This window comes from Apteryx mantelli, chromosome 10, assembly GCF_036417845.1.
Source record: "Apteryx mantelli isolate bAptMan1 chromosome 10, bAptMan1.hap1, whole genome shotgun sequence".
NCBI classification, from domain to species: Eukaryota; Metazoa; Chordata; class Aves; order Apterygiformes; family Apterygidae; genus Apteryx; species Apteryx mantelli.
In genome coordinates this window covers 21,725,263-21,867,157 of record NC_089987.1, presented here as the reverse complement: position 1 = coordinate 21,867,157, position 141,895 = coordinate 21,725,263, and the positions used below count along the sequence as shown (strand labels likewise).

The following is a 141,895-nucleotide window of genomic DNA, read 5'->3' as shown; positions in this document are numbered from 1 at the left end:
GCTTTCCCCAGGCCCTGCAGAAGAGCTGAGAAGTGCACAGATTGCAAGTTTGGATGCTGGGCTAAGCCCTCCCCGAACGACTCCGGCCTGCCGAACTCGGCCGGGCTCGCAGCAGCCGGCTTTCCACAAGAGAGCGTTTCGGCTCCTTTCCGCTTCCAACCGCAGGTGACTAAGCCGTGGCCAGAAGCTGGGAATTCAGGTACAGGAAAACGCAAGGTTAGGGAAGAGAAGGGTCAGGGGGAGATAGAGCAGGACTTTGTTCATTTGCCAGAAATCTCTGCTTGAGGCTTGGGGGCAGCACGGTGCATGAAAAGCATCGTGTGTGGATCTTTCCTCAGCTCAACTTTATTCCCCTGGTTTCTTTCCGTAGCCCAGCGTCAGCCCACGTGGTGCCGGGGGCTGTCAGTGCACCACGGCGTGCAGCAGCCTTGGCAGCTCAGGACCTGGGTCCTGGCCCATAAGTTACCCCGGCAGCCACAGGGGCCCTCCAGGACAGGTGCAGGGAGACGTGCCCCTCCTGTCCTGGACGTCGGGCATCCCAGGCTAGCTGAACTGGGAAGCGTTTTCACGCAAAAATGGATCCCGAGGCCTGAGCCGGCAATTTCACTGTGTGCAGAAATGCGGCTTTAAAACCCTGAACGGCAGCGTTAGAGGACCAGGTTTGATCACGGTCGTTTGGGGGGAAGGCTATATATGTTATGCTGCTTGTGCCTGTCCCTTCTTTTGGCAGCTATTAATGCAAGTCTTGCCTTGTCCCTGCGTCCACCCTGCATCCGTCTGTCCGGGGGCCTGGAGCAGGTGCCGCTTTGCAGGCGAAGGTGACAAATACCATCGCGGGAGCTTCGTGCCGCCCGGGAGCCAGGTGCCTGCGAGCACCTCGGAATTACCGAGCGGGCGGGAGCGTTTCCTGCCCGTCGTCCCTGGCGAGAAAATACGGCCAGCCCCAGGGGTTTAGCGGGCAGGCGCGATGCCGGGACCGCTGGGGAGGCGTCGCCCGCGGCGGCTGCGGGAATCTTCCCGGCGGACGCGCTGCTGGGATGCGCGTTGCCCGCGGAAGAGCTGGTGTAGCCGCTTCTCCCGGAGGGCGGAAATAGCGCCGAGCAGAGCCAGCACCCGTGCGCCCGCCGGTTTCCATGGCAACCCAGCAAAAGGAGCCCTTAAAAAGCAGAGGAGGGAAGGAGGGTGGACCTCAGCGTGGCCTCTGGGTGCTGCCCCGGCGCCCGGCGGGCCTGTGAGGTCTTCCTCAGCTCGGGATGGCGGCGGTTCCCCTCCGTCCGCTGGCAGCTCGCGTTGCCTTTCTCTGCCGCCTCGCCCCGGGCTTTCCGAAGAAGTCCCGCGGGCCAGGACCGCGCCGGCGTAGCACGCAGAGGCAGGCGTCCGCGCGCCTGCTGCTCTGCAGAGCAAACGGTGCAAAACGAGCCAGAACAGAACCTGTGCTTTTAAATCTCTCTGAGCCCAAATCATTTTCGATAGATAAATAGTATTCATGACATTATATACCCGTAAAAATATAATACAACAGAATGACCCAGCTGGCTCCCAAACCCGGATCTGGCCAAAAATCTGGAGCATCCCCTGCAGCACAGAGCAACGCCAGAGGTGCAGCGTGCCAGGCGCGACCCGCAGCAGGGACGCGAGCAAACCTGCCCGGCCACTTGGTGTTCAGGGTTTTGGTGAGCCTTTGCCGCTGCTGTAGGGGCTGCTTCACTGGGTTATTACCTTTTGCTGGGATACAGATTTTTTTCCCCCTCAAGCCCCAGTGCAATTAATGATTAATATGTTGTTCAGAAATAAAAATCTTGAGAAATACATAGATTTCCTTCTTCTGCAGGGAAAGCCTCGTTTTCTAGGTTATCTGTAGCTTTATATAAAAGCAAGTAGTTGAATAGCAGACTAAATATATAGCAGATAAAATAAATGCCATATTATTATTTAGACCATGAAATATTAGGATTTTCTCCCCTATGAAAGAAGAGCCAATCTTTTCCCTGATATTCTGATTAAATCTTTTCTTAGCTACCCTAAAAGTGAGGCGTCTACTCCAGGGGTATAGCCAATGTAGAGAGCCCAGCATCTTGAGAAGACAAGTCATCCCACCCTACGGTGGGTAGCGAGAGCTGCGTTTTGGCAGTCGACACTGCCCGCAGGGGCAGCCTAGGCCCCAGGTCAGATGAGCCATCGGATGCTTAGGCAGTCCGGTGAAGACGTGCAATGCCACCCGTCCTGCCCCCGATGACTTTGCGCTCGTGTGACAGCGCCGGACGGGAGCTGCAGCAACTGATACGCTGCTCTGCAGCCCCGGGAAGCGATCCACTGCTGCTCTCGGCTGCGTTACCTTCAGAAAGGGTGAAAAAAGAGATAACGGGAAAAACTCAGTGGATGGTATTGTCGCATGTGCCCCCTCGCCCCCGTCTTTCCTCTCAAATCCAATGGGCATGACCTGGGAAATAAAGAACAGAGCCAAATCTGGGCAGTGTCCCACCTTCCCCACTGCCCTGGTGCAAGGTCTGGAGACATGACACGAGGGATCGGTCCCAGCACTGAAGGTGGTCCTGGAGGCGGGCAGGTGTAGAGGAGGTGGCATGGAGCATTTCCAGCAACAAATATTGATTGGAATCAAATGGGAAGAAGTTGCCAAAGAGTCTGAAAAGTCTGTTTGCTAAATGCCTAAACATCTGGAGAGCCGCCTTTCCGTGGGTACGGCAGCACAGGAGCGGATACGGGCTTACGACATGCACCTGCGACTAGTGTTGCAATGCGCACCTGCGACTCGTGTCAAGCCATAAAAGCCCAGAAGGCTGCTCACAGCATTTGGCATGTGTTTGTGTGCGGGGGGGAGCAGAAGCAGGTGAATTTTGCCTGTTTTGGGAGATGCCAGGAAATCTGCAAAGAGCAGCGCAGCCATGCCTCCGCACTCAGATGAGGAACAAGCCCGAGGGGTGCAATTAGCTTTGCAAGCACGACTGGCTCTGGGCGAATGCTGCTGCCTGCTGGTTTCCCCCAGCCCCGCTGAGGAACGGGCTGGTGTCTCTGACAGCCTCCCTTTGCTAACGAGTGCTGTTTCCCCTTGCTGATGGTGTGTACTTCCACTCCGGGATGTCTGCGAGGTAACCTCTACGCCTGCTTGTCCTTTCCTGGGGACTGGTGGCCAACCGAACCCTTCCCTCTGCGGGCGCTGTGGCCATCCTCAGCAGGGACCTCGGCAAAGACAGCAGTCGTGCCACGCTCCCCCTTGTGCCCTGCTTGTTTTTTCCCTGTGTGCCTCTGGCGTGCTCCACGCAAGCCCTTCCCAGGGCCCTCCCCGCTTAGATGCGATGCTCAGGTTGAGACATCTGGCTGTTTAATTGCAGCCAAGACTAAAACAGCCCTGGCCGGGGGGAGCCTCGTGTCTGTCTGTGAAGAAGCTGTGCCTGGCCCGTGCTGCTGGCCTCGAATGCTGTGCTCTGGTCACAGTGCAGCTGTGAGCAAGCCTGATAGACTAGATGTGGGTGTGCCACAACCTAAAATTAGAAAATGAATGGCCAGGAAGGGACCCCAGGTGTCCTGACACCCAACCTGGGGACCTTGCTGCTTCCCTACCCTGCATTATAACCCCGTGCTCCTCCTGGCCCCCCTCTCTGCTCCCTCTGTTTTGTGGGACTCAATCCTCCCTTTCTCCAGGACTGCTGGTTCCCAGCAGGAAAAAAGCCTGCGGAGCTCATTACCCTGCTCCAACACCCACCAGCGCTGCCCTCCTCCACAAGGGAGGAAGAGCACGTTGCTCAGAATGCTTTCTCAAGGTCGTAATAAAGAGGAGATGCACTGGGCTAATATTAAATTACATGTTGCTGCAGAGGCAGCGCTTTCAGCTGGGGAGAAGTGGATGCGCCTCGTGTTGCAAAACGATGGCCTTGCTGGGCAGCCCGGGCTGTGCGAGGGCTGGAAGAACAGCCACCGGTCCTGCTGCGAGTCGAGGCGTGAGCAAGAGCCATGCAGGGAGGAGTAACGGCGCAGGCCAGGGATGAGCAGCACAGCGGGGACGGTATGGCCCATCTTCCCCACCTGCCTGGGTTAGCCACGGCCGCTGGCCGGGACGGAAAGCCAGCATGAGTGGGGCACCCCAGGGATGGCGTGGTGGCTCGGAAGGTGGCCCATTGCCTGACCCCATGCAGGGTGGACAGGCAGGACCGAACCATACCAGTGCCCTTGGCACAGTGGTCCAGCTGCTCCCCAAGGAAATAAAACTCATCCATTTGACATGTACACACAGGGCCAAAACATCACCTGTGGCAAGAGTGCATTGGTTTCAGCCAGACTTTCTTTTGGAAAGCATCACATCCAGGAGAGAGTGATATCTGAGCTCATGGCCAGCAGCTTGCGGGGCTCCCAAGCAGGCAGGATGCAGACTATGCCAGCCTGCATCCAATGCCAAGGAAAATTTTCATCAGCCTAAATGCTGTTATGAGAGCCCCCCTCCAAAAGGAAATCGTTAACACTGACAAGGTGAAGCAGTATTGCGTCAAGGCTTTGATACCCCTGTTTGCATCAAAAACCAGAGTGCTCCCACCACTAACTTATCCTGCAAGAGCCTTGGGAAGTGGCTGGGAAGCACTCATGAGCGGTGAGGATGAAATCTGCCCGCCAAGGGTGAAAGCAATCAGGAAGACAAGAAAACTGGTAGGAAAGGGATGTCCTGTGAGTCAGGCGCTAATTCTTTTCTGCCTGGCTTTCCTGTGTGGTCTGCAGCACGTTGTGTCTCCGTGCCTTTCCTCCCCTGATAGCAAGAGGAATCTCATCAATAGAGATGGCTGGGGACTTGTCCTACTCATCCGCCTTTCAACAGAAATTTCTGATTCATTGCAAGAACAGGCCAGTCCTAACAAAGATGTTTCTTAGGAAGCTGCTAAACTTCCAGAAGAGAAGGAAGTCTGAAGAAATCCTTGCGCGATACCAGAGCTTTCCCCAGAGCCGTGGGAACACATGCCCTGTGTTGCCTGATTCAGTAGATCCTCAACATAGTTTTCCTGTATCCCAGATGAATGTCCTAATTGCAAAAGCATTAAATAGACTGGAAAGGGCTTTGCTAGTTTGGTGAAAAATGGCCAAGTTGGAAACATTTGTTAGGTGTGTTTGCTGGATGGGATGACATTTCTCCTCCAGCTCCTGTAGGAGAACTTCTTTCTTTTTCCTGCCCTCCATCTGGTCTTGTTTAACCAAACTGTGATGGTTTTTACCATGTCTGGTAGACTTCCTAGCACACTGGTGTTTCTGTACGTTGGTTTTACTGTCCAGGTTTACATCAGCTGAGAACTTGGGCCTAGGATTCAAGCTGGTGAGAATTGTATAGGAGATGGTTTTGAGGAAAATGGCTTTGAGGTAGGCTGATGCGGTGAAGGCTGGGTCTGCCCATCCTAGCGCCTGGCAGATTTGTTGAAGTTCAAGAAGGAAAATCACTTGAGGCAAAGCACAGCCTGGTGCGCAGTGCTGGGTAACTCCAAATAAACTCCGCCTGCTCAGCATCCTTCTCAAATTAGTCAGCCACGCTCCAGGCCTAAACAGATGAGTGATTAAATAGTTTGGGGGAGATGCACTTAGTTAAAATGAGCGTGACTGACACACACTGACTAGGATTCTTGTTTGTGTGTTTTGTCTTTGGAGTTAAACCAGAGTCCCCATGGCTGGTAAATGGAAACATGATCTCCAGACCTTTCTATGGGTTTCTCAGCTAATCCAGATTCATCCATTGTAAGGCCTTTCAGATATAAAACAAGGACACCAGCCCCAGAGGAGAATGGTGACATGGGGAGGACGAACTCGGGAGAAGAAGGGATGGTTGGATGGAAGAGGTAGACAGCAGCAGAGGGACATTTGTGACATGGAGGGCACCATGAGCAGGGACTGTGCAGCAGCTCTCACTTTCACTAGGATCTTCTCCGCAGGCTTCAGCAGATCTTGGAGTCCGTCTGTGATGAGAATGCACCCATGAAAGGTCGCAGGCAGGCATGGGTGAGGGTCTGGACTGAGACACGCAGCAGGGTGTGGGTGAGCGTTTCGCCCTCCTGCCCTGCCCGCAGGTGCACTCCAGGCACCAGTGACCCAGCTGCCTCCAAAGGGCACTCGCAAAGGAAGTAAATAAGTGACCGGAGAGACTCGGATTACAAATGTACAAGTGTAGGAAGCAGGTGTATATATTCCCTGGATATTAATTGCCTCTAAAATGTCTTTTTTTCCGGTGAGTGGGTACTTTAGGCAACTGGATATACTATGTAAAGGAGAATGTGTCAAACAGCAGGAGTGTGATCCCACCTTCGCAGGGCTGCACCGACGCTCCCTGCGCGCTCTCCCTCCGCCCCCACGCCCTCCCTGCGCTGGGAGGGTTTCGGAGGGTCCCGGGCGAACGCCTTTGCCCCGGCCCGGCTCATCGGGCTGCCAGCAGATATTTGCCTCCCCGCAGAGCTGTGTGTTGGGCTATTTCTCGGCAGATGGGCTGGCGGACGGCCAGGCACTCGCAGGAGCACCCCGTGGGCCTCCGGCGCCTCTTAGAAATGCCTGGCGCTACCTTCGTTCCCCACGCAGGCACTGGGGAGCAGAGCGAAACCGAGGTGAGAGCAGCAAGGCTCAGTGGGACGGGGAATTCGTTGCGTTCCCTCCAACGGCTCCGCCAGTTCCACCAGTCAGTGTTTCCTCAGTTGGTTGTTTGCCATGATTAAAATGAATTAAAAGCAGATTTGTGGTGTTTGCTGTAACTATGGGTTTAAATTTAGGAATATTCTTCAGAGAAAGGGGGAGTTGGCTTGCGTAGAGCCCTGGATACCCTGGAGTGGACCCTGAGGATCAAAGTGTGCGTGGTGTGTTTGTGGGGTTTTGGGGTTTTTTTCTTTCTTGATTTAGCAAAATATCACTTCTGTATTATGGCTAATATCCCAGCTGGCTCTAGACAAGGTTGGTGTCTTAGCCAAGAGCTGGCCAGGCCACATCTGCCATTAGAAATAGCAGGAGGAGATGAGCTTCAGCGTGGCGGAGTTTTTAGAGCACTGTTTAACCCAAAGTCCCTCAACCAAATGCCCGGTGCTGAGTTGGCCAGGAAAAAAACAACGCGCATTTCCAAAAGGTCAAAACCTTTTGTCTCACCCTTTTCTAAATGAAATGTTTCAAATGTTGGCCTTGGATTGACCTTTGGTTAGCAAATTACCTCTTCTGAATTATATGTTAAAAGCGCACACAAACCCTGAATACAAAATGAATTGTTTTGCTTCACCTACAGAGCTCTCCTTTTTAAATACTGGAAAAATTAAAAACACAATGTCACATTGGCTCACCCTGACATGAGTTTTTCTTTCAGCTTGTCATCATTAAATGTCAGTGAATGAAAGAAGCAATTACACGAAGAGCATTTTTATGACATTAAACCAATGAAAACATACACCAGATCCTCCTGACTTGCAGTCCTCTCTGTCTCCAGGGGATCCTGCTCGTCCCTCTGGTTTCCGAGCCTTTGCAGAGCCGGTCCGGGGGTCCCCGCGCGGGCGCCCGTGGTGCCCCAGCTCCGCCTTTGCGACCAGCCTGACCCGAACCGGGCGCGAGCCTTCGCAGAGCGGAAGGGCCTGGGCAGGGAACAAGAGGTGTCCGAGCCCGCCCGGGGGGCTGCAGAGGTCCAGCCCGCTCCTGCCTGCCTGCCTGCCTTCCTTTAAGAGAGCGTTTCTTTGGAGAGCCCGGATTTCCAGATCTTTCAATACTTACTGTGATTTATTGTGATTCTCGCAATATTCGTTTGTTTTTTTCTTAAAGCCTTTGCTCCTGGAGTCGAGTGATTTATAAGATGATCTTACTTGTCTTCCTTTCTTGAAGTTTTCAGCTTTTATGGTTTCCTGGTCAAGCTTAAAAATATGACTCTACTCTGCTTCTAAAGTGAAATGGAAAGTAAGCCAGAAAAAAGCAATTGAAAAGTACAATTTTTTTCTAATCACTAGGGTTTTTGGGGTGCGTAGGCCTGGCAGCCGGGCAGCAGCTTCCGTGACCTTGTGAAGGCAGTACGCGTCCCGGGACTGCGGTCTGCACCAGGCGTCTGTCGCGAGAGCGGCCGCAGCCGAGCAGCACCAGCAAAAGCACCCGCGTGTCTCCGCGCGGCGGGAGAAGCGAGATACGGGGACGCGGACCCAGCCGCCTCTCGGGGAGGACGTGTCCCCCGTACCTTGCTAACCGCAGCCGGGCCTTTGCTGGGGGCTTTTTCTCTCTCTTTTCCTCCTTTCGCCCCGGAGGAGCCGGCGGCTCAGGCCGCGCCAAGCGAAGGTGCGAGCGAGGCAGCCGGCGCCAGGCGGGCGCTCCGTCCCCTCGGCGCTCCGGCTGTGTTTCTGCTCCTCAGCCCTTTCCCGGGTCTCCGGGGGCTTCCAGCGCCTCTCCGCGTCTCTCCCAACTGGCTCGTCCTGCAGGCAGGCTGCTTTTCCCCGGGGCAAAGGGCAAACGCGGCAGCAGAGGCGACGGGAGGGCCGTGCCCGTCGTTCCCGCAGCGCGCGGCTCCGGCGCTGCTCCTCGCGGCGCTCGGCTGCCTCCGTGTCCGGGGGTCTCTCTGCCTGGCTGCTTCCCTGGGACCCCTGCTCCCTAGGCACTGCCAGCACCCCCAGCTCTGAGCTGCCCTTTTCCCTGTTATTTCGCATCGTGATATTGCGATATACACAATGTGCGGCAATATAACAGTTACAGCAATATTTCATACGCGTCCCTGAGGGCCGGGGTCGCCGCGGGGCCCTCAACGCAGCCCTGCTTGCACGCGCGGGCGCCGCGCCGGCGCGAGGCCGTTGCCGACTGCCCTTGCGTTAGCAGCAACGGTGCCCCGAGGTGCCCTGAGGTGCCCCGCGACCCCGCGCGGCGTCCCGGCCCGACGGCCCTCTCCAGGCTTTTTGCGGCGTGAGCGTGCCTCGATTTGCACCTGAAATGTGGAGATGATGTTCCCGGCCAGGTCAGATGGGGTTAAATCTGATCGAGCAAGCTGGCCCGCAAGGAGATTTAAAGCACCAAATCCCATTCTGGCCCTGAAGATGGATGTTCATGTTTCACTCAACGGGGATATTTACCTACTTAGAAAAAATAACGCAACACTAAGTGCTTTCTTCCACGGGCATGTTTTTGCCTGGCAAAGCGTGTAATCCTAATCCTTTGGCACCACTGAGCCACCATCTGAGCCGTCAGGTGCCTGGCAAGGAGGGAGAGGCAGGATCTTGCGGGACGAGCGACGGAAAGGAAGGAGGACCGGAGAGTGGCGGGAGGGCTGGCTGGGAGAGGCGGGGAGGTCCGGTGGCGAGGGGGGGTCCGGGCCCCTCGGCCCGCTGGACGGCGGCGGGTGCCTGGGGGCCGCGAACTGGGCCGGCAACCGTGATTGACTGGAACAGTTCAGCTCCAGCTCGGAGGAAGATGGTGCCGGACTCACGGCAGATAGAAAGACTATCAAGGTGAAAAGTACCTGGCGTACGCTGCCTGGAGTATGCCGGCACGGCGGGTCTCCAGCTGCCACCTGGGTGTTTACATCCCAGGCAGAAGCAGGCTCGGCCCCCACGCTGCCGTCCCCCCAGGCAAGGCGGAGAAGGGGCAGGAGACGGGATGCTTTCCGCTTTCCCTGTCTCACAGTGAGGACACGGCCGGGACTGCAGCTCAGCAGCAGCGCGAGGAGCTGAGCTCGGGTTTCCTCCCACCCAGCCCCAACTCTAAACCCACGTTAGCCCTCCCAAAGATTGAATTTATCTAAACTTAACTTCTAATTTAGAAAAGGGATGCTGAAGAAAGAAAGAGAACCATTCTATGTTTTCCCAAGAAAAAAACCTTTCCCTTGCACTCTCCTCCTAGCCAAGCGGGATTAAATTGCAATTCTGGGTATGTACAAACATCCCCTTGTTTTCCCACAGCTGAGCCGGCTCTGTGGGGTTTACAGGTCATTACCGAAGTTTGGGTTGGTTTTGTAGCAAAAGGGTGACTCAGAGAACAAGTTCAGGTTATGTTATCATAGGATTATGTGGAGTTTTAGATGAAAATCTTCTTTAATGGCCTTGGGTCTTAGCCAGATGTCGAATTCCACTCTGAGCATCTACCCAAAGGGTGTCAGCTGTGATAAGGCACAATTTGAACAAAATGCCTTTTGCTACGGGCAAATAAAGTAGATCTCCGAATGCCGTAAAAGTGCAAAAAGGTTGTTGCAGGGGCTTAGTGTAGCTGGTAACACAGCTCGAGCGCTCCCAGGGCTGAGGGATTCAGCGCTCAATTATTAGCAGCCCATGCATTAAAATCACCGAGTCTGAAGGGTGTCAGTTTGGCCCCTAAACTGTTAGTAGATGTCAAAAGGTGAGCAGCGGCTGCTGGACTGCTCGCGGTGATTTCTTTGCTCACGTTTCATGCAGCAACCAGGAACCCTGGTGCTGGGCTGAGCTCGCTTAACGACCCCGTCAGCTCACACATCGGAACGAGCTTAGCAAAAAGCATCCCGTATATCCCCGAACTTGCACAGGTGGAGTCATAAAGCAAAGGCCGGGTCTGCTGGCTTTTATCAGGGCTCTTCCGAATCCGAGTTGCCTGTGCAGCCGCCATGGCTCTCACCTGTCGCCTCCTGCACAGCCTCTACCTTGCACATCCGCCTTCTTTCTCTGGCCACTACCAAATCCTGCCTTACGTAGCCAAAACCCACCCTGCCTGCTCCTCGGTCAGGCGCCGTGGAAAATGCAGCTCCGGCTGCCTGTTCTCCCAGCGAGGGCGCGTGCTGGGTGCGGAGCCGGGGAGCGCTCCATGGCAGGTACCCGCCGTGAGGCCGCGATTGTAATTTAAAGAGTTTCCTTTTGAGAAATTGGGTGGCGATCTTTGGAATGTGATTCCTCCCCAGAGGCCCATGAAAAGTGTTATCTTCCCAGTGCCAGAAATAGGGAAAGGGGAGATGCGGCACATGTGTTAATTTGAAAGGGAATTACATGCATTCTCTTTTCTAAGCACTGATAACCCAGTCACTGGCAAACGGTATCAACCTCCTACTTTGTAGACATATTCTGTCACTGAGAATACTTGCACAAACATACATCAGCAGAACGAGAAATGTAGGTAAAGAGTAACAGAGAAATGGTGCTGCTCCTGGTGGAGGGGGGCTGTCCGAGATGCAACAAATGTCAATTCAGGAGGTCGCAAAATGCCACCGCCTTCGCGTGCAGCGCGGGAAAAGGGGCAAGGCGTGGGACGGAGACATGGCCAGGGCCCTGGCAGCAGCTCCCTGAGGGACCACAGACTACCTGTCACTAATATACCCCATGCCGTCAAATTATTTGGGATAGCCTAATCTGGGAAATAGTGCAAACTCTTGGCTGACCTTGCATGAAAAAAATATAGATGGTGTTTTGTGGTGCATGTAGTAATAATGTTATGCTGGCAGCATATTTTTTGCTCAGTTCAGTTCATTTTCCCATCATTAAAGTACCCCTGTGAATTGGGAAGCTTTGAATTACTTGGGGTATTTAGATCCAGCAGCACTAAGGCATTTTTGAGGACAAAGTCTGAATCCGGAAGATGTAGACAGCATCATGAACCAAAGAGTAACTTTCAGACATAAATTCAGTAAAAATACTGCAGTTCTGTCCCAGAGGGAAAAGATGAAGCCATCAACTATGGAACTGTTGAGTCTAAAGAAATAGAAAGTTTCAGAGTATTAAAAAAAAAAATCAAAATCTTTGCTGAAAACAGGAAAACTCTAGCTGTTCCACAAAATATTACTGCTGCACATCAACAATTGCATTGTTGGGCTTTTTGTCAGATGGCAAATACACAGGTACATTCCCCCACTCTGCAGGGCCTTTTCTAAGGCGGCCTTTGCTGTAATAGTCAGGCTTTGCTATTAGAAGCATTATAGCTTGACAGCTATTGATAACATAAAGAATATGTGCACCAAATATATAGTAAAGTGGTGTTCAACTCCCCAGTCCACTGAGCACTTAGGTACATATATATGTATAAAAAATACGCATACATGTCTCAGCAGTTGTTTATACAGTTGCAGGAGCCGGGCCTGGCCGGAGGGACAGGATTTGCCTCTGTGCCAGGGATCACAACCTGCCGGGGTGCACAACGTGCTTTGCTCCACAGGGTGGAATCAGGGGCATTTCCAGCACTAAAGGGACAGAAAAGCAATGCGCATTGCCAGATCTCCCTCTGATTGAAAGGAGACGCAGCAGCAACTCTAGAAAGTCTGAGACGCATTAATCCAGGTACCAGAAAACACAGAGGGAGTCTCCTTTTGCTGGACGCTCAGGGATCCTGACGTGAAGCAACGTGAAAATAGATGATGAGTCCGTGCAAAGTCTTGACTATTTTGGTTGATGGAAAATGAGATGGCTCCTCAGCACGCTGGGAAGATGAAAATAGCATCCTGCGGTGCTTCGCTTTGGAAAATATTTGCAATATTTTTAGAAAAAAAAAAAAAGAAGGGAAAAGTCAGAGTTATGTTTAGTAACAGAAGTCCATCAGATCTCCCAAGCTGGAATACAAAGTGGACAAGAATATTGTCAGTGCTCCAGAATTATACAGGGCCCCTCAATATGATTCAGATTCAAGTTCAGTGTACACTTAATGCCAACAACTTCTAGTATCAGTAAAAGAACTCTTTTTAATGATAAACATCCTGGGTTGGGGTTGAAAGGTACCAGGGAGAACACTCTAACTTCCTAACTGAGCAGTCTTGTGCGGGGGAAAAGCGGCTGTGGGGTAGGTGTTAAAGGCAGACAGGCCGAAACACCTTCTGCGCTTTGACCGTCCGAGACACGTGCACACATTAAATGAACGTGTTGGAGCTGCAGAGACGAAAGCACTTTGTGCCTTTTTTTTTTTTTTTTTTTTTTAAGTTTCCTTGAATGTTCTTTTACTTTTTGCTCCGGGCAGCTGAGTTCTCTGTTCCTCAGCTCCCACGGCGGCTTTTCTCCAGGCGTGACAGCAAGCAGCCTTCTGGGTTTGACAGCTCTCCCTCGGAAAGCAGTTGTGCCGCGTGGCTCAGAGCCGTGCGTCTCTGCAGCTTAGGGGAAAAGGCAGAAAACGTCTGACAGAAGGAAATGCTGTTTGCCAAAACCTCCTAACAACGGGGTACGGGTTGGGCAGAAAGGCGTCTTCTTGGTGGAAACAGCTCGAAGAGCAGAAGCGGGGACGGGGCAGCTGCACCTTTGGCCCCAGGGTGCCAGCCCTGCACCCATGCCTATCTCGTCCCGACCCCGGGGACCCCGTCTGGCCAGGCCCACCCAAACAGGGCAGGGGAGCGTGATCTCAAATTCCCACTGAAGTGTTGGAATAGGCATCCAGGCGGAGGGGAAAGGGAATTTTTTTAAAGCCCTGTCGAGGGACAGGCTGCACTGTGGTCTCAGCCCTTACTAGACACCAGCAGGACCACAGCCATGCCCCATCTGTAGGAAAATTGATTGAAATTTGCACTTTATTAATAACAGAGAACCACAACCACATAGTCCAAGCCGTAAGAAAGCAAGCTCCATTAGTTCTCTGCTTCACAGGGCATCTTCTTAAATTAGCTTTTCATAACCAAAAGCTTTGGTAGCACAGATAAAAGATACTTTTAATGGCATGACTTTTATCTCAAGCCTCTCCCTTTAATTTCTACCATCTGGGAGCCTCGCGGAAGGTTTCCTGTACCCTGGGTTCCCCTGACACATAATGAGTTATTTGCACAGGGCTCTGGTAGCAGGGAAATCCCAGGAAAGGGGGTGGGAGAGAGGTTAAAACAAATAATGGCACATGCACGGGAGCACGGCTCTATTTTCCTCTCTGAAAGGGCTGCTCCTAAGGGAGAAGGCATGGTAACCGCTGTCAGGCCGAACTGAGAAATCAGCTCTTTTGTGTGATAGGCATATTGTACGTAAGGATATGTCGCCATGCAATCTTTTATATTATTATATATTTATTTTATCGCATATATATAATATCAATAGGAAAATAAAACTGACACACCTGTTATTTCTGCAACAGCCTCATGCGCACGGCATGGAGAATCTGGGCACAGCAAAAACTGTTGCCCCTAAGGAGCCAGCTGAGCAGGGGTTGCGGTGTCCGTAGGGAACATGAGCTGCTCCCAGCCTGGGAGCCATCCTGGAAATGTGTGACGGGGATGATGGGATGGGATGGGAAAGTGTTTATCACCATGCACTTGTACACTAGGTTGTGTTAGTGCACTTTTCTCCTACAGCTTGGAAGGCCTTCAGCCATGTATATCTGATTGAGATCATTTATATTTTATACCTTTTTCAAATCTGATGATACAGGAATGCTGTAGGCTCATAAATAATGTCTGCTGGTGCAAGACTACATTAATGCTTAATCAACTTTCTTCTGGGTCATGCAACAGAGCAATTGGCCACAACCTGCAGCCCTTGACTGTTCCCAGCTGAACTCCACTCCCACTGATTAGGTACTAAAAGCCCATAAATATCCACTTACTGCAAGATTACTTGTAAAGAGTAGGAGGCAGAGTGGTGCTGGGCTGTCTGTGAAGATGGGAGCTGGCAGAGGTGAGCTGGATGTGAATGGGTGGTTGTGCAGTGTGTCTGGTCTGCCTGGGGGCCCGAGGTGCTGTGGCACCAATGACCTGTCGTGTTGATGCTTTGCATCCTGGTGGTGTGGTCTTCTCTGCTCACTTGTGTTGCCCTCCTGGCTGGAGAAAGCTGGGGTGTTGCAGTGCTGGTGCCAGCTCTCCTGAGGCCCTGTGCAAGTGCGGACCCTGAGCTCCAGTGGTGTGCTGAGGAATGTGGTTGACAGGAGAGTGATAGATCCTGCTGTGCCACCCAGGCAAGGTGAAAGTGTAGGACATGGGAGGCTGTTTGTCCTCCTTGCTTCCAAGACTTTGATCAGGAGCTGGGGAGAAATGTTAGGTTCCCAGCCATGCTGCAGGGCACCTCAGGTGGAGGACAAGTGGGCTTTGTCTATTGGAAGTGGTAAACACATTTGACATTCTCCGAGTGACCTCGTTGCTTCTCTTCATCAAGCAGTGCAGTGTTTGCCACTGGAAGAAAAATCTCCTGTTGCAGGAGAACAGCTTGTGGCAGCTGTGGGGTGAGTGAAGAGGCCTCTCATATTGCTAAGGGTACCTGTGAATTAACATTTAAGTGAAAGAAATGCCATGCAAGTGCTGGAAGAGGGAAACTTGGGCTGTGGGTTCTGTGCAGCATCCCCTTCCAGCATGCCTGCTCGTGGGGCTGGCGTTTCATGATGGGGAGCAGGCTGTGGTCTGGGCAGATGACCCTGCAAATGCAGGTCTGCTCCAGGCAAAAAAAGGGATGGAGACTGAAGCCTCCTGAAGCTGCTGTGAAGTCAAGCCTGCAAGAGCAATGTGAGACTGAGGCCATGGGTGGAAAGGGCAAAGAGGCATGGTGGGAGTGAGCAGCTTGGGCTGATATGCTTGGGGGTCTCATTGAGAATAGATGCTTTAGTGATCCATTTTCCAAGACTTTTTTTATTCTTAATAAGAGCAAGCTTTCAATCAAAGAGCCCCCTTAGAGAGAGAATGTGTGACTAATAATGATCTGGAGTCAGAAGGGGCACAGGCTTATTTTTGCTGCTGGACATTGTACCATAAGCCTGGAGCCAGCTCCTGGTGTGGGATCACTGCTTGGCAGCTGTTGCCAAGCTGATCTCCTCTGCTTGACCCTAGGAGAAGGGGAGAGAGAAACACAGAAGATGTGGGATGGAGGATACCTCATGTCCCAAGGATAAGATGAGCTGACAGGTGGTTGATATAGAAATGCAGTAAGCCTGGATTTTTATTTTTAAATGATGTATTAACTTCAAAAACAACTTATTCAACTGACTGAAGGCAGGCTGGAATCAGCAAGTGCATCATCTGAGGTGGGACAACTGTCATGCAGAGATGTGACAGCCTGATGAGGCAGGATGGAGAGTGATGGCAGCTGAACTCCCAGGCGGTCAGTCTGGCTCTGTGAGGGCTGTGGGAAAGCCATCAGAGCTGGAGGAGCAGGTGAATTTGGAGACCTGTGCGTGGAGCCACTAATTTCCCTTTCGGAGCCTGTAGTATGCTATTTCACACAGCAGCTTCCTTGGCCACCAGCTTATGAAAACCTCTTTGGTGCCTGTCCTGCTCCAGACACCCTCTAACCCGCAGCCCTGACCACAGCATTGAGCTTTGTCTCCGGCTTGCTCCCTTCCTTCCTTCCTTGGCTGTTCTGTGCAGCACTCGCTGCGTGCATTGCACCCCAACTGCAGCTGCAAAACTAATTAGGTGCTGAAGTTTTATTTTGGCTCCTGAGCCCTGATGCATGAACAGGGCTGACCGCCTCTGGAGGTGGGGCCTGGCAAGCCCAGATGATCAGGAGCAGTCCTTCGGTGTGCGCCAAATCCTAACGCTCGCTGATCCTCCTGGGAGAAGAAAGAAGAGAGGCTCGAGAGACACTGCCAAATGGCTCTTTGCACATGACCTGAAATCTCAGGGATTTCTCTTCAACTCATTTAGGGGAAAAATGAGCTAGGCACAGATTTGTGGTTCCCTAGCAACACTGTCCACTCTAACTTCTAATTTTTTTTCTTTGGGGGGAGTGTTTGTATGTTATTCTCTGAGCCACAGAAAGGCATCATCTTCCAAAATGACATGTGCACAAAACACAGGCCGCCAGGTGAGGAGCAGCCCCCTGGGAAGGTGATCAGCATCTGTGCATCATGTGCATGGGTGCTGGCTGCCCGGCATGCTCACTGTCACCACTTACACAGGGATAGCATGGGCTCGATGGCCAAGGGCCAGGTGATGTGGAGCAGGGACAAGCCAAAACTCCAGGAGCAAAGTAGATGGCAAGAGAAAGAAAAAAGATCTTTCCTGTCCCTTCAGGAGACCAACAGGAGCTGGGAAGCATGGACAGTGTCACGCTACTCTGAAGTGAAAGCAAAACCAGAAAATCAATGGAAAACTGAGTTTCAATAAGAAGGAAACGAGTGTCAAACAATGGGGAGGAAGAAAAAGGGGGGAAATTCCAATGCCTCGCTCAGTATCCAAACTAAAACTTGGCTAAATCCTTTGGCATGTTGGCTTTGAGAGCCCGGGGGGATTTGGAGGTGAAGGGCAGTGCAGTAGGCACCAAGAAACATGGCCCTCCTTTTGCAACCCTTTTGTCTTGCCTGGTTTAGGAAACAGTTGGCATTTGTGAGGATGTCTCAACCCAAGAGACTCTTCTTGAATCTGATCTTTACTTGTGCAAAGGCCTTTCTAAAACAGTCTCTTCTAAAGGATTAATCTTGCAAGCGATGTAAAGCACCTTTGTTCCATGGTGGCTCCTTTCAGAGCAACCTTTTTGGCACCTTTGGGTGCAATTCACTCAAGCCCGCTTTTACTTTGAAATGGCAAAGTTTCAAGGCGGATTAAGTTCAGGGGTTTTACAGCAATGCTAGCTAATGTCCTTCTCCAGCAGCAATCTGCCAAACTGCTGGGGCCTCAGGGGAAATTCCCTGCTGGGGGGGTTGAAAAGAGGTTTCCTGGGAAGGTTCGTTCCTCTTTCCTGCTGCTCCTCGTCTGCGGGTTCCTCCTGCCCAGGGTGACGCCCATCTAGTTAAAATATAGGGGAAATTATTATGGTTAATGGAGTACCCAGCTCTCCAGGACTAATGGGTGATTTTAAATGCGCAGGAGGTTTTATTTAGTAAGTCAACCATGACCATGTAAGAGAAGATTACTGCAAGTAAAAACAATTATGTACTTAAACAAGGAGGGGAAGAATTTTAAGGGCATATTTAAAAGTGTTTAAATACGTGATTCTGAAAGGTTAGTAGAAAGATTAGTTTCAGCAAATTGCTCATCAAGTGAAGTTTGAAAAATATTTGGCAGCCTGTAGAGAGGCTGCTGACAAAGTTTTTCAGGTTAAGGATGATGGCAGAGCCTGACGGGTGCTCAACTGGTGTTTCGAAGGTTGCTTTGTTTTATTCTGCTTGCTTTTCTCGTATGTCCTGCAGGTGTTTGGCCAGATGTGCTGCTGCTTCCCACTGGCCCTAGTTGGTCCCTGTTGCTGTGTTTTTTGTTTTTTTTTTTTAATTAATTTATTTTTTTTTCCCCCTGGGATGGAGAGGACTCCTGAGACCTCTCCTGGGCAGCACTTGGGGCTGGGGTCAGGATAGCTCTGTCCTCCCTGTGATCTGGTGGCTTTTAAAATATTAAGCAGATGGCTCTCCGTTGCTGTACTTCCCCTCTGGCCTGCAGTGCCTTGTCCCTGAAGGTGTGCGCAGTGGGATGCCACCTCTCCAGGTACCCGGGAACGTACCTGCTGAACTGTCCTCCTGCCGCCCCACCAGGCCTGCGGCTATTGCATCCACTTCTCCCAGCCCTTACCTGCAGCTCAGCAATCTTGGGTTCCTCCCCCCCCAACTTCCTACAAAATTGAAATGTTTTCGTTTGATTTTTACCTTCTTTATGCTGTGCAAAGCTACAGGACAAGAGCTGGGTGGGGAATTCAAACTCTTATTAGCTGGCACAGTTCAATCTGTTTCTTCTCTCTGACCTGAAAACGTCAGGGTGGGGTGGCTGAGGGTTGCGGGATCTTCCTCTGTTCCTCTCTACCTTATGCTAGATTTTTCTCTGTTCCTCTTGCCTCGCTCAGGAGCAGGCTAACCCTGCATGTGCTCTATAATTACAATTTCCCAGTCAGCCTGAATGCTGCATGGTCTTTGACTAGCCTTCAAAATAACAGACAAGCAGGAAAACCTCTAGACATGCGTTTTGGGAATAAAACCCCTGAAGCCTAGATGTTTATTCAAATTAGGCAAATCTTGTAGGCCTGCGGCAGGGCTGGGACCCTTGGGAGACACTGTGCCCTGATGATGAGCTAGCAAAATAAGAGTATCAGCCTGGCTGCAGAGGGACATGAGGGACCAAGGCCACATGCCTGGGGGAAACGGACCCCCTGTTGCTCCAGCAGCCCTGGGATTTGTGTGCCGGAAGGATATTCAAGCCTTGCCAGGCTGAGCTGAGGTCTCCGGCTACTGATCCTGCCTTTCACAAGCCTGCTGTGTTTTACTGCTGTAGCTCTCCAGAGTCCCAAGGGACTGTGTAACCCGCGGTGTGACAGGTATCCTCTCCCTTCTCCTTTCTGGCGGTGGCGTAATTCGTTTTGCAGCTGAGAGCTGGGGGACCTTATTGCGTGAGGTGCTCTGGAAGTGAACTGAAAATGTCAGTGCTGACAGATTAAAGCGCCCTTAGTGGGTGATTTTCCAGGTATAGGACAAAGTCAAGTCACTGTGCAGATTGTCACTTGGTTGCAGATCCTTGTCTGGCATCACCCTCTCGCTGCATCCTCCGACATCCTTGCGGCATCCCTCCCGAGGGCTTGGAAAGTGCAGCCTGCTCAGCCCTGACTTCTGCCTCTTCTCCCTTCTCATCTCTCTGTTAAATGAATTAATAAATCAGAAGTTGTAGTGTAATAAACTATGACAGGCAAAGCCCAGGACTGCCCTGAAAGCCCAGAGCCCTCGGGGACTTCTGCAGCTGGAAAAGGACGTGGGTTTCTGCGAGAGCGGCTTCCAAGATGAGTGTTTCAGTGCAATACGGTCGAGTAGCTTTTCTCTTGAGTGCTTTCACTTTGAGGGGTTTATTCGCCATAGTCAGCATGATCATTAGAATAACTCTTATTCCCATAGCCAGGAAAAGGAGAAAAGTACAGCTTGAATGAGTCCCCAAACCTTCTCAAGCCAATCCTCTTGTCCACAGGATGCTTGAACCCTGGATGTCAGCCAGCACTAACCCTAGTAGTGATATGCTCACTTCTCTATTTTCGCTTCCAGATAAAACCGGGGTATAAAATTCTGTTGCCTATTATTTTAAAAGGAAGGGTTAAAAATAAGCTAAATGAAGATCTACATTGCAATGGCTCCCCTTCGTCTTTGTCTTAAAGATGCAAGAGATGTTCTTATATGTCATGTTATCCCATTTGTTCAACTCTTGCAGTGATTTTAGAAATAGTCTTATGATTTTACCAGCCTATTTGTGACCTGCATCCAGCTCGGGGTTCATGGAGATTTCATCCCTTTCCCCTGTACTTTAGGGATACACAGTAGCCTCAGCCTCATGTCGCTCCCCATGTAAGCGTATATGTTATTCCCAGTCGCCCAACAAATAGGGGACCCTGGAGACAGCAGAAATAACAGCCTGTAATTGCAGCAGGCAAGATTAATAAAAGCAACCTAATGGCAGGGAAGAAAAGCACTGGAAGGGCTTAGATAAATACCCATCAGGCACGGATGGAGCGGGGGACCCTGCCTGGGCACGAGCGGGGATAGGCACCATCTTGATGTCTCTCTTGGTGCCCAGGGATGCAGGGAAGAGGCATTGGTGGAGGGATAACATGTAGAATCCTTTTAAAGAACAAATCTTGGCTTTTGTCTTCTGCACCCACCAGCCTTGCTCGTGGCCCAGTGGAGACCAGGGCGCTGGAGGGGCGAAGGAGCTGCGAGCGCTAATTCCCATGGTATTTCTTTTGTTGTACTGCATCTTCTCACATCAATATTGCAGCTAAGGAGCAATCCGTACCAAGGGGCAAGGGTATGGCAGAGCCCTAACACATCAGAAAAGGCCTGGAGAAGGGGATGGGGCATCATTATTTGGCTATTTCTCCTAATTTCAATTGAATTCCCTCCAGTTCTTGTGTTAGTGGACAGAAGTTTTAAAACAGAGAAGCAGGAATTTGTGCTTCTTATGGTCCTTTGTGGACTCCTTGCTGCAGGGTATGGTGAAAGCTAAAAGGATGGTTGGCTCGGAAAGTATTGAGGCAAATCCATGGAGGACTTGCCCACCATGGGCTGTTAAACCCAGTGGTGTAAACGCTACTTCTGCTATACGAGAAAACAGTCTGTTCATCCTGCTCTCGCCTCTTTTCCCTAAGTGCGTGTTATCGAGCACTGCTGGAAACTGGGGCGGCCGAAACGGGGCTGTGGGACCTGGAGAACGTGCCCGTGGGTGAACGTGGAAGGGAAAAGACGGAGAGGCACAGCTGCCCCAGCAAGGTGCTGCGTTGCGCTGGGTGATCCCGCACTTGTGCTGGAGAAAGGGGAGCTCCCAGCGTGTGATCAGCAGCGGGTGCGGACGGAAAATAGACTTCAGGCGCATCGTGCAGGACAGCAATGACTCCTCGGCACAGAGGGAGGACAGAGGAGGAGAAGTGGGATTTCTGTTCTGCCATCCTGGGCACGACACCGGGGCCGGGTGCAGCCTCCCTCTCCTCCGCTCTCTGCCGTCTTTCCTGTTTTTGACGGAGGATGGAATAAAATATTCTGCGCCGCTTCTGAAACGATCATTAAAGGGAAGAGCAAAGCAGGGCGAGATGAAAGGCTGCCCTGTGTGTTGCAGCTCTGCATTAGGCGCTAAGTTGCAGTCGAGCTGGCTAACGGCCGTGCAGAGGAGCACGCCGAGGCGGGAGTCCTTGGCAGAGGAGTTCGAAAGATGTTTCGGTAAGAACTAAGCAGCTCTAAGAGACCAAGCATTCGGGATGACTGACACTTGGACACAGGGGATGCGCTGGAGTTCGTACTCTGACAAAACAGCTCAGATTTCTCTGTATCAGGTGGCAAAGCAAAATGCACAGCTCAGCTGCAAAGCCCCGAAATGTTTGTTTTCCTTTGATTTTTCACTTTGAAATGATATTCAGAAGATTTTTTTTTTCAATGTTTGACCTAAAGGGTTGCAAAAACATTTGTTCTCTTCAGAGCTTTATTTATTTTCCCCACGGAGCATATTTGCCCCTTGCGACCCCAGAATGCTGATCACTGCTGCCCGAAATGGCAGCTTTCAGCGACTAGACTCGCTCTCCAGAAAATACCATAGCCCTGCACCGCCGCTGCAAATGGAAAAGGGTTTAAACAGACGGCAGCCAAAAAGGGGTTCAGAGGTTAAATTTTCTTTTTTAGCCCCCAGGCAGCCGGGCCTACCCAGCTCCTCTCTTTCTGAGCAGGAACGCTGTTGTTTCAGTGTTGTTTCATCATTTCGGATTGGGGTCTGGCAGGGAATTCTGCCTGGTCTATGGAAGGGAAACCACAAATGTCAGTTTTGGACAGTTTTTATGACTGTGATGGACTGCTCCAAGATACCAGGTTTGCAGCTATACAAATGGGTTGTCCCTTAGGGAAAAGTCCTGTTGGATTTCAGCAGTTGTCAGCTCCTCTATAGCTTTTATTTCTTTTTTAGCAACACAATTGAATTTAATGCAAAACCATACCCATGCTGTAAATTTCTTTTGCATGTTGTCTTTAAAAGCCTGCCAAAAGTGTATGATTTAGTTCTTTTATATTTATGAGTATATATTTGCATGCAAATTCATAACTTAAAATTATAAATTTAAATGTGCGTTTCACCTTTACTGCTGTTAGGAGTGTTTTCCTTAAGCCGGAAACATTATCCCGACCATTAGACTGAAACGTGTAAGAACGTCCTTGCCTATAGAATAAGCGTCCTGGCTATTTAAAGCACACTGAAACAAAGATTTCTATATCATTCTTTTGGCTTAGTTTTACAACAAGTGCATCATTTCTGATGACTAGCAGGGAGCAGGAGCTGAATTTTGAGTGTGTCTAAAAACAGATTGTTTACCATCCGTGGCGGTATTCCTCGTGAGCCCGAGCGCTGCTGTGCGTCTGCCCGTGCCGCCCGGAAAGCAGAGCTGGGCGCAGCGCGGTTTGCAGGCTGGCGCGGGGCGGTTTGCTTGGAAAAGCCGATTGCAGAAAATCCTTTACTTTACTTTGCGTTCGGCGCGAGGCCGAGCACCGCTGCTCGTGCCGCTCTCGCAGGGTTCAGTCTCTCCAGCTGCTCGGCTGCTCTTAGCAGCAGCAGCACCAGGAGGAGGATTGGCACTTTCACCCGCCTGCCGGCTGACAGTCTTTGCTCCTTTTTTCGTGTATTTGAAACCACAAAAAAGGAGCGTTTCCTCCGTCTAAGCCCAGAGGTGCTGCCTTACTTTTCTGAGTGTTGGGGGAAGACTGAAAACACTGGGGAGTGAAAAGTCCTGATTTAGAATATGAGAGAGGAGAAAGACTTCCCAGTGCTGCTTCATGAGGGCACCTCAAACGTGGCCTTGCAGGGACCACCACCAGCAGAGAACTGTATGTCCCCATCCTGCATGTGAACGGGTGCCCCAGCTCGGAATTTTCCAAAACTGCAAAAATAGGGGAAAAATTAGCAGGAGCCCTGTGTGCCGCTGGGGCGAGACACGGCGGACACGTGTGAGGAACAGCAGGACTAGGCTGAGCACCAGAGCAGGAAAAAGAAAACCCCACCTCTATTTACCAGAGCGAAACTCCACGCTGAGAAACAGATTCCGCTCCAGGCTGCACGCTCAGCCTTCGACTATTTGATCGACACAGTTTTGTGAGATACAGGACTACGCACGCTTGCGCCTTTCGGGGGGGGGGGCTGCAGCAGAGACGGGGGCTGGAGGGTCCTTGCTGACCGGCAAAGGCTGTGCATGTGTTGCATCCGTCCTCATTTTGGAGGCATTTGTGCCTCTGGCCTCACCACGTGTTAATGGGCTGAAGGAGCTTGATTTGGCATCAAATTTAACTCAGGTTTTTTGAGCTGGTCGGGTTTTTGTGGCCTCGTATTGCTGCACTCCCTGCCACGCTGGCAGCCTGTGCCACTCTGGCTGTCCATGGTGCACATCAGCTCCAGCTGCTCGTGGTGGGCTGTCAGCTCCTGGAAAACTGAGCAAAACCTTATAGCCTACAAGCTGTTTTCACTCATTTTACATGAAATATTATAGCTGGGTCCTGGCCTCGGCTGACCCTCCAGCGAGCGCTCCTGCTTGGGCGTTTCAGCACCCTCACGTCTCACCGGACGGCTCCCAGGAGCCCGGCGCCGCGACCTCCTCTTCGCCAGCGCTCTTCCTCATCCCCGCGGTCTGTGTGCAGCCTCTCCCCAAGCGCGCGTGACTGTACGCTCCTCCTCCGTGGGCGCCTGGGCGTCGCGTGCCCTCCCGTCTCCGTGCTGCCTTGCAAGCAGCAGCACGCTCACGCGCGGGTGGCTCTGACGCACGCGGCACCGGCGTGGGAGCGCGGCCGGGCGGCTTCAGGAGGTTCCTCCCGGCTTTCTGGCCACTAAAGAAAATTGCATTTGGCTGCATGATGCATCTCCTCGGTCCCTCTGCAAAATCACAGTGTCGGCTGCCGGAAGGAAAACCCCAGCTAGTTTTGGTCAGCGCTGTTAGCTGGCAGTGGGCAGGGTCAGCTCTGTCCCCAAAATGCATCCTGGCGTGTCGCGGGATGGTGTATAGTGAGCAAACGTGCAACCTGGGTGTTTTACGGCAGCATAGCATGGACCCGCCAGAGCCCAGTGCTGATTTGTGCCAGTCAGCAAATAACACAGGCTGTTCCCAATGTTAATTACGGGACTATTTTGATCACTTCATTGAGGGAAAATTGCTCAGACAATTTTTTGTTTAAGCAAACCTGCAGTAATTACAAGAAAAAAAAAATCAAATGTTAACATTTATATAAGAAAGGTCTCATGATGATTAAATATTTCAAGGGGTTGCTCTTTAGTAATGCAAAACTAATCAAATTCCAGATAATATTTAAAAAGCAAAGAATTGTGTGTGGCTTAATATCATAATTTCAATAGACCAGGGTTTAAAAGATGGCTAATTATAAAATAATCCTTTTATGTTGTGTAAAACATAATTTTAACGCAGGTACTCAGTAGAAACATGGGTTTTTCCTTATTAATTGCATCATTAGCCAGGTGCTGATTTCGAGTGTGAGTGCAGATCGGCGCGGGGCTCCCAGGAAGTGCTCCGGCAATGAAGCTGCTCCAGCGCCCCGTTAAACCCCGGACTTGCACCCGCTGCAGCGGCCAGACACCACCCGCCGCCTTGCTGAGCCGTGAGCTTGCTTTGCAGCTTCCCCGTCTTTCTAAGAGATATTTTTTAAAATAGAAAAGCAGTACGTTGTTGCTTTCCTCTGCTGCTATTGAGAAGGCCCTTGCGCTCCCGCGGGAATGGGCTGGCTCGGGGCCATCGCAGTGAGCCGCTCCGCTGGAGCGGCTCTGCTCCGCCAGGGCTCGCAGCACCTGGGTGCTCCTGGCAGTGGTGCCTGGTGTCGCGGGCTCCCTCCGGCACGCGGGTCCGAAAACCAGCCGGAACCGCTGGTCCGAGCTTTGCCTCTCGCTTCGGGGTGCCGGCTGCGGTCGCAGCCGGGCCCCGCTCCTGCTGTCGCCCTCCTAAATCACAGGGCACAGTTCAACGAAAAAGGCTCTTTTCATACCAAAACGTCGGCTTCCGGAGAGCAGCCTGGGCAAACCCAGCAAGGCAGGTGATTTTTTTTTTTCCTGTTTTTACTTTCCTCATCCTTGTAGCAGGGGAAACGGAGGCCTGGAGCCACTTGCCTGGGCGCTGCCCCCGAGCCCACCCAGCCTATCTCTGCAGCTTAGCTTTAATCCCACGATTAGTCCCTCCGTCTGGCTCCGCTACAGACTTCTTAGGTTGGACGCAGAAAGCACGTAAGTAGGGACTTAACTCCAGCGTGGTGAGAGGTGCTGCTGCGCGAGGCCAGCTGGCTCAGAGCCCCGCGGTGCGGCCGCCCCCTCGGGGGGTTTCGGGTCCCTCGGAGGGGTTTGGACCCCGCTGGAGGGCGTCCCCTTCCCGCGGAGGAAGGGCGCCGCGTCCCGCTCCGCCTTGCCTCCCGCAGACCCGTCGCGAGAGCCGGCGTGGCCACTTTTCCCACCGCGCAGCCGCCTCTCGGCGTGCCAAGCGAGTGCGCGGTTTTCATGAGGCTTTCAGGCTTCGCACCTCTGCTTTTTCCACTCTTCTTGAGGCCAATGGAAAGCAAAAAAGCAACGGGAACCGGCTGCGGAAGCATCGCTGCGTAAAAATTCATTAGTCTGCCCAGGTCTGCCTTACTCCTGCCCTGCATTACGCTGAGATGATAACTTCAGCAGCAGGGCCTCGCTCTGTTAGGAACTTGGAAATATTTGCAACTGATATGAAAATATCCCTAAACAACCCAAATTGCCGACGAGTCAACAAAGCCATTTAAAGGACCAAATGGGAGCGGTAAAAGGGAACAAATGCAGATGACATTGCCTATGAAAAGTGCAGAGACAGCTCAGCTCTGACTTGTTCCTTGAATAATAAATAATAAGGAGTATATTTAGTTACACTGTGCTGCTGCTTTCCTGATAAACTGTGCGAGCGTTGCTTGTCTTTATTGGCCTGCCTCCTTGGGAGCACAAGGACGGATTTGTTCTGATTCCTGTCACATAAAACTGGGATCCGCCGAGCATGTCACTGTTGTGGCCTGCAGAAATGCCACTGCATTCATAAATACGGGAGCACGTAAGAATTTTGTGTTTTCTATTCAGCAAAAATGTCAAAAGGAAGAAATACCTTTTTGTGCTCAAGACTGCTCGTTTTTTCATGTGTGCTTAACGAACGGTCTGCTTTGAATGTTCTGCGTTGTCCTCTGCTGTCTCACAGATGCTTACCCTGCCCTCGTGAGAGCGGAAGAAGGGGAAATAACAAAAACAACATATTTTCTGTCACTTCTAAAGCCTGAAACAGAAAAAGAACCACAGTTTTCAAAGGGGAGAAAAGGAAATGGGGATAAGAGAAAGTGGGGAAAAAAGGAGAAAGAACTGTGAATGGAATCCTCTTTGGATTTTGAACTTCACCAGAAAAATGTAGCATTTAGAGAACTTAGCACACAGAGTACAGCCCTTTCCGTTCTCCAAAAGGCAATTTTCAAGGGGAAAAAAATTATCCTCTGTTCAACAAATTTTACACTGATTTCAAAATCCAAATCCTTTCACTTAAAGCATCTTGAATAAAAACAATGCTCATGCCATAACATAACGGCGGCCTTGGTCAGGGCCACCGCCAGGCTGAGACCTCGGAGTCCAGCTCGGGTCAATGCACAAGCTGGCTCCTGTACGAAGGAAGCAGATGGGATTTTGCCAATAAATGAGTGCTCAGCTTGTTCCACTGCATGTGATTCAACTTGCTTCCCACCAGGCAGGACAATTGAAGGCAGGAGAAAAGAAAATAACGGGAAGTCGGTGAAGGAAGAACTCCAGGAAAGAGTGGCATGACCCAACGCTGTGACGTGACGCCACATCCAGCGGTACGAGCTGTCTCAGCCCACAGAAAGAGCCGAGAAATTATTTGTATTTCTAGTCTCAGACCCAGCATCCAAAAGCCAATTTGTCCTTGCTGCTGTTGCAACTTGTCCGCTGGGCGTTTTGGCTAGGAAGGCTCGCGGGAGATGGGCGGTTGCCATCTCTGCAGCTGGCAACTTTACTGGAAGTGCAAGCTGAGTAGCTGAAGCAGGAGATGGGGGCGAGTTTAGCGATAAGCAGACAGATGCCAAACAGCAGAAGTCGCAGATTCATCCATGCGTGGCACTGGTGCTGCAAGACTTGCCCACAGGCTGGGAGAGCGGCACCACTGCGTGCGCCCAGACTGATTTTCATGCTTTCAACCTTGTCTTGAAAGTCCTGAGACATAAAATGCAACAACAGCATGGATCTTCAAGCTCCTTTTCTACCAAGGAGTCTCCTCATAAGGTCCCGTCTGGCAGTTTTTCAAGGTCCATCTCCCTTGTAAAACTACTAAAAAATAAAAAATACTTGGAAGGCATCAGCGCATTTCTTCTCGAAAAACTTCACCCTACTGCTTAGAAAACACTTTCGTTTTTCTAGTTATTTTAAAGCCGTTTCTTCTTGCTTTTGTCACTAGGCAAGACACCCAGAAAGAGAGAGGAGCCAGAAGTCAATAACTTCCCCCCATTGGCCCTGGCGCCAGGGAGGAACGCGGCTGGAGAAGGAGGGATGTTTCAGCCCTCCTTCGGACCGTGCTTGAGCCAAGACTCACCCACCACTACTGAGTCAGCCAGGCACTTCTCCATAGTTATCTTCCAGACAAAAAAACAAGGATTACAAGAGACGACAGAGAGCACAGGCATGTTCCTGCGGCAGCAGCGTCTCCTAAATGCTCATATCCATACCCTCCTCCGGGTGCCTCTACATCTCATTTAGGTCCTGTGTTGCCCTGGGGAATAGCGCTTCCGTTTCTTCCTCGCTCGCCCAAGACACGTCTGCAATTTGTGGAGAGAAGGAGGCTCTTCCCACAGGCAGCTCGCGTCGGGAACGCAGGCAGAGGAGACCCGGCTGCTGAGCTAGAGGCCGCTGCCCAGTGGGAAGGAATGGGGGTCTTTTTGTCCGAGGACGCCCGTCCTCCGAGAGAAGTTGATAAGACGCCCATGCAGCGGCCGGCAGAGCAAGGATTTCCTGGAATGAAGGCTGCCGGCACAGGACTACTTCTGCTTCCCACCGAATACCTGCAAGCCGCGCACAGCCCAAGCATTTCCAGCACATGCATCTTTAATGGCCAGTAATGGGCTTTCTCTGTCAATACCGCTCACAGATTTCTTTCCACCCTGACACATTTTCAGGTTAAATAAACGTAAGCCTTTGGGATGCGTCCAGCTCTGGCAGTGTCTGGGGAGAAAAGGAGCTGGACCAGTTAATCGCTAGGAGTCGGTGGCCCCCCCGGTCCTGAAGGGCCTCCGAGGACGGGGCTTTCCCCTCTCCGGGCGACCGTCCCCCCGGCGCGCTTGCCGCCGCTCGCCTTGCGCCCGCAGCCGAGCCGAGCTGCCGCCTGAAGAGGCAGGAAGGTGTGAGGAGCGCGGCGTCTGCCGAGCCTGCCGGGGCTCGCACCCCGCGCTGCCCTCGCCCCTGCCGGGCGCCTCCGGGCCTTCCCCGCCTGCCGGCGCCGCGGCGGGGCTTCGGCAGCGGCTGGAAAACGTCCCTGAGCGAGGAGAGGGAGGAAGGGTGCCCGGCGCCCTCGCTGCGCCTCCGGCTACGCGCCCGGCTCCGAGGCTGCGCGCCCAAGCGCAGGTCGTTCCCGAAGGCCGGGGAGCAAATTTCTCCGAACGCCCCCTCCAAGGCCCCCATCCATGAGCGGCGAGTGGAATAAGCCTCTCACAGGGGTCGCTCCGGGTGTTTGGGCAAGGCCGGGAAGACGGGACGCGTTTGCGCCGCGCTAGCGCAACGCGCGCGGCCACCGGCTTTCCTTGTGCCCGGCCTCTTCAGGGGCTCGTACGCCGCGCGCTCGGCGTCAGGGCCGCCGCCGCGGCCGCTGTCCCGTTGGGAGCCTTCGCTGCCTTTCAGCTCTCGCTCGGCGCCGGCCGGGCCCAGAGTCGCCTCAGGGGAGGGAGAGCGCGAGTGCCGGGGCCCCAGCCGGGGCGGCTTCGTCCCGCTCCCAGCCCGCTTTACCCCCCCGGTCCGGGGTTTCTCCGTATGACACGGGCCCTCTCTAAGGGCTCGGGCCGGGACTGACCCCACGGCCCGTTCCAAAGCTTCCCGGCCCTCTGCGCCCGTCGTCGCGAAAGCTCCCGCTTAATCTCTGTTATCTGTGACAAGACGATAGCGGTGATTTACAGAGAGAGAATGAGCCTTTTTGGAGGCCAAAATAACCATTACGGACAAACAGCAAAATTGAAATCCTTGGGCTCTCCTGCTGAAATCCCAGTCTCGGCAGAAGCCGCTGTTTCGGCATGTGATTACATGCACGCTTTTACACCCAGTTTGAGCGATGCTTCTAAATTAATTCACTATTTTGCAGCAGTGCTCAGACACTTGGTTCACAGACAAAAAGAATCATTTTGCAAACATATGAGAAAGGCATTTCCCCCGGTCGTAAGCCCTGGTTCTTCATTTCCCTGGCGTGCGTCGCCGGGCCGAGCGAAGCGACCTGGCCTTTCTCTCTCCCCTGCCCCAGTTTTCTTGTGTGGCCGTGGAAAAGTCACTTTGGTCCCTTTTCCCTTGGATCCCCACGTGCTCTGTGGGGATATGAACATTTTCTCGCTAACTTCTCCCTCCAGGACAACTCAATGGCAATGAGTCATCTCACTGCTACTACTTCCCGGTTGCCTTCGGTGCTCCCCGACGAAGATCCAGCCCTGCCGGAGCCCTGAGTCCGCACGGGGCCGCGGACGGGGGCTGCGAGACGGCGCTCGGCGTGACAAACCCGGCTTTGCAAGCACTCCGCAGCACTGAGGTCGGTAATTTTAGCGTAGGAGCACTGTGCATTGATATGTTTGTAAGGTCCTCTTAAAACAACGTGATAGCCGCCTTTCTGTGCGGGGGGAGGAAAAGGAAGCGCAAACTCTAAAGGGAGCCAGCTTTTACGGCCGCTTCTGGGGGCGCTTTATTGATTAGCGCTGGAAAATGGATTAGGTCCTTTTTGTACGGTATTTCGAACGCTGGGCAGTCGGAGACGTTGCCGAGAAAAGACGAAGGGTAAAATTTATCGTCAGCGTTATGCATTGAAGCTAAGGCAAGCTGCAGAGCGGGAAAGATGCTGTCCGGGCAACGGCCCCCACCGCCGCCTCCAGCCAGCCCCAGCCTTGCCCATTCACCGAGATGACGGAATTTGCCCCTTTTTTATCTACGAGACCTTGCAAACAGCAGCTCGGGATTTTATTTACATTTTTTGAAGGCGCACATGATGATTTCCAGCAGCTCCTCCTGGGCCAGGACAGTTTTATCTGCGGCTCCCGCGGCCGGCGCTGGGGCCGGGCAGGAGGGAGGGAGGCGAAGGCGACCCCCCCGCAAGGCGACCCGGAGCCCCCGACGCGTTCCAGGACCCGCCACCCCGGGGCTGCAAAGCGGACGGGGCTTCTCACCAGCTTCCGTGTTCGCAGCCTGGGAGGGCGAACGGGATGCTTCATGCCAACCTCTTTTTTTCTTTTCTTTTTTTTTCCACGAGGCAACTTCATTTCTGTGGGTTTCTGGAATAGCGAGCGGCATCTGATTATTAAAAGCGCTGCTGGCAGCCGGCCCACAACCTACTTGCACATTAATCTCCGCCGGCAGCTGCCGCCGAGGGAGCGCTGCGGCGGCGGGCACCGGCCCTGCCCGGCTGCGCGTCGCCCTCCCCGCTCGCCTGCCGGCCCGGCCCCGGGGACGGGGGACGGCTGGTGCCGCCTCGTCACCCACGGGCGTCCAGCTCCTCCCTGCCTCTGGGACCCTAAATTATCTGGGGAGGGAAATAGTCCGATGCAACTCTTTTTTTTTTTTTTTTGGAGAAAGTGCTTTAAGCAACATGGCTTAAAGCTGCCCTCCAACGTGCATTTAGGCCGCCTGCACATTTATTTTGGGGAACGGTGAGAACCAGCTTCAGACGTTTAGGAGCCGGCTGGCTGCACTTGCACGGCGGGGTCCAGCGCAGTGTGGATTCGGGTGTTTTCGGAGGGCAATCCGGAGCCTCGCACTTCCCGTGGAGCGATATAAGGAGATAACAAATTCAGAGGGCGGCAAACTCCCGTCTTGAGGGTTCAAGCCAAGAGCCGAGCACAGCAAAGACATCTTGCGCTGGAGACGCCACGCGGAAATGTCAGCCTGATTGACTGGGGCTTGGCTAAGTGCTCAGCGACTCGGAGACGGGAGCGCTGGCAAATCGAAACGCCGGAGCTGCGATCAGGCCCCAGCGGCATCTTTGAGTCACAACTTCTTTTTTTCTCGCACAAAAATAGGCAGAGTCATGTCAAGTTGAACATTTCATGAATTCTTGGTTTGTTCATCAAATAGTTCTAGGAAAGGGGGGGAAAAATACATTTTTTTAAGGCAGGATCTCTCACAGTGATCGTTCCGAAATGATTTGATGTTCTTTCGGTATCGACATTTTCTCACTGAATGTCCTTCAGTAGGGTTTAAAGAAGTAATTCAGAAGCTGAAATTAAATATTTCACCTGATTCAGTTGCCTCTTTTATAGTACCAAGACAAAAATTGAACTTTTTATATTTTCATTTCATCCAAAAGAAACTTCGTTCTTGCTGTTTTTTCCTTAGGTCGTTTGCAGGGAAAAAAATCTGTTCTGATTGCTGCTCTTCCACCTGTCAGCGACACACACATTGCGTATATTATGGGTACAAATATAATATATGAGTAACTGGGTAATCATCCAGATACGATAAAAATATATACTTCTGGTGGCATCGCATGACTACTAATCCCCCACTCGGGAACTCTCAAATACATTTTTCCGAAGTTACCCCAGCCTGAGGACAGTGGAGGTATTTTTAGTGCATTAGATTTTTTTAGATGCATTAAAAAATGATGCATTTTTTTCAATGCATCATTTACTATGAGGGTGCCAGATACAGAACTTCCAACGTTTTGAATTTTTAGCTAATTTTTGAAAGGTTTTACAAATGTATGCACATAAAAACCCATGAGCATCGCACTGCTCTGTGTAGGAAAGGACTTTAGCGAGTGCGGGGGATAACTGACGGCGGCGATCCGGCGATCCGCTGTAAGCGGTGTGGCGCGAGTCCGTCCCGCCGCGTGCCCCTCGGGTGGCCTCGCCGAGCGGATGCGGGCGCGAGCGAAGCAAGCCCCGGCGCGGGAGCCGCTCTGGCGTTTCTCCCTGTTCGGGCGAGAGCTGACACCTCGCCGAGGACGCGCCGGGAGGGAGCTCGCGCGAGCGTGGGCGGGCGCGAGAACAGGACCCAGATTGCGGCTGTGGCGAGCGGCCGCGGGAACGTGGGAACACGGGAGCATGGGAACGCGGGAGCGCGGCGCTGCCTTTCTTCCCCACCCGCTTTCCTCGCAAGCACCGACAAGAAGCCAAGGAAAAAAACCCCGCGAAGGCAGAAAGCAAGAGGAAAGCGCGCTTTCCTCTCCCTGCACGGCGCGCGAGGTGCGCCTCTGCAAAAGGGCTGGCGCTGCGAGCCCGCTCCGGCAGCTCCTTGCAAGCCCCCGGGGCCCCCGGAGGGGCTGCGTCGCCCTGGCGCAGCCGCGGCACGGAGCCGAGCTGTGGCCCCCGGAGCGCGGAGCCGGGGAGGTGGCCGAAGAGCCGCTTCGTGCCGAACGGTGCGCTCGGGCGCTCTCGGAGGACGAGCCAGGCCGGCGTCGGGCTCCGAGGGCGGCTGCAGACCCTCAGTTACGGCCCCTTTATCGCCACCCAGGAGTTCGGTTTCACGTGTTTGGCTTTCCCAATCCACGTAGAGCTGCTAATTCTCACCGTCGGCTTTCCAAAGGTTTAATCAGGCCTGGAGTGCGATTCGTGTGTGGGCTGTGCAGACTATTAAAAAAAAAAAAAAGTGAAAATGTGCTTTTCGTTTGTGTTAAACGAGCGTGAATGAAGGTTCACTTAAAGGCTGATTTGCCGATATTTGCAGAAGCCGGGATGAAGTTGCGGAAACACCTCGGCGTTCAAGGCCAGGCCGGCATTTCGGAGAGCAGGCAGAATTTGCAGAAGCAGAACCGGACATAAAATAAGCACAAAATCCCCACGGCAAATGGGGCGAGTGTCCCTCGGGGAATAACTAGCTGGGCGGACGTCACGGGGCTGCGGGTCGGTCCCCGAGCCCTGGCGCCTGCCGGGGAGTCTGTTTCGGGGCGGACGGGGGGCACCGAGAGCCCCCTCGCTCCCCCGACCCTGGAAACCCCGTTTCCCACTTTTTATTCGTGCTGGGCCAAGGGGTGTGTCGAGCGACACCGCTGGGCGGTCGAGCAGGGAGGGAACGCGCCGACCCCGCAAGCCTCCCTTGCAGGGGCGCAGGGCGTCTAATTTATGGGTTTCACTCCCAAACTCAGCCCCACTGAGCAGGGGGGCTTTGCGGAGGGGTGCGAATAACTAACAGCCCCAAACGCCGCGGCGCCAGCTATGTGAGCCAGGCCAGGCCAGGATGAGCCCCGCTCCCGGGGCCCGGGCCGGGCTCAGCGCCCGGCAATCAGCGCCTGTCCATTGGGGCGGAGAGGGGCATGTTGCCCCTTTGCTGGGGCGGGTTCGGAAGCAGCCCGGGCTCGAGGAGGGCGATGCCGCGGTCTAGCAGGCTCTGTTGGGCTCTCTTTGGTTTGTTGCTTCTGCAAAGCGCTCCCTTTTCGGTGGGGTGAATTCTCGTATTAGAGATGATTCCTCTTTCTTTCCTTAAACGGGGGTGAGATGCTGGTTGGCTTTCCCTGGATGCCGGTTACACGGGGGAGATGAGCTGCTGCCTGGGCTCAGCCCGCCCTTCCCCGGCCCGCGAGCGGGTGCGTGACGCCTCCGTGGCCGAGCGCCCAAGCAGCTCCTGGGCCGGCAAGTCTTATCCAGCTTTATTTATTGAGAACAACCCTGCGAAGAAACCCGTGCGGCGTTTCTTGCTCGCAGCAGCGGCAGCCCGGAGGCCTGACGTGGATCCCGGCGCCGGGGCTCCCGCTCACCCTTTCGACGGGCAGCGGCTGCCCTCCCCTTCCCTCTGCCCGCTCCTCTCCGAGCTCCTTTGTCTGAAAACAACGGCAATTAATTAGCTCTGCAGAGCTGCCTATTCCTCTGCCCTGCAGACGAGGTCGGGAAATTAGCGGCTGCCTTTTGTGCCTTCTCCGCTTCTCCCCTCTCTGTGCGGAGCCCATCCCTGTGCCGGGCCCACACTCCGGCAGCCTATTTCTGGCTCCGGAGGCAGCCCCGGCCCGGCATATCTCCGTGCACGTGCACAAAAGCGAGCAGCCTCTGCCATAACGACCTTTCTTTGAACTAATTAGATCATAAAATGAGCAAAACGCTCTTCGGGAAAGAGCGGCTCTTCTTCTTCCTCTTCGGGAAGAATCGGCGCTGAAGGCAAAATGGTTGTTTCTGCCTTTCCGCAGCCGGCTGGCGACTGGGAGGCGCCGGGGTGGAAAGCTCTGGTTTGGGGTGTCGAGCGAGCAATGCCACGAGGGTTTTGCCTGGTGGGATTGGCCAGTTTTAAAAAACCCACTCTACGCCCGATACCTTCTGTTTGAGGGGAATGGAAGGGCCATTCCTTGATAAAAGGACCAGGCTGGGAGCTTGGTGCCTCGGTTCTTTTTCCAGACAAACCGTGTGCTTTTGGGGTGAAGGTGGAGCTGCCCTTAGATCTGCGCTCGGTCCCACCTGTGAAGTAACGATGACTTTTCTCAGGGAGCCCCCGGCACCCAGCACAGCTGCCATGGGTGCTGCACCCCACGCCGGGAAGCAATGTCTTCCGCACGAAAAATCGCTTCAACCGCTACAAAATTACAAGCAGGTGGATAAACACAAATAGTAAAACCAACTTTATTTTCCATGAAAGCAGAGGCACGGACGGGACCCAGATTTCCCAGGCCCGGCGTGGCCATCAACCACCTTTTATCTGAGCGTAACTGCGTTAAAAGCCGCGGGGGGAGACCAGCCCTGGCACGGCACGGAGCGGCCTCCTGCTCCCTGCGTTTCGGGCTAGTAGGAACCTTTTAACCCTGTTTCCCGCTGTTTCTCCTGCGTTTTCCCGGCACATCACACCTCCTGCACTGCTGTCGAAGTGATGCAGCTGCTGCTCCACGGATAAAACCCATGAATGGAGTCGCTATTCCTTTGCCCATGACTTCCCCACTTAGCAAATCCCGATGCCGAGTTGAAGGAGCAGCCCGGCCGGCTCAGCTGCGTGCCTGCGCGGGTGCCGGGGCTGCGAGGGCACCGCAGGCAGGGAGCCTTGCCCCAAAGATTCGGCAATAAGCCCCGTAACCTCTGCTTCTTGCAGAAATGCGGTGGGGTGACAGCCTCGCGCCGGCTCCGGGCAGAGCGGGGACGGTGAGGCCGGGCAGGCGCGCTCGCTGTGCTTGCTCCCGCGTTATCTTTGCAGGGTCCCAGCGGCGTTTCGGATTTCCTTTGGCACTTGAAGCTGCAGAGCTGCTCGTGCCGCAAATGAGAATCGATTGCCCAATTGCCATCCAGATTGCACCTCCCTCCTTCCTCCTCTCCACATCCGCGGCTCCTCTCCGGGAGAGCCGGCATGGGCAGGCGGCTCTGCGCCTGCCTGGAGCAGGTCTCATCCCGGAGCCACGTGGATGTGTGCTGGGGAGGCTGCCCCGCGTTTCTTTCGGGAGGGAGGGAAGAGGGTGGACAGTGACGTTTTGCAGCCCCCGTGTCATGCCGGGAGGGCGTTTCTAGCCCACTACGACCCTAATCCTAGCCGGGACCCCTGGTGCTGCACTAGGCAATTAGTGATGCTCCTAATCAGCATTGGTAGGGTCACATAAAAACCTGTTCCCTTTTGCGGCTCACGCTGGAATCCGTCATTGCCTGCCTTGTTCTCCCCTCTCTCTCTTTTTCTTTTTTTTTTTGGCAAAGTGAAGTGGAAAAATTTGTAATTAGGAGCTCTTTTGTACACCAGATCTAATTAGGCGATGACTGTCAGAGCCCTGGATTTCCCAAACTCTGCCGTATGCGAAACAGCGCTGTGTTCCCAGGCCCCAGAAAGCACCCGTGCCTGAGCCAGCCACAATAAATTAACGCTATGAATCATCAAAGCCCTTCCTCAGGGAAACGGGCACCTCGGAGCCGCTGGAGCAGCCCTGCGTGCTGTCACCAGCAGCTCAAGTGCGTTATTCATTTGCAAGGAAGCCCCCTGTAGTGACCATGTTTTGTTTGCTTAGCTTTTATTCTCCAAAATGACTATTTCTAAATTTTTTTTTTCCAGGCTTCTCAAAGTGTGTGTAAATGAACTATGTAAAAAAACCTGCTTCTGCACAAATATATATACATACATATATATATAAGTGCCTGTATGGCTGGGGTTCTTGAGCTTCTGGTTCATTTATTTTTGCCACTGGCCTATAGCAATAAAAACATATAAGCTCTAGATTTTTTTTGTGGGATGGGAAAGGAGGTTTCCTGGCCAGCTCCGTGAAGGCCGAATGCTTCGTTTTTGCCAGTAAATACTGCCATCTGCAGCATCTTTATAGAAGGAGCTCGAGTCCACATTTAAGTGCCAGCCTCATCGTTTTTCTCCTCCGGCTGCCAGAATAGGCTCTCTGCTTTCTCTAGACTAAGTAACATTTGCCCTTGGCATATTAGTTTACCTGTTAAAGAATAAATCCCAACAGTATGTATATTTTATCACGCACAAGCTGGAGAGGGAGCAGATGACGGCTGTATAAATAACAGGAGATATATAATGGCATTTGCTCATTCCCCATCTAAGTGAAGAACTGGTCAATCAAACAGAGGACAGCAGTATAACTAGTCCAAAAAAAAAAACCCAAACAGAAGATTACTTTCATATTACTGGACTATTATGTGTTATGTGGAGCATCCCTTATACTAACGAAGCATCATAATGTCTATTTATGGAGCAAAATCAAGTGGTGTTTACAGTAACAGAGCACAGGTTGTGCTGGAGCAGAGTCTCGCAGTGTCCGTATCTGTATCCACAGCCAGCCAGACCCAAAGCCCACCATATCCGGCATTGCCCCATTAGCTTTGCTTTGGGGTCAAGCCTTCAATCTCTGTGACTCCTTTTCCCAATGTGGGATAAGCCTCCTGCTTTCCACAGCAGGTGCTGCCTCCCTGTCCACATCTGCCTGGGGTCTGCCACAGAGGTAACGGTAGGACCGGGGATGTCGTAGCCAGATATTTTAGCTGCAGCTCCATTGCGGATGACGTAAATGGGTGGAGGAAGATATTGAACTTCACTCCATCTCCTTCCTCCTCTCCATGCTGCAGATTCATGCACGTTAAGCCCACTTTCAGCTACTTTTGCCTTGTGGGTCACATGAACAAGTCTTGGGATATAGCACTGTCTGCAATGCCAAATGAGAGCATGTCCCCAATTTCCATCTCAGTATTTGCTTGAATATTGAATGGAAGAGGCACGGAAGGAGGCCCAGCCGATGGGATTTAGGGGTTGCAAATATCCACTTAGCCTTTTGGGGGGGGGGGCTGAATTTCGAGGTAGGCTAGAGAGCTTTTCGGAGCAGCAATGGCCAATGCTGCCCGTGCCACGGGGCACCTCTCCGTGCTGGGCTGGCATTTTGCCCCATCCGTCCTGGCGGTTGTGAAGGCACTGACATTTCCTCTGGATCGAGTGGAGCCACTCCAGGCTCGGTGACAGCATGGTGGCTAGAGAGCACAGGGAGCAGGTAGCTGCCTCAGTGGTCACCTGTGACTTCTATTTCTGGCTAGAAACTTATTTCAATTCTCTTTTCCTCTTCCTGGCTTCATCCATGGAGAGTAGCAGCTCCTTCAGGCAGGAAATCACTTCTGCTTTACTGGCAGGCTGGGGTCTTGGATGGATCCTCCCTAGATGGGACTCCACTCTACTACTATTAGTCACAGTAACAGCAATGAAGTAATGGTTCAGGTTCTCTTCTAATTAATGCTTTCCCAAACAGATGTCTGTCTTTGCCTTCATCTAGGTGATTCGGTGTAGGTGATTCAAACTGGACGTGCTAAAAATGGCTCATCTTTCCAAATTGGCTTTGTTTTCAAAGATGGTCTTCGCCGAAAACTAGTTTTTCCTTGAAGCAGGCTGAACATGAAGTTGGAGGAGTAGACTGAACATGCAAGTGGAGATCTCTAGTCACGGAGTTTCTTGATTCAATGATTCAAAACTTGCACAGCTTATTAAAACTGAGAGCTGTCCGTATCTCTGGTGCAGCACTCGGATCCTTGCAGGGTTGGGTCCGAAGAGTGCAAAACCAGAGACAAAACTTCCACCTAGACACAAGGAGTATTTTGGGTCACATTTCTCAGGAAACATACCTTAGTTGAACAGCCTAGAGCCTGGCTGTCGAGTGCATTTGTTATGAGAACAGCTGGCATTCAGTTTTCTAAAAGAAGGCCAGCTATACTTCCTTTTTTCTTTAGACACCAAGCCTGGGACTGCTTACAATGGGTGTTTGTTTTTTGTGGCCATAGGAAATGAAACACGGAGGAGTGGGGAGGTCTATAGCATCCCTACAGCTGGAGGTGCCCTGCGATCTCCACCTCATGTGACATCTGAAAATGCACAGTTTTAGAAAACAGTGGGGAGGCTTCAAAAGTGTGCGTGAGAAATGTTTGTTGCTGCCTGCCCAGACTTCTGTAGGCTGATCAGGTGCCTCAGATGATAAAAATGCATTAAAACTGTCATGGGGAAAAGCTGAGTGGTGTCATCTTGAACAATGTTTTAATTTTCTTCATCTCATGCCAGGATTTTAAAAAGCAGCGTCTAGTTCCTCAAATGTTTAACGCTCCACAAGAGGTGGCTCTTAATATAGTTGGGAGACTTTGTTTCTGTTTTGCTGAAACAAGATTAATTGCAGACAAGAACACACATTAGGAGGAAAGCTGCTCACTTCTGTGGATAAAAGCAGCATGTTTGCACAAAGATCTTTTATAAACTCATGGGGGCTTGAGGTTTGTTTGGCTTCATTTTCCTCCCTTTTCCCTATTCTTCATATTCAAGCACTAAATCAACACCATATGATGTCTGGTTCATTTTCTCATTAGAACAGCTCCGTTAACTGTATAATTTCCCAGCTTCAGCTTGACTTCTGGAGCGCGTCCCTGGCAGTCAGGAGCTGCAGCCAGGCATTGCACGTTGGAGCACTGGCTCCCCGCTCTGCACAGAGAAGCCCCACGAATTTGCTTCCCAGGGGTTTCTCTAAGCAACGCGCTCAAACGCCCACTGTTTGCTGACACGCGTGCAGGTCGTTCTCTCTTTGATAGCAACATTTGACATTTTCCCCTCTCTCCATCCTCCTCTACACAAAATCAAGGGTGTCTTGGATAGAGTTTCGTAAATCCTTTGGCGGACTATGGACATCAGTTTATTCTGCTGGCTAATCTGTTATCTAGCTGCTTATCTGTCCCACCTTGAGACATTATCACTTCTACTGCCCAGGCACCGTAGCTGGATTTTCAGGTCTGCCAGCGTTGCTTTGGTCAACACTGAGGAGTTAGGTTGGACCATATTAATTTCTGCTTATTTCTGCCCTTTTCCCTGCTTGAGGCTCTAAATACTCTTCCCATGAGAAAGTCATTTTGCAGCAGTTGCTACCCAGCAGTGCCTTTCTACATAAATTTGGGGGAGCCTTCCTCCAAGGAGCAAGAGGAGTATAGAGTTTAAGATAACTTCAGGCAGCTTTGAGATCCAGGAACTAAAATTTGGGGGGAGTAAACAGCCACTCAGCAATGCTTTCAGAGTAAGGACGTTATCTCCAAGGCAAGGGCTCTGGTGTGATGTGTCATTCTGGAAAGCACCAGTGGGCTTGGCTGGTGTTGTGTGGGGAGAGGTTATGCCTGGAAAGTGGACACCCTTAGATGTTGTGAGGTGGCAGCAAAGACAGTGAAGACATTTCATGGAGGAATAAATGTACATAACAGGCTCTGCACAGGAAGGTTTTTCGGCTTTTATGTGCGGAAGACAACTGAAAAGTGGCATCAACCATTTTTGTCACCAGATTGCTCAACAAATTGCTTGGAACTTTGAGAAAATGTTGACTTGGCACAAAAGGCATTATTAAAAATGGCAAAAAGCTCACCGAAATCAAAATTTTCTAATGTCTTCCAACACATTTCACCACCCAGGAAGGAATTTATGGGGTAGTGTAATGGCTTCTAGCCCTGACCCTTCGCACCAAGGTCCACGGACGATGCCTGTTTCCTCTCCAGGGAGGGAAGAGGCTATCGCATGGAGCTGCCATGACATTATTGCTAGATCTGCACCTGCTCTCTGTCTGCATTTACTTTCCATGCAAATAAGTATCAGTTCCCAGAGATGCCAACTGTGTTGCTTGGTGCTATACATATATCGAACGAGAGGCTGTTGCAGCCCTACAGATCTGCTAGTCAAATAGAAAAGGCAGACCAAAGCTGAAATAGGAAACAGAGAGAGGAACTCAGCCTGATTCCGGTTATGTATTTAGTCAGTTATACTTGCAGCCGTGTAGAGACTGAAGTTCCCTGGCCTCAGGTCGCTGATGGATGTTTGTCTTCCACTTGTAGAGTCTAGATTTCCTTGTTTTGATTTCAAATGACTGGTTTGATATAGGAGTATGTGATGCCTGAAGAGTCTCAGAAGAGTTTCTAGCCCAGAAACGTTGGAGAAGGCTGTAGTTTTGTATTGCAGCACTTTCCCCAGCTCTGACAGTACCTACAGGTCCAGGACAGACCCTTCCAAGAAAGCCAGGCAGCACTAAATACATCGCAAGGGCTGGCACTCCCGGCGTTGGGTGCTGCCAGACCTACATCAGCTCTCTGCAGTGTTTGGAGGTCAGCACACAGCAGAGTTCGGGTGGATTTACTGCCCTTGACAGCTTTCTGCATTGTATCAGGGAAAATAAACTTTCTAGGAAGCAAGAAGCAACTTCAAGAAAGGCTGCTCTGAACTCGCTGGTGATATCTTAGGAAAAACCCTTGTGATTTATATGCCTGTCTCTCCACCTGGTGTGACACACCAAGGGGCCAGCAATAAACTGAAACAAATGCCACTTATAGCCCTTATGGGCTAAATCCCTCTCTAAGACCAACCTGTGATCCCTCCAAGGGCACGGGAGAAAGCTAAGCACGGAAAGGCTGAGCCCCACTCCCATTGCCGGTATTTCTTCTCCTTGCTACAGTACCGAAGTGCCACAGAGTTATCCTTCTCATCCCTATCGTTCGTGCATTGCATGAACTGCCTGCATGTGATCTTCCTCCCCAAGGTGCTGTTTGATTTTCATGACTGGCTCCAGATTTTGCATTAGCAGGACGGTTTAAATAACACAGATGCTAAGGCCGTGTCCAAAAGTCACCAGTGTCAGGAAGAGATTCTCTATTGAGTCAGTAAGTCTGGAGCTGGGTCCCAAATTCTTTTTCTTTGGAGGAGGCTGACTTCGGAAGGTCACACCCATCGCTGATCTCTAATTGGAATCAGTGGACCAAATTTGCTGCTGCTACAACGCTCTTGAAGTCATGGCAGACGTTCCAGCAGAAACGCTGAAGTGTAATATTGTAAATATTGAGAAATCGTAGTGCATGCATTGCAGTCCAGATTGAAACTCCAGGTTGGCACCGTTTGGGATGTGGAAGGTGGAGGCGAAAGAGGCCCAAGGCTACCTGCTCTAAATATCCAGTAGGATTTTAAAGCCCTGGACTGAATGCTCCAAACTGCAGGGGAACTGTGTAGAAAAGTTCTTGTTCTGTGTAATTCAGACAGGACACCTTCCTTAATGATGCCAGACACGTCTTGAGGATCTGCCTACAGCACAGTAAAGAATGGGATTAGGCCATTAAACTAGAAAAGCTGAGATGGTTTGGCATATTTTTCAGGGGGTTAGCCTGTCCAAATGTACTTCTTAGGCTTATTATTTGAGGATTTATTTTCAGTGTCAGAACCCAAATCTTGACATTCTCCCCTCCACCTTCAGTCTGTCTCTATAAAGGTCAGGCTTAGGTTACTGAATTTATCAGAAACAGCCATATAAAGTGTCTCTGGGGTTGTGTTCAAGGAGATACTTTATAAATTGCATGTTGCCTTAAGATTTTTCTCCAAGCCCAGGAGAACAGACAGATGAAGAGCGTAAATCATCAGCTTTGGATCTCATGGACCTTTTCCACGGCAAGTCACTGGAGATGTACTTTCTGCTGGCAGTAAAAAGGGGATTTCCTGCCCCAGGGCCAAAGCAATGGCTCTGACGGGACGGCTCACCTTTAGGAGCCTTGCACAGATCCTCTGCCACGGGTTTTTTGCAGGGAGCATCCTTTCTTCTCCACTTTAATTTGGAAAAAAAAAGTGCTTGTTCCTGGGCAGTGAGCTGTAGCAGCAAACGGGGTTAGGCAAGAGATGTATCCCCGGGAAGGACAGGTTTCCCCGGCACAGTGTGTGTGTGGGGGGGGTGTTTTTGTGGGGGGGGGGGGTGATGTCATTTTATTGCTCGCCCCCTTGTTTCGCGGAGCTCCCCGGACCGGCGGCGGCGGCGGCAGCGCAGCTCCCCGCGGCGCCGCCAGGGGGCGCCGTTGTGCAGCGGCGCCGCGCCGCGCCGGGCCCCCCCCGGCCCCCCCCGGCCCCCCCCGGCCCCGGGCCCCGCGGCGGCGGGAGCAGCCGCCCCTCCTCGCCGCGGGGGCTCCGTGCCCGAGCGGAGCGCTGAAGCCCTCAACGGAGAAGCGACGGTGCTTCGGGGCTTGAGTGGCTGCAAACAGTTCTTTTACCTGCTTTTTTTCTATTTTTTTTTTTTTTTTAATTTCCTGGCAGGAAAGTGTGTTTTCACGCGGCCGGAGCAGAGCGGGAGCCAGAGCGATGGGAGTGATGCAGCTCAGCAGCACGCTGCGGATGGCGGCCGCAAGCCAGCCCTTAGGCCGGGAAAGCCGGCGTCGTGGGGATGGGTCCCCGCGCCGGGGCGCCGGCCTGGGCTCCCCCTTCCCGCAGCGGGGCCAGAGCGGAGCCGGAGCCGGCACGGGCACGGTGCCACCTGCCCCTGGCTCATCCCTGCGGAGCATCCTGCTGCCCGGCCGCTTCTCCTCCCGCCCGCGGCCCGCGCCGAGGCCTGGCAGAGGCTTGACGATGGCCCAGCCTGCGGGCGCCGAAAGCGGGCAGGACGGCGAGCTCTGCCTTTGGGCAGCAGCGTCGCTTGGTGAGCCCTTGCTGGTCAGAGCAGACCACCGTTCTGCTTGGTCACTGCCCTTCCTCTTCCTCCTCGCCCAGTTCAGCCTCATCTGCACCCTGGGTCCCATCCCCAAAGAGAAGCAACCCAGGCAGCTCAGATAAAACACCGATAGTTTTGCAGCTCTGCAAACCGCTGCGCCTGGCGCAGGGGCATCTCTGGGCCAGCGCCCGGCCTCTTCCTATGGACGGGCTCTTCTTTAGCTGGACACCTTCCGCTGCCCCTTTGGAGCCATGGCAGGATCTACCCAGGGCTCTTTTTCTGTCCAAAAGCTTTGATTTGGAGTCTGGCTCTGTTTTTGGCTACTTTTCCCATTGCCAGACAGAGATTGTACTTCTAATTTGGGAAAACTTGATTCTGCTGCTCTTCTGCCTCTAACAGATTTTGATGCTGAAGGTAAACAAGTGCCTTCGAATGCCAAAATAGCGCTTGCCCGAGTCGCTGCGGTGAAAGCAGGCAGCCCTGCCTGCAGTCTCCAGCTGAAACGCTTCCATATCTTTACTGACTTCCTCCCTGGGACTTCCTAACGTTCAGGTCTTTAAAGCTAACCTCCGCCTTTGGACAGAGATGGCTTTGCCACGACGAGCTTAACGGGGTTTGTCGTCTGCTGCCTCTGAAACTCAGCTGGCTTCAGGGGACACTTTCTTACCTGCAATAAAAGCCACTTAATTCATCCCGGGGCTCTCGGTGCCCCCCGCCTCCGGGACCCCCGCGCGATGCCCGAGGGTGCATTTCGGAAATGCCAGCCCCCCCCTCGGAGTTTTCCTGGACGCAGTTTCCAGGCGGAAGGAGAGTCACCCTTTGACTGCTCTTATTCTTTCACCTTTCCGGCGGGATTTTCAGCGTTGTGCCTCTGAGCCGATTTTCATGCGGCCTCGGCACATCTGGGGTATAATCCCTCGCAGGAGCTCGTGTGACAGGTTAATCCCCCCGGGGTTTCTACCTCTCCTTCCGCAGCCCGCTGACCATGGGCTCTGACGACCTGGCCGGCCTGCAGAGCGACACGTGCTCCTTTTCTCCCGCCCGCAATAAAACCCCAGCGCGTTTGCGTTCCTCCTCTCACTCATGGAAGACCCGAGCGGCAGCCCGGCTCCCGGCGGCACCCGATTACAGAGCGGGACGTTCATCCGAGACCCCCGGTCGCCCCCACCGCGGGCCGGCGCGTGGACGGCATTGCCCATCGCGGAGCCTCCCGCAAGGCGCTCGCCGCTGCGCCGAGGCCGGGCCGGGAGCCGCCGAGCGCCTGGGACCCGGCGCCCCTTCCCCTGCGGCGGGCAGGTGCCCCGTGGCCCGGCCGAGGAGAGCCCCCCCCCTCCGCCCGCCCCGCGGAGCGGAGTGGGCACCCCCGGCCCCGGCGATGCCGCACGCCTGTCACTGGGGCTCTCCGGGTTTGCGCCGGCCGGCCGCGGGGCAGCCCAGGCGGGCGCAGCCGCCCGGGGCGCTCCGTCCGCCCGCGGAGGCCCGGCGTATCGGCCCCGGCGTCTCCAGGCACGCCTTCCCGGCGCGTTTGTCTGGGCCGCAGCGGCGAACCGTAGCGTGCGATCTTCTCCCTGCACAGCAGCGGGGAGCGTTTTCGGGCGCGACTGCAGCGCCGAGAGAGCGGGCGAGTCTCGGAGACGCTGTCGCGAGCCCAGCGCGGCGAGGGCTGCTGCGCGCGTCCGGGGTGACCCCGGGCTGCAGCCGCCCTGGCCCGGGCACGGCGACCTCAAAGGCCCCCTGTTCATTTTGTGCTGCTGGGAGGTTTCAGGCTTGCTCCTCGTTAGCGGTCGACTTTCCGATGCCATCTGAATATTTAATCTCCGTAATAGGAGCCATTAGAAGTCGGCCTGGGGGAGGATCCCCCCCGGCTGGGGAGCGTCGCTGAACTGCCCTGCCTGGATGGCTGCAAAACGTCAGTCCGAGACGATCCCGCCGCGGCAGGGCAGGGTGCTGGGGCCACTGCGGTGGGATAATCCCAAAATCCCTGAGGCAGCAGACTCCAAGCTGCCGCACCGAGCCCGGTCTGCAAAGGAAAACCCTTGCCAGCAGCCGGCGGTGCTTTTTTTGATGATTTTTTTCCCCATTTTCAGGTTCTCATGCAACAGCAGGTTCGGCAAATGACTTTAATGACTTGCATCCTGGTTCGCCGTAGCCGTAAGGCTTAAGCTGGCACGGAAAGTCACCTTAAGGCAGGTGGGGGGTAAAATAGCCTTAAGCATAAACAAAAAATTTGGGTATCTGTCCTCAAATGCTCAGCAAGGGGGATTTTTTTGTTTTTTTTCCTCCTGCCCCTAAATGCTTCCTGGCCAGACAGGTACGTCATTGCCTCGGCAACTCGCTTGCTGCAAAACCTGCTTCGGTGGAAGGCAGCAGCGGGCGAGGAGCAGCCCAGCCCCGGCGGCGGCGGCCTCCGGCTGCGCCCTGGCCCCCGGCGCGAATCCCCAGGCGGTTAGGCCGGAGGCGGCTTTGGGGAAAAGGAGCGCGGCGGGGAGGGAAGCGCTCCCAGGCTTTTCGTATAAATACACCTCTCAAGCCGTTCTGTTGTCCCTCCCCGTCGGGTTTCCTACGGCTTGCGGTGCATTTTGCCACCGGCTTGTCCATCAGAGCCGCTTGTGGTACTGGAATGTTGGAAATGGCAGTGATGCTCGTTCCTCCCTAGCCCGTGTCTTGCGGAGATGATGGGACCTCGTGCCACCGTCAGGGCGGGGGACAGGGGTCCCGGGGGGTGACAGGTTTTCCTCCCGCCGGATGGAAGTCGGTGATGGGTCTGAGGATGGAGGGAGCCCTCGGAGCCGTCCTCCGTGCCGAAGCGAAATGTCCCCGCTGCGCTGTGCGGAGGCGCCTGTAGCGTTGCTGCACGGTCCCGCACGGCTCCGTCTGCGTTTAGGCTCTTGCAGACTTGGCGCTTGCTGTTCTCTCCGGCTGAAATCCCGTCGCAAATACCCCAGACACCTCCCTGTCTGGAGACCAGCGGGATAGAGCAGCTCAGGTCGTCAGGCAGGACCGTCTGCAAAAGCCGCCTCCGTGTCCAGCTCTTCATCCACCATCACCACCGTCACGTCGGGACCTTTCCCCCTCCAACCCCAGCAGCGGAGGTGCTTGGGGCATCTCCAGCCCCGGGCATCTCTGCCGGGTGCCCGCGCGCGTCGCCGAGGCCTTTTCTGCTCTGCCGGCCTCAGTGGGAAGGGGCTGAGGAGTTCGGGAGCGATGGGAAGGGCGAGCCGGCGGGACACGCGCCCACCTCGCGGCCAGGTGGGTTTGGTGGACCGCGCTTGCTACCAGGCCCCCTCAGCTACGGAAATGCCTGCTGCTTTCTTTGCCTGGGCGGCTTTTTCCTAAAAATGCTTTGAGGAGAGGGGAATAAATCGCTTTTCCCTGGTTTTCAGCTCAGTCCGTGAAGTCTGCAGCCCTTCGGCTCGGCCGCGTGCCTAATTGGCAGGACCTGCAGAAGCCCAGAGCTCGCGGCCGAAGGTCCGTGGCCGCCAGGGACAAGGCGAGGAGCAGCTCCTGCCGCTTAATTAGCTTTCCCAGCACCGACCCGCGCCGCCGCTCGTTAGGTCAGCCCGGCTCGGCTGCTCCCCCTCCGCCGGGCGCTGCTCCCCGGGAAGGCGCACCGGCACCGCGAGGCTCCCGTCCCACCCAGCCCGGCGCGGGCGCGCGAGCCCCCGGCCGTGCGGCAGCTCCCGGGTCCCGCGGGGCTCCCGCCGCCGCGCGCTCGCCGGGTGGCCGGACCACACAAAACGGAGCCTGGGCGGCTCGGATGGCTGCCTCGACAACGGCGCAGCAAAAATGTGCTAAATCCTCAGACGCAAACAAGGTTTGCCCGCCACAAATTACAGGGGAGACTGCAAAAGGAATTTGCTACCAGAAAAGTGGTCACACGCTGCATGTTAAATATTTAGCGTGGAGCCCTCGGAGCCCTTTGGAGCCCGCGCCCGGAGGAGGGGACGCTTCCTGAGCAGCCGGCTGCCAGCCCCGGAGGCAGGGCTGGAAGGGGCTGCAGGAAGTAATTGCCCCATAAACAGCAATTGCAGTCGCCCCTTGCGAAAAGAAAGCCCTCGGAAGGCGGTTCCCCCTCCGAGGGGAGCAAGCGCAGCCGCTCCCCGCTCTGCCCGTCCCTGCTGGGGTTTTCCAGGTTGCCGAGCGGAAGCGTCGCGTTCCGTGCAGCCGAGGGGCCGGCAGCGCCGCGGGGAGCCACGAAGCCACCCGAGCCGTCCCCCCCCTTTCCACCCCCCGCGCCGCTGCTGCTGCTGCTGCTGCTGCTGCGATGAAAATCGCTTCTAAGAGCGCCGCAGCTTCCCGCCCCGCGGGGGGTCGCGCAGCCCCGGCACGGTGTTAAAAGACGGAGCCTAGATTAGGGCCGGCCGCGGGGTGCAAAGCGACCGGCGGTGCTGGCCGGCTTTTTGGGAAGCCCCCAGGTTCCCGCTGGCATATTGGCAGAATAGGGGCGCTGTGCGGCGCCGCGGGGACCCGCCGCCCGTCCCGCCGCCGCCGTTCTGCTGCCCGCCGGCACTTATCTCACCGGCGTTATCCTGGCGACGTGGACAGGCACCTTGTCTGGGCGGAGACCGTGCACAATTGGGGATTTTATTTTTTTTACCTTCTAATTTCAGTCCAATTTTTCTATTTTCAGTGACAAAACCCATGAAAAAAGAGACGGGAAGGGGAGTGCAATAAACGCAGGCGAGGCTGCTGCTGGCAGCGTCCTTGGCAAGGCCCGCGAGCGCTGTCGGCTATCGCGGCTCGTTGGAGGCTGCGTGCGCCCGTCCTGCACGCAAAGAAATGCAGTTTAAAGATTAAATATGCCTCTGAGTCCAGGAGCAACGTTGCCTTTCCTTTCCCAGCGCCAAAGGGAAGCCTTGCTAGAACAGCCGCTGTCTTGCTCGCCCTGTTTTACATGCATAATATTATTATTATTCTATTTTTTTGTTAAATAAACCGTTGGCACAGTGTGGCTTTAAGCGCCCGTTCAGCGGCCGCCGTGCCAATTTAAACTTTCGGCTTTCTATTAGAAGCTCCCGGCGTCTCCCGGCAAAGGCGTTTTCCGTCGCGGGCTGTCGAGGAGGGTCGGCGAGCCCCGCAGGGCGGCCAGCGGGAGCCCGCACGCGCGCGGTAGCCTGGCTGGCAGGCGCGTGCGCGCACACAAAAATGTGATTTCCGCAGCCTCGGGAGGGCCTGCCTGTGCAATGCGAGGGCAAGCCAGGTTTTCCCTGGCTTCCCGCTGTTTAGAGCAGAAATAGCCCCGCCGGAGTGCGCGGGGGTACCTGGGGTGGCAGCTACGGGGGTGTCTGAGCCATGGGAACCGCGCGGGGTTGGTTTACCGGGGCCCCGACCAGGCTCCGAGTGGGACGAGCGGCCACCGGATGCTTTGCCCTGGATCGTGGTCCGGAGCGGCTGCCGGCTCTGCAGTCCCAAGCCGGCAGGGGGGTCACGTGGAGCATGGTTTATCCCAAAACACACCGTTCCCGCTCTGTGCCTGCCCGCTTTCCCTCTTGGGCGGTTTCCCGGCCAAAGGAGGGGGACTCGCTCTGCGGGAACGGCGCTTTTTCGGAAGGAAACCTCCCTGCCCAGCTCACCACGGACCCCGCATGGCTGCGGCCGAGCGCCGCTGCCCCGCAGCTCCAACCCGCGTCCCGTGTCCCGTGCCCGGCCTCGCCGCCCCTGGCTCGCTCCATCCCACGTGGAGCCCGAAAAGGGCTGAGGGCCATTTCGGAGCCAGTCGCAACCGGCCTCAGGGGAAATCGCCCGCAAAGGCTGCCGGGGCCAGACCGCGGCGCTCTTGGCCGAGCCGGGCGACGGCGATCCCAGGTCTCCGGAAGCTCCTTCGACATTCCCGGGAGGGTGCCGGCACCCGCTCGCCGTACACACCACACCAAGCCGCGCGGCGCGCCGGCAGCCAGCCCGCCGATCCGAGGCAGAAGTGGAAATTCAATAGCTTCGGCCAAAGCGGGGCCACGAGCGTTAATTGAGCGGTGTTAACGAGGCGGCGGGCGGAAGGCAGAAGCTTTCAGCGTGGCGGTGGGGCGACGCGGGAGCCGTGCGCCCTCCCGCCCGGCCGCCCGCTGTCCCCGTGCAACAGCAAGCGCCGAGCAGAAGGAAAGGGGGAAAAAAGCAAAGCGCGGCCATTTTAATGAAAAAGCTACGTGTGGTTTGAAACCCCCAGCTTGGCTCATGCCGCAGGAATTTACAGGCCTGGCTTAGATCTGATTCCGCAAAGCTGTGACACCGGGGCGCCGGGAGCGCGCCGGAGGGGCTCGCGGTTTCCGGGAGCCGGGCTGCCGTGCGAGCCCCCGGAGGGCCGAGGACACAGCCTGCTCCGGGGCTCGGGCTCGAGGCAGCGAGCCCTTAAATAAGGGCCGACTGCTCGGCGGCGGCGGCGGCGGCGGCCGGCTGGGTTTTACGCCTGGCTTTCAGCTCCCGTTTGGGCCAAAAAAATTTTAAATAGGGCTTTGAGCTGGGCTGCTCTATTCCTCCTACATTGCTGTCCCTGGGATGAATTTTTCAGGGGCATCGAAGTTATTTGAGAGCCCAGTTTTACACTTTTTGCTTTTTTTACGATCAGCTGCAAATTAGCTGAATTTGCATATATTTGCAGAAACCCGGCAGGCTGTTGGGGGCTACAGGAGGGAATTTCCAGGCTTTGCTGGATCGGGATCCTCACGCGGATGAGGGCCACGCTGGCAACAGCGAAGCCGCGAACGCCGTTCTCCAAAACTCCCTCCAGCGACGCAAGGAAAACGCTTGGAGCACAAATACGTCCCGCAAAACAAACGGGAACAAACGGGTCTCCAGCGTGGCACGTTGCAGACGCCGGTTTCTTCAGACGCGAGCAGTAAAAAAAAAGAAAGCCAGCGTCGTATGCAGTTATCCCTCCTGTGAGTCACTCCGAGGACCGGTAATTTTTTTTCCGTGGCTAAGGATTCCCAGAAGCTCGCGAGCCGCCGGCCGGGGGGAGGGAGCGCCGGGCTGCGCGGGGCCGCAGCGGCGGCGAGGGGAGGCTTTTGCCACCTCGCGAAGCCCCCGGGGCCGCTGGGCACCAGGCCACACCGCGCGGCCCCGGCAGCCCCCGCCGCGCGGCCAGCGCCCCGGGGGTCTCCGGGGGTCCGGGAGTTTGACGGGAGACTTCCAGCTCTGAGACCTTGGCGGAAGCTCCTCGTTTTTGGAAAGCGCCGTCACGATGTACAAGTCGGATGGGAAAGCCGGGCAAAGCCTGCTTGGCCGCTGCGCCCAGAGGAATGCGCTTAATGACCGGTTTAAATAAATCTTTTGCCTGAAGGGGAAGGAGCAGAGGGATCACAGGGACTGTCAGCGGGGGCAGAGCCGGGGTCGGGACAGCAAATCCTTTTCTGTCACATCCTAGCGTGCTTGCGCACGGATACCCCTCGGCTTTCTGTAAGGAATCTCATCCCGTCCCTCCACGGTGCCCTGGACTCCGATTCCGTTTCCTCGCGCCGCCGTGCCGGGAGGGTCACCTAAGGACGGCCAAGCGCCGGTGCGGCACCTCGGGTGCGGGCCGTCCGCGGGGAAACGCCGCCGCTTTGATCAGCCGCCTCAGAAGCCCCGTTGAAAGCTTGCAAGCCCTTTCCTAAATGCTTCTCAGCCTAATTATTTTTCAAGATAAAAGCGGGGAGAGGGGGGAAAACCCCCAACCTGCTCTTCGGCTCGCAGGCAAGGGCTTCGGCGGGCTCTGCGGGGAGCAGACCCGCGGCGGCACGCGCCTCCGGCTGCCCCGCGCGCCTCCGGCCTCGCTGCGGCAGCCCCACCGCCACCTGCGTTATAACGAACGGCTGCAATTACCCGCGTGCTTCTCCCCCCCCCCCGCCCCCTTCCTAATTATATTCCATTTCAAGGTTATTGTGGAGTAATTGCATTACGGCCGACAGCTACCGTTTGGCATTAAGGAGCGCTTCCTCGCGACGGCGCGAAAGCAGCGGTACCAAGCCCCCGCGCGCGGCGCGGAGGCGGTAATGGAGCTTACCGCAAGCACTCAAGAAAAGAGCTGTTAGCGCTGCAGCTAATAAGCTTATTTGCTTTGAGTCTAGGCGAAATTTCTCTCTGTCTCCTTCCTTCCTTTAAAGGCACACATTTCCAAGGAGCCTGCCCGGGCCAAGGCAGGGTTGCAGCATCTGGGGGGGAAATAGTAACCGTGGGCCCTCTTTAAAGAGGAAATATATAATTTTATATATATATATATATATTTTTAAATACTTCTTTGTGTGTATTTTGCTCTTAAAAGCCCTGGGAGGGCTGCCGCCTGGGGCGTCCCCGCTGCCCTCCCGCTGCCGCCCCAAGGGGCTTTCGGGGCAGAAGGGACCAGCCGAGGCAACGCCACGGGGCAGGGCGAGCACCCCGGGCGGCTCGCGAGCTGGCAGGCGCTTTCCCAGCTTTCGGGGGTTTTGCCGTGACGGCAGCGCCCTTGTCGCCTTGCCCTGGCCCTCTGCCACCGGGGTTTGGGTTACGTGCAGCACCAACCACGGCTGCGCCGGGGACAGAACCAGAACGCAGGCGGCAAAGTGCCTCCCTCCCCGTCCGGGCCACCGCCGCTGCCGCGTGGCTCGCAGGGATCTTTCTGATTTCCAGCCAGGTCTTTATTCCCCCCCTTGGTGCCAGCTCCTTTCCAGCCGCAGCCGCCGTCTGCCTTGCGGCTCGCTAGCAAAGGCTGCCGCAAAACCCCCTGGCCGGGAGGAGGTTCGCAGCGCACAGGGCAATCCCCGCTATTACGAGCCGGAGAGTAACACCGAGAAAACGGCTCTGCCTCGAGCATCAGCTCTACCCGGAGACCAAAGCGAAGACGAACTCTGCTCTGTTTGCACAGACCTAGCTACAGCAATGTAACAGCACGTGCGTCTTCCTGAGACTGAACACTTGCTCGCACGTGAGCAAACGATGTGCGCAACAGCACCGCACAGCCATTGCTCCTAGTAACATGCTGGATATAGGAACAGCATGTGTATCCGAGACCTATATTCCTCAGAGACGGGTCAAGCACGCAGTATTCAGAGCTGAATCTGGAATATATTTTGGTGGGTGATCGGCTGCCGTCCCCGAGCACCTCCCGGGCTTGGAGAGGCACCGCCAGCCCCGGGGTGGTGGTGGCCCGAGCTGGAGAGCGAAGTGCCTGCTCGCCCGGAGGAGTGCAGGTGTCGGGATAGCGGGGTTGCCCGCGCGGGGCTCCCTCTCCTCCGGGGCTTTGCTCTCTCCTGAACCCTTTCGCCCTGTCTGGGAGCTGCCCGGGTTTTGGTGCTGGCGGCATCCCCGAGTCGCAGCACGGACTGGCCCGCCGGCAGCAAACATGCCGGTAACCCTCCGCCAGCAACGGCGGCGGTGCACGACGCACCGTGGAAGCGGCAGAGGGGCACGGGCTGAGAACAGCTCGCGATGCTCGGGGCTCCCCGCGGAGAAGGCGAGCCTCAGCCCCGCTTCGCCGGGGGAAACTGAGGCAGGGGTCGGCCGAGCCCTGCCCAGGATCACGGCCTCTCCTCTCCGGCTCCCGCTTGCCTCCGCCGCTCACTCTTAACTCCCCCGGAGCCGTCTCGCACCCCTGGGCCCCACTATAGGCAGAAACGCCGAGCCGTAATGATTTATTATTATTATTATTATTATTACTGCCGTTATTATTATTGCTGCCTAGATAATCCCCTGTCAGGATACGAATGCGCCTCCCCTTGCAGCGTGAAAGTGCCCGAGCTAATGATGTTGTTTTCCTCTCCCTGGTACCTGCGGCTCTGCACATCGAGCGCTAATGGCCCCGGGACGGCTCCGGGCGCCTTGCTCGCGCGCGAGCGGGGTCGTTACGCCGGGAGACACCCGGCACGAGCGCGGCGCTGCCCCCTCCTCTGGGAAGGTTTGCCTGGCTTCGATTAAATTAGCCGTATTTTGAACCGTTGCCTTCCGCACCAGCGACCCGTCCATTACGGTGCAGAAAGGACGGGTGAAAAAATTACAGCGCGGCCCGGGATAATTGAATGAAAATTTAATGAGCACTTGCGAGAATCGGTTAAGAGAAGCAGCGATCAATATAAAACCGATTTCCCGTTTTTCACACCAAACAGGCTCGCGCCGGAGGAGTCGTTTCCCCTCCGCCCGCGGCAGAACGAGCCCTAAATACGGCGCCGGTGGCGCTGCGCGGGACGGCTGCCGGGTCGCCAAACGCCGCGAGCGCGCGGGGCGCTGGAAGGAGGCGCCGCCAAACGCGGGCGCTAGCGGCCGCCCGAGCCGAGCCGCCCTCGTGCCGCCCTGGGGTCCGGCGCGGGCGTCACGGAACCGGCCGGCGGTCGTGAGGCTTTACTCCAGCAGAGTTAAATCATTAATGCACGGTTAATTACTGCGCTACCAGGGCGAGCGAGCACCCTGTGCTCAACCGCCGCCTCGCTGCAGGCACGGGGCGGCTACCGGGCGCGGGACAACAGCCGCCGACCGCAGGGGAGCGTCTGTCGAGGCTCGGTGGCCCGTGCTGCCCACCCGCGTTCCCAGCGCAGGCCAGCGGCGTGGCAATAGCAGCCGGGGAATGGGATCTCTTTTTTTTTTTGGACCAAAATACTTGGGAATCAAAGCGAGAAGTCGCCGTCAGCCCCAAGCTTTCAGCGCCGCCCTGCAGCGGGCTCGTTGTCGCGACGTCCCAGGCGACGCTCCGGGGTTTTGCCAGCGCCACTCGGAAACTCCCTGGAGCTGGCCGGGTTTCGGCTGCTGCCGGGGGCGCGGGGTGGCTCGGGACGGTCGCGGCTCCCCGGCGGGAGGAGGGAGCGCTCCGCTTCCCGCCCCGGCTCCGCGCTCCGAGGCCGCCCCGTCTCCCCCGCGGGCCGTGCCGCAGCGCGGGGCCGGGGCAGCCCGAGGCGACCGAGCGGGAGGGTGAACACACCGTTCCGCAGACCGAACGTCCCGTTCGCAGGACCCCAAACCGGGGGATAAAACAAGCGCGCGGCGCTCCGTCCACACGCGCCCGGCGATGCCAGCCCCGGCTCCCGGCCGCGGCCACAGCCGTGCCCCTCCGCTCAGCGCACAGCGGCCCTTTGGTTAAATCTCACGTCCCGAAGGAGTTTAGTAGCGTTTTTATTTTCAACCCGTCGCACGTGTTTTGTTGGGCCTGGCGCGCCGGGGCTCCGCTCGCGAGGGGCGCTTTCCCAGCGCGCCGGCGCTCCCCACGGCTCGCCCTGCTGCCGAGCGGGGACGCGCACGGCCCCGCCGCCTCGGCCCGGCCTCTTTCGGAGGCGCCGAACCTCGGCACCGCTCGCTTGGAGGCCGCTGGAGCGAGAGGCGCTCGGGACCCGGCTCCCCGGCTCCCTGGCTCCCAGGCGGCGTGCGGCCTCCGCGCCGAGCCCGCCCGGCGCCCGGGCCGACGTGCGAGCCCCGGTGGGGCCCCGGCAGCTCGGGCCGCGGGGAGAGCGAGCCCGCGCGAGCCGGCGGCCGCGTGCAGCGGCTCCGCGCAGCCCTTCGGAAGCGCTCGGCTCCCGGCCCGCGCCCGCGGCTCTAACGAGCTCCGGGTTCGGTTCTGCACATCGGCGCCGCGTTGTTTTGCTGCGGTACAAAGCGTGTTTCTGCCCCGGCTCGTTCACGGGCAGGAAGCGGGGAGCGCGTGCGGATGCCGGGCCGCTTAGGAGGGGCTCGTACGTCCGCCAGGAGCTCTACGGCCCAGCGGCGGCGCCCCGGCCCCGGCCCCGGCCCCGGCGAGGACGGTCGCCGGATGAAGGCTGCGGGGCGGCTTCAAAGGCACAGCAGCGCAGCGAGCAGCACCGCTTCACACACTCCTTGCAGCGATCGAGGGGAGCCGGGCCAAGAAAATGACAAAAATACGTGGTTTACAGCTGCTGGGCTTAGACATCAGCCTCCGGCTTTGCGGCAGCCAGGACATGTGGCTGCCGTTTGGGCACTTACCCATGCCAGGATCTCGCCTTTTTTTCTTTTACGTCGCCCGGGGAGGTGTTTTCACCTGCTGGTGCGACCCGCACCGGGACTCTCCGTCTCGTGTTTTGCCCCCTCGCTTGCAGCCCCCCGAAAGCAGCTGCCTGGCAAATCCCCCTTGGCGTGTACGTGGGAGTAATGAGACTATTATTAAAAATAGGAAAACTCGGGCTGGAAAAAGGCAGGCGAGACATTTTCCCGGTTCGGTCTGTTGGTCGCGCCGGCAGTCGTCCCAAAGGGCAGCGAAGCTGTCAGTCATCCCGCTTTAGTTACTATGAGCACAACAAAACATTGGAAAAACACGTTCCGGAGGAAAAATCCCGCGCTGGCAGCAGCGTGAAGTCGGTGACCTCCGGTGTGGGATTTCAGGAGGTTGGAAACCACCCGGGCACCCACCGCGCGCCCGGCCGCGCCGCCAGGTAGCACCCGAAATGCCTGCCCGCCTCTTCCCCGGCTCCGGGCGCCCGCAAAAAGCAAAGCTAGTAACTGCTACTCGACTGGTTATCACAGTGTTTCGCCTGCTGGTTGAACAGCTAAGCACTGACAAGGCTGCGAACGTAACGCACGCGCTTCATGAAAACGCCTTTCTTGGAGCCTCTCGCTGACAAACGACCGAATTTTCCTCGCTTGAAAACAGTCGCCTTTACCCGCGGCAGCAGCCCACGGCCGCTCCGCTTGTGCGAGGGCGAGAGCGGGGCTGGGCCAGCGCCAGGCTTTCGTGGCCTCCTTGCTTCTGTCTCCCGCTCAGGTGAGGAACGGCACTTCGCGTGCCCAAAGGGCCTTTTCCGTCTTCTTTGGGACCAATGGAGAGGAAAAAAACCAAAATGGCCTTTTTGAACTTGGTGGAATCCAGCTTTTCCCGGTGGAGCGCACAGCTCCTCAGGGGTCTGTTGGACCTGGCGCTGGCTGATTTTTGGAGCATCGCCGAGAGCTGCCATCTCCAGCTGCCAGTGCCTGGAGGTTTCCAAAGCTTCCACTTGGGGAAAAGATTAAACCAAAGGCAGGATAATCTCCCGGGTCATACAACAGCTGAGGTTTGGGCCGAGACCCCAGGCATGCTCTGGAAGAACTTCTTTCTCAACAGCACCGGACCCACTGGAGGGCGAGGGGGCAAGTCAAGGCCGTCAACACTTCTGGAAACCCGTCTGCCAAAAGGGGCAGCAGGACACGTCCGCACCAGTCCGCCAAGGATAAGCGACGAGCACTTTTCCCACTCACCAGCCATCAAACAAAGCAGCTCAGTGAGACTTGCAGGAGGTTTAGGTCCAAACGGATATGAAATCTCCTTCGCCCAACAGTCCTACAGTGGTCAGCTGGGGAAGGTCGGTTGGTGACCTTCATTTATTTTCCCTCTCCACAAAATACACACATGCCTCGCATGCCAAACCACGCCGGCCCCTGGAGCGGAGCTCGTTCCAGCCCAGACTTTACAAGGTCGGGGCTGGTGGCCGTAAGAGCGTCCATCAGCCAGCGCACAAGGAGGCATCACAAGGTAGCCCAGCGCCAGTGGGTACCAGCGCCAGCAACAGGTTAAGAAAAACGACCGTTCAGGAGGTGCTTGCTGAGCTTCGAGCCTCGGTTAATTAAATCAGCATCTGCCCCGAGCGCTGCGTGGCTTTGAGGCAGCCCTGTGCATCAGCCCAGGCTCCCTCGAAAACGGAATCAAAACTAATCGTCTGACAAATCCAGGCTTTGTCGCAGATTTGTAATAAAACCCCCCACCAGAGGAAATTTTGCACTGGGTGGAGTCCAACGGTGCTGCGTCGCACACGTATCGTGTTCAGCTAATTGATTTATTTGGTCCTGGGGAACTGTATCCCTCAGAGCCGGCTCCCGGGCTCGGGCAGCACAAGCACTGACCACTCCCTGAGAATAAACCTCGCTGGATAAACTGTGAAGAGCCGGGAGACAAACATCTCATTCACAAAGTCTCCTGGAAAATTCGTCTGGATAAAAGTCGTTGCCAAATCCACTGCAACAAAGACATCTCTCTCCGGCTGCCGTCACGTCGTCCGAGCACCGGAGCAGCACCGGTGCGGGCAGTGCGGATGTCCCCGCCGTTTGGGGCCCTGGGAGATCGCCTTGCGCCCGCGTCACCTGCTCGCTGAGCGCATTTCGGAGCTCCCCCGGGAGCCGTGGGGTGCTCGAGGTGGAGGGGGAGCAGTCGCCAGTCCACACCAGCTGGAAATGCGGCCCTGGACCTGCCCCTCCGCAAGTGTGGAAAGGCGCAAGGCGGCCGGTGCGCGACGCGCTGCAGTGCGCCCGGACCTGGCCGAAGAAGCCCGGGCTGCCTCCTCTGCGCACAGCCCCGCTAATGAACAACATGCTGCTCCTTTGTTCTCTCCTCGGTCTCCTTTTGTCTCCTCTTCCCCACGCTCTTCCCCATCCCGACCCCTCCCAGCCAAGTGATGGCAGAGGCTCAGCATGTGGATGAAATCATATTTTGCCCAAACATAGCCATTTACTTTGGGGTTTTTTTTAGGCTGGCCTCTTGAGTCAGAAGAAGTCTTGAGTTACCGGCTTTTTTTTTCTTATATTCCTGCTGTTGTAAAAAGTTTAGAACGCCTTGCTTTTTCCAAGCAGAAAATATATGGGATTTTTCTAAAGCCTAAAATTAGCCAGAGGGAACAGACAAGGCATCAGAAACTGGAAGATTCAGTTCCTCCAAGGCTGCCTGAAGACGGATTTTGGAAACACCACAAGGAACGTGGTGACGACAGAAGACCTTTTCATCCCAGGAGGTTTCAGCAGCCAGGGCAATACCAACCTAGTCCCAGCAGACAAAATCAGTGCATGGAGCGCACCGTGGTGAACCACAGGGATCCTGAAAGTACAAACAAGTTTGGAAAAGCCCTGGACAAGCTCAGGGGAAAGGGGACCAGTGAGGGCTACTCTGCTGGCTGGTACCAGTTTGTGGGAACGAGGCATTTTGCGCCTCTTTTTTTTCTAGGAATTGACTGATGAGCATTTTATAAAGCGTTAGTAAGTGCCGAACAGTTGATCTGCACAAACTGCTGATCCATAGATGGTTACCGAGTCCAACAGGCTGGCAAAAACATCTACAGCACCTTTTACTGCAGGACTTACCTCCATTGATAGCACATATTACACATGTCTATAATGTTGTAACCGCATCGACAAATCATTTGAAACCATTGGTAGATGAAACCATCCTGGAAAGCACGGCCCTTTGCTTCTTCTGGTTGTTTTAAAGCTACCTTACAAATATCCTGAGTTGCACACAGAAAATTCCTAGCAGTGGCAGCTTTCTTCCCACCGTCCTGAAAATGAAATCAAACCCATCTCCTCTGGCAACCACCAGTTTCTGGCGCTGGATAGTGTGGTCTGGAGAGCTGTGGGAACGTCTGGAGGTACCTGTGGATACAGAGCAGAGCCTCCCTTGTACAGCGCTGTATGGGCCACGCTTGCTTTGATCACATTACAGCCATCTGTACCTCCCAAAAATGAGTCGATGGGAGGCAAATGAGCTTCACCATAGAGAAATGTAAGTGAAAGCATCTAGGGAAAACCAGTCTGAGCTGCACAGATGTGATGGAGCTGGAAGCTACAACTCAGGAAAGGGATTTCAGATTCACCATTTACGGTTGGCTGAAATCAGCAGCAGCCAAAAAAGCTGACCAAGTGCTGGGCATCAGCTGGAGGGGAAGGAGGACAAGGCAGAGGGCATCGCTCTGCCCCGTTATAAAAGGATGATGCACTTGCGTCTTACGCATGGCGTTCGGTTCTGGTGTCCACATCTCAAGGAGGACACGGGGTGGTTGGAGAGGGCTGAGAAGGGCAACGGGAAGGACGAACGGCTTGAGGCTGGGAGAAGGCAACCAAGGACGGCCTCACAGTTTCACTCGGTTGCACCTTGACGTGGACCTAAGGACGGGCGGCAAGGAGGTGTGGATTCATGGCAAGGAGGTGTGGATTTGTGCCAAAAGCGGGGCTTTGTCCCCTGGCTCCGATGACAAGACGTTTGCAAGGGTCAGGAGACTGCAAGGCTGAGTTTTGAGCCTGGCTGCCGATGCCGGGAGCCACCTGCCTGCTCCGGCACCCGGGGGTCCCTGCCGGCCAGCCCTCCGCCCTGCCTGCCCCGGCCCCCCCGCGGCCCCCACGCCACCGGGGCCCCCTGCCCTCCAGCTCCCCATCTTCAGCCTCGTCCAGCATCCAGGCACCAGCGCCGGCGCTCGCTTCGTTTTCGACACAAAACCGTACCAAAGCGCAAGCAGAGCCTGTTTATCGATTCTAATGAAAATAGTATGTCGCCTTGCGGGAGGCTGTTAATTAAAAGGCTCTGGCTGCTGTTCGTCGCTGGAGGAGCCGCTGGCAGCAGCAAGGAGAGAAGCCAGGCGGGGAGCTGGTGCCCAAAGCTCCCGGGTCGCTCCCGCCGCCCCGTGCCAGGTGGGTCCTGCTGGCGCCTTCCAGCCTCCCGGTGGCTCCGGTTTCTCCGCAGCCCGGGAGCCGGCCGGGCAGCCGCAGCGAGGCGGCACGCTTACCGCGAGCCGAGGGGCTGGGCTCGAGCGCTGGCACGGTGTTTCAGCCTGCGCGCTCGGCTCCGAGCGCCTCCGAAAATACGCTGTTGTGAAAGCGGGGCCTGGCAAGCAGCGCGCCCGGAGAAGGGGGGATGAGAATACTCGTGCAGCCCGCTCGCCCCAGCTCCGCGCCGTGCAGCGAGGCAAAGCGCGGCGCGGGGGCGCGGGTGGCTACGGGCTCGGCGGCCCTGGCTGCTTGATGATTTTACACAATAGCATCTTTTATATAGATAGCTTTTTGTTTTTCTTCTCCACGTTAGGCATGAGACCCACTGCACAGACAAAGAGGCACCATGGGTATAAAAACTTGCTACATCTTGCCTGGAGGCAGCAAATTTGAAAGCAAAATTGAATTCTTAAGGCCCCATGGAAAGTCACTAAACCTGTCATTCAAGGTTTGCTGGCACAGACGCATCCACGCTAAATAAAATCCTCTGGGTAAGGGTTGTAGTCTTCTGATGCGGCTCCAGCATGCAAAGGCAGCGGGCTGCAGAGCGGCGCGGAAGAGCCGGGATCTCGGAGCGAGGCACCGAGCAGCCGGTTCAACCTGTTCGCCGCGAAGCAGCGGAAAGCACGAAAGCCGCCCGCGCTCGCTGCCCGCTTTTAACGTCTCCGGGCAGGGCGAGCTGCCCGCCCCGCGTTGCTGCTTTCTGCAGCTCGCTAAGGGCCTGGCGGCACCGAGGACGGCGGCTCGGCCGCGGGAACAGGAGACGCTTTGGCCGGTGGCGCGTCCCGCTCGCCTGGCGGTGCCCTTTCCAGCGGGTTGGTCCGCCGGGGTATTTATGAGCGGTCCCTAGCCGTGATTCCCGTCGGGCTCGGCGTGCCGGGCTGTGGCTTTCTGCGTGCCACCAAGGCTCACTCCTGTCCCCCAAAGAGTTTTCACTCCTCCTTGGCCTCCCTCTTCCCCCGTCCCGTGCCACCCCCGCCTGCGCCCCCACGGCCCGCGGGCACAGCTGCATCTCCGAGCACGAGCCTCTGCCTCCCGCGGCCCCGGGTCTCCGCAGAGGGCCTGCTGCAGGGAAACACGGATTTAAGTACAGTCAGTTTAAGCACAGCCGTAAGGCCAGGGCTCCGCGGCGGCTCCTCTCTGCCCCGTGCAACGGCCCGCGAGAAGCTTCACAGCCCCACGTGCGTCCGGGCGCTCTCCGGGAACGCTGTCTGAATCCGATTACGCTGAAATCTATGGAGAAAATACATTCGGGTGCTTTAATAAGCAATAATCTATTAAGAGCACTTCTGCGGGCTTTGGCCTACTTAATACAGAGCTTAGGGCTAAAAGCAATGTCGAAGCCAGGATCAACCCCCTTGCTGGAGGTAATCCCTGTAATCTGCTACTCGATTCCCGGTAGGAAATGCCCAGAAGCCTTCCTCCTGAAGCGCCAGTGCTTTTTTCCACTCTCCCTCTCGGGATCAACTCCGGGGCAGCCCGTCTGGAGCCTCCCTTCTCCCAGGGCAGTCCGCGTCCCCAGCGGCCGGCCGGCCGGCTCGGCGGCTCCGACGTGCCCGTGCAGAGCCGGAGGCGGGTGCCGGCACGGGCTGGCAGCGGCCGACGGAGCGGCTCAGCGCAGCCGGCACTCGCGGTTGCAAGCAACGCCGAGGCACGTTCGCTCCTGTAGCACCAAGGGCGCCTCCCTGGGAGCCTCGGGTTTGCTGTAAATAGCTGAAAAGGCACCTCGCCGCCGCGGAGGCAGCCCGCGCCGGGGCCGGAGCTCGCCGGGCGGCGGCGGGTTGGCGCAGGTCGGCAGGAGCGAGCGCGGCTGTTCGCCTGCGCGGAGGCACGGCCGGCCGCCCCGCGCGGGGAGCGTTCGGAGCCTGAGTGAAGCACCGCGCAGCAGCGGGCACAGCGGGCCCGGCCACGGCGTCCCGCGGGCACCGGGAAAACAAAGGGATTCAAACGTTTGGGCAGAAAATGGTTTTTTTGTTGTTGTTTTTTTTCCCCCCGGGTCTGAAAGATGAAGGATGAGTCATTTTCCCTCTTTCCTCGATGAGAGATCTGAAGCATTTTCTAAAAAAAAAAAAAAAAAAAGACAAACCAAAACACGTCTGCTGTTTTAATCGCTGCTAAATTTCACAAGACGCAGCCGGGCTGGCCGATGATGCAACCGAGTGCCTTTTTCCAAGTCACACACGTGTATTTTTATGGTTTTCTGCAGAGCCTCTCGGAGGCTGGGAGTCGCTCGGCGGCTCGCGCGGCTGCCCAGCGCCCGCGCGAGCGTGCTGCGGCATTTAGCGGCGAGCAGGACGCCTCCTCGCCTCGCTTTGCTTCTTGCCAGCGTCAGGTCGTTATTATTTCTTTCATTAAAGCCTGGTCGTGGGCGGAATATCTTGGGACTGGCGCTAAAGAAAAAAGCCCAGCGCAGCGCACCGGAGCGAAGGGCAGAGCTGTTTTCTCCTGCAGCAGCTATGTCCCGTCAGCCCTCCGGGAGGATTTTTTTTTTTCCTTCCATTTAATGTAAAAAGAGATCTCACAATTCCAGTCTGCTGCATTTTTTGCCCCCCTCCCCTTGAAAAAAAATATCCTCCCTCGACTTCTGCAGCGAGAGTGTGTATTTATGGGCCGAAAGAACGTCGACCACAGCATTATTTAAAAGTTTGGTTTTGACGAGTACCTTTGGCTTTTCCACGATATAAATCAGCCTCAGCTGGGAGTTTATTTTTTGATCCGGAGGTGATGTTTTCCTAGCCCTGAAACGCCCGCAAAGGCTCGCGCCCCGCGGAAAATCACGCTGGGCGCTCTGCATCCGTTGTCTGCATCGCTCGCCACGTGCTGGCGCTTGGAAGCGAGCGCTTCCGTTTGGCCAGACGGGAAAATCAGGCGGAAAACATCAGAGGCGCGAGTGGCCCCGGAGCCTTTTTCTTCCCCCCGGCCAAGCATCACCAGCAAGGACCTGCGGAGGGGCGACACACGCGAGACCCTCGTTTTTAAGCAGAAAGGGGGTTTTTGCACTGTAGCATTATAACAAAAACTAGCCCTGGCTTAGGCTCCTCCGCTACGTGCCTGAAGTCGGAGAGCCTGAATCCGGCCCAAGAGCCGTCAGACAGCTGCAGCTGACTGCTCCAAAGAGGCGGGAGCAGCCTCATTAGCTCAGTCAGGCGGTAACTCTGAAACCTAATGGGAACCGCTGGAAGGGCAACCCTGTTAACGCGCTCCCTCCACCCCAGAGACGGCCTTAACTTGTTATTCCACAGCAAGTCTCACACTGTCTTGGGAAGCTAAGTTTTCAATGTCTCCAAATGTGTCAAGTCAACTCTCAAAATCTGCATGTCTGCAACACACAGAAAAATAAGACCTGGCTTTATTATGAAAAATGTGCAACATAAAAAATATTAAACCTGCTTGTCTTATACCTTCCAAAGCATGTGTTTGCCAAACAACTGCTTTCCTTTAAACATGATGCTAATGCTGCTCCAGTAGTTACCCGCTTCCCTGCTATGCATAGCTACCACCTGCCCAGCTTCGGGTGGGCAAATAAAAAGTCAGTCCTTAAATTCTCCCAGTGGGGTGTGCAACCTTCAGTGGCCTGGCCTCCCTCTACTTGTCTTCCTTTTTTATGAACGTGCTTGTTTTACAGAAGTTAAGTCCCCATTTCCAGTGTGACCCGGCTGTGTCACCTGGACATCGCAGCTTGCGCAGGGCAAGAACCACCACAACAGTAACCTCAGGGCTCCCAGGAGAATTGCTCCATTTTACAGATGGGGAAACTGAGGCTGGGGCAAACGAGGTGGGAAGGAAAGGACAGACATGGCAGGGGGTCTGCATCTCTTTGGGACTGGAAAGTGCCCGGCACTGGGTAGCCCATCAGCCCTTTGGGTCTGGTTACCAAAGGTGGTGGGACCCAATTAGCGGCCAAACTGCCTGCCTAACGAAGGAGGGCCGGTGAGGGGCACGTGCTGGCCACCTGCGGGGAGGGTGCAAGGCCCATGCACCGCCGGGCCCACACCTGGGGCTCCTCAGGCATTAACCAAGCAGGGCTAGAAAAGGCTGCAGCCCAGCTGGGCTTGTGCCTATGTAGGTGCCTATCTGCAGAGGCATGTAAAAAGTGGGGGCCTGGATTTTTGGGGTTGAACCCCCCCAAACTGGTGCCTATTATAGCTGCTTGCAGTGCTCTTGGGCCCTGCCATGATGGGCTCATGCACCCACTTTCAGGCTGAGGAGGAGCTGCTTGAGTGTCTTCTCCCCCCAGAAAGGGAAGAAATGCTGCAGGACAGGTAAATACAAAGCCAGGAGAGGTTGCTGCTTATTGCAGTGTGTTTAAGGTGATGGGGTTTTTGTTGTGCATCCGGATATCAAAGCGAGGAGTGGGGAGATGTTAAACTAGAAGGAGCTTTTTGTGAAAAAGGAGGGCCCTGTAGCAACTACAGGAGTAACTTACTGACCTTGTATTCAGAAATGAGGCCCTGGGGCAGATGTTGCAAAGAAGCATTTTTCAGGGAAAAATGATGAAACAGGAGAGGAAATAAGAATCCTGTCTGAAAAGACAATAACTTTACCAAAAACCCTATGCGGAGTTGAGCTCTAGTCCAGAAGTGTGGAAGCAGTGACAGAGCTGTCTGGGGGACCCTGGAAGCCTGTGTGCTGGGGCTTTGCTGTGCATTAAGTGTGCCTCTGTCCCGTAGCAGTTTAAAAATGTGCTGCTTGCCTGCAGGGATGGGATAGGCCTTGGAAACGCACACGGGAGAGTGCGTGCGGGGAGGGAAAGGAGGGGAAGTCTCTGTGTGGCTCTGGCACGTGCAGGGAAGGACCCGTTGCCAACATGCGTTGAGAGCAAACCGGATTTTAAGACCTGTTCCAGCCCTCGGTGGCTATCAGACCGTAACGTCCCCGTGAGGATGGCTGCGGAGAGCAGCCGGTGTTTGCCTGACTTCGGGTGGATCCTTTGCTGATGCTGCCTGGCAGCAGGCAGGCGCCTCGGGAAGGGACGTGAGAAATCGCCTCCGAGCCTGGACGAGCCGTGCCCCTAGCCGGGTCCTCATCCTAATTCAAAGCAGGCCAAAATTATGCAAACGGAGGAAATCCTGCCAATGCCTTCCTGGAGAGGCAGGAGCTGCTGGGAAGCCCCAGCTGCTCCCCGGCATGTTCGCTGGGGGAAGGAAGCGATGCAGGAACGGGCCCGTTGGCCGAGCGCCATGGGAGCAGCCTCCCGGGCTTCCGTGTGCAGCATGCGGAGCGCTGGGCTGCACTGGCGCAAGGGAGCCCTGTCCCCTTGGATGTGCATGGGGCAGAACAGGGAACGGCAGCATATTTGCATGCAGCAGCTACACCCCCCTGCAGCCAAATTACCCGTGGTGGAGAAGAGTTGTCCCCTGGGGTCTGCTCCCTAATTTATGGAAGCAAAAGCAGGGAGGGGACAGTGAGGGGGAGGGAGAAGCAAGCATGGCCATTACACATGCAAATACAGCACTTGCATGCTTCTTGTGCACTTTCCCACCATTAACGAACCGCTCGTTACTCTGCGTGTTCCTGGGTCCTGAGCGCCGCAGCAGCTCTGCCGCCCAGGCTGTGGTTTTTCATGCCCAGCAGTCCCTGTGCAGAGCATCGTGGTGTGCTGGTGCCTGGCTGAACCTGTCCGGGCACCCGCAGGGCGAGCCGGTCCCTGCAGGGACCCTGCCTGGGGCCGTGCGCCCAGCCTGCGATGGGGAGCAAAGCGAGCGCCTTGCCTTCCACACTCCCCAGCCACCCACCTTGGCTTCCTTGCTGCAATACTTATTTTCCCTGAAGCAGCTTCCCACGGGGCCAAGCTAAGCTGAAATGCCTGCAGGCTCCACCCTGCCAGGGACGAGGACCCTCTCGGATTTGCTTCCTGGCGTTGTCGCCTCCAGTGCTGACAGAGGAGCACCGATGCTAACTGGAGCATGCACCGAATTATCCTTCTGCTCTGACTTGGTCCCGCTGGCTCTAGGCTGGTCCCGTCCGAGAGGGTGAGATTTGCCTGGCCCTGCACATCAGGAGCAAACCTGTTGAGCAACTTCACCATTAAAACAGCAACTGCAGGATGAAGCAGTGGGAGAGCAGGATCTGTCCGCTTGTCTCCTCTGGAACAGCTTGGTAATGAACCAGTCCTTTGTGTGCAGTGGGAATGGAAACAACAGCCCTGGAGTCTGACCCCAGACAATTGTTTTCAGCAGAGAGGACCAGGGAGGCAATTAATAATGTTTAAGTGAAAGAAATAAAATAGCAATACTGTATCTAGAAATTCTTCTGAGGGTCAGAGGCATGACAGAAAGATATATGCTTTAGCATTTCTGTTGGAATAAATGACCCTCCTGAGAGAAGTATTTTTTGAGACTTTCTGCCCCACTGGACATAATTTAAGAAATGCATTACCACTAAAAACAGCTAATTTTAGCCAGTAGATGAGTTGCAAAGGGTCATATTTTTCCTCCTGCACTTGAAGGACAGCAGATATGTTATTAGAGAACCATAATGCAAACAGTAGTTTCTGATTAGAAGAGAACATCGTCAGCGCTTCTCCAATTAGGCTTGGGCATCAAGTTCCCCAGCGCACAAATGGGTTGTTAGCAAACCTCTGTCTCCTCTGCTGGGAACAGAGCGATGGCTTGCGAAAACGCAGCCTGCCTATTCAGAGCTGTTGTGAAGTTTCTTGGCAAGAGCCAACTCCTCAGCCCCATCCGTCAGCGTTCTCCAGCCCTGCTGTGAAGGGACCACCACTAAGCATAAGAAAAGAGGGCATTTGTCACGTCTCCTTCCAGGCCTTGCCCTCGCGGGGAAATGGTGCAGTGCCAGTTGTCTATGACGCTGATGTTTGTCCCCTGAGAAATGAGCCAAGACCACCACATTCATTTTGTGGAGACCACCAAATGGCCATCTGAGATCAATTAATTTGTCATTACTTGTCCTGATCAGCCTTGAACTGGCGACCTACAAGTGAAAGTCCATAGGTTGGGCTCCCAACCATGTGCAGATCCGTCTAACTAGCAATGAGAAGTGTCCTCCATAAACACAGTGTATGCAGTCCTGCTCTCTGTCAGCCACCAGCTCTTATTAACTCAACCCCAAGGACCAAGTTGAGCCAAGCTCGAAAAAAGAGGTAGGAGCCTCTCAGCTGTTCAGCTCCATGATAATGAGCTGCTGACTGGAGGAGAATGGTTATTCAAATGCAAAGTTAAAACAGCATTTCAAGTTATAAAATAGTTTTAAATTGTCACTAACAGGAGCCAATGTCTGGTTGCTTTGTTATTTTAAATTGCTATTCATAACTAGTTAGCTGAAATCATAGCTTTATTTATTGAAGATACTGAATATGTAATCCCGAGGCCATATTTATTGGCCTGCGTGTATTGAAAGCTCATTATTTAGATGAGGATATTTAACATAGAAAAAGATACAGCCTTTTTAATTAAAGGAGTGTGGCCTTGACAGGAGCATTTGCTGCCTGCAAAGTCTGTAATTACTTCACATGATTCAATTCTTAAGCTTAAATCTGGAAGATCCACGACTCCTTTTCTCATTCAAATTTATGTGTTCTTGCATAACTTTTTGGGTAGTGTACAGGGAACAATGGGATTCATCATTAATCTGAAAAGTGGATTATTTCAAGATGGCTGGGATGCATGTGCAGGTCTGACACGGTTTGGGAGAGCTGCTTTAGGAGGTCTGGCATGTGCTGATGCTGACCTTCAGGGGCTGTTGGGTGTTGTGGTGGCAGGCATGTGGATTTGGGAGCTGCCACTGCTGGGGAGATGCTGGGGCTCTTGGCTGTGGTATTGAAATGCAATTCTGGAGTGTCAGCCTGCTTGGGGACATCTTGGGACAGCAGCCAGCGTGGGCAGGCTGTTGGCATTGCCCTCTGTCTGCAGCTGCCTTCTCCTGAGCGTGGCCAGGGGAGACGTGCTCCCTGGGTTTACTACTGTTCAGCTTTTCAACCTAAATATAGAGCAATAGTTTCTCCCCTTGGAGTGCTGGAGAATTTTATTGCAAGCTGTATTTTCCAAAACCTTCTTGAGGATAATATTTATCATTGAAAAAAGCTCTTGTTCCAGCAAGAGTTTTTTGTTTTAAGCTTCCTCACTTCAGTATGGGTGGGATCTAATGTTGGCCCCTTTATGATTTTAATTAGAACTACCTGATGCCAAAGGACTGCACAGCACAGCAGCCAAGGCTACTTGGGTGTTAATAGTTTTGCACAGTAGAAACCTGAAGACTGCTATTCTGGGTTTTCAAAACCACGTGGCTCAGCCTACACTGTGTTGACATAAGGGGAAAGCTTTTTGGAAATTGCCACAGCTTGGAAAATAGTTGGTCCTTTTTTTTTTTGAAAATCCTGGAGTTAATAAAAACAATATTCTTTCTGATTAAAACTCTTTAAATGTTTACTTTACTATGCTTTTAATTTCCAAATAAATCAGTGCCTCTATGGAATTATTCAATTGACACAAATTTATTCCACCTAAAATGAATAGCAAGCCTGAGAAAGTAATGGGAGATTGTGAATTCATCATTGCATGACTTCCACCAGTATATATTTCCCCTAATCAAAATGCAACCAGATATTCAATCCAAGGAAAACATTTCAAAGAGTTCATCATACGCCACAAGCTTCCAAAACTTTGCTAAATCTGATAGCAAGAAAATATCATACATCTTAGTCATTCCTATATGCTATGGGAAGATAAATGTAAGGTTCGGCTCTTACCACAGTTGCAGCAACCTGTAACTGGGGTCCTTTCCACAAGATTCATGAGCTGATGGAGCAGTGGTGGAGGGACATTTCAATATACTGTGTTACAGTCTTGGGTTTCTATGTTTAAATAAGCAGAAAAAACATCCAGCCTTTCAGGTCTTGCTTCAGGAAAAAAAAATTGAAGCGCAGGCTTGACTCTCCTTCAGATCAATGGGTTTTAGGCATGTGCTGAATAAAAATCTTCCTGAACTGAGGCCACACTTGCGAGCACAGGGCAAAATACAGTGGGAGCCCCAGTCATTGGAAACATATTGGCAATTTAAAGAAAGCAGCTGCTCTTGATCTGTTATTTCTGTCTTTAGCAGTTGGGATAGAGCTGTGCTTGGCAAGTCAGCCCCTCAGGGCGAGGACAGTACATCTTGCAAGAAAATCCCACAAGAGTAATGATACCTAGGAAGAAAAATTAGGCTGAAGCTTATGTTTCCCTGCTGTTAGAAAGTACCTTTGAGCTATGTGCAAAGTGCGTGTTATTTTGCTCAGATTACAGAAGTTTGCTGGCTGTGGGTCTGTCAGGTTAACAACCCTGTGATTGCAAGGGGTGTTAACTTCCTACAGGTACTTTGGTGGCATCACTGGAGGGTCTTTCTCATGGGTTTCCAAATAAAGCTGGACTGAGCACCAGCACCAAGTGGTGATGGGAAAAGGGTCCTGGATGGAAATGTGAGGGCTCACAGGAGCATGAGTTGGTGCAAATATCTGCAGAGGTTTTGTCTCAGCAACAGCTATTCTGTTGGTTCCCAAGTAATCGGCAGCTTGGGCACTTTCTGACCCAGGTCACTGTTTTAATAGCTGCTGCTGGCTCTGTTTCAAGCATCTGCATAACTGCTTTTTTGAACCTATATCAGCTCACAGGTGCTCAGGACTATAAGTTAGAAATTCAACTGGAAAGAAACCAGCAAAGAACTACTGTTACTTGGCGCTAACACGCACTAGCCCTGCAAGTCCTGCAGGTGAATGCTTGTCACAGCAAGGGCTCAGTTGCGCTTAGAATGAAAATCAGGTAGTCAAAAGGACCATCAAGAAATTGATCTACTCAGGAATATTTTAAATGGAAAATACAAGAAATTAAAGGGGGAAACCTGTTCTCTGCAAGAGTTGCTGAAGTCCTGTGTGAAATGAGGAGAGGATAGTGCATGGAATGCAATAGAAGAGAACTTAAGGCTGAGCTGCTCCTATGAAGCTCTAGGCTAAGCTTTAGGTGGTGGGAAAGGTTGGTGGGAATATAACTAGCTGCTACAGGAGAGAGAGGCTTGAGACTCAAGATCTTTGACTTGCAGTTGCTGCTTTGTTCTAGCTACTTTTATGCAGCTGAGCAGGAACATAAGCTACACCTCAGTTTCCCTACCTCTGCTTTCAGGAGAGTTGGGTTTTTTTGATGGTCTCAAGTGTTTTCTGAAGTCTTTGAATAGACAGCAGGATGAAAATACAGGCAAGTACCTTTTGGAACTGTCAGCGAAGACAAAGTGCTGCATTTTAGTCTCCTTTTAATCTTTCAGCAGAGTCATGTTCCCTGGCTACATGTGTTTTCATACAGAGAAGAGCATAATCAGCTTTGCATCCTGCATTGCCATGAGCACTTCCTCTTCAGTTCAAAGGCGGCTCAGAGGAACAGAGATTTGGCGACCAGTCTTCATGTCCATATTCATGTACACCTCTGCTTTGACTGTGCTTCAAACCTGGCTTCTTGTGCTTAATAACTTGGGGCTCGTGATCCTGTTTTCTCACTTGTGTGTTGTGGCTGTGTCATTCCCTTGGAGAAAAGCTTGTTTGTCATTAAACACCATTGTTTGTGAAACACAGTGGAGGTGGCTGGTGTGTGCAGAGACAAGCAGTGTGTTTAGCCGCCTGCCTCTCTGCTTGGGACCCTGCAGCTCATCATCCCAGGTATAGTTTTGCCTACATAAGCATAAAAAGGGGGATTACAGGTGCTTCAGAGAAAAATGTGCAGAGCTGACTTTCAAAGCACCTTACGCACTTCTTACATGAGATGGTATGAAAGTCGGCACGTGGGCAGGAGCGAGGAGCTCGCGGGTAGAGATCAGCCACAGCTTGGTGCCTTTGGGCTTTTGTTAGACCTTCACTGATGAGTTCATTAGTACTAAACAGTGTTTCCCATAAATGCTGGTAAATGGGTACTTCTGGGCCTGGGTGGGGACTGTAATGGTGTGCGGCTTTGATGCTGAGCTCTGGTTACCTAAAGATCAGACTGACCCAACCAGCTTTGATTTCATCTTGCTGCAAAGTAATTGCTGAGTGTTTTAGGGACTATAATTAATTAAAATTGAGATGAGTAGGGATTCTTTCAGTGGATGGAAAGTGGAAGCTTCTCTCAGCTTGATGGTCTTGGGGGAATGTGTTTCCTGGAGATGCTTTCAGGTGTCTATGGCATCTCCAATGGGAGATAAACTCGGGCCGTGTGCTGCACAGCCCCACTTCTACAGTCTCTAAGGGAGATGAAGTACACGATTTGGTCTCCAGGCTGGCTGATTTGGAGAGGCCAGTGGTTTGTTTTGCAAGGGCCATTGCTATAAACCGCTGCTTGTGCCGACTTTGCACAGTGAGCAGGTCATTAATCCTTCTGCAGATCTGACAGTAAGGTAATCCTGGGGTGCCGTTAGAGATTGTCCTTGGTACATGTGCATCCAGATTACTAGTGAGCTGATGGTGTGAATCTTCTGAATCCATATTGGGCTTTTACTGTAAGCAGGAGCCTAAACTGAGCGTCCAAACGTAGCCCTTCTCGACCCCAAAACAGTAGCACAGTGAACACACCTTGTTTTCATCCTTGGAAATGAATGTTACTTGGGTTTCCTGCCAGATAAAGACACATTTAAAGGGTAAAACTGAGAAATGGCAGTATACGCCTTACAAGAGCAGAAAAGAGCCATTAGGGTACCACGGTGGAAAATAAAATGAGAGCAGATTTGATAGAGGCCAGGATCCAACACTGTAGGGAAAACTGGGTCTGCAGAGCACAAAATGAGAACAGAACCTGAAATAATGATAACTAATGATGGAGCACATCTAGAGGCAAACCAAAGAAACACAAGTGAACAGTTTGGTGCTATCAAGAAAATTACCATAAATATTAAGGACATGAAAACCCAGTCTAAAAGACAATCTTGGGGGGAGGGGGGAGAAGGGAAGGAGAACCTACTTCTGCATCTCAAGATCTCTAAAGCCTCAAAAGCTTAAAATGGAGTCAGAGATTTGCTGGCCCATGAGAACTTGGAAGAAGCTGCTGGTACCACAGCAGAAGAGAAGTGATGGGAGACATCCTGTTCCTGGGTTTGTGAGCTGGGCAGGGGTAGGATGTTCTGGTCCATCTTCTGATGCTGTCAAGTGGCTTCCACTGACTCCAAAACAATTTTTGTTTGAGTTTCTGCAATTAAAATGTGACCTTGAAAAAGAAGGAACAGGAAGAGCAAATAAACGGGCAATCTCAGTTCTGTGGAGTAGTTAGACATCCAGTGAAGACCTGCCAGGTTGGAAATGGAAAGAGTTGAAAAGGAGATCTGGGGAGGAAGAACTCAGAATCCAGGCTTTTTTTCTCAGAAGACAGAGTACAGCAAACTGCTAAGTAAAAGGGACATGCACAATGTTGGATCGGAGAACAGTGGAAATCCCCTGGCTGGAGAAAAGAAGAAAGAGAGGATGAGGTAGCTGTAAGGACATCCTAGGGTACTGCACTCAGATAAACCCTAGAGCAGGAGAAGGAGGAAAAAGAATTACCACAATTGGTGGTTGTGAAAGTGTGTATGTGAACTTTTCTGGAATTCCCAAGGGAGAAGAATGACTTGGGTTGAGAAGGCAGGAATGAAGAACTCCAAATACCGGTGTCATCAGCCCCACCCAGACTAGCTTTCTATGACCATGGGCAAGTCACCCAACCTCTGTGTGCCTCTCAGCACTTCTGTCAGATGGGGTAACGATGTTGACTCAGTTAAAATGGGCATGTTAGCAACATTGCTTCAACAGTTATAAAAACCCCTCTGCTAAGGGAAGAGCATTATTGTTCACTTTTTATCATGTGTGAATGACTGGGTATAGAGTAACTGGCAGGAGCCTTGACGTGTCACCTGGTTTGCTCCCCACCTCCAGTTCCCTGTCCTTTGCTAGGGCCAGGATGGTTGCACTCCATTTCCAACAGCCTCTTATGATGGAAACTAATTTCTTCCAGGGAATCTATCCCAGGCTTTAACTATCTCTACAGTTCAATATTCCCCTGTTACCTAATCCCAATCTCGCTCGCTGTGACTTAGATCCATTGCTGTTTGTCCTATCTGCTATGGAGCACAGATATTTTAGGAACAAGGTGCCTGTGTTTTTATGAGGGGGTATGCACCTACCAAGTGTGCCTGGTGGTTCTCGTGGTAAGAAGCAGTTTTTTGACTGCTTACAGCTTTGCCAATTCTTATCTATTTAGGCTAAAGCTTTTCTATGCCAGGCACTTCTGTTGAGCTGTTCCCCCCTCCCCCCCCCCCCGCCCTTTTCTTCCCTTGTTTTAAAATTCAGCCAAAAATCTCAGCTGTTTGAGAGGGAGGTTAGGGAATGATACCAATATTATGGCTGAATGGGAGAATGTCGATGATGGGGGGGGGGAGGGATGCGCAGTGCGTGGGAACCACCAGCTGCGGCCGGCAATGAGGAGGCAAGAGATGGGACATGGGGAAATTCCCCTTCTGGAGCTCTGCATACCTTTAGCAAGGTACACCTGTCAACCTGAAATACAGCTTTTGTGTCCAAAAAGTCTTGCTCAGCCACAAACTCATTTTGACACTGGATTCTTAGCAAAACAAGGTGCGTGAGATCAGTATGACTTTTCCCCCACTTTTCTCCTTCCGACACTACAAATCTTTGACTCTGCAGGTCAACTTCAACCAATCTTGCGAGTGGGAGGGAAAGAGGGTTTCGGAGAAGTGCCTGTGAATGTCCTTAAATGCAGCGCTGTGGGCGAGAGGGGAGAACGGAGGTACAAATCCTTAGGAAACCAGTGGGCATTTGTTTTGGTGCCTGGAGCAGCTTGGGCTTGTGCAGAACAACGTTGTCACTTGTGAATGCTCCTGCGAGCAGGTCTGGTGCTGCATTTGAGCTGTGCTATGTTTCCTCCTTCAGCTTTCAGGGTTTTTCTGTTTTTTTTTCTTCCCCCTTTTCTTAACAGTTAATACTTTGTTCAAAATCGAAGATCTCCAATGAAACCAGCTCTGGCTTTGCTACACATTAATCAAGGCTGGATTATGGGGTTTGAGCAGCCACTGGAATTTCTTTCCAGTGAAACCGTGGGAGTGACCTTTGTTTCCGCTCGTTTTGCAGGTCGGTCTCAAGCTTTGCTGGACGTCTGCAAATGCTGCGGTGGCTGCAGGAGACCGCAGAGGTGACTGCGGGGTGATGAGAAGCCTCAGCTTGCCGTGGGCCTCCCTCCCTTCCTTCGCTGCTGCTGTAGCATGGGCTGAGAGACGTTTTGCTCATCTCCTTTCTGCTGGTACAGGGGGAGCAAAGCCCAAAAACAAGAAATTACAATGCTAACAGCTTAAGGGAAAAATCCCCATGTAATAGGAAAATCCTATGGTAGAGTGCACTGAGGAATCTGGCTTGGGACACAAGCAAGGAAAAGGGGATAACTGTAAATACATCCTTCAACCTGGAACATGCAATCAAAGCCACGTGGGCAAATTCTTGCACTCCTATGAAGTCAAACCACGGCCTGAGACTGTGTTTTGACCCAGGGTGTGCCTGGTTGGATCGGGCTGGAGGATTGGAGCCATCTCGATTCCTAGGCAGTAGGAACAAATAGCTGAAGCAACAGAGCAGACACACAAAAACAAGGCTACTGTCAACACCCTGCCTCTTTGAAATGCCTTCCAAATTCTCCAAGGATAAGATCAACATGCACAAAAACAATAACAGCACTGTATTAAAAGAAGGTGAAAAGGCAGCTCCCTCGGCGGCACACGCCCCAGAAACGGGCTTTGCTTTGCTTTCTTGGAGCTGACATGAAGCAGGTGGAGTTAGGCAGAGAGGCCCCAAAGCAGCAGCTGAATTTCTTTTTTCTTTTTTTTTTTTTTTTTTAAAAAAAAGGCAATATTCCCTTGTGGACTTAGTTTGAGAGGCAAATTTAAATATTGCTGATTTCCAGTGTCAGCCTGAGCTTCACCTCTTGGTGATCCAGCTCTTAAATGGTGGCAGCTCTTCCTATCTTTGTATGTCTAATTAGACAACAGGCTTTGTGACTTAGTCTCCTGGTCCCTGTGTTCATCTAAGCAGAGCCTGGCGATCTCTGAAAGCATAATAAAATAGCCAAGGATCCGTTTGGTGCAATACAGCCAGATTGTCTGGTGTGTTAGGTGTATAGAAAAACAAGCTTTTACGGTGTATTTAGTGTCTAACAACAGAGCAGAGCTTTGTTCAATTCTGAAATGCTGACTTTCAGCCTGGAGATGATATGCTTTCCTTTAGTAAGAATAAGATTTTATGATAACTTGTTGCCTTGAAAGTTGACATTTTTGGTGACTTTTATAAGACAAATCTAAAGCTGGGAGTGTCTAAAGAGCGAGTGCATGAGAGAACTCAATGGCAGTGGAAAAATTTTAACTTCTAACTTCTTCAGGATAACTTGCTAGAAACAGAACAGGGGTTTTTAACAAATAATTACCACTAAGATTAATGTAAGTCATCCTGGTAAATGCTCTGGAGCTGTATGTCCAAATCTTCTAACAAAACATGGAATGTTGGAAGGGGAGTATTTTTGTGCTCAGACTTCTTTCTGTTTCTAACCAGCAAAACATTTTCAGCTGAGATGTACCTGTAGCAAATATTCCCTAACGTGAAGGTTGTTGGTATTTTTATTTCAGTAGGGTATGGCTTAAAAACCTTAAGTTGCGAGTTTTTCTGCTTTGACCATAGAGAAAGTAACAAAGCTTCATAATTGCAATGGCTTTTCATCACTGCATCCACAAGAGATAAGTTATAGCCGAAAGCTTACAAGAATAACCTCTTTTGAGTCAGACTTGCTTGGACATTATCTGTACCAAGACTGAACCACCTCTTAATGGTTGTACTGAATATAAATCAAATATATTAGACTATAACACTGAGCTTACTCAGTGACTTTCACATGAGGAAGAGGCTAGAGACTTGGCTGGGCAGGGGCTACCAGACCACATGTGTTTGACTATTCCTTATGCTCTCTGCATAGGACCACTTAGTGTCACTCGGATTCCTTCACGCTGAAGAAAACCTCAGCTGTCCTGCACAGACAACTTCATATTCTCTGCGAGCTGCCAGAGCACTATAGCTGGGCTGTGCTGGGCCCAAGGAACTGAAACTGTACCTATCATCTCTTCTTGTGTCACCTTGTGGAAGCCCTTAAGATCTGAAAGTCTGCAGGGACTCTACAAGGAGCTATAAGATTGTAGATCTCGCTTGGCCCTTTTATGTCTTGTTGTCCATAATATTCTTTATGATGTGTAAAAGGCTCTCTACTATAGCATCCTTTCCCCCCCAAATGGGTATATCTTTTAAGGAATTTTTAATAGTTTAGGAAATACAATGTTATGACGCAATGTTGCTGATAGTAGGACAGTAGATAAGACATAGGAAAAGCTGTGCTTGAACAACATACGCAATTTAGTGCCCCTAATGTTGTATACATGTGGGGAAATAGCATAACAGCATCTTCAGAACTAATTTTGCACAGACAGTTTTTAAACACTTCCTTTTATGTATGTAGGCTTGGGTGAGTCATGCCTTGTGCTCAGTTAAACTTTCTCCTCATTGCTCAACATTACGGACAATGACAGTGCCTGGCTCTGCAGAGCTCTTCATCTGTACATCTCTGGGCACATGGCTGGTGGGGAATCGAGGCACAGGAGGTGAAGCGGTATGCCCAGAGTCACTTAGCATGTCAAAGGCAAAGCTGGAAGAGGTACCTAGTCTTGTGCTCTGCTCACTAGGTGATGGAGACTGAGTCTAATAATAATTCTTTTCCCAGTTTGTACTGCATTTAGTAAAATGAAAAAAGGTCTCAACGTGAAAATTGTGTAATTCCATTGCAAAAAAAGGCACAAAATCCTTGAAATGTATGCCTATTTCACTCATCGATGTTTCTAATAACAAATTTGTATGAAAATCAAGTAGTCTTCTGAGATTAGATTGTTCTCTAACAAATTCTATAGTTCAGCCCTGGCTGCATCATCAGAGGAATGATTGGTTTTGACGTTCTCAAGCTTGTATTTCATGTTGGTTTCTAGCAAAACATCTGCCTTTCCCTGGTTCATTGAAAGAATTTGAACAGATTTTCAGTTCGTTATGATGTGGTGTTTTCCTAAGATGTTAAGCTCATTAATCAGAGGCCTTCTTTTCTACATCAGACTCATTCCACCTTGTATCACATTGTAGTTGCACATGCCCCTGATCTTTCTATGACCTAGTTCTTCGTATGCAAGTGTCAGAAGAGTATATTCAGGTAGGTGTTATACACTGTACAGGCCATGCTTTTTGGGAGCATGCAGCACATGTATATTATTAAAACAAAAGCTATTTCTTTGTGAAGCATACTATTAAATTGTCATTGCTCAAAACCAGAAATAACCCTGAGTGCAGAACTTGGCCCTAGATAGTGTCCAAATCATTAGGCTGCAGAAGGATGGTTGTTTTTACTAGCAGTCCATCTAGGCCCACCCATGAGGTCTTAGGTCTCTTGTCACACGGTGGCAGTAACCCAGGTTCTAGCAGAGAGGTGAACGCTGCCAACCCTGCTCTAGGGTCACAGTCTGGTGACAAGGATGCTCTCTGGGGAGGCTGGGAATGTGGGATTGAACAGCTTCAGGGTGGGAAGGGTCTCCCATGCCCTGGTTGAGTACTCCAAATACTTGGGAACAACTGTGGCAGGCAGGAGTCATGTTCTAGTAAGAATAAGTCCCATTCAGTTATTTCAAATACTGCCCATAGGCATCTTCTTTTAGGAAAAGGGTTCCAGATGTGGTATCTGGAGTGGATGCATCTCTTGTAGGTGCTGCTTCCTCCCTCATACCTACCATGCTTAGCATTTTTTAACTAGTAGGCAGCTTCCCACTCAGAATGCAAAATTAGCCTATTTTGTTTAACTGCTGCGGTACAGCTCTTATCTCTCTTTGCGCTATGTAAGATGTATAGGTATGAACTTTGGACTCACAAAGCACAACTTCCAGCACTTGGGTGGTATTTGGGGTATCTGCATCCACCCCTATAACATGCTCCCACAGGCAGGAATTGACTTGGGTAGCTCCTGTCCCTGTGTACTGTTTGTATCCCTCCTGAGGGTTGTTTCGGGGGTCGTGAGATCACAGGATAGATCTTTGTGCTGATTTATGCAGGCTGGGCACAAAAGGCTGCTCCAGAGGTAAGTTAGAAGGTTTGGGGAGGGTTTCTGCATGCAACTGCAGGTCCACGAACTCATCGGCAATACCCCACGTCACTGGTGTGAAGAGGTCAGCAAGGGTATCCCAGTTGGGAGCATCAGTTGTAGCAGTAGGGAAACAAAAAGTAGTTTGGGGGAAAGAAGTCAATTCATTGCTTGCTTTCTTCCTCTCTTCCTGAGTTCTGGGCAACTTGTCAACAGAGGCCTTGCGTAAGTGGATGCATATCACATTTAATATGCATAATTATATCTTGCAAACAGTTTATTAATGGATCTGTAATCATAGAGTATAGCTTGTATACACATAACACGGGTGTTTGATTATGCTGCAGCTCCCAGAGATCAATAGATACACAGGAGTCTTGCTTGTTAGTGTCTCATACGCAGAGTCTAGAGAGCAATGTAACACTGGTACCACGCAGCGCTCATCGGACACTGCTACCTAGGGGAAACCGGGGATTTAAAGATGTGCTGGAGAAGGGTTATAGTAAGTATAGTATATATAGGACTTGCCATTTGAAGAAAATGCTCTTCCTCAAAAGCTCCCATCTGTAAATCCTTAAGTGGCATTCTTCCTCAGATATCCCTGCACTGTAAATGCTTTAGATTTCATTTTGCAAGGGGCTCCCTTCTGACAGAGTGCTCAAAGTGGCATGCTTACAAGTTTGACCATTTCTGTTTTCTGAAGGTGACTCATCCCGAGGCCTGACAAACAGACTAACTTCTTATCTGTGAATCAACTGCAAAAGGATTTGCAGACCGAGGTATGCCTGCTAACACTTGTGCAGCCCGAGCCGCGCTGCGCGGGTTTGCAGAGATATCAGAGACACATTTAGGAAGCAACTGTGTTTGGTTATGCGCAAGGGAAAAGGGTTTTTTGCTCGTTTTGGTGTGTGGATGAGACAGTAAAAGCAAAAAATAGTTCAGGGAGCTGCAGGATTCCTATGAATCACATGCTAACCTCAGCTTTCCCTCGTATGTCCCCCAGCTACCACCTGCGTAGCTGCTTCTGATCTATATGTATGTTGACTGGCTGGCTGGCGGCCAGCAACTCTGGCCAGGCAGAGTAAATAACTGTTGAAATGATGCTGTAGCCTTTCTTCTAGCAAAGACGTTAATTTGCGTGCGTCTCCTCTGTCTAGCTAGGAACGAAAAAAGCAGGAACTTCCCTAAGACCTGAATTGCCTTATTAAGTGTTTACAACTGGCAAAGGACCCCAAAGTTATTGCATGAGGCTGCATGGGGGGGAGAGGGGAGCAGCTCATCTGATTTTATAAGCTTCCTGTGATTAGAAAACAGGCCTGAAACAATTGTTTTGTCCCAGTTAAGTTGTATCTGTCACTACATAAAGGAATTGGACCCCTTCATTAAGAAGGTATTCTTCAGAGAAGGTGTTTTGTTTTTTTAAGTCTCAGTTCAGCTTGGAGAAAAAGGATAAATTCAGAAGGATAGTATGATACTGTGCCACTGGTTTCCGTCTCCCCCCTTCTGGCTCTGCATCAGACCAAGGGAGGCAACAAACAGGAGGCAGCGGCTGATCTGTTATGGACTTTCCAATAATATTGCCTCACTTTATTTAAAACAAAAACTTGCAGTGGAGAGGAGATGAGGACTCCAGGATGGCAAAAGATAAACACAGGGCTGTGGGGAAGAAAGCAGTCAAATTTGCTGTTGTTTCCAAAGTCTTGAAAAATACATGCCAAGGTCAAAAAAACAAACTTACTAGGTGATTATGACTCCTGTGTCTTATTTTAGGGCTTTACAAATGCTCATTTTGCTTTGACCTTGGTAATTTTTTTTGCAAATGTTATTTGGAAGGCACATACAGCTTGTACGTGCGGGGTGTAAAATGGGTGATGTACTAGCAAGTAGACAAAGATTATGGGAGGTTAAGAAACTAGTTAGATTTCTACCTTATGAACTTGGCAGTTCTCCTGCAGGTCTATGCAGTTGGTATTGATCTTGCTACAAGATGAATAGCTAATATGTACTTATTTTCTTAATTGCTTATTTTGGGGGCCTGTAAAGGTGCCTGACATTTGGGAGAATTTCCCTAAAGTCTGTTTTAATCTCAGTTTAATTAAGACAGTATATAATATCTTTATATTTTCAATCACAGCCAATTTTCTTTTTAGATTTGGTCATTATTGAGGAAATGTTTTTAAGTCATTCTTCTAGAACTTTTAAATTCTGAAATATCTCCATTAGAGCAAAATCCTGAAAATGAGGAGATGCATTTTAAGATCATCTCGAGCTAATGCCTCAGTCTGGAGTTGCTGCTGATCGCAAATGTGTTAAACTACCCATAGTGTATTTTCTACATTTAAAAACACTTCTAATTTTTTATGAAGTCTGTATATAAGTAGCTAAGGGATGCAGCCGCTTCCCTCGTTTTCCATGAATTTGCCGGCACCCGATGCAAATCGTGCCTTCCAGCTAACCTTAGCGGCCTTCCTTCAATTTGCATGAGTACGGGTGAAGTGGGGACCGAAGCACCGGGAGATTAAAATGCCTCATTTCTTTATCAAAAGACCTAACAACATGCTCCACTATTTCCCTGCTGGCAATAGGCGCAGTAAGATCCAGCTAGCGTGCGGCGCCCGCACCTATGTCTAAGAGCAGAGGTGCTGGGGGGGGGGGGGCCAGGTCGGGTTGAGGAAGATGAGTTTAGGGACGCGGGGCTTTCTGATTTAAAGGCTGTCCGGCCCCGGCGTGTGAGGAGCCGCGAGCCCCGCGGGCCGGCGTGGCGCTGCCTTTTAGCAGGTGGGTGGGTGACCGGGGGGCGGCGGGTGTCGCGGCGCGGCCCCTCGCCCGCTGGGTCGGGCCGGGGCAGGTGCGGGCGCTGCCCGCGGCGCTGCTGCGTCACCGCGCCCTGAGGGGGCCGCGAAGGGGCCGCGGCGGCCGCGCCGAGGCGGCTCCGCCGGGCGGAGGAAGCCGGAAACCGCCCAGACGGGCCGCGTGGGGCGGGGGGGCCGGGGGACCCCGCGCGCCGCCGCCGCGCTGGGGGGTGACTCAACGCCCCCTTCCCGCCTCGGAGGGAGGCGCGGGCGCGGCGCATGCGCGGCGGCGGCGGCGGAGTTGTGAATGGTGCGGCTGTTCGGCCGGAGTTTACGAGCCGGGAGGAAGTCGGCGGGGCGGGGAGGGAGGCCGGGAGGCGGCGGCAGCGCGAGCTCCGGCGGCGGTTGTGCGCGCGCGGGGGGGGAGGGGGCGGCGGCGGCGGGGGCTAACAAAGGGCGAGGCGAGCGCTGGGGCTGGGACAGCGCGGGGCGGGCGGGCGGCGGGCAGCCGGCGGCGGCGCCACCATGCCGCGGGTTGTCCCCGACCAGCGGAGCAAGTTCGAGAACGAGGAGTTCTTCAGGAAGCTGAGCCGCGAGTGCGAGGTGAGGCGGCGGCGGCGACCCCCCGCCGCGGGGAAACTTTCCGCGGAGGGAGGCGGGGGGGGGGGAGCGGCGCGGTGGCGGGAGCGGCGCAGTCTGTGCAGCGCGCTGCCCCTATCGCCGCGCCCGGCCCCTCCTGATTGCGCGCCCTGCTCTCCGCAGATTAAGTACACCGGCTTCAGGGACCGGCCGCACGAGGAGAGGCAGGCCCGCTTCCAGAACGCCTGCCGCGACGGCCGCTCCGAGATCGTGAGTGGCGCCGCGGGGACCGGGGGGGCTCGGCTCGGGGGGGCCGCGGCGGCGGCGCGCGCTGGGTGTGGCGGCCCTGCCGGCGCCCGCGGAAAAGTTTCGCCGCTGCCCCGAAAGGCGCAGAAACCCCCAGCGCGGGTGAGTCGAGGGCAGCGGTGACTGCGGCGCCGCTGGGGCCCGGGACGGGGATGGTGGCGCGCTGCGCACCGGCGTGTGGCTGCCGCTGGTCGCGTCTGCCGCCTCCGAAGCGCTCGGAGAGCGGGGACTCGCGGTAAAAGATGACATTTTTTCCCCCGTTAAGAATCGTGCTGCTTGCCTGAGCGCGTTGGCTCACGCTGTCTTTGCTGCAGAAATGAAAACGCGCTCGACTTGAGCGTCAGGGTTAAAGGAAGGCAGCACGTATGTGAAAAAAATCTTTTATCGTCTTCAGAATGAGCTGCGGGTGCAAATTGGCTGTACTTCCTTCCCTCTTGCACATGTTGCAGTTCTGAGCTGCTTATTTCGATATTCAGCGCTTTTTTTTTGAAATAGCGGCTTTTGGATAGTAGCAGTACGTCACATCGTTCAGAATATACGATCCAAAAGTCTTGAATAAGCTATTTTTGGTGGACTAAATCAAATACTTTCGAAATTAGGCTTTAAAAATTGGAGCTAAAGCCCTGTTTTTCTCATTCATTAAGGTTAGTTACGGACCACTTTTTTTTCTGAATTAGAACACAAGATTAAATATGGCTCGGACTAGTCAAGAACTGACTGGTTATTTCCTGGTTTGATTTGTGCTACGAGTTCCTCCTGCAAGATCAGTGTGTCTTGTAGCATTATTGTTAGGGATCTAGTGATTAACTCTTCACTGTTCTTGAAATGCAGAAGTAACTTCTTTTGCATTTACAACATGTAACGAAGGACAAGGTGAACATTCCCTTCTCTTTGAGGTAATCCCTGCTTCCACTAAGTTTGGTTTATGACAATTCTTTAATTTCCTGTGGTATGGTGAAGTTTAATAAAACTCCTTAAATGTATACCCGTTCACAATGAAATTATTCCTATGCACATCCATACTGGAATATAATTGAATACCAGCTGCTGCAACTGATCTGTTTGTTTGCACTTGTGAGTAGAAGGGCATGCACTCAAGTAACATCCTTACTTTTTATTAAGTAACTTTAACTAAATCTTATCCATGCTTGTCCTGTAAGGTTTCAGAACAGCTAATGTTATTTTGTGAGAAGCTCCCTGTAGTCAGTCTCTTAATTTTGCTTCTTTTTTTAAATTCATTTTTCACTGCGTGCGTCTCCTTCCTTTAAAAAGTCACCAGGGAAACAATGGGTAGGTAAAGAAAACATAATTTACTAGCATTTGTAGTTCCTGAACAGGTGAAAGTGCGCAGTATACCTGAGTCCTTCCCTTAAAAAAAAAAAAAGATACTTTGTTACTTTGTAATTAGCTTGTTAATGCAGCTTATGCACTTATTTCTGTAAGTGGGGAATCACTGTAGATCCACATTTGTATTTCTAAGCCTGCTCTGTCAGAACTACATCCTTTGGAGAAGCTACCAGTGATGGCTATTCTGCATACTTTTTCATTTACTTAATTACAAAGCAACCTCTAAATTTCTTGACCTGAAACATCTGGTTTTGTTCTGCAAGCAGGGCATAAGTAGTCGGGTTTATTTAGAAATGTAGTATGCACAGTGACTGATGTTAAAAAGAGCTAGCTATTTTACTTTTTTTTTTTGTCTCAAATGTTTTCCTAGAGATAAAGGATTTATTCTTTTATTTTAAGGGGAGCCTTTGCAAATGACCTTACATATTTTAAGCAGGCAAAAAAAGAAAAGAAAGAAAATGGCTTTAAGAATTTAAATGTAGAGCTTGCGATACGTTGATAGTTGCCTCTGTCAAGTAACTCTTGATGGGATAAGAAAAATAGTTAACAGTATTACTGAAAAGTAACTGTGAAATATTAAGTAAGACTTGTATTTCACTTGTAGTAAATTGCTTTGATAACTTGAAGATAACTTTACATATTAAATTTGTTTTGAGAGACTTTCTAACTGCGTACTTGGTTGGAAGGTTGGTTGTGTTTACGGTGTCTAAATGTAGGTCAGGTCACCCTTGTACAACCTGATAAGCTTTTTGCAAAATTTGAGGCACACGTCACATGTATGATAGTGTTTCTGACTCAGTTTAAAAGGTTACGTATAGCAAATTGTAATCTTCTTAGTTTCAAGTTTAAGACCAAACTGGTGGTGTGTTGTGCTTGCTGCTTTTTTCCCCTTTTTTTTAAACTAGAAAGAAAATATCGTCTCCAGTGTAGTCCTGTGTGGTTACCAGTAAGGTTGTTCTTGGATTTTTCAGTATTGACCGATGATTTTGATTTAGGGAGTGCATGGGAATTTTAATTGGATGGTTTTATCTGTTTGAAGAGAGGAAATGCACTTCAAAAATCCAGAGAATAAATATATACATAACTTTTTACATACATAACTTCTAAATAGCCCATGGTCTGAATGTTGGCTGCATGATTCCATGAGGATGTGGGAATTTGTGTACTTCTATTTTCCCTCTTTTTCCTCCTCTATTTTTCCCCTTTTTTTTGTGGCCCTCTAGCACAAGTTCAGGGGGTTTTGTCGGGGTGGGCTGGGAGGGTGGGTGCTTCACTGTCCCATTTAATTTCCCTGAAAGGGAGTATATTACTTATAGGCTGCTATCCTTGCGCCTGCAGGAACTTAAGAGGTCTGGAAGGCTGCAGATGTCAGCTGGTTTACACCCAAAGATCTTGCTCTTTGGTATAGTTGGTTTTAAGCGTATAAATGAAGTAGTCTAAAACACATATTTGCTAAAGATGCTCGCAGATGGGAAGGTAGTTCTTGAACATACTAAGTGGTGGTGACTTGATGAGTCAAAAATATTTAGAGTTAGGGATAATTTTTTGTTTAAATAGAATCACTTGAAAAACAAAGGGGTAATACAAGCTAGTCAAATAGCCTGATAACTGATGGGCTGTAGCCCTTGCAGTTTTATGCTTCCTATTTGTGCAAATGTATCCCTGATGAACTTTCTGTTACGTGGCTTGAAATATTTATCTTTTGAGTATTGTATTCAAACAAATATTAACATACCAATACAATACTCTCAATACTAGTAGGACTGATTTGTCAGTTTTAATGACATTGCACATGTACTTAATAGGAGAATTTTTTAAAAAAACCTGCTCTTAGAGAGTCTGGAGTGGAACCTGATTGCAGAGTATTAGTCTCCCTTTGAAAAAAAAAAAAAAAAAAGCAAAAAAACAAACAAACCCCCCACAAAGCACTTCTACTTTCAAAATGGGAGATATTAGTCCTGTGACAATGTTGCAGTACGATGACCGGAACGATCTTAAATGACATATAGAGCTGTTGTGTCATAGATAGTGGTAGAGTGATATTTATACCATGAAGTTGCTGAATTCTGGGTTGCTTGACAGGAATCTGCTTGTCAGGAAATTCCAGCTATTAGAGTAGTATTTATGTAGCTTTCAAGAAAAGCTGTATTCTGGATTAATGACCATTTAAATCTAAGTGATCATGGTAATCAATCCAATTATTTGATTGCAACAAATTGTTTGACAGTAAGATTTTGAGTATAGTTGTATTCTGGCAGTGTGTTTGAGTATTCGCACGCTTATAGGGCACATTGTAGTGTACCACAGAACAGAAATGCTGTGAATCTACAGAATCCTGCTTTCAAATATCTCTACTTTTTTCATTCCACATCTAGATATTGGTGTTCTTTTCCCCCTTTGATTTTGTGAGATGTACAAATAAATGCGGAGGGCTTATAGAGAAAACTTGATCTTATTTTCATTTGAGACAGTAGCAAATTATTTACTTGAAAACAACGTACACTTTTTCTAATAGGCTTAAGTCAGTCCTCTTAATGATTTTAGAAAAGGGTGCAAGTAAAAGAATTCCTGTTCCTACCTATTCTCATTGACACAACATCTGCCGATCTGTATTTCACTGGTGTCTTAATGTGGCAACAGGATTACATGTCTTGTAATGTCTAATAATGCATGGCATGTAGAGCTGTATATGGATGCTTATTTGCCTACAGACAATGAAATAGGAATAAATACATTTCTATTCAGATAAGTATTTGTCTAAGTGTAAATAGATTGTGAAAAGAACCGAGTGCTTTTCTTTCAAAAAAGTTGCCCCTAGTAACAGATATCGGGAGTTCATTTTTCCTTCAGAGGTACTTTTAGAGAAATGCAAGCTCTTTAAAAAGCATAAGCAATTTTTAGTGCTTCAAGTACTAAGTTGGTATAGGGTATCCAGACAGAACTGAAATGACAGATTCTAATGTCAGCAAAACTGATTTGAAAGAAGTATTGATTCCATGTTGTATTTTATATCTGAAGCAGCCAATGGCAAATGTTGTCAAAATGGAATCAGATGTTTGTAACTTAATACTTAAGAAAAATGATGAGTGCATGTTTCTGACTTTAAGTATTCTCTATGCTGCCTGGCTTAAGACATAAACTGATGTAAAAATAAATGACTGCCTGCATAATTTATGTAATGTCTTGCTCCCTGATCCTGTTTGTATTGATTTTTCTAAAAGGCTTTTGTGGCCACAGGAACCAATCTGTCTCTCCAGTTTTTTCCGGCCAGCTGGCAGGGGGAGCAGCGACAGACACCAACCCGGGAATATGTCGACTTTGAAAGAGAAGGAGGCAAGGTAAGAAGGAAGTTGTTGCAACTGAAAAATGTTTATGTTGTGCTTATGGTCTTATTAATATGGACTGCATGAATGATGTGAAATTAATAGTACTTCACATCTGGGTTGTATGAGTACAATTGAATGCTGGTACGATAAACTCTAGTAGCACTTTGTTTTAAAGCATGTTAATTTTTTGGAGGGATACACGGGCAATACTGGTGGCTTTTTTATTATTTTCAGGAACAGAACTTGATTTCTGCCATCATACCATGAAAAAACTTTGGGGGAGCAATTGAAATTGGATTAGTGTTCTGTGGATGCTTCTAGAATGGTACAGAAATTAGACCTCAGCCAACAAATTGTTGGACTAATGAAAATTTGCGTTCTGAACAGGTTACTTCTTTGGGCGTTAGATTGTTAGCTGATACTACAAACGCTCGATTTGCTGTTTAGTGGAACAAGGCTTCTTTTTTTTTTTTTTTTTTTTTTTTTTTTTTACAGTTTCATCATGAGCAGTAATATAGAATAAGCATTGCTTTCAAAACTGGTTTCTGATTTCCTTCCCACCCAGAGTTGTCCCATGAACTGATATCGAAAGCTAGAATTCCCTGAAGACATAGTGATGATTACTGAGAAGCTGTATCAGGATTAAAGTCAGAAACCCTGCTTAATCTGATCAGAATAAAGTTACTGGAACTACTTAAGACTGGTTTTATTTTACAGGAAAGGCATACCTTTAAAAATGTAGATGTTGTGTCCTGTCTATGCTACTTAAATGCTCTGGGACTGATCCAGTGATGACTGAAGTCAGTAGGAGTCTTTCTGCTGATCTCAGTAGGTTTGGACCAGGATTTAAGCCCCTTTAGCATTTTTTTTATACAGAAACTAGTCTGAAACATTTTTTGTTTTGTTTTTTAAAGATTTTAATAGACTTCAAAACTCTTGCTTCTGCCTGAAAGTTTTTGCCCATTCTGGTAATAAGTAAAAGCTAATATTACCAAATTTAAAAGGCTGGAGGAAATATTTGAAACATATTCAGTTTTAATGGCATATTGGGTCTTTTAAATGCTGCTAGGTGGAAGATAAATATTTCCTATAGTAGGAAAGCCTGAAAGGAAGGAAAAAAAATACTTGAGGGGCAGATATGGTATTTGGAATTCAAGTTAATGAGTTTTTTGGAAAAAATATTTTCCATCTAGTCCTGTGAGGCTTGCAGAAGTCTGACAGATTGGGGGAGAAGGAGTGAAGTTGGCTATGCTGGGTACTGACTGCTTTGCTAAGGAAATAGAATTGAATCTGGCTCTTACTGAAAAATATTGATTCTGGCTCACAATTGAATGAGGAATTTTTCTTGTAACATGTAAGAAGGCTGTAGTCTCTCTTCTTGCCAGTTCAAAAATAATTTTATTTACCTTTATGCTTTTTTTTAAAACTTTGTTTTCGCTGAGTGAATTCTTAAAGTACTGAGCTGTTTCATCCATTTTCTTGTGTTGTCTTAATCACGTAGGAACCTGGTAGATACGTTGCGTATTAAAATAGAACATGACTCTCATTAATGCATGCCACTCCCTGTTTTATGTGTGTTTACAGTAAATTCTAGAGTGCTTCGCTATACATTTAGAATGTTTCATCTGAATCAGGCTAGAGGTGGTCAAACTAGTAAATGGGAATAGTGTTATACTCTAATGTGAACAAATCAAAACCTCACGGCTGTGATCTAACTTTACTTCTGTAAAGCCCATGCAAATGCAGGCTTGTTCTGCACAGAATTGAGCTTGCTTGAAAGTAAGCCACTCCCATAATTTCAGAGGAGAAGCAAGCAGGATGGGAGTTTCTTGTGTTATCACACTTTTTTTTATCTTTTGAATTGTCTGAGATTTTGTTCTCTGTAGATTTTTGTAACTTAGTTTTATTAAGAATTCTTTCATAGGCTTCGGCAGTCTCTTAACTCAACACCATGTGATTTTTGTAGCTCTGTGCAACATTGTTTTATGAGCTTTGATTCTTGAGGCAGTGCATAATGTGTGTTTGTTCATCACTGGATTTAAGCCAGCAAGGCATGTTTTTAATTATATGAATAAAAAAAGGCTATGGGGGGAGCTGTCAGTTAATTATTATTTTAGGCATTAGTATGAGATCTAGAATGTAGATAGAGTTACCAGCACTAGAATATTTTTATTCTGGAATTCTGCTTAAGTGTTTGGCTAAGCAAGTGATGGCCCGGAATAGTTTATCCAGAGTTTAAGTATGTCCCTATTGTGCCTAAGCAGTTTTGTACATAGATTAACAAGATAACCAATGCCACATCTGCTAGAATTGCTTCTTAATGATTGCATTTTAGAGGGAGAACCACCCTTGCAAATGCACATGAAATCCTGGATTCCATGAATAAAATTGAATATTTACTTCATAGGCTCGATTTTTTATTATTATTATTATTATTATTATTATTTTCCATTCTGATATTTCTTAGGTGAGGGATTTTTCTTAGGCTTAGCTTGCCTTTGAACTTTGTATATCTGGTGTTCACGGTGGCTGGGTAGGCCTCTAGTGGACACCCTGTCTTCATTAGTTCAAGAACTGGATAGCTAAGTGCTAAGCTTAGAAGATGGGTAGAAAAAATATGTTAAATTTAATATTTTTTAAGATGGTTTTAACATTGTGCTATCTTTGACATGCAGCAAATATGCATCCTTTAATTGTGTATTTGAGCAATTTTTCAGGTTTGTCTTAGCAAAAGTACAAACATCTGTAAAAATAGCTCTCTAGATTGTAAAATAATAGAACATTTTATTTCATTGTGACCCTGTCGGGCGGTTGCAGGGGGCTCAAACTGTTTGTTGTGTTTCTGGACCTCCTAATCGTACGAAGGCTTCTTAATCCTGTGTATTGTCAGCTCATGTCCATTTCTTTTTTAAACATAAAAATAAATAGAAGTTACTAAGAAATTCAGAGGCAGGCACTGCAGTGTAAGCTACTGCCTGAAATCTCACATCACTTGAACCCTGGAATTAATTGCAGGATTTTATTTTCCCCTTGGTTCACCAGTGTCATTAATTACTAAGGCTAGTTTTGTTGTGCTTAATGAAGTTCTTTCATTTTTATGTCAGGTTCTAGCATGTATATGCGGGGACAGATTTCCCCTCACTGCTTTTTAAAATCTAATTTTGTCGGGCGTCCCCTTGTTTTGTTAAGAGCAGTGTGATCAGCTTCCTTTGCTTCATTCATTTTGTGTATCTTTTAATGTGAGATAAAATGTCCCTGTTTTTTGTTTCTTAGAGGTTTTTATCTAGCTGTAGTCTTTCTTACCTGAAAGCATTTTAGTTCTCAGGTATTTTTTTTATTGTTTAAATAAGTTGACCAGTTACTACACACAGGACCCCTCGTGAAGCGTGTGAAGTTATTTTACTTCCCCTCCCCTTCCTAATACTATTCTCCATCTCATTTCTAGTGCAGCTTAACTTCCTGTCTGCTGTTCAGCAGCAGCTGCTCATAAACCAGCATCTTCAACACAGGCTTATTTCAGTATAATATGCTATAAACTCCAAAATTCCAGAAGAAGGCACGTCGGACGTGGTATAAATTGATTCAGTGTGTCTGGTATGACACGTGTGATGTAGCTAGGATTTCTACTCACTAGATAAGGCTAGAACAAAGTTAATGGTTTAAAGTAGCAGAATGCATTTTAAAAGAATGCTAGACTTCAGTTCTCTTCCTCCGAAGATGCTGAGCTTCTCCTCATGCACTATTTTTCCTGTTACAGCTAGGAAATTTGTTGGCTATAAGCAGTTGATGTTAAATACTCAGATGAATATGAGAAACCAGAGAATCTCTATCACAGTACAGATGCCACAACAGTTTAAAAAAAAAAAAGTGGTGAGAAAGAAAGCAGCTAAATTTAAATTCCATTCAGCAGACCTGGTTTTGCTTTGGGGCCTTTTTTTCCACCAGAATTAGTTGTACAGCTTGATAACTAAGACTTGTACCCAAATCAGCTTTTTCTTTTCTGACTTTGGTAATAAACTGTCACATATTATTGGGATAGCTGTATTGGCTGCTCTGGTTTTTGAGCAAATGTAATTACCAGTCAAAAATAAAATCCCAGTGTTTGTTTGGAAAGCGAAGACTTAATTTATGAGAAATGTCTGAATACCTGTACAAACGTGTTTTAAACTGGAGCTTTTACTGTCTTTGGTCCACACTACTTTCTGCAGAATTCGGTTGAAAGTCTTAATTCATTCAAGCAAAGTTGGATTAGCAGCTTCCTTGGGTTTTCTTTGTTAGTCTGTTTGGGGTTTGGTTTTTTTTTGGTACACTTCTGAATGAAAAAGGATGTCTGGGAAACTGATTTACAGTTCCAGCTCTTGTTTATCTCCACTGTAGTGCTCAAGAGCCATGTTCCTTAAGTTCCTGTATTTTCAGTCTGGCAGTATTTACGGTTAATACATAGAGATTGCTTTGTCACCATCTGAAATGTTCTCACAGTTAGCAGGATTTCTTGCATGTGTACCCTGCAGGCTGCTGAGTTTAGTTCCTGGACAAAAGGGGTTTTGGTTTAATATTTTTCTAGGTCTGTGGGAAGGGATGCCTGATGCTACGAATTTAGAAAAAATGTATGCTAGAGCCATAATATTAATCAAAGATCATATTGTGTTGTGCCACCCCATAGGGTAAACTCAACCGTGAGATGCCCGTGGTCATCACTTTATCTTTGCATATAATCTAATAGTTGAGGTGTTAACAGTCATCAAGACTCTGTCCTTCAATTAATCTGTAGTAATCTCATGCTCTTTCAAATTCTTGTGAAGATCTCTGTTTAGGATCATTCTGGAGACACTTAGTGCTATGACCCTGAGAAGCTGGGTGTCACCTGACGAAGTTCACAGAGCCATTCATACATAGGGAGGACGCATGGGCATGTAAGGTACAATATAGGTGAAAACCTGGCAAATGTCAACATTTAAGGGGGACTGTGCATTCTTTGTGGATTGCCTCCTAATATGTGAGGGCGTCTGATGAGGACGTTCTGTTTCCCAGGAACTGTCCTGCTCATAAACAGTTTCTCTTGCAGAACAGTCTTGTTGCTTCACAAATCTAAACTCAGGAGGCTGAGATTCATTGTGTAGCTCTGCAGACTCCCTGACTGTTTTTTAGGTTAGTCCCTTAATCCACTGGTGGATAAAAAAAACAATGTTTTGGCAGCAGGTTTTTATTGAGTTGTTGTTCTCCCCCTTTGTGCTAGCAGAATGATACAAAATTTCTCTTCTGGTTTATTCTCGATTTACTTCAGGAATGCAGAACTGGTGAGATCTGCCTGGTGCCTGTCCTCAGTTTTGGTGCTTTTTCTGAGAACCCTTTTCTAGGCTGCCTTGGAAATCTTTGGTGTCAATATCTGCTGCTCTTGGTCTGGCCATGTTGCTTCAACTTAACTGTTCAGCTTCCTATTCAGCTCTCCATAATGACCCACAACCCAAAAATGTTGTGGTAACGGGGACAGCCAGAAAGATTCTTCTGTAAAACGCAGCTAGTGGTCAGTGCAGGGACATCAGCTGCTTAACTGTCTGTATGCCCAGGCCCTTTGAGGTGCTTTTGCCTGCTTCAGCCGAGAGAAGTGGTGTTGCCTTGATGAAGCCCACAGTCACTTTTGCCATTTCTTTACGTCTTTCTCTTCCTGTAAGCTTTAAACAAAAAGTCAGTCTTTATTCTGACAGCAGATAAACCTGGTGCTGTATCCAGGTTAGGCCTGGCTGAGCAGCTTAATGTCTTTTGTTTAAGAGGTGTTGACGGGGGTCCTGGAAAGGCAGAGAGAATAAGAAGAATCCTCTTTCCTGGATGGTCCCTTTGATCAGTTTCCATCCAGGCATCTACGTGATCGGAGCAAAATAGTAGGTTTTAAGGGATGCTTGTGATTCTAGATTTTTATCGTTGTATTTGTGCTTAAGATGTCTTGTCTTTTTTTTTTTTTTTCCCTTCCCCCTTTAAGCAGAGACTGCTCCGTTGTTTTTTTCCCCAGATATCATTTCTTTGTTTATGGTCCTCTACAAAGTATAGATACCCTTTTTCCTTGTTTTTTCTGGATACTTTGAGATGGTATTCATTATGACCAGCTATTGCATAGAGGAAAGCTATTTAATTGAAACTCGCTTTGAAGTTGTAGTCATAGCATATCTTTGCTTATTCACTTTCCCACAGAGCTGGGAAATGCCTATATCTGCATCCAGTTTATATACTTTTCACAGTTAGGAGCTTGATCTTTGGGAAGAGAGATCTTTAGAGCTCGTAGCTCATTAGGTACGTATTGTCCTGTGCTGGCAAGCAGCCAAAGGCCGAGATTCGGACAGTTGTTGCTGAAGACTGATTTATCACTGGGTGCCCTCCTCCATGAGAGCGTGAGTCACACCAGGCAGCTCTCATGTGACAAGTATCCACAGCCTTTTCCCCTTAATCCTCGTGCTTCCCCCCATCCTCCAAATACTTTTGTTACTGCTTGCAGCCTTGTTCAGGCATTGTGGTGCACACAGCGGCTATGCCGTTTTGAAACGGAGCTTATGAGCAATACTTACAGTATTTCTGTGCTATTCATGTGATGCCTACCTGTCAACCCTTTCCATAGAGCCTAAATACTGTAGATCTGCCATCAGTACGCCTGTTTTGGATTAGCTTTTATTACATGTTGTAGAAGCAGTTATTCAGTCATATTTTATATGTTACCTTGAGCTTTTTCCAGTGGTCTGAAGGCTTCTATTACAGTTGTATAGACAAGACTTCACATTTACTAATACCAGCCTCCTAAAGTTTGTCAGAAGAGGAACAAAACCAGAGCAAGTTAGTGAGCTAAATTTTACATTTGGGAACCAGCTATACGTAAGGACAGATGAGTGTTGTGTGGATGAAAGCGGTGCTTAAGATCCCTGCAGCATAGATACTGGAAGAAATCCAGACATTTGGATTGCTGAATCTTTTGTTTGCATATCAGTCTCTACTTACTAAGCAAAGTTGTTGACGTTATGCTTCTATGTTCTTCTTATAAATGAATGAGAAAAGCAAGAAGGCTGCTGTTGAGGATTTGTCTGTTTCTTTGTGCAAATCACTTAATACATCATGTTTTCCAAAAGTATTCAGTAAGATGTCCAAACCTTTGCTGCAGGAAACTGTTATTTTTCAGAAAGTTACTGAAATGTTTCTTCAAGCTTTATTGTCCAAAGGGCAAGTAACAAAATAAGATAACTGGCTTACATAATTGCATATTTGATGCTTTAACAAGCTGGCCTGGTACAGTGTATATTGTGACAATAATATGGAAAAAATGAGGACTTCTGTCTTGCAGACCACCACTATTCCAAGTGCATACAAGTGCTAATAAAAGGATCGTCTTTTGGGCAATAGTTGATGCTGCGATCTGTCTAAGCAAAAAAATCCATGTATTTTCCGTGTTTCATTAATGTCTAGACTTGTACGCAGGATCCAAATCATGGCTCTTTGGGAAGACTATGTAGAACTTGGGCATTCTTTTTTGTATTTAAGATGCTTTAACAGTTGTAGGCAGTAGCTCTTTAGTTGTGGGACTTCTTGGTATGAAACTTGTTTTATCTGTTCATCTCAGTATAGATATAGAAGATAAAACCTATGGAAGGTGGCAGAAGTTATTGAACCTGGCATGAGTTTTACTGTAAAGGTTGCTATGTTTTAGTTTTCCATTGAAATGGAGTGACTGAGGACAAAGTGTTGTTTGTCATGCATTTCAGATATTTTTTGGTCTGAAATCCATGGAAGAAAGCAGCTACAGAACATTTGATAGGGACTTTGATCTCCTGGTGAAATATCTCCTGATGGTGGTCGAGGAGGGGTGAGCATCATTTGACAAAACAGATTAGAGGTTACCAGAAGAAATTCTTAGCTTCTTTTTGGCCAAAGTATTTTTTTTAAAAAAATTCTTTGGTAGAGGCAATATTGGATTTTTTTGTTGTTGTTAAAACTGATAAGCCTAAAGAATGCTTCAGAACAGGAAAACTGAGGCAGGAAGGCATCTAGACAAAACAAAATAACTGTAGTAGTGCGTTTTTCTCATGCTACTAAAGAGTGTTTTGGGATTTCTTCATAAAGCTTCCATGCTTCTCTGATTTGGGGGGGCATTAGGATATTGATGGCAAGCATTTTCATTTAGGAGGGACAGTGGGCAATGAACTTACATCCAGATGACTCAAACAAGGGGAATCTGAATATGCAACCCTGTTGTGCAATTACATATCCTAGTAGCCTAACAAGTTTTCTTTGAGGAAAATATCAGCATTGCAGTTACAGCATACCAGAAGCCTGATATTTTGGTTGCTTCACATAGTCTTACAGACTGTTGGTGCAACATAGGATGGTACTTTCTTGACCAAAGCATTCAGAGAAGCAGTGTGGGGGTTGGGATTTTGTTTTTGTTTTTTTGTTTTGTTTTTTTTGGGGGCCCTTTTCTGATTGTCTGGAACCTGAGACTCGGGCTTTTGAGGAAGCCTAGCTCTTATCAGCTATGATTTTTTTTTTTTTTGAACTTCAAGAAAATTAATCAGTAGGTGGGTTATAGAGGATAAAAATACATAGTGCATAAGAGTTTTGAGTAACCAAAACTGAAATTGTGTATTATGTTTATAACTGACCTTTGTATACTTTTCAGGAATTTGGCTGTTTGGAGAACTTGATACTAAAAATATGTCTGAAAGTGCTACTTTCTGTTAAAGAAGATTCCTAGATGTTGCTAATGATGTTTCTCTGCAGAAGCTGATAGTCTTCTACAGAATAATTGACACCATAAAATTTTATTGGGTGATGAAAACTAAGTAGTTGTTATGGTATACAAAAGACAAAAAATGAATAAATTGCATTAATTTAAGGCTTAATGCAGTGTGACTTGTTGAATTCATGTTCATGTATTAGTTCTTAACTGCACTGTTTACCATATGTGCTTAATTTCAGTGGAAGAACCTGATTCAGCTGTGTTTGAAACTAGTCGAACTTACAGCCTTTTCTAATCTTTTTGCATCTATAACATCCCATTTTCCTTTCCCTTTCTGCCTCCGCTGAATTCTACGCCTGTCTTCCTTTGTTTTTTGTTCTGTGGAAATGGAGAACATTTCTCAAGCCAATTTTCTGGGGAAGAGAAATGGTCCAGATAGCAAAGGAGCCACCGTTGTCACTGTACTTTGGTACTTTGGGTGGTTTCAGCAAAAAAGCCAAGGAATTCAAGTGCTGTGGATCCTGTGGCTCCTTCAGGACAACTTTGGAGCATAATGACCAAAAAAACAAAGACAAAAGCAAAAAACCCCACCCAGCACACAAGAAGGTCTTATGTCTGTTCTGTCAAATATCCTAGTTTTTCTCACTTAGTTGCATGTCAGTTTTAGTTAATAAGAAACAGGGTAGTCTCTCTTACTTCTTTATGTTCAAGTGCAGATAGTCTCACAAAAACTAACTTTCTTTGTGGGTTTGCCAGTTCTTCTATTGGTTCATTTTTATTTTTAAATAGGGGGACATCTGGTCTGCTTTTATTCCTTTTCCTTTTTCTGCTTTCCTCAGTAAGGCCTAGTTTAATGGAGCTTATTTGTGTAATTTGTGGGGATTTCTTCAGTTTTTCCATACTTGAATCCTTCTTAAGTGGGAATGATGAGGCTGTCAAAGTGCTCGAGAACATAATGGCAAAAGGGCAGAAGAGGTAACTTTCCTTGCCCTTGTCCTGTTCGAGGTAGTTCCTGATTGGTTTTTATTGGTTGCTTGCCAGTATTGTCAAAATTGGGTACTTTCGTGAGTGTATTTGCATTATGCACTTCTGTATTTTTAAACTGAAAATTTGGTTTAACAGAGTATTAGGTACCATTCCTGAAACTGGAACAAATAATCTTCATTCCCCAGCAGGCGATAGCACTAGTTATCTCATTCAGAACAGATTTTCTTCTTTTTATCTTCCTTGCCTGTCTGCATCATATTCCCCCTGCCTTTGCAAAGAGTATTGCCAGGACAGTCCGTCTGTGGCTCTTGAACTGCATCAGTAGCTCGGCTCGTTTGCATTCAACCTCTGGTTCCCCTGAAAGGGCTGCGCCCCCAGGAGCAGGGCTGGATGGGACACAGGTCGGCCAGCCCAGCGTGGTCTTCAGCAAAGCAGCGAGGCCTCTGCAGAGCTGCTGCAGCGTCCTGCCCCTGAGCTGTCTCAAAGCTCCCCTCAGCTCTTCTTACCGATGCGCCTGATACATCCTTGACATCCTTCACATCTCAGCTGTAGGAGAACCTTTGCGTGAAGAGCTGAGGTGCAGGCGTGTATCTCATTGCTGTAGGACCACAGTGCTGTTGCAGTTGTTACTGGTAAACTGTGATTTCTGAGGTGTGCTGGCTTCTTCTGGAACCAACAGTGCAGAATAAGGACACTTTTTCAGTAGTTTGGTGCTGGATGTGTGTCGTAGCACCAGCTGTCAGGCATGGTTGCCTTGCCCACTTACAAGACCTGTAGGGGCAGAATGGTACCGTGTTGGTAGATTTAATTTCTCTGCTGAACCTGTGCTTTATAGGTTATGGGTTTTATTTGCACTCAAGTAGCATGGTGTAGTCTATGTGTTTAAAGCTCTCTTTCTAAGCCCTCTTTAAAATATTTAGTTACAACTATTTTTTTGTTACACCACTTTCTGAAAGTGTGGAAAAAGAACCAATTTCCCCACTAATTTTGAAATTTCTGTCTGGAAAATATATTCTGTCAACGTGGCAGAAAACAGTATGTGTCGGTGTTAGTTGGCTTGTTTTGTGAACGTAAGCATTTGTCGGTTGCATGTATGCAGACTTAGAGCAGGACAGCAGCAGTTGCCTTGTAATACCTTTCTGCAACAACATTATTCTTTTCAAATGTTATGCCCAGTTATAATAAAAATTGGGTCTTTTTTAATGCATGCCATTTTGGCAGAGGAGATTTAAAATCCAGCCATTTTCTCATGTAGAATCTAGTAGTAAAAATGTAATGAAAAAAGAGCCTCTAAAGTTCCATAGGGGAAAACCCCAGAATGTACTTGCCTTTGATTATCCCTACGTTCTGCTCCTTGCATTTTTGTTGACTCCTTTCCAACTGTGTGGTTGGTTTTACCTTTTTGGAGGCATATGGATTGAGCCTGAGCATGAGACACACTTTACATTGGGAAGCATAGACTTCTTTGTAGTGACATTGCTAAAACAACAAGCCACCTGCTTGCTTTTCGGTTTGGTTTTTTTTTGGTGGCTTTGGCCAAGTGTAGCGTATGTCTACTGCTGAGTCTAGCAACTGAAATACTTTTGAAAGATGAACTGTGGGAGTTGTCTGCAGATTTATTTCCTCGTTATTCAGTAATAATAAATTGTCTTTTCAGTGCAATAGCATTTTAGGTTTTTCTTTGCTAACTTCTGAACCTAAGTACTGATTAGTGATTTTAATCCAGGAGTAAGATGCTGTAGTCTCGCAGAAGTTAATCATGTTTGTTCTGACATCCTTAGTGCTTCATACATGACTTTTTTTTAGTTAATTGAAAGCAGTAACCTGCATAATCTAATGAAATGTTGATCTGCTTTGGAAAGGGAGTCATAATTGCATAGTTAATTTAGCTAACCATGGGAAAAATGAAAATCAATTTTTTTAAGTGACTTGTAAATTCAGTCTAATGGAAAAAAATCTACTTTTATTTTGATGTTTGGGGAAACCAAAACTGAAAACATCAGCAGAGTATCTCAGTAACATGGAAAGCTTGTTGAGAGAAGTTTTGTCACAGTTCTGATAGTATTTACAAAGAAATTTTTAATGGGGTCCATGCAGGAATTTGAGTACTACACAGAATTTTAAAAATGAATGATGCTCTGTTCAATGATACATCTGAGTTTTATTTATCCAGACACTTTTACCCAAATTTTACTTTTATTGATAATAAAACCAGGTGATTTATGTAAGCATACTTAAGAATTGGCCAAAGTGCATAGTAGCAGACTGTCAGCTTTTGCTTTGAAGATTGCTTTAGGAAATGTAATTTGGGAATTTGTAGCAAGTATTTTCTGAGATGGCTTTTCAGTTCTGAATCTGAGTGCTTCCTTCCTGAGGGAAAATGCTAAGGGAATGCTATCACTGTTATCCCAACACTTCCTTCTATAATTAGAACTAAAATAGGTAGTTGTGTTGTCGGTGTTCTGAAATGGAACTTACTGCAGAAGTTTTTTGAGATTTTTCTTGACAGTGAAATGCCTGAAGTTAATATTTAGAGTTGCATCTTAATCACATTTGTCATTAGCATACATAAATAGGCATATATAAACTCATGGGTTTTTGTGGAGGGAGGGGAAAAAGCATTTACCAGCCTAAAACTTTTTTAAAAACATAATAAGTATTCTTCCTGAATTTGGCAGATACTATATTTTGAGAAAGGTCAGACTAAACTAAAAACTTTTCTGAGAAATTAATTCATATTTGCAACTTCCCTTATTCACTTCAGGTTTTGAATATATCTTAATAAGTTCCAATAAGTAGAACTCATATGAACAAGAGATATATTGCTCTACAGGAGGAAAACCACTGAAATTTAAAATCTTAAACAACAATTTTAATTGCTTATATACAGCAAAACCTTGCAAATAATAGTTAAATTTGTTAGCTCTGTGCTCAGCTATTTTTGTTTTACTTGTTGCTATTAAAATTTTAGTACAGGCCGTTAGCAGTCCATGGGATATTTTGTAATTCAGCAAATTCTTTTCTTTAAGATAATTTGTTCCTTACAGAGAATTTTTATTTCCACTGCTTTTTGTAATCTTAAAATACTGCATTATGAAAGGCTGCCTTTGCAGTCTTTTTTTTTTTTCTTCCTTTTTTGAAGCACAACAGTCTGGATTGAGACTCTTAACAAGCAAGCAGCTTTGCTGATGTTTGTTTTGTTCGAGGAATCGACCTTTTGTCATAGGCTAATGGAAAAGAGAAACCCGATTTCATTTTGAACATCAAACTTTGTCTTTCCAGAAACTCTGCCTGTGGTCTGTAAAACTAATGGCTGCTTCTTGTCATGGCGTGTGTAGGTGATGTAGAGGGAAGAGGAAAAGGAAAAAGCTGAAATCTGCTTTCTCCAAAGAGTACTTCATGCGCTAGGAGAGATGTGGTCGTTCCTGATCTTACCAGCCTCTCCTCGAATAGCTTATGCAGTCTGAAGTCAGAGTGGAACAACGTCTGTGTGCTCCATCGCAAACAGCTGTAGGAGCAGGTCACAAGCGCGACGGTGGTGGCACCGCAGGGTCTCCTGTGCCCCCTTGTTGCGTCCCCGCTAAGCGCGCTAGTTCCCGTCGGTGAAGTCGCGTTATCGGCCGCTCTCGCGCCGGCGAGGAGCTGTTGTCAGTAGCGTGACACAGTTGTGGCAGAGGTGCCACCCTAGAGACACTTGCAGGCTGTGTATTCATCTTGAAAGCCACAGCTTGGTCATCCACGTACAGCTGTTTAGGAAAAAGTCGTCTTTGTCAGGAAGTGTCATTTCCTTTGCATTTTTACAGAATAGCTTAAAGATTAAACCGTAACAAAACTAGTGATCTCATTTTCACGTACTGGGAGCTGTTTCAAGATGTGCGTTTTGAAATAATGTAAAGCGCTTTTTTTTTCTGCCTTTAAAAGGAAAGGTGACATGGCTGAGCTTTCAAAATCAGACATTTGTCAATATGGCAAACTTGTTAGAATCGCTTGTGCTCAGTGTGTCTGCAATGTAATGGAGCTGTTTTAAAAAATTCTCTGGAGAAACCTAACATTTCGAAAGTGTAAGTAACTAGCAGAAGTACAACTAGCTAGTAGGTGCATTTCACAGAGAGGGATCAAGCTCAGACTCTTGGAGGAATACTAAACAAAACATTTTTAGAAGTAGATTAAATGAGTTTGTCGTGTAGTGTAACACTAAAGACTGAAAATGCTGTTCTGAAGCTGGGTATGACACGGCACCAACTATAAATTCATTCTTCAGAAGGATATTTGATCTAGTTGCTTTGCTTTTGTTTTGTTAGTGCTGTAATCTGTAATGCAGATAATGAGAAGAATGATTCTGTTCCCCACCCTTTGAAGCACATGATACATTAGGATTAATTTAAATTTGATGGATTTTTGAGCTCTTAACTTTAATGCATCATTACAAACTGCTAAAAAGTCTATTGTTCTCAGATTAAAAATGCCATCCTCTTCTCTAATTGTTGGAACATTTACAGCACTCTAAACTGTTGAAGTGGGAGCCCTTTTGTTTCATAAATATTATCAAAGTCTGTATCGCTTCTATTGACTTTCTAAATGGAAGTCTTTTTCTCTTTAACTCTTATCTACTGTGTTTCATTCCCAGTTAAAGCTAGTTGATAAGGCCTTTGAGAGTTGAACTGACAAGAAGGTCTGATAAATGCTGTAAACTCTGTCTATGACTTGGTTGTTTTTCATTAGTTTCTTTTAAAATACAAGTGATCAGTATCTAAAAATGTAGTCTGAAACCTTGTGTTTTCATCAGCTTTTACTGTAACTGTAATTGTTAGCTAATATAGATACTGTTACGCTCATTACAACTATTCTGTTTTTTTTTTTCCAAATAATTCGGAGTTTTAGTGAATAGCATCTGTAGCAAAGCTTTAGAAAATCATATATGTATTTTTTTCCGCCTGTTGTAGATTTCTTCTTCCCTCCTCATTCCCCTCTGTCATGCCCCCTTTCTGAAACCCGGGCTAGCAAGCGTTTTCTGCGTTAGGATGTGCAAGTGAGAGTCACGGTATTTGAGGGTGTTTTTGGGGGTGAGCGGGTAGGGGTGGCTTCACTTTACATTTCACAGCAGTTGTGCCAAATCTGTGTGGCAAGACCACAGCATTTTATTTATGAAAAGGCATATGTACGCCCTTAAGATTTCTGTTAAAGAAAAGAGATGAATATGTAATTACCTATTTCAATATTTTGAACAGATATTCTCCTTTTACTTGGCAGTGTATGCAGATCCCATCACGAGAAGCTGGGATGATGAGGCTAGCCTTGACTGGTTTGAAATCTTTCTTTCTTGGAGTAAATGTTTACAGCTGTTTCTCTCTTAGTGGTCGCTGCTTCATATATGAAGTCATTGGGGAGACTGTTTAAATATTTAAAGTTGGGTATGATTCAGGGTAGGTGGGATCAGAACTGGAACATAATTGTTCGGATCAACCCGGAGACGGGGAACTTGTGTGGATGCTTATGAATGGGCAGATGTGCGGTGAGGCGGAGGGTGAGTCAGAACCGAGCGTCTCCTGCAAGAATGCGTTTTGTTCCAGTGTGCTGGGAAAATGCAAGCAGAAGGGAGGGGGCTAGCCCGCTTCGCTGGGGACCCGGCTTCCTGGCGGGCCGAAGCGTGTCCCATTGGCGGCTCCGGCTGTTGTCACTCTGCTGATTCATTAGTAGTGGGTGGTGAGAACTGTGTGTAATCTCTGGGGGAGGAAATGGCTTGGTTGCTTTAGGGAGAAAGAACATTTTCTGCAACTGCAGGATGTGTGGATGCAGCACACAGATAGCATATCTGTATCACATCAGTTAAATACCCTGGTATTGTAAGATAAGGATTTACTAGAGAACTAAAATAGGATGTGAAACTGAGGTTTTGTCTTGAGCTCAAGTAAAATAACTTTTTTTTTTTTAAGTCATTGAGAATTGCCTTCTCTCTACTTTATTCAAATCAACTTTGGTTTTTAAAGCATGAACGAACAGTGTTATATAGATCCAAGCCCCTGGCTTTTTTTCTTCCCCCCCCCCCCCCCCCCCCCTTATGCAACTAAACTCTCAGTTAGTTGGAGGGGATGGTTATTAATTTAAATGCAGATGAAGGAAAATAACATAGATCAGTTGAAAGAGTGTACAGATTGGAGTATGAAAAGAAAGGCAAGGTATGCTATACATTGAAGGCGCAGCACAGCGGTCTTTGGGATCGAGCCGGCTGGTAGGTCAGTGAAGCACGAGTGCAACTCAAGTACATTGAGTCTAATGGCTTGAGGCAGAACCTCCTCGAGTTTACCTGTCTGTGGTGCTGTTCATCCTCAATCCAGATAATCTGCCAGGAGATGAGAGCGTTTGCGATGGTGGTTGGTCAGCCAGTAAGCAGAATATGTTTGCTCTAACACTGAGAATCTGTTTCCAATGTAAAAGCATCATTTCCACTTTCCTTGTTACAGATTTTTGATGCTACTGTGATTTATTATAAGAGTTTGAACTGGAAGGTATAGTTTGGAGTGAAAAACTTTGGCATAACAGAAAAATTTCTGTTCAGATGGCTGTTACAAGCTAGTAAAAATTGCTCTAATACATAAAGAAAGCCGCTTTATGGCTTAACTCTTCCTTTCTGCTAGGAACTCTGGGGATGCTGTCAGTGTGCGTGTTAGGTTGGTCTGGTGTTTCGCTGCAGAAGCCTGTGTACAGAGGCAACTGCCCTCCAAAACCTCCCCTCTTCAATGAGAGGTGCTAGACAGTGGTGTGTTGTTGCTTCTGTGGTTGTATTTTAATTATTCGTTCTGTCTCTTGCCAACTTGAGCAAGTTTAGAAATACAATCGGGAAATAGAAAGCAGATTTCAATGTGTGACAGTTTACCCAGGTCTCAAAATCTAACAAACTAATGAGTTTTGGCTGTGCCAATGTGTGGAAAATAAGGCTGCAACTGCATGTGTAATCTAGTATGTCAGTTTATCAGCTAGTTCAGAGAATAATGCTGTCGCCTGGTATTTTTCAGGTGAAGTGACAGATGTCATCTATTATAGTGTTAATGGTGGAATACAAACTCCGTGACTTGATAAAACTATAAGATGCATGTGATAAAATTATAATTTTATTTTGGTTTCATTTTTTGATTAAGGTTATGTATGATAAGTGTGTGTGAAGTTATTTAGGTAACAAAATGCAGTATTCAGGAAGATGGGGGAAAAAAGCAAGCTAAGGTTTCCCATGCATATGAACTTACTCTCCTCCATTAACATGCGTATGATAATATTTAGTTGCATAACCATCTACTGTCATCATTAGGGAAGTCGTGCCTCTTTCAGTGCATAGGCTGGACTCTACTTTGAAAGGGGCGACAGTGTAATATATCTTTAAATTTCATCTTCTGTTATGTATTCCTGTAGGGTGTTTCTTTAGGTGCCATTAAATTCCTGTACTGAATATGAAATTGGTAATTGCCTGATTTCTGCCTCCTCCCTTTTCCTACTGCTCTCAAGTGCTTCTCACCCAAGTGTCTCGAGTTTTACAAGACTGACTTCCAGATGTTATTATAAAAACCACCAGAAGGGCTGGGGAGGATTTGTAAAATGATATAAATGCAATTAATCTGGTTTTAGCAACAAAATCTTGAAAGATTTATTCTGACAAAGCTATCTTTATTTATTTTTAGATGGAAAAATGAATAGCTCTGTACTATTAAGGGGGAATTTGGGGTCTTTATAGAAATAAAGTGAGTTTTTCCTTTGCTGTCTTACTATGGCCTCTTTTAGGCAATTTTTGGAATACAGAACTTTGAAAGTTTTTAAAAGATAACCTTATTTTGGATTTTGAGGTGCACTAACGTAGATCGTGCGATTGTAGACAAGAGCAGTAATTTAATAATATTCTGTTAAGTTTGGAAATTGAAAGGGAACCAACATGGCTTTATCTGAAAAGAAGGAAATATGTGGTTAAACGGTTTTGGCTACAGCCTTAGGTGGTTTCCATTCTTCCAGAAAGAGGAGAGGGGGGAGAAAGAAACTAAATTCCTTTCTCTACAATAAAGGAAAGAGCACTAGTATGCTTTATTGTGTGTTTTAATGAGAGAAAAGTGACTGCATAAGTACATGTGGCTTTCAATATGAATTACTCCAAATTCAAATGATTATATGGTAACTTCAGAACCCGCACAGCTTGTTCAGAAGCTCACCCTTTCAGAAGTGAAAAACGTTTATTATCCGAGTTGTGGTGTTGGTAGGAATGAAGACCTACTGAACCCAAAGGGGGAAGGCTTTCGGGGCTCTGATTCAGGAGCGAGGGCAGAGTACTCTATACTTTATCTTGAAAGGTCAGGCTGTGTGCCAGTGGTTTAAGAGCTGCTTTATCAGCAGCTCAGCTGTTGGTCAGTGCGGATAGGGCCGAGAGCAGGGAGCAGTAATCACATCAGTTCTGTCAACTTGTTTCCCTTTTCTCCCTTGACTTCTAAAGACTTTTCACAGAATTTCCAAAACTACTCGGACTTCCAGGTGATGCTTAAGGTGCTGCTTTTGCAGTACTGAGCTCTAAGCAAGTGCAGCACAGCTACCTGCGGGGAAAGTCTGCACACGATGCCCTGGCAGCTGCAATGACCAGAGCAATTGAATGACAGCTGCAGAAACATATATGTGGCAGCACAATATTCCTGGGCGGTGGGAACGGGGACCCAAAACACAAGAAAACTTATTTCTGCAAAGTTTCTCTTTGAAAAGCTGGATTTCATGGTCTTGGGGGAAGCGCTGTAGAATTTTTGTTACCCCGCGTTTTTGTTGTTGGCCAGAGGATTGAGGAAGCAAAGTGAAAGGTAACCCCTGAATGAAGATCTGCAAAATACTTGTCCTTTTTTTGCAAGAAGTAGCTGGTATTAGAGTAAAGATTATGTGTGGTCCTTACAGACCCTCAGTTAGCTTATGCTGCTTTTTTTCCTTTCAATCTATCATTATGCTCTTTTTGTAGAAGAGAATGACTCTTCTAATGGCCTCTTTAACTGTCTGTCTTTCACTTCTAAGCTAATTAAATGTGCCAATTAAATTGATTGTATGTACTTCATTAATTTCTTGTGGGATGAATGAGTGAAGACCATGCTGAAAGAGAGCAGTGTTGTATTTGATATTTTTGAAATGATTATTCTTGAAATGAGGATGGTGGGAGGTGATTTCCTGGTACTCCCCATCTTACTCATGCTAGTTCTGCCTCCTCTGTTCACAAAGACTTTTGGTGGGTAGTTTTGCACCCTGCATGGAGTGCTGCCGTTGCAGAAGGCATAGGTGTGGAGTGGTGATTGCACAGTTAGTCTGTGATTTCAAGGACAGAAATCTTGAATCTGTGCTCTTCTTAGTGGAGACCCTGGAGTAGGAAAGGTGATGTGAAGATGATAAACGTGAAGTAACCTTTGTTTCTTGGTTATTGACTTACTGCATATTTTATCGATTAAAACTTTCAGAATACTTTGCTTTTTAGTGAACTCTGAGTTGTAAAAATCAAGCCGAGATCAAACATGGAGATTATCTTTGGCAAATAACATTACTTGCTTGTCATTTGGTTTCGTGTTATTCATCCTCTTTCTTCCACTCGTGGATTGCCTTTCATGTTAATAAAGACTTCATCTTATCAGAACAACGTTTGCCTAAGGACAGCTCGCTCTTCTGTAGCTCCTATAACTCTTTGCCTTTCCGTTCTCTGATGCAGTGACCCTAGCTGGGAACTGAGCAGGTAGGTGCCATCAAGATGGTTTGAGCTACACCATAGCACTAACCATGAGTTAGAGCTTGCTGATGGTAATTTGCTGGAGGATGAGTTTAGAGCTTTCAGAGGAGGAACGGTCTGTAAATTCCCCTAGCTAGCTGGGGCATTTCTGAAGACTTGAAAAGACTCAGTAGGATTTTAAAAGCCTAGGTGGTCTCTAAATCTTAAATGAGTGCTGGCCCGTGCGTGACTGGTTTACCTCTCCAGTAACTAAGCACAGACAAACTTTTACTCCACAAGTGGTTTGCCTACCAAGTAGGCTAAAATAACAATTGAAAGCTGATTATTTTCATGATTTAGACAATTATTCTGTTTTGTGTTGTGCTTTTTTTTTCTTTGTTGTACTGAAGCCAGCAAATGCGAGATGTCAAACTCCTTTAGTGTTACATCTGCTTCTTTTCAAACTTCCTGTGTGGAGGTTACTCTCTGGTCTTTAGGAGGGACAATATTTCTGCTTTAAATCACTATATCACTTACTGCTGTCTAGATGTAGGTCCTTAAGTTCATGTGTTATTTCTCTTACTGCTGTTTAAGGCACTGTGTAGGCTGATGCTATAGGTGGGTTTTGATGATCCCATGTCAGTTATTTCAACAAGCCTTTCACAAATGCTGGAATACACAAAGAAAGACTTTGTGATATGCATAATGTATTTTACTGAATTCTGACTTGTTTTTAAATTTGAGGAGGACTGAAACTGTTGCTTGTCCTTTATTGAAGGAACTCGTGTATGGGGTAAAATACAGTACTTCTGGGAGAGTAGGAAGGCGTGTATTCATTTAACCATTTAAGATAAGTCCCTTGTAAAGCATCTTCACTAGCTGGCAGCATGCCACTTCTTGTGACATGAAGGTAACCTGACGAGAAAAAAAGTTAGCTTAACTGAAAGCACTAAGGGAATTCTAACCAAATCCTGGTGTGTGCCAGTTTATAAAATGAGAACACGGCTTAAATTTATTCCATCCAGTACAGTAGGCAAAAGTTACAGCATTCCCTTGATTAAAATGAGTCCTTGGAAAGGAGGCAGGAGAAACTGCTAAGTAGAATCTCATGTTACCGACTGGCTTGGACGGTCTTCTAAGAGCACATATAGAAGCTTCCTGCGTCAGTATTTTCATTGTGCGTGCACGTGTGTAAATGCTTTCAAATTCATAGCAAGTGTTTTGTTTTAATTTCAGGTGTACTTGAAGGCACCTATGATTCTCAATGGTGTCTGTGTAATCTGGAAAGGCTGGATAGATCTACAGAGACTGGATGGTATGGGCTGCCTGGAATTTGACGAAGAGAGAGCGCAGGTAAGGCAGTCTGCCCATGGCTAGCTGCAGAAACGTTTATAAGGAACATTAGTGCTCCTGCACCCTAGGCATTTTGTTCTTCCGCAAGAAAGCGTGCAGTCAGGTAGCAGTCACGCAATCTAATTTGCTTGTTTTCTGCCTTCAGTTTTTGAGTACAAATTCCAAAGAAAACTTAGTGTGAATGTTCCAAAACTTGTGGTTGTACCAATGTGTTAATTAGATCAAAATATTTGGGAGCAGGAACCTTCTGTAGTTTACAACTTTGTGGGGTGACTTAGCACTATTACAGTGCTACAGTGATAAATATTAAGATTTTCAAAAAGCTGTGGCTGTAACCTGAAATAATTTAACTTTCAAGTCTATTCCATTTACTGCTCTTAGTTGTTTTTCAAAGTAGTTTTTTGTTCCATTACATAGGCTGGGGGGCAGGGGGATGGTAGGAGATTTTTTTACATCTGTTCTCTAACAGTGTTAGTCACTGCTTTGTGAAGGTATGGCAGCTTTTGAGAATCCTACTTCCTACATCTATAAAGTGACTCTTCCTAGCAATTGGATCTTTGGACGTGCACAAGAACAAAGTAAACACAGAGGAAATGACTTTAAGTGTGTATCACATATATAAGCTTCGCTTACATAGCTGTAAGGTTCCTTAATTTAGTCAGACTCAGGACAGACCTTTTTGCTTTTGAAATACAGCTTCGTAACAAAGTTCTTTAACCGATATAACAAGCTGCTGCAGCAGGTTTGTGTGGGCTGCCATGAAGATCATGATGTACCTCAACCTGTCTTCTCTGTAGAAAGTAAATTGGATGTAGTAACATCAGTTACCAGACTTACGTCTTAACTGACGATCCATATTTTATGGGACTGCTTAGCAGTTCACTCTTATAGTTTGGAAATGACTTTAGAAATGTTAGAGCTCTGTGGAGACATGGTCCAAAGAGCTTCCAAATACAGAGATTTGGAAATCATGCAGAGAGAAGTAGAATGCTGAGCAATTCCCTGCAGCTCTTTGTTTTTCATGTTCTGCATTCATACTCTGGCAGTGGTTTTTACTAATTTACTCTGGTCTACCTGTGTGTAGCCATTTTCTCCTAACTCTTTTCTTCCCTGAACATTTCTTCTTTCACTGGAGACTGTTATGATTTCCCCTAACTTTTCTGGAAACTTGAGTAATTCACTTTGAACCACTGTTACACGTCCCCTAAACGGCACCTCTGTTGTCTTCATCTTGATAGCAGAACAAAACTGGACTACTTTTATGTCTGTTTCTTATTGTCACCTTAACTTCAGGGACCCAAAATAACTCAGTTTTCTTAATACTTGAACTGGTTTGTGTGACCTTGGTGATACCTTTTTGTGTGTGTGTGTGTGATGTCTTCTATATCTCATACATATGGATGGATTTTGCAAAACCTTGCTATTCACTTAAATTGTTGGCTTTTCTAAGTTGCCTTTACTTTCCCTTTGCACCCCCCCCCCATTTTGCTCTATAGGGATATTTGTATATGATAAAAATTACAAGGTTGCATAAATGTCCACATTTTAAATAACGTCCTTATTGTTTCCACTTACTGTGCTTTGGTTCACACAGCAGAGTGGTCTGGGTGCAGGAACTGGATTTGATTTGGATGAAACTGAACCAGAGGAGATCCTTTGGGAGCGCACCTAATGCGCTTTGGCCTCTAGCAGGCCAGACTAGAGAGAGGCCAAAGTAAAACCTCCTGTAGTGAGTGTAATGTGGATGTAGGTCCTCAGCACCAACTGCTTCACTCTACAGACCCACTCTCACGCTGTGCTGCGCTGCTTGCAAATGTTCGAGGTAGCCTTTCCTCTGTGAAAGGAGTCATCCAGACAGAGGCTTGACTAAGAGCTGTGTCTGGTACGATACGCTCACTCGTGACTTCTGTTGAATTATCCTTGGAACATTGATTTTTTTGATGTGAACCTAAATGATGCTGAAATGCTTCTTACTGACTGTGCCTCTACTGTTTCTTTTTGGGGTTAGTATCTCTCTGGCAAATTGCTTCTGGCAGTTGTGCACTGGAACTGATTTAAATAAGGATATATTTTCTGTTCCACTGTGTGCATCTCGTTCTCGGTCCTCCCTTGCTCAGGATTTCCTTTTTAGTTGTTCTGATACTGCAGCCAGTCAGTACCAAACAAATGAGAACCCAGAAAGAGACTCCACCTAAATACAAAGAGCGCTCCTATCTTGCAAATGCAGAACTGGAGGGTGTATTGATTAATTTGTTTCTGTACAAGAGTTGGAAGTATTCAAATTGAATTTTATATATGCAAATAGTTGCAAATTTTGTGTTCCCCTTTCCTCTCCCAAACTTAAGAAACCAATTTCCACATTAGTGAGATCATGTTAATTTGAGTGTGTTAGTTTGAGCCACAGAACCAAGCTTTTCCTTGGACACTAGTATTCGGAATAGCGTTCACTTCTTTGTCGGCATTGGAGCGAGCTAAGTTCCTGTTGCAGCAGTGTTTTCTCTGAAAAGAGATAAGTGCTGTAAACGCCATTGACTAGAACCGCTTTTGGCTAGCGGCTTGCACAGCAAGCTCAAATGGAGACCTCTAAGGATTGTGCAAGATAAATCCGCAGATTCTTCGGGTTGATCTATGAATACTACATTTGAAACATAATGCTTAAGTCATGTGACTTGTGAACTGAGAGGAGACTGATTTTGAGCGTGCACCCGGAAGAACACGCTCTCACTCTTTTCCAAAATGTGATAGTTCCTGAAAAAACGGGCCCTCATCCATAAGGGAGGGTGGTGAAGTGACCTAGATTCAATTTCAGTGTGTTAATTCCATGATAAATGTTTTTTGCTGCTCCAAGGATTTGCATGGTCTTGGGTTATTTTAATTTCCTGACATGCATACTCTTAGCTATGTTTAACACACTTTTTTTGTCTTCAAAAAGTATTTGTGCGCTGAGCACGTGATTTTAGTGCTTTCTTACCATTCTGAGTTCAGGGTGCTGAGCTGGAGGCATTAAACGCAGTGTGGATTTAGAGATGCGCTTTTTGTACTCAGCTACAGGCGTGTAATCTGTTTCAGTTTGTTTCTCAGCATCAGGTATTAGGAGGTTGTTGGTCATCTTATTCGTTATGATAGTAGCACCTAGGAGTTACCAGTGTCGTAAGGCATTACGTACAAGCACAGAAAAGTAATGTACCGTAATGTTGCATTGAGCTTTTTACGTAGAGCACAAGTTAGAAAAAAAACAAATTAATGAAAAAATAAATACTTGAGTTAATTTGCATATAATGTATCTGCTAGCTTTGGAAGTCTTTGGGCAATCTTTTACATTCTTTGGTTTCCTTCTTCCTGTATCTGTTATTTACTTCCATTTCTAAAACTGTTTTCGTATTGCTAGTGGAAATTGGCCAAACTGCTGATTTTGATCTCAAAATATATTGTTGTCAGAATGGGTTCAAGTGATTGACTCCTGCTGAGCAGTAAATTTATTGCCTGTGCCACCCCAGGTATTTTGTAATATGAGGCCCTCGTGGCTGCCTCTCCCCCCCTGCACACACACCCATTACTCCCATTTTTTGGAAAGCTTCCTTTATAAAAGTCTGATGGTCTTTGTGTTCTCTTGTGTTTTCATGTGTCTTACCGCTTCCTCTTGCTGCGATCAGATTAAATTGTTCTTTGCTGCCACCGTTTTGAAACAGTACTGTCCTCTACCAGGTCAGAAATACCTTCAGGAGGAATGTCCCAAGCGTTTTTTCAGACTATCACGATGACAAAGTACTTTCGGTGCAGCTTTCAGGCTGGTGTTCTTGCTGTTCCATCCACAGCACGCTGTGTCTTATTACGAAGCAGCCTTACCTCTCGGTCTTGGAGGCCCCGCTTCGACTGCTCGTTTGGACTTCAGCGGACTGACGGATAGGCACAAAGCTCTATGCATGTCCTTGACTGTCTTCCCCATCTGGCACTGAAATTTCCCCGAATTTGGTGTTTGTCTTGAGTCTCATTAAGCTCACATCTGTTTCTGTCTTCAGTACTTACAGATCTCCTCTGTAATAGAGCAGCTCTTGCTGTGCGGATTCTGTCGTTGCAACTTGTTGTTCTCATTAAAGCTTTTCCTGCCAGACTGCTGTGGTGTCAGCTCCAGTCTCAACTCTGTGTGTGTGTGTGTGTGTGTGTGTGTGTGTGTGTGTGTGTAAGCCTCAATTGCTTTTTTCTGGTTTGGGTTTTTTGTTTTGTTCTGTTTTCATGTCCATACGACTCATGTTTTGCTTATTCTTCTGTTTATTAGTAGACTCATACCAGGAACACTTTTACTGGCTAAAAGTCAGATGGATAAATGGTTGGGTTGGATACGGTGAAATTCATTAGGCTACAGTTACTAGATTTGGCTGACATTTGGGAAAAAAGGGTTATTAGACTCCTGATGTACAAGATCCTGAGACATGCTTGTTTAATTTCTGTTATAGCACATCACCAGAAGCAGAGCAGACTTTTTTAACTTAATGACTTTTTTTTTCCTTTTCTCAGACATTGGTAAAGCAGAGTTTCAGCTGTCAACATGTGTTCGTTCTGGATGTCAACATATTGATTCTTCTCTGATATTCTGATTTAGGTTTTGCTGGTTATGGCCATTTTTAAAACATATTCTGTCTGGGTCTATATGTTAGCCTTTTATTACATAGCTACTTTAAATGATGGTGAAATGTAAATATCTTTAACACAAAAATCTGCTTTAAGTCTGTTTTAAAAACAAGATAGGGTGATCATGGCATTTTATGTAGCTTCTGAAAATCAGAAATAAAGCAGCTTTTCTGCAGTCATCAGGGAGAGACAAGCTTATCTATTTTATCTCTATCCTTCTGCATTATTAAGAACAAACTTACTTTTCACTCCCTGACCTCAGTTGCTGTGAACATGAGCATTAAAAGAGCTAGAAAGGGCCAAATTCTACTTAACAGTAGATCATGTCAGAATCTTATTGGCAGCTTCAAACGTTGCCCTTCAGCGTAGCGTTCTGGGGCCTTAGCTGTGAAGGGTTATTGATCGGGAGGCGTTTGTATGCAACTGTGCTAGGCCACGAGGGGCATTCCCTCGCGTCCGCCGCTGCCGAGCTGCGCCCGAGGCAAAGAGAGCAAGCCAGCCTTCTCTTCGACTAGAGACCTTTTAGCTTAGATTAAAAAATTTATGCACCTAATCCCTCGGTATATAAAAACCGAGTTGGGTTCTCGGAATGTTTTTGTCCTCTGTCAAGGTTAGGCTTTTTTCTAAGAGAACCGTCAACTTGAAAATAACGTATGTGTGTTTATGGGCGTCCTAAGCAGAGTTAGTAACAGTTATAGCTGAAGCGTTACAAGGAGGGAGAAGCGATTCAGTACGTTCTTTACTGGTTTGTTGTTCCTCTTTAGAGTGGGCTACTCCATTGTGGACACTTTAAAACGTTGGTGGGAAACAGAAATACCTATTCTAATTCTGAGCTGAATACGTGTAAATGTCTTTAAGGGAAGTAATTTGTAAGCCAATTAATAATGGCTTAGATATTAAAAACATTTTATTTACAACTTTATTTTTCCAACAGAAAATATAAATCAAAGTTTTTTGTGCATTACTTCATTAAAATTATTCCTGTGCATAAGCTATTGCATTTAAAAAATCAAAGAATAGGGCTATAGAAAACCTAGGTTTCTTCTGAATTGTATGTGCATGTGCACAAATTAGTGTAGGAATAATTACTGCTTTGCATTTTCTAGTACAACTAAATTTGAATGATACATAATGATTATGAATGTTCATACTGATTCACCTTCAGCAACTTGTGAGAAAATGGAGGATTTAATTAAACTGTAACTTACATAATACTTCTTTAATGGAAAGGAGGGGGTTAATTTACTTTTGTATCATGGTGTCAGTGAACTCTAACTAGATTTGTCTGTAAATACTGTCTTCAGAATGACTTTTATAAAGAGAATAAAATGTATTGTCTCTTTCATGTAACTTCTGAGGTTTCCTTTAAATTCCTAACATTTAGAAAATAAATACTTCTGAAAAGCAGGTCCTACTTAGAACATGCATTTAAGTAGTGGCTGCATTGCAGGTTTGGTTACCTCTATTGCAGTGATGAAGGTGAGCAGTAATTCACTAACCTGTATTAGCAATTGCTGGAATAACTAACTCATATTTTGGTGTCCTAGCAGCTGCTGTAGGACAGAATTGTCTTTGGCATTGTCAGATGATCTCTAATGTTCAAAAGAAATGCAGTCTGGTAGAAATGAGGGTAGTCTTGTGTGTCACTCTGTCGTCTGGTTTGGTAGCAGGAGGATGCATTGGCACAGCAAGCCTTTGAAGAAGCTCGGAGAAGAACTCGTGAATTCGAGGATAGAGACAGGTCTCATCGGGAGGAAATGGAGGTGAGGGTTTCACAGCTGCTGTCAGTAACTGGTTAGTACTTTCCCAAAACTTCAGCTTGTTTGCAATAATTTGTCTGTCTGTACAATGTTGTGGATTTTGTTTGTTGTTTGCAAAATGTATTGTTTTTAACACTCTTAAAAGAAGTTTCAAGTTTTTGAAGCTTAAGTTAAGAATGCTCTTATTTTACCCTTTTTTCCTCTCTGTAGGTGATCTTTTTTGTGGGTATTAAGCTTTAAGGCTAGACTTGTTTGCAGAGCTGCTCTATCTCTGTCAAAGGGTTTTTTTAATAGCAGATAGAGGGGACTTCTGCCCCATGCATCTCTTATGAGCACTGGAAAGGCTTGGGGAGCTGCTGGCAGATAACTTTGTAGTTGGCTACCCTGTGTTATGGAAAACATTAGCAGTGAACAGATTCAGTTGGTACAGTCTGCTTTCTCCTGCAGGTTTAGCTTTGCTTTCCTCTCACCTTTTTCTCTCTAGTGTGATTCCCTACCTCCATTTCACTGGTGTAGTTCCCTCTTCCTTGTTCTTTGCTTCTTTAGGGCCCCACAGTCTTAAATCCTTTTTCTTACTGATGAGAGCAGAAATTACTGGGATCAAGGAAAGAGGAGCCGGAAAAGGGAATGGAAAGCAGCTGCTCAGGGATGTCAGAAAGGGGAGAGCTGTAAGAGGACCAGCAATACATGAGGGAGAGTTGGCAAGTTAAGGCAAGTTGTAGATCAGGCAGAGAATATTGAGGAAAACTGTTTATTTGAATTTCTCTGCCTTGAACTCTCTCTACTTCATCAGAACTATAGTCTAAATTTCCTGTAATCAAATGTGACCAATCCGCTCCTGCTCTGGATTCTAGAAAATTTGATCACTGTTGTTGCTACCCGTCTTCCCTTCTGCCTGCTGACTGATATTGAGATGGTTACACAGACTTTCCTCCCTTCCAAGTAAAAGGGAAGGCACAGAGCAATAAGAGCGAGAGAAAAAGGGAAGATCTAGAGAATAATATCGGTCACCTTGGAGAGATGCAGCCAGGTGGGGTGTCAGCCGTAGTGAAGGTAAAACCCCTGCCTCTGTGGGTTCGTGACCACCAGATCCTTGAAAGAGCTGGATTAGCTGAATCGTCTTGTCTCTTAGTCACAGCATAGCTGTAGCCTCCTTGTAAGTTCAGTTCAAAAGGAAGGTAGAATTAACTTGCAAAAGCTGGTTATGGAGATCTGAGGCAGCTTACTCGGAACAAGAGGGAATGCCTTAATGTTAACAACACGGTAGGAACCTTAAACCCTGCCTTCTATCTTATTTTCCTGACCTCGCTTTACTTAAAGCTTTTCTTGAATTATTTTCCTTTACCTGTTCCCTTCTTCCCCACTCCCATTGCTACAGAAAGGAAGCTGTGTACTTACTGAATGCTGAAGGTTTAAAATAAGTGAGACTTCCTGAAATAATTTTTTGAATTCTGTGTTGAGACTTCAAGTCTTCAAGTGTAGAAAACCCTTATTTTGCAGCTAGAAGGCATAGAATCTTTTTCAATTAATGTTGAGACTGAGATAATGTTAAGCATCTGGGTCTTCACAACAGACATCACAACTCATGACAGTGAGCCACAAAAAGCAATGTCCCTGGCCAGCTGCAGGGACTGAGTTCAATAACTTCCAGAAAGATTCTTGCTTTTGATAAGACAAGAGGCAGCTGCTATTAAATGATCTCATTATTAGCTGCCAGTTCCCATTTTCTCTTAGAACAAGAATAGACATTGTCCCATCTGTAGAACACTGTTACAGATCACCTACAAAAAGGAAGCAAAGGAAAAAAGATTTATTTAAATTGTGTTTAAGCAGAATGAAAAATGTTGCCAAAAACTTCATTTATGTAATGTGAAATGCATGATTTTTTAAAATTGCAATAAATTTGTGCACTTTATTTTTTATTTTACTGTACAATTTTAATATGTACAATGAACAGTTTTTGCCTCAATTAGTAGTGGTTCTGTAACTGGTTTTTAGATTTCAGTTTTCTTATTTATGTGTTTTGGGGAAATTTTCCTGGCTACATATCTGGAATGTTTACAGATGAGCTTTTGCACTCTGAATCTTAAGACTGCATAAAAATCAGGATCTTTTGGAGGAAGGGGCGGGGGAGGGGGAAGGAGCCTTAAAACACATTCCTAAGGAGGAATCGTGTTTTAGAACCATTCATTGTTTGCCTGACTTTCCCTTCAGTTGTATTCTAATACAGAATTCAGGCAGAATCAAATCTACTTTAATCAGTAAGCACTTACGTACAGTACTCATGATCAAATAAAATTCTCCATGGAAAGGAATGCACCAATGATTAGTGCCGTGCATTCCCATGTTTCCTGCATTTATGACGTGTATCAAATTTTCCAACGTTCACACACTCGGTCACCTTGGAAATATGGTTTGTCAGTTGTTCCCTTCTGATGATTGCATTGCTGACAGTTATAAAAATGTTAGTCAAACTGTATTGCAAACTGCTTGTGTAATTTCAGTAGTGGAACTAAAGATGCAATTTGACCTACAGAGGTGGTATTTGATGAAGTTCTTGTAGGGTGGTTAGAAAAGGTGGGTTCCAAGTGTGCTGAGTGATTTTTTTTTTTTTTTTTTTTTAAACGTTACGCTACTTATGGTTGGAGTTTCCTGCAGCATAACTTTTTTCCGTAGTATATCTACACCTTTCCTCACTACTAGAACTTAAAAATCTTTCCTCTCTGCTAAGCATGGCATGAACAGTAAAACTAGAAACTGGTGGATGTTAACACTGATGAGATCCCGTTCAAAGATTGTTTGAAGGAATTGCAACACTGTCTGTGTAAAAATCAGAAGATTTCAGGCTAGTATTATAGCTGAAATGCCTTTAATAGAGACCAGATTCTGGTTCAGTGGGGGAGGGAAGGGGAATCTTATAATATTCCACCCACTCCTACCCAAAGCAGAGGCGCCAGCTCTTTGGAAACATTCATCCATCCAAAGCCTGGCAGCATATGAAAATGATCAGAGATTCGATTCTTTATTTATACAGCTTTGTCTGTAGAAAAGATTCCCCATTCTAAGTCTCCGTGCAGACTTTCAAAACACAAAGTGGTATGTTCTTGCCAAAAAGTGATCCTGAAGTAGGTGGTTGAACAGTTAAAGCGGTTTGTGTTACGTATGTGATAGCTGGATGTTAGAATGGTGACACTTTGAAAGGAAGGAAAATATCAAGTGTGGAAACAATTTAGGAATAATTATCTATTCTAATTTTCATTATTAATTATCCTTAAAAAAGAAAAGCAAAGCACTGTCAGGTTTGTTTGCCATCCTTGAGTTACACACTATGCTTTCTATTCACAGCGTCGGTACCATAACAGACTTTTATTTTAGTGAACGCATCTTTTGCATCTGAGATCAGAGTCAGCAGTGGTTTTGGTAGATTGTGCTTGAATTTCCATAAATGACTTTTTTTTTAAATGAAATTAGTGTTCATCTAATGTGAATAGGGTGGTACACTTTCAGGTACAAATGGATTTATGAATTTTAATTGATGTTCTTAAGTGCCTCTGAGTTGAAGTGTGTTCTGTTATATTTTAACATAGTTTTGGTTTTGAATACAAGATGCTCTGGTTTTTGTCAACTTATGTAGGTTAGTCAAATCGGATAGTACAAATCTTGCCTCACTGCATTCAAATTCCTTTGTTTTAAAGATACTTTTGAAGTTGGTGAGTGCTTTAAATTAATGCCTTCAAAATTAATATTGTATTCATTTTTACAAAAACATGGGAATGTTGTGACAGTAAATATTTAATGATACACATGGAGAAAGACCTTATCCCCAAGGCCTGTTGTAAAAAGAAATAGTTGTATGAATTTTCATTGACTTTAGGAGCATTGGGCTACTTGGCAAACTTGCACTATTTAGTGACTTCATACCAGCTGAAAACAGTTCTGTCTTTCCATAAGCGAGTGCCAAACCATGGCAAACTTGGTCCAAGGTCATTATTTTACTGGTGTATTCTGGATCTGATATGATTGAACCAGGCGTATGAACTTGAAATATATTTGTGCTTTGTTTCCCTTTGCCAAAATAATAGAAGGAGAATGAGGAGACTGAAGAGGTATCAGTGAGATGCATAGCTTTTCATTATCTCTTTATCCCTTCATTTTTTGGAAGAGAGTTAATATTAGGAGCATAAGTGAAATTCTGCTTTTTGCATCAGTTTCTTCCATTTTTCTTCTCTGTGATGGTTTCAGTGTGAATGACCAGAGTGCAGTGTCGGGATAAGAAGTGTTCTGCAGAAATTGGTGGCTGTCTAGTGAAAGACTCGAGCAATGTCTAAAAAACTTTGCTTTTTATTCAGTGCTTAGTACCATGATGGAAAGTGCATTATGCTGTCCAGAACGACTCTGAGAGATTCGCAGGGCCCCTGGTTAGTGAAATTAGAATACATTGAAAGTAACAGCCTGCATTCGGTGCAGAAAAGCAGCACGCAGGTGCCTCCTGCCAGCTGTTTGCTGGCACGGAGGGTACAAAGCAGTGGACTTTCAGCAAGGGGATGGAGGAAGAGAAGAGGAAATCTTGTGTGTTGCTGTTTCATCATGTCTGCAGACTTGTTTCCATTTTCAAGTTACAGTCTGCCTATACAAAACAAACCTTCACAAAAGCAGTGTATTTGAGAGCTTAGTTTGTCCTAGTCTGTTACTCTTGAGCTTAGCTAAAGGTGCCCTACTGACTGCTTTACTTGGTTGCATTTGTGCTCAGTTTTCCAATGCAATTTGTTCAATGAGGCCTTTTTGAAATTTAATATTTTTCTATTTTGTGTTCATTTCCCGTATTACTGCAGTGCTCTTTATTTTAGCAGTGCTGCAAGTAAAGCAGCAAAGTGGTTTGCTCTTCCCTGAAACAGTCTAGTCTAGCAATCTTGTCTGTTTGCGGTCTCGTGCTAAATATAAAGTGCATTAATGGGTAAGCAGAGCCGTTTTAGGAAACTGCATGAAATTCCCATTTTTAAAAAGCTTCACATTTTTCTGAAAAAAGCTCAGTTTTGAAACTCATTGCTCCTTCCACTACAAATCTCCCACAATAAAAAGCACTAAAAATACAGGCGAAAAAAAACCTTATAGAAGTTATTGGAATAAAAATTTACCTAAATCTTAAATACTCAGTTCTGCCCTCAGTTTTCTACACATTCTGTGTAGAACTGTTGTTTGAGAATTGAGTTGAAATGGGAAATATGCGTTGCATTTAATTATGCTCAAGTTGTGAACTCCTAGAAAACAGGAGTTAAGGAAATGCAAACAGTTCACCAGTAATATGAAATCAAGTAATAGGGCTAATTTTCATATTTCTTCAAGGTTCTGGGCAGAGAAGTTACTCTTCTTTCTTCCTTATTTAAAGAAAAGGAAAATTAAGTTGAAACTACCAGTGTAAACAGATACTCTAACCAATTATATATATATTTTGGTTAAATATAACTTGCTTCAGAAGAAAATACAATATTCCAGTAAGGGTTTTTTCTCTTTTTTTTTTTTTTCCTCATTGAACTCTCTCACTTGTAAGTGTTTTGAGTTGTTTTCTCAAATATTGTTCTGGAACGAACTTCATTACTTCTTGTTATCATATGTATTCTCCAAACCTACAATGATTTAAAAAAAAAGTAGTACGAAAGTTAATAAAGCTTTTTGGATGTGGAAAAGAATCCCAGTTTGTGGTTTCCACTTATGCGGAAAGTAGTGCAGGCTTGGTACGTGCCTCTATTTATGTATGCCATAAGTTTATTTATATTTTAGATAGATGTATCATATTTTTTTAAAAAAACTACTAAACCATGTGTGTATATTTATTGCCTTAAAAGGTTTTATGAGGTGAGCATGATACAAGTAGACCAGGAAAGTTATGACTAGATTGTTTCGCAAGAACTTCTAAATAACTAGTGTTTGTATAAAAGTGCTATGAGTGCATATATCCGAAAAACAATTTGTGCTGTACAGAATCAATGCTGAATATAGTACAGAGAAGATCAATTTTGCAAATCGGGGAATACTGTAATATAAGCATCTTCTTTCAGTCAATGAAGGTTAGAAAGGGGCTGAGCAGCAGAGGAATACTGTCTGGAGGCAATCAATATTAATTATAAATTTATAACCTCTGTACCAACCTTCCAACTATACTTTCTAAAAGGGACCCTTACAGGCTTTTTCCCTTGGAAAAGAAGTGTTCCTGCAAAAGTGAAAATTCAACTAATGTGTACTTGAAACTCTGAAAAGCTTGCTCCATTCCCATAATTTTTTCTTTCGCAGCTTGCCCTTCCTTTAATCCAGTTGACCCCTGTCTGTAGCTTCATGATACATTTTAAGCCCAGATACAGACACTGCAGTGACTTTGGGCAGCGGCGTGCCAGGAATCCAGAGCCAGGTCGTGCCCGCAGGGCCTGGCCGTGCTCCACAGCCCTCCTAGCCAGCGGGGAGAGAAGCGGCTCCGCGCAGAGTCCGCTTCGGTGAGGAGGTCCCTCTTTCTAGCCAGTAGTTTGTTGGATGCTCGAAATGGATCTTCATGGAGGCAGGTGCTAAATGTTTTTTATATGTATGGTCTTGTCAAGAAAATTGTGTGTTTTTGCTTTCAGACAGCTTAAAAGGAAGGCCATGAATGGATGTTAGGAGCAGAAGAGTTATCAGGTATAGAGTCCATGATGTTAGGACCCTAGGACTTTGGACTAACATCTAAATAATCTCTTACCAAATATGAGAGACTGTTTTCCATTATTTGAATAACTTTGCATAATTAAGAAAGATCGAGGATACTTCTCCTTCCCACAGTTAAGCAGAAAGGAGAGGTTACTGTAAGCTGGGCAGTATGGCCAGCAAACAAAGCGACTTCTGAGACTGGATCTAGCCTACAAAGTCTCACGATGATAGCTGCACCTGCTAGGAACGGGGTAAAAATCATACACCTCACTGACAACTAGCTACTTACAGATGCAATTTATAGTGACGAAGGGGTTCGTTGTGCTGCTGTAGCTTGAGGTGTCCTGAGAAGTGATGGCTGCGAGGGAGATTCTCCCTGCAAACCTGTCATCAGAGCCCTGGCAGCGTACAGGCTGCTCCGTCTGGCTAACCGCGACACGAGAAGCGCTAATACAAATTGTCACTATCGGCATGCATTAGTGGCACAGCTTTGCTGACTTTAATTCGGAGAAGGCTGAGTTTCCCCTCCTCTTCTCTTGAATATTGTATAACTCGCAGTAATTGAAATGGAGGCATGGACAGAATTCTGTGTTCAAACATCTGCAGGAGGAGTTGTTATTAATCAGGATTTTAGAGAAGAACCTTCAGTTTGTTGCTTTTCTTCATGCTGGTCTGCCTAAGTTAGCAGGATTGATAATTCACTTAAAAAAATTTTTTTAAGTATTTAAATATGAGGAGAAGCTTGATTTGTAAATGGTTGTTTTTTGTGAGTACTGTGCACTCTTTTTAAGAAAATCATCTGCAATGTGTTCTCAAGTTCAAGGGTTTTGTTGTTGTTTTTTGTTTTGTTTTTTTTAATTCTTTTCAGTAGGTTGACAATCATTCTAAGAGAATCCAAATGTTGACTGTTTAGTTTTTCATAACATAGCCTGATTTTTTTTTCATTTATTTAGTAAATTATAGATGACAGATGCCAAGGCACATAATGCATCTGCTCTCTCTATTTCAGCAGTATGGAGCTGCCAGAATGCAATTAAAGAATTGCAGTGGAGTTGTCCGCGAAAAGACTTTATTTTGGCTACTCTTTGTGACAGCCCTTCTCCAAATTCTCTCTTCCTCCCTTCCCTCCCTTTTGCCAGCATCCCAAGTGTATATGCAGTGCAGATTGTTTTTGTGATTTTACTGCCTTGTATTCAGAGGTCCCAATTCTGACTGCTTATTTTGAGTGATTCATAGAAAGGGAGGGTCATCTTCGTGGCAACCATGTCCATCCTTCCTGAATTTAGCTCCAGCTTCCTCAGTTCTGCTTTCTCAGAGCTATCAACGTAAGCCACACCGTGGGACTGCATTATCTTTTCCTGATGAACTCATACGGTGAAGGGAGTTTTTCTCAGGTATGTCACAAATCTCTGAAAACATGCAGGAAGCTCCATAACCTTCAGAAAGTCAGAGTGCCCAGCAGATGGAAGAACTTCTGTGTTTAGGGATCCATCTCATAAGGTCCAGCATGGTGAGTTAGAGACACTTACGTTTGACAGGTCATATCTAAGGATTTGTACAGGACTTGCTGCAGGGTTTGGGGCTAACAGAATTGAATACGGGGTGTTGCAAATAGAAGAAATGAGAGAGTGGCGCAAATAAGCGTAGCAATGATGGCTAGCATTATTTTCATGATGGGGGTGTAGTTGCAGAAGCTTTCTCAAAGCTGGCTTAAGAAATTTATATTGGCATTGTTGAAAATGTGCCAAACTGCAGCATGGGTCACGGTTGAGAGGTAAGAGGAGGAGGAGGATGGTGTCCAGCTGTCTTGGCTGCTGGAGGAAGTGCTCGTGTGCCATTTTCCTTAGTTGCCATTATTCTTGGAACTGCTTTTACCTAAGTGCCCCAGTAACAGATGGAAATGCTCCAACACGATTCCTGTCCAGAAGAGCCACAATTTCTCGTTAATGATTCAGTGACTTCAAGCTATCTCATTTATTAAGAAGAAAATTAACAAAATACAATTAAGTCATACTCTAGTATGACTTAGCCCATACCAGTTAGCCTGTATTCAGACTTGGAGAAAACTCGGCGATAGAGGGCTGAAGTGAGCGTAGGTGTAAGAGTACTGCAGTAGATAGCCTTTGCTTTTGTTCACCCTCTGCTCCCTGGTGATTTTGCTGCAAGCTTTCCTGTTGTTTGTTAGTATGTTATTCACCCTGTGGTGTCAGTAGACCAGTTCAGTGTGAATAAATCTAGAATAGCATGTTACAGGAGGCTTTGAAATGTTTTTTGCCAAATACGTTCCTGCAATTCTTTCAGTCAATCATCATACCATCTCCTACTTTAGAGGTTTTAAATGGCTTGTGGCCAGTTATAATTCCTTCCGTATTGCAGAAGATTTGCATGGCTTCATGTGCTGAAAGCTGAGTGCAAAGTATTTTTGGGTATTGAAACTCGATGTGTATCCATCGCGTTAACTATTCAATTCCAGGATATTTGGAAGGAAACTGGTGGCGTTGATTAAAACATTCAGTTTTAGGAACATTACCAGTGTGGTGGGATCTGTGTACTATTAACAAGTTTTTCTCACAACCCAATATTTGTGCCAACAGACTTCCTGCTGTACCGCTTTGAAAATTCCAGATTTGACACAAAGGGAATGATTGAGCAGCTCAAACAACTGTATTAGAGTTTAGAGCCTTTAGCTAAGTAGCAGCTGAATAACGTTCAACATATTCCTCCTTCAAAATTAAAAAATCCTTCAAAAAATCAGCATTTTACTGAAAAATGAAATATGCTGAGATAAGATGAATAACTACTGTTTTCTCATGACTCATTATGCATGACTCATAGCAGAATATTCCATTTCCCAATTGCAAAAGATAGATGCATCTTTTTTAATTGAAGCAAGTCTCCTTTATCTTTGTGAAGCCGGGCTCATTACTCACTGAGAGTAATTCTGATCCTTCTGAATGGCTTCATAGTCATAAGATATGCATTTCAAAAATTACACCAAATGCTGCAATTCAGAGGATTGATGAGCTGTGCTGAGAGTATGGGAACCAGAGCAGAGAGAATTCTGGAAATTGCCATTTTTACATCTGTAAAAGGGAACTTTTCGCTTCCTGCAGTACATTGTGAGGAGAACTTTCAGATAACACCATATGGGTAGGCAGATTTCTTCTGCAAGTGAACATTAAGACTCTTGTGGCTTTTTTTTATGAAAGTTGTATTTTGCCCTTTGTCAGCAGCCAAAAATATCACCTACTTCCTGATACTCTCCGGTGTGCTTGCTCTCTGCCTACAAGGTGATTTCTCCTGTTCTTCATTTCAGAAATGGCCACGTTTCAGCACTGCAGTGTTTTTAATTTTATGTGGAGCTGTTTTTCAACGTGTAAAGTGCGATAGTAGTCATTGCATACGGTGCTCATGGGCTTTGGCAGGATACTGACTGACAGAATAAGGATGTTTCACATGTATGTATCCTTACATAGGAGTACAGGACAAATAAAGGAGAGCTTCGAGGTGAGGCTGAGCTGTCACTCCGACATTTAGAAGTTCCATGTGTAAATCCCCCTTACTGAAATGCAAAATTACACCTTTATCCACATATACTAGCCAGATATTGTAATGACTGCTTTCAGTACATTTGAGGGTAATTTGTCATGCCTTTTGCATATCACTTGAAAGGGCAAATCTGGTAGTTGTTCAGTAGTGGCTTCTGCAAACCCTGCAAGTCGCAATGATGTCATAAATCATGTGAATTCTTTTATATCTTTTGAAAGAAAAGGCCACTTTAGGAAAAGTATAAATGCAACCATATGCTCCTTGTACCTTGGAGTCTTCAGTGGAATCTGACAATAAAATTGCTGTGCCTATAATTTGGGTTTTGAAGAGGAAACTGTTGCTTTTAAAGCAGAAGTACAGCAGCATTAACTTGCTGTTTTTTTCTAGTAAGTGTAAAAAATTATATTGAGTACAAAACCAGTAACAAAATAGATCAGTATAAATCAGATTTTGGTAACTCTTAAAGATAGTGCATGCCTTTGTTTCTTCCTAGAAGAAAAGGGAGGCAGTTAAAAACAAAAACTGTCATTATAGTCTTGGACAGCAGCAGAAATGTTTGCAAAGAGGAACTGTTATCCTTTTGTTAATTTGAGTACAACTCTTAAATTTGTCTGGAAGTACGTATTTAGACTTGCAGAACGGCCATTTTGTATTAGGAAAAACTCTACATCCCAGTTTACTTTTCTGTTGAAGAAAAAATTAAGTGTGGCTTTCACTCATTAACCTTTCCACAGTGACATTGATAGTCAAAAAGAAGCTTCAGTGGCTGAAAGGCATATGCCTTTTAGCATTTAAAATCTTTAGCACCGTAGGCAGTGAGACCTGCTTGTTTTAATGTGATTCCTCAGATTGCTGAGAAATCTGGGGGTTTTGTGTATCAACAGTGATGTTGGCTGGCAATTTCTATGGTTTTTTGCATGTAGGAAAAAACGGATCATTTCTTTCAGACTGAGTATGACCAGTGTAGATAGAACAAAGCAGGAGGCCTTTCCCCGAAATCTAAAATCCAACTGACAGTGCTACTGGATACATAAATGTACTAGATACCAATTGTGATATTTAAAATATGCAATTCTAAACAGTAACGGCACCGTGGCTACCTAAAGAAGGTGGAGGAGGGAACAGCCTCCCTGAAAACATGCTGATTACTAGAGGGATTTATTGAATGAACTTGAGCCCATCAAAATAAAGTTATTTCTAGGAAAGGAAAACATAACTTTAAATCATCATTTAAACAGGAGACAGAGGCAAGACTTCTCCTTGTGGGTGAAGCTAACCAACTGCGCTTCCAAGCAGAGCAAAATGAGCCAGGCAAGAAGAATGGTAGAAGAAGGAAAAGCGCAGAGAAAGAAGAGTCCAAATTGGAGAAAGTGACACTGGCAGTACACGGCGCGGAGGGTTTGGGAGTTGACAGGCTCTGCTTATTTGCAGTTTAGCGTGGGACAGAGCATGCAGCACGGTGTGACCTGGGGTAACTGCAGCTGTGGTGGGAAGACATCCTCGGTGTCAGTAAATGACTCAGAAGCACCCCATGAGCATCTCTGAGCAGCAGTCGCGTCACTCTTAGTCATGGTTTGGTTGAAATACTTGTATTATTCAGTGCTGTCGTGTAAACTTGATAATTGCCCGAGCTGCATGTTTCACTGCTGCAACTGCCTGTGCTAGGTCTGTTCCTGCCTCTTGCAACAAAGCACGAAAAGCCTGTGCCAGGAGGTAGGGTCACTTGTTCTGCGTGCTTGGGGAGAGGTTTTGTTTGTTTGTTCTAGCACTGAACGTGGTGGGTTATTTCAGCTGGGGAAGCTCATGGAGCTATGCTGAATAGCACTTGTGTGATGATGGCTTCCACCAGCTGAGAATGTGGCCCCGGTACTATTTGGAGTGCAGTGGTAGTTACAGGGCAAAGTGCCAGCTATACACGCCGCAAACATAAAAATATCAAGATCCTAGCATGTCTTAAAAAACAGCTAACGTGTTTTGGGTGTTCGCAGAATAGTAGTAGTGCTTTGAAATTTAAGTGCATGAATGGTTTTTAAAGTATTTAATTGTGGCATTTGCAGTGTATTAATATTAGCATGTGCTACTAGAAAATGGTGAGAAAATGTAGATGATCCTCACTATGAAATAAAAATCTGTCAGAAGAGACTTACTAAATGCTTTTTGTCTCCCATTTTCGCAAGTCAGCGGTAGCTGTTACTACCTTCGACATTCTAATAGAGGAAGTCTTGAATGTCATCTCCGTGATTTCAGTTCAGCAGGCAGAAAACAAGCCTTTTTCGGACAATTTCCCTGTAACTTTCAGGGAAGAAACTCGATTGCTTTGGACAAGTTTTGAAGACCTACCACCTTGTTACCCAGTCTTGAGCTGTGAAACGCTCCTTGGATGTTTAAATCAAAGCTCATTATTCAGATGTAAACTTGAGTTTTGTGGGCAGTACACGCTACCACTGCCGGCTTCCCAAGGACTTGAGCATGGTCAGTGTTTGAAGGTGGTTGTAGTCGAAAGGGGGGGCCGATAACAGGATACAGCGGAAGAGGTGGCGGAGGGGAATAGTTGGTGTGCACAAAGATGTTTTCACGACTGGCCGGTTCAACTGAGATTGACAGTGTTAAAGTAGCCGAAAGGGGTAGAGGGCAGCAGAGCAGCCAGCCGAGAGAATTAGTGTGCAGAACTGAAGCCGAGCGGTGTAGGAAGGAAGCTAATTGAGTGATTATAAAATGGAAGCTGTGATCTATGACTAATAGGCAAGAAAGAGAAGCTTAGAAGTGTCTTGTACTAGGTGGAGGGCAAAGAGGAGAAAACAGGGGGTTTTGAGACACCGAGGAAGCAAAAGGGTTTAAAAACAGTCTGGGTATGTACAGAGGAGAAAAAATACTCACCCTATGAGTGAATCAAGGGGAAGGAGCGTGATGCTCAGTTGCAGAAGTGGTGCACGCTTGTCCGCCGTCATTAAGCTCTGTCTGGCAGGAGATATCTTGGGCTTTCTTTTCAACTGTATTCTCCTGCACACGTTCCTAGTGGATGAAGGTTAAATTTACTGCCTTAGAGGAAATGCAGCATAGCTGTCATCTAACATGTGTGGGGATGTTTAATACTGGAGGAAGGAGAACTTAGTTGCTCTTAAAAAACAAAATAATAATATGCATATTTACCTTCTTTTGCTAATTTCTTTTTAAAAAGCAGATGCTTCTGAACCCTTAACATTTATTGCAGATGACTAGCTTTTTCCTCCTGGAGTTTATTTTTAAACTGGCGTAGCCATAACTTGTGAAGAATAAACTGTTTCATTCTTAAATAGATCTCGCTCTCCAAACACAGCAGGAGAGAATTCAGCATTGCATTTTTGAGAAACACACAATAAAACAGAGTATTATGCATGTCTAATACAGCGGGGGGAAGGGGGTGCTCCTTGGTCATATTTCTTCACTTAAAGGATAGCTCTTTACTTGCCCAGCAAGAGAATAAAAGCACGTCAGCAGGCAAGAAACTTCTTTGTCCCAGAGGACAAATCTACTAGCTACATGTATGCGCATTCCTCAGGTGGAGATAATAGGCAACAGTCTCTTTTTACTGGGACTGATATTGACTGTCCTTAATTTCCTCTTGAAATTGCTGTCAACTCAAACAGTTTAACAGAGCCATTTATTCTGAAGGAGAACTGACATTGTGAATGTTTTCTAATAAGGGACACAATCATAAGTACCAGAGTATTCTCAGTTTTGAATTATTGCTAATTATATCGGTTTGACAAAAAATGAAATATATGCTGCAGAGAAACTCCAACTTTAAGAAGTGTTAAACTGTTTCAGTCAGAATCTATAGATTAAATGGTACTGGGTTGTTAATAATGTATAAATGTGGAAGTCTTTGTTCCAAAAGAAAGCTAAATTAAATGTTCATCGCACAAATATACTGAGGGGAAATTTATCCGGGAACGATGTAACCTACCCTGCCATCTTGCACTGTAGCCTTTCTCCTCAAGATCCTGATCCTGAGAGCATTTACAAAAACAGTTAACAGAAGGGAATTTCAAAGCAAAAATGTGTTTTGGCAGAAGAGGCACAGAACTGTTGCCTTACTATTCTTCTCGGAGCCTCTTGTCAATGTGGAGTGACATTGAGAAGCACCCTAGCCACAGCCGAGTCTGGGGGTGCGCACGCGCCCCCGTGCTGTCTCTGGCATCTTCTCCGAGCAGAGAAAGCCTCTGGCCTTGCTGGCCCCGAACGGGATGGCGAGGCAGAGCCGAAGCTCGGTGCCCCTCTAGAGAGGGCATGGGGATGGGGTGGGGGGAGAGGGGATGCTTTTGATGTTAAAAGTGAATGCCTTGGTTCTTGTTTGAAATGTAAATTTTCTGCCTTGAGAATTGTCTGTGGTCTTACGCATGTGCTTAATACACTTAACTGATGATTTCTAAATCATTTTTTGGACCCTAAACATATGTTTGTTTAATGCAGGCAAGAAGGCAACAAGACCCTAGTCCTGGATCTAACCTAGGAAGTGGCGATGACCTCAAACTACGTTAATCGACAGCAGCAGGCGTGCCATGGGTCTGCATACATGCATTGCTTCTACTTGGCAAAGGATAGAATAAAAGACCAGAAACTGTGATAACTGGGTATACTATGGTCTGTTTCCTGACCTGCGGCAGTCAGAATCACCATGACCTGCCATGGTTTGCACTATGTTTATGTTACGATACCTGCATTTCCCATTTTAAGCATGTAGCCAGTGGCAATTTGAAATTTTGTTTTTCTATGCAAACTTATTTTTGTTGGCACTATTTTAATGAAATGGAAACTTATGCAGCTATAAAACCATTTTTCTCAACTGTAATAAAAATTGTCACTTAAAAATAGGTCAAGATATTACAGATTAATTTTTTTGTTTTGTTTTGTTTTTTTGTAAACTCCTGGAAGCCAATGCATTCTAAGCTTTTTTTTTTTTAATATGGGCTTTTGGAAATTTTGATTGTCCTTATTGTGCTCCTGCTTTATTTTAGATATGCATTCTTACCTTTCTTTCAGTTTTCTTTTTTCTAAATTTGCAAGACCTTTTGAAAACTGCTGACATTATTTTGCATATTTCCAAGCTAAACCCAGTGATGCAGAGCTGCTGGAATCAAATTTCAAACCATGCAGTTTTGTATGTTACAGTTGCAGTATTCTTTTAACTGCTAACAATTCATTAGTTCCACTTCTTAAATGATAATATCTTTATATATATAGTGTGTATATATACACACACACACGTGTGTATATATGTGTGTGTAGGTATATTCATGCATTCTGCCCCAGTATCTATCTTAGATTTTATTCTGTATTAAGTGAGTTTGGGTGGTTATTATACCCCTGTATATAGTACTTTACTGAAACTCATAGGAAGTCGCAGGCTGGCTTCTGTTTTATTCAGGGATTTTTTTAAAGAGTTCTTAAAAGGGATACTGCAACTCTGATTAGATTCGACAGCATGCTAAACTGGGAACAAAAGTGATCAGCTGCCAAGGTGATATGTATTAAATCATGTTTAAGATAGCTGCTTTAAGTATATTTTATATCTTACGCTTTTTGTAAAGTTGTGCTGAATGGTGAAAAGTTGAGATGAGGTTGTGTGCAGAAAATCTCATACTGTGCATAGGACACTTCTATTAAAATCTTATGCAAATTAAAACTACATTGCAGTATATATTGCATTTTCTAACAGGGTAAGATTTGGGATGAGTTAATTTGTGTGAACTGTTTTGGTTTGGGGGGTTTTGGTCAATGGACTTGTTCCAAGTTTTTCATTGCATCCAATATTCTAAGAAAATGGATTGGAAATGTGATGTCATTTGGCATTGTCAAAATGCGGTGCTTTCTGTACAGCCTGATTAATTAAAATGTCATTTAAATACCTTTTTAAAAAAAGTGATCTAGTTTCAGTATTTTAAGAATGATTTTGAAAGCAGAAACTCTGTACGATTAGAACAGTTGAATCTTTATTAAATTCTATAATTAAGATAATTACATTCCTCATTAATGGCAAAACAATTGATGCAAAAGAGGTCTTGCAAAAATATAAACAAATGTCAATGTGAAGGAGAATCTTTGTATGTTAATAGTGTGAATATTTAACATTCACTTAAAAAATGTCAATAACTGTAAACTGTGAGAAATGTCATCAAATAGAAATATTTTGATACTTCAATTTAAATGTGATTCACCTGAAAGATAACCTTTTTCACTCTGTGGCCACGTATTCTTCTCGCTCTTCTTCCCACAAAGAAATAATTTTTCTAAAGTGTTGCTGCAATGAGTTATTTAAGGGACACACGCATGCATACACACGCATCCCTGGCCTTGGGTCTTCTCTGCCATCTGTGTATTTTTGATGGAATAGTCTGAAGATTTATTTTAAAAGGTTTTCCTAACGTTTCAGACAGTGGTTTTAAACCATGAGTACACAGGAAATTATGCTATCAGATATTAACATTGCTATCTTTGTGTAAATACTGAGCTTTCCCTATCAGCATTTAGCATTCTGCTGCTTACGATATCTTAATGCTGGCATTAAGATCACAAGCCCTTACCCTCTGCTGGTTAGTGCAGACTTTTTAAAGTGCATTTTAAGTTATTGATGCAATTTGATATTTTTCATAATTTCTATTTAAACTGAAGTTGCATCATCTTTCTTGAATTCATCTCCTGTAAGAGTTGCCTTAAGCTACAGGATTGCTTTTGCTACTTTTTGTGTTGTATGTTTAACTTTCATAATAAACTTCCGTGTAGTGAAGACAAGTTGCCGTGGATTTATTTCTGACATCCTGGTGTTCCGCACTAACATATTATGTGTTTGGGGAGGATTAATGGAATATTGGGTAATGTTTCCAATCTACTGTCCCTGCAAGGCTGAGTTGATGTCCGTTTTTAAAGCAATAGTGACATCCAGTGGTCATTCAAACTAACCCAGACATCCCCCTTTGTTTAGGGCCTATCCAGGGTGTTAATGGCTCTCTGAAAACCTTTAAAGTAAGGGAACACTGTCACTATTGGGAAAAATGTTTATTTTGCTTCCCTACCACTCTTTGTCTGTTTTTATAATTTATACGCCATCCTTACTTGGAAAGCATAATTCCACTTGAATAATCCTAAATGAATTTTCTTTTAATCTTGCTGGATTGTAACAGCTGTGCACATGCATAGAACAGCGTTGTTTGTGCGGTTTTATGGCAGCCATTAAACCGTGCTAATTACGCTGCCTTGGAGGAGAGAGGGAAACAAAAGGTGGTTTGCATGTATAAATTGAGGAAGCCTGGTAAGGTACCATGGGGGAAAACGTGAATGCTACATGCTACACCTGAAAACCTCTTCTGAAGCTGCTAAAATTTTAGGTGGTCTAGCTTTAAGCATCTAATACTAAATGACAGTGAAGGTTCTGTACCTAAATCACGTAGGGGACTGTCTTGCTCATAACTTTGACCAGAAGTCTCCTTTGAAAGTGCTTATGTGCAAAAGGACGACGTATAAGCTTCCTGTGTACTGCAAGCTGAACTGAGTCATGCCCACTAGAAATGACATGGGTTATCTGTAATTCTTTTGAATAGATTCTGTAATTTGGAAGGGAGGCCACATGAAGGCACAGAAAACACGAGGCACGTGGACCATACCTGGTCCATGGTTTGTTCTTGGGCGAGTCACTGCCTCTGGGCTTTGTCCTCCATCTGTCAGGTAGCTCCCTTAACCGGGGTGGGGAGGGGGGGCCTTGATTTTTTCAAAATTGCTTGTTTTTTTTTCTTTCGCATAGTTGTGTAGAAATACACAAGCGATCCTGTGACAAATGAAAAATGGTGTGTTGTTCTAATTTGTGTTTGTAAAGTCAAATGGTGCCTTAGCTACTGTATACTCTGGTATCGAATCAGTTAAACTGGTCTTTAAAGACACCTTTCAAAATTATAAAGCCATTAGCTAACTTGTAGTCTTACTTCTAAATTCATTAGATGATCATTTTTCTGCCCATTGTGCGTCACAAGTAGATGAGTATGTTATTCACAGAGGCTTCCCTTGAGTGGAGGCATCTATTCCTCCCTCTTAGTCCTCTTAAATTGAGCTTGCTTCTTAGATACACGGCATCGCAGAGAGAATCTGAAAAGCTTCCTGCGTGAGGCACCTACAGTGTTAGAGGTTTTTTAAAACATTACAATATTTTCTCTGAATTAGCATGACTTAGGCATGGCTGTGTTCAGTTTGGAAATGAAAGACCACTGGAAACAGTGGAGTTCTTGGACCAGAGAAGGAGGACAACAACCTGGCACCCACCCTGAGAAAGTGAAGTATGGTAACTTATGGCATTTAAAAAAAAACGAAAACAAAAACCCCACCTTGGAGTTATGTGACCTCTTCCTAACTGTGAAAGAATTCAGAGTATTAACTGTTCAGTCTATTTTACTTTCAAACCTTAAATGAATGGGTTTCCTATTCACTCTTTAATGACAATTATCAGCTGTTCTGGTCTGGGTTCTCACTCCACCTTTTGCTAGCAGGAAATTATGAAAATGAGACTGTTGATGAAAACAGTAACTTTTCTGTTCCTGTAATTTATGGTGTGTTGTCTGATTTGCTGATAAGAAGCCTTCTTCAGGTAAAGGGCTGGGAAGATAAATGAAAGATGTTGGTTTTGAAGAAGTCCACAGTTGCATGGTTTGACAGAACTTCTGTATTTTTTCATCCCCAGCAGGTTCAGGGCTCCACTTCATTACTAATGTATTTCAGAGTCCATCCTGTCTGCATAGAAATATGACTGCTTTATTTAACGTACATTATTTTATTACTGCATTTCCAATGCAAATAAGTTACGGGATTAAAAAATGACTTCAAGGGTGAGAATTATAGTGAGAAGTTATAGTGGAGCTGTACATTTGCATAGGCAACATTTCTTATAACTCATTTGCCTTACATCCTGTCTCCCCGCTGCAAGGAAATGTAAATCCCAGCACATGCATATTCATCAGCTGCTGCAGAGCTCGGGGCTGCTTAGGCTAACAGTTTAAGTAACTTTATTAAATAGCTTTCTCAATTACAGATTGAGATAAGTGAACTTTCCGAATTGCCTCAGGCATATTTCTCAAAGCTCAGGAGTGAAAAAAACTGTGCAGAAAACTGTGAGCTGACTCGGTCACTGTTTTGGCCTGCAGTGGATGGGCATGGAAAAATCCAGGTGTCTGTAGGAAGGGAAGAAGCTGAAAAGGAGCGTGTGTCTCCCTCGGCCTGGTGCACGGTCTGTCAGAGCCGGTGAGCCCTTTGACAGGTCTGTGCTGCCCCGTAGCTCTTCTGGTGAGCCTCTCTGCTTCCCAGTCCGTCAGACTGGGCAGTACGGGACTTAGGGAAGTCACTTTTCCCTGTGCTCCACTTCTGCTGTTCCACCAGCAATAATTTTCTGGGTTTTGTGATAGCTAATGACTCTATTAGCTTTTCCCTTTATTTTCCTCTTTTTCTTCCATGGGAGGTGATGACTCTCATCTCGCCGTTTTGCAGGTACTTACCATATTTTTTCCTATCTTTTTCTCTATGACTGTTTCGTGAAATCAGCTTGAAAATGGAAGAATGTCCTAGAGCTGGAGAAAAGTTTATGCCTGAAAGCACCTGCTTGCTTCCTTCCTGCTGTTACGAGCCGCTTTTCAGTAAAGCGGCTCTGCTCTTGCATCCCGAGACCGTCCCGGCTGCAAGGCCGCTGCTTTTGCCCTTCGTGCCGTGCGGAGGCGCGGCGGAGCGCTGGCCTAGGAAAGCGAGCGCTGCGAGAGCCCAGACGCCGGACGCCGCGGCCCCAGGAGCTGCTCGTGCGAGCGCGGCTCGCGGCGACGCTGCTCCAGGGACTCGGCTTCGAGGTCTCGGACCTCTGTCAGGGCTTCCCCCCCCTCCCCGCCGCAGCGGCGACGGCTCGCGGCTCTTCGCCCCGCGCTCCCCGGGGCGACCTCGGGCGCGGAGAGCTGAGCCTGGCATGGGAGGAAGCGGGCCGGGCCGGGGACAAAGCCGTGCGAAGGTGGAGGTGACCGCGGCGGTTCGGCGGGGAGGCTTCTCACGTCTCTTCAGGAAGGGAAGTGAGAAGATGCCCGAGCGCATCGGGCTCCAAAAGCAAAGCTGGGGGCTGGGAGCGCTGCCGGGGGGGGGACGGTTTGGGGCATCCCTCCCAAGGCCAAGTCGCTCGGGTCGGTGGGCGGCTGCGTCCGCCCTCGCTTTGGGCTGGTCGGAAGGGCTGCTGGCGGCTGCTGGCTCGAGCCTCGGGCGGGAGGAGCAGCCTCGTTGCGCGGCTGCGTTTAGGTTGTGTCTGCAACTGCGTATAAAAGCGTCAAGATCTTCTGGCTCGCGGAGGTGCCTGGCACCGAGGCGAAACGTCACGGCCCGGCGATCACGCGGGCGCCCGGCTGCCCTCCCCCGGCTCGGCAGCGCTCGAAGCTTGTGTGATTCCACGTTTCTCGCTGAGGAGCCCGGCGCGGCCTGGTGCCACGGGTCTGCAGTTCTCTGGTGGCCCTTGCAGGCCGTGCTGGGGTTACGCTGGTAGCAAACCGGGAGGCGGACGGGGGAGATTTTCCAGGAAACATGGCCAAGTTTATCCGTGGCTTAATGCACGTCGGTGGGTTTCTTTTCTGGGCATCACACTTTCTCCTGCAGGACTTTAAAATCTCCTTTAAAATCCCGCCCATGTTGAAACTCTGCTTTAATGCTTGTTTTTCTGGATAAGGATCCAGGCGTCGCGGGGAGCACCTGGTCGCGCCGCCCGGCGCGGCGGGGGCGGCCATAGGGGAGCATCGCCTCCGCTCTCCGTACCCTGCCCTGGGCGTCAGGGCTGCTCGCTGGCTCTGCTCCCAGCTTGCGGCTTTGGGAAAGTGCTGCCCCTCTCCTTGCCTCCTGCCTGCTCTCCCAGGACCGTTCGGGGACCCTCGCACGTGGCGGTACGGGCTGCGCGGGACGGGAGCGCCCCCCCCACTGCCATCCCGGCGGCTCCCAGCTTGGCGGGGAGGGCCGACGCGCTGGTGGATCGCGAGGAGCCCGTGGGGCGGCTAAGTTTTCTCTCGTCGGAAGGTGATTCTCAAGAAACGGGCAGCTCCGTGGGAAACACCGGCACCGCTTGGCTTTTCCCGTTTCGGCCTGTTTGTGCTCCCCGAGTGCAAAGCGCAGCTGGGGTCGAGCGCAAGGGCCACCAAGCTTCTTGGCCGCCTTCGCTGAGGCCCCAGAGCGCCGGGGCCCTTGCCGTGGTTTGTGCCCTGCTGCCCCACGGCACCTTCCCGGCCGCTCCGCGAGCGCCCTTCAGGGCTTCTCGGCTCTGGCCGCAGGGCGACAGGCCTCGGCTCGATGGGTCGCACGTCTGGGGGATGGACGGACGGACAGATGGATGGACGGACGGTTCGGCCCCGCACGCCGGCCGGCCCGTGCTCCCGCTCTGCCCTGCTCTGGCTGTTTCGGGGCAGAACCACCTTCGTCCTCGGACCCCGTCTCCCTTTTCGGAGGCGTTGTGCCGCTCCCACCCGGCGGTGTCCCCGCGCCGCTCGCTCCCACGCAGAGGCCAGATCCTCTTTTTGCTTCTGCTTTCGGTTCTGCTCGGCAGCGCCCATCTCGCATATGACCACCGCGACGGGACGTGGCGTCGGGCCGCCAGGCGCGTGACTCGCTCCGGCCGCGGGCTCTTGGGACCCCTCGCGGCGCAGCGCCCTCCGCTCCTGCAACGGGCCGCGCCAGCGGCAGCCAGAGGCACCATCCCGGCTGGAGCCGATGGGGAAGGCTTCCCGGAGCTTCCCGGGACATGACTTTGCCGTCCTGCCTGGAAAGCTTGAAAGTTGACTGCAATTTCCAAGATGGGCAATGGAGCTTTGCAGAGCTGCCATGCAGTGGGGCATGCTTCCAGTCATTTAATAATATATATATATAGTCATGGGCCGTGTCTGCGGCGATAACTATTGTGCCGAGGCAGCAGCCGGCCCGGGAGGCGCTGGGCTTGCTGGTGAGACCCCGCAATGCGTCACTGTGTTCAGGGCTATAAACGGGACCAGAAGAAAGAGTGAAAAAGTCAGAGTTATGCTAAGCGGTGCAGGAGATACCGCTTGGTCCATGAGTATGTAAAAGGTGGCCGCAACGGGAAAGGGAGCAGGGTGGGAAAACGCAGCCCGGGGCACTTCAGAGAGGTTTGAGGATGGTCCTTGGGAAGGACCTTGCTCCGGTGCCCCCGGGTCCCTCCTGGCCCCGCGCGGCAGGAAACGGCCCAGCGCCGGCTCCCGGCTGCCGTTGGCACGGGGGCCTCCCCTCTGGTTGGGAAACTCAGCTCATGCTTTGCTCCCGCGAGCTCTTACAGTGATTTTAACTGCAGCAGACGACAGGCTCTGGGGTGGCTCGTAGCAGAGCGGCAGCCGCAGCCATCGCGCTCGGAGCGCGCCAGCGGCAGGCCAAGCCGCCTCCGGCTTCAGAGCAAAGGCGGACAGCGGTGATGCCGTGGTGAGCCGAAGGGAATCGTTTGCGCAGGAGCGGCGGCAGGGTCCGCCGGCGCTGGGGAGGGGCTCAGCGCCCTGCCGGGGGCGTTTTCCCCCTTTGGTAGCATCCTGCCGCGGCGAGCCCGAGCGGCTCCGAATTTCCACGTCGTGAAGCTCGGCAGTGTGTAGGGGTTTCCAGAGCGGTGCGTGCTGTACGGAGTAATTTCCCTCTGCAAAATGAGTAATTTTCAGCTGCAAGGAAGGCTAAGAGCTGCAAACAGGCCTTGGCAAGCATTTTTGTTCTGTTTTCCTTACTCTGTTTTGCAAATAAGTCTTGACATCCCCGCTGCGTGTTTGCCAGAGGTGGCTTTGAAAAGCCTCGGTCGGCTTTGATCCACTATTAAATGATAAAATCGCCCATCCTATGGGAGAGTGGGGGGGAATGGACGCGCTCCTGCTCTCGCCTCGGGTAGGGCTCTGCACCCTGGCGAAGGCCTCGGCAGGGCGCGTTTTGCAGGGCGGCTCAGGAGCCGAAAAAGCCTTGCTAAGCCGCAGCTGGATGGCGGGAGCGCTGGCCGGCGGCGTGCTGGGAGGGCTGCCCCGTCTCGCCGGCCCCGGCCGCGTGCTGGGCAGCCCGGGAAGAACCGAGTTATTTTCTCAAAACGTCTGACCCGCCGGGCGGGTGCCGGCCGAAAGTGCCGGCCGGGAGGTGGAGGCGGCTCCCGGCGGGCGAAGGACGCCCCGAGCCACGGGCACTGCGTGCTATCGCTGCAGCTAAAGCGCCTTGCGAATGAAAGAGAAACTGGTGCATCTGTTTCTCATGAAGCTGAATCAAATTTATACCTGGCTCTGTGTGAATCACAGCTTGAAATATATGTATATATTTTTTATTATCATTTTTCCTCTTTTTTTCCTTTTAGAGACCAGCCCAAGGAGCTTTTCTGCAGTGACCCTTCTCCGCCAAGCCCAGGCCGGCACCGCAGGGGACCTGGGGGACACTTGGCACGCAGGTAACCGGTCCTCGGAAAAGCCCATCGGCCAAACAGCCCCATTTTCGGCTTTTACTGACGGCAGGGCGACCTGCGGGAGATGGGCAAGGGGCTTTCCGAGCCTCCGCTTTCTCCACGCATTATTTTGGGAATAGCCTAGCTAATAATTCATGTGATAAATTGCAGCAGCGGTAGTTTCCCTGGAGGGAAGTGCCAGCTGTTGGGAGCAGGGATGGGGATGCCCATTTTGGGGTCGGTCCACGCTGACGGGGTCCTCCAGCGGTCACAGCACCTTGGTGGGACCCAGAGCCTCAAAGCTTTCAGCTGTAGCGGTAAAGTGAGGATAAATCACTGCAGAGCAGTGCCAGTGCTTGTCCAAATGCCTCGAGCGATATCTTCCTTGGTTTGCCGCAGCGGGATTGCAGGAACGGCTTTTAAAGCACAGTTCAAGCAAATATTGTTTTGAAACATTTCTAGCTGCAAAACCAAAGCGTTTCAGAAGGAAATGCACCTAAAAAAAAAAATAATGACGACTTCAGAGCTTTGTAGAAATTGTCCTTCTCCTGCCCAAAGCAGCTCTGCCAAGTTTGGGGTCTGTTTCCAAAGCGTTTCTGGGTAGCCACAGCGAGGATGTCGTTGCGGAAGGGATCTGTGCTTCTGCCAGCGTCGCTATGAAATCCCATCACGAGAGGGCAGCTCGCCGCCAGGCTGCGGCCGCGGCGCCGTGCAGAGCGCGGCCGGTCGCCACTGCACGCCCGCCAAGGCCTCTCCCGCACCGCCGCGCTCCCGGGCTTGCAGCCCGCTGCCTCCCCCGGCCCTTCTAACGCCTTGGGGGGCTTTTCCCCCTCTACTTTTGAGTTTTCTCTTGGGCAGCTGGAGTGCAACCCCCAGCCCTCTCCTCTTAACATCTCCCCCCAGATGTACGGAATTCAGAGAAAGTCAACTAAAAACCAAGTAGTTCCCCGCAGCTGCCAATTCTGACCCAAAACATAATCACAATCTAAAATATGAAAACCTATGAGCTAGTCTTAAAATATATATATGCATTTAAGATAACCACTGTTTTTAGAAAGGAAAGGGAGAGCTGTACTTTCCTCTCTGAGCCTTTAGATTAGGCTCAGTTATCATTCAAGAACTGCCCCATAACGCAGGGAGTGAGAAGTATCCTTTTTATTATTTTTTTATTATTATTAAAAGAAAAAAAATGTTTATCTGTTTCTTACCTAATCGCTTGGCTCTAGGAGCTGCAGCTGGGGGCAACGTATGAAGCACTGGGAGACTCGCAAAAACGGCACGGGGCAGGAGAAGGGGAAAGCGGCTGCCGCGGGCCGGGGCCTGGCTGAACAGCAGCGGGCTGGTGTGAGCAGCAATTCCCGTGGGAATAACCGTGCTTTGCCCCGCTGACTCCGAAAGCGTCCCCCCTGTGCCGTGCTCTCCAGGCACCGGGGCGCGGGAGCCTCGCCGGCTGCGCTGCTTCCCGGGGCACGTTCGGCCTCCCGCCGACGGCGTGGCTCTGCGGGGCGAAGTCGTCTCCGCGTCGGGACGGGTGCAGCCAGCTAAAGCCGGCGGGAGCGCGGGTGGCCAAAGCCACGGGAAACGGCTGTAGCCGGCAATCGGATCACAAACTTAACTCCCGACCGACACTTAAAACTGCCTCTATGTGGGTCTCATGATGAACGAGGCGTGTAAGATCACTAGTAGCTGCTTCCCATCCCGAGGACGTTCCCCATGAACGTCACCGGTTAGCAAACACGGGCCGCTGCTGCACGCCCCGTGAGCCCGAGCGCTCGCGCAGCTCGCGACGAGCCGCCAGCCCCTGCTACCGGGAGGCGAAGGGCTGATTTTTCTTTTCGATCCAATAAATACTTGTCAGAGGGCTGTAAGGAGGAGAAAAAAATTGGCAGCACCTCTGCTCTTTTCAGCATATTAAGATGTCTCTGCGTTTAGATTTGAAAAAGAAAGCGAGGCATGAATAATAAATAGAGCGACGCACAGCTGACTTCAAGGGAAAGCTAATTTCCCTAGGGCTTGCTCCATGCTGTGTACATTAAAACCTAGTCTGCTTTGACAGCTCGGTGCCCTGAAGACAAATGCTTAAAAACAGCGCGGTTAGCGCGAAGCGGCTCTGAGCTCCGGCTCTGAAACGCCCCGGTCTCCTCCCAGCCACTCGCCAGGGCAGCAGGACGCGGAGCCGCTCGCCCCCCGCTACGGCAAGCAGAGCTGCTCCAAGCGACCGCAAATTTAAATCGGGAGAATTTCCCGAGTGGCAATTCCTGGATGAGGCACGCAAGCACATAAAGACGCCCTTGAGCGCCGCACGAACGCAGCACGCAGCGAGAGGACGAACCTCCACGGCCACGACCCGGCGGGCAGGCGAGGGCCTCGCTCGGGCGAAGGGGCTTTGCTCGCTCCCCGGGGCTGGGGTCCCTGGCATGCCTCCCGGAAAATGCCTCTTTTTAAGAGGCCCAGCGACGCCGCTGGGTTTCTCAGACAGGGATGAGGCTTCTCACCTCCAACGTGCTTCTCTTTGGCTGGTTATAAGCCAAGAACAATCCGGGAGAGGCGACCTGCCAAGGCCTTTCCATGGGCAATTGCCTTACAGGCCAAAGCAGCTCACGGCCGTACATTTTGGGCAGGAAAATTGGGTTTCCAAACATCTGACAAAAACACCAGGGGCCATATGCTGCACTGAGGGCTGCCTTTGCCTCAGTCTTTGCTGGTGAGACTGGCCCTTGGGAAGCCCCAGCCCCTGAGCCCAGCAGGGAAGCCTGGAGCGGCGGGGATTTGCCCTGGACGGAGAAGATCAGGCATGGGAACGCTTAGGCAAACCGGGCACGCACAAGTCCCTGGCCTGACGGGATGCACCACAATGCTGCGGGAGCTGGCCAGTGCCACTGCGAAGCCGCTGTCGGCTGTCTCCGAAATGTCATGGTGATCAGGAGAGGGGCCCGAGGACAGGAAGAAAGCGAACACCGCTCCTGTCCTCAAGAAGGAGGATCTAGGGACCCACAGGCCAGTCGGCCTCAACTTGATGCCTGGAAGGGGATGGAGCAACTCATCCTGGACACCACGTGACAGACAGGAAGGGGATGAGGAATAGTCAGGATGGATTTATGAAGGGGAAATCATGCTTAAGCAACGCAACAGCCTTCTATGATGAGCTGACTGGTTTGGTGGACGAGGCGAGAGCAGTGGATGTCGTTTGTCTCTGCTTGAGTAAAGCTTTGACGCTGTCCCCCGTCCCACCCTCCTAGGCAAGCTCAGAAGCGTGGGCTAGGGGAGCGGCAGTGAGGTGCGCTGAGAACGGGCTGAACGGCAGAGCTCAGAGGGTCATGATTAGGGGCGCGAGTGAGCAGGTGTTGGACTAGCTGCTCTCCAGAGGTCCCTTCCAACCTCCACCATTCTGTGATTCTGGGCCCTTCCGCACGGTCCCCACGGCAGCCGGGTGCCCAGCACCCACCTCCCCTTGCCCCCCATCCCGAGTGTCCCCACTGCTGGGGCTTTCTGATGCGCTCAAAGACCTCACAGTGCTGCCATGGCAATGACCTCGCCGCCCCAGCCCTGTCCCTGTCCCCGTCCCGGGGAAGAGCAGTCACAAAGGGTTTGCGTAGGGAGGCGAGAGCAGCTCCGAAGGGCTGTGTCTGCTCCTGAACCCTTGGTCCGTGGCCCTGCCGTGCTGGATGCCATGGACCCGGCTCAGCACGGCTGGGTGTCCCTGCTCTGGCGCTGCGGCTGCCTCTGCCTCTGCCCCAGCTTCCTCCTCCTGGTGGCCTGGGCCGCCCTGCACTGCTGGCGCAGCATCTCCAGCAAATGCCGTCAGGTAGGAGGGAGGCTCGGGGGCAGCCCTTCTCCCACCCTGCAGGAGGGCCCCTGGCTGGTGGGACCCACACGCACGGTGGGTGGGGGCCCGGGGCGCTGCGGGCTCAGCCGAGGCCGCGGTCGCAGTGCCGGTGCTCCTGTGCCTGCAGGTCTCTCCGTGGAGCCGGCGCGGGGGGAGGCGCTCGGACGCCCAGGACCCAGGTGAGGCTGCGCTGCCCCGGTGCTGGCTCCCGCTGGGGACGGCGTGCCCACCCGGCTGGGCTCACGGCCCCGGCACCGAGCTGCCCCGCGGGGCTGGGTTCATGCCGCCCATGTGGGGAGAGGTGCTGTCCCCGAGGGGCTGCTTTGGGACAAGCCCTGCTCCGGGGTGCTGGGCCATGGGGGTGCCCCGTCCATCTCTGCCCTCATAACTTGCGTGTCCCTGCTTGGGGGCTCCAAACTCTCCCCTGCCACGGGCTGCCCTGGGTCCCCAGGGTCCCCGCTGTGTCCCTGCTCCCCTGCCATGGGGCCTGCTGGGAGGAGGGTCCAGGAGGGCTTGTCCTTGGGGCCGGGCCGTTCCCTGCGTGGGGCTCTTCTCCGCGGTCCCGGCTCTTGGCCCTGGGAAGGGGAGGGCTGCCCTGCTCCCTGCTCCTTGCTCCCTGCTCCCTGCTCCCGGCCCCAGCGCAGCTCCGCTCTGCGGCACCGAGCGCTCCCCCTCGCCCAGTGCTGCGCTGCTCCCGGAGACGGGACCTCTGCAGCCGGCTGCGTTCCCGGGCCCCAGCAGCTGCCCCGGGCTGGGCTGCGCCCGCGCTGGGCGCAACCAGGCTCCGGGCCCAGCTGGGAGGCGGCCGCGGGGCTGCGTGGGGGGCAGATGCCCTCGGCCCTGCTCAGGGTGCCCTGTCCCCCCTCCGCTGCGTTGCAGGTGATGGGCAGCGGGTGTCCGGCTGCAGGGGCCCGGGCGAGTTCCTGTGCTACGACCTCAGCTGCAGGCCCTGCAGCGAGGCCGCCCGCGAGAGGCAGCGGCGGCTGGGGGCGGCAGCGTGGCAAAGCCCCTGGGCCTCCAGCAGCCCCCGGTCGCCCTCCTCGGCGGGCTCCAGCCTCCAGCAGGGATGCAGCAAGCGGAGGAGA

General features: G+C 48.8%; 1 protein-coding gene across 4 annotated transcripts; it reads left to right on the top strand.

Annotated features, from left to right (window-relative positions):
• Positions 1 to 81,111: 81,111 nt before the first annotated feature.
• CBFB (core-binding factor subunit beta) lies at positions 81,112 to 130,342 on the top strand. Of its 4 annotated transcripts, none has more exons than XM_067302661.1 (6): positions 81,112 to 81,234; positions 81,394 to 81,480; positions 86,085 to 86,201; positions 106,826 to 106,942; positions 113,239 to 113,334; positions 128,005 to 130,342. In XM_067302661.1, the coding sequence occupies exons 1-6, from the start codon at positions 81,157 to 81,159 to the stop codon at positions 128,071 to 128,073; spliced, it is 564 nt and encodes a 187-aa protein (XP_067158762.1). In that variant the 5' UTR covers positions 81,112 to 81,156; the 3' UTR covers positions 128,074 to 130,342. The 4 variants fall into 4 exon arrangements, with proteins under 4 accessions (XP_067158762.1, XP_067158763.1, XP_067158765.1 ...); XM_067302662.1 differs by having other exon boundaries at positions 113,239 to 113,365; XM_067302664.1 differs by lacking the exon at positions 86,085 to 86,201.
• Positions 130,343 to 141,895: the final 11,553 nt, after the last annotated feature.

Coding starts and splice junctions, on each gene's coding strand:
- CBFB (XM_067302661.1), top strand. CDS start 81,157: ATGCCGCGGGTTGTCCCCGACCAGCGGAGCAAGTTCGAGAACGAGGAG. Junction 86,202..106,825: donor TTGAAAGAGAAGGAGGCAAG/GTAAGAAGGAAG, acceptor TTTTAATTTCAG/GTGTACTTGAAGGCACCTAT. Junction 106,943..113,238: donor TTGACGAAGAGAGAGCGCAG/GTAAGGCAGTCT, acceptor CTGGTTTGGTAG/CAGGAGGATGCATTGGCACA.